Below are 119,277 nucleotides of genomic sequence, written 5' to 3'. Positions count from 1 at the left end.
GCTTGGCGCTCTCTCTGTCTTTGCAGCAAGTGTTTCTATACACGGAGCCATCTCACCACGACCTTTGTTTTGTGTGTGTGTGTGTATGTATGTGTGTGTATGTGTGTGTGATATTTTTATTCACTATTTGAAAATTCAATACAGGCATACAATCTATTTTTATTATATCCATCCACTACTCCCCTTTCCAACTCTCCCTAGTCCCACTCCAGACAGCTAAGTTTCCTGTCCCAACTTCAAGATATTCTTTTTTGCTGGGCGTGGTAGCACACGCCTTTAATCCCAGCACTTGGGAGTCAGAGGCAGGTGGATTCCTGAGTTCGAGGCCAGCCTGGTCTACAGAGTGAGTGAATATCTGAATATCTTTTTTTTTTTTTTTTGGTTTTTCGAGACAGGGTTTCTATGTGTTGCCCTGGCTGTCCTGGAACTCACTCTGTGAGCTGGGATTAAAGGTGTGTGCCACCACACCCGGCTCAAGATATTCTTAAATAGCCGGGTGTGGTGGCGCACGCCTTTAATCCCAGCACTCGGGAGGCAGAGGCAGGCGGATTTCTGAGTTCGAGGCCAGCCTGGTCTTCAGAAGTGAGTTCCAGGACAGCCAGGGCTATTACAGAGAAACCCTGTCTCGAAAAAACCAAAAAAAAAAAAAAAAAAGATATTCTTAAAAACCAAAACCAAAACCAAAAAAAAAAAAAAGGCCGGGCGTTGGTGGCGCACGCCTTTAATCCCAGCACTCGGGAGGCAGAGGCAGGCGGATTTCTGAGTTCGAGGCCAGCCTGGTCTACAAAGTGAGTTACAGGACAGCCAGGGCTACACAGAGAAATCCTGTCTCAAAAAAACCAAAAAAAAAAAAAAAAAAAAAGAACACAAAAAACCTGGCTGAGTAAGGTTAGTTCTGCCAGTATGCAAATAGGTGTGAGGCCTCCCCTGGCTTGCCAGCAATCTACCAGTTGCCACACCTCTAAGTGATTGACTCTCCCTCTCCAGCGGCCATCAAAGGCCAAAAGTGACTCAGATAGGAGCAGTTGTCTAAACCCCTCCCTGGGGTTTCTGATTGGCCTGATCTGGTGCAAGTAACTACAAGCTGCTTAAATTCAGTCTAACAGCTCACATCTGAGAGAGCATCAAACTCTCTTCTGCATCGTGTCTACCCCCATTTCCGCACTGTTCCCTGAGATCTGAGGACAAGCTGGGGAAGGGGCATTGATTGATTGATGTTCCATTAAGGGTATTTGATTTCACATCTCACGTTTTAGATGTGCTTTAAACAAACCGAATTCTGTTTGTTTGTTTGTTTGTTTGTTTTTGTTTTTCGAGACAGGGTTTCTCTGTGTAGCCCTGGATGTCCTGGAACTCATTTTGTAGACCAGGCTGGCCTCGAACTCAGGAATCTGCCTGCCTCTGCCTCCTGAGTGCTGGGATTAAAGGCGTGTGCCACCACGCCCGGCTGCCCAGAGAGTTTTAAACTCACAAGATGTATATACAAAGTCTTCCTATTTTTAAAGCTGGGCTACAGTTGGACAGTGGTGGCACATGCCTTTAATCCCAGCACTTGAAGGCAGAGGCGGGCAGATCACCAAGTTCAAGTCCAGCCTGGTCTACAGAGGGAGTTCCAGTACAGCCAGGGCTACACAGAGACAACCTTCTCAAAAAAAAAACAAACAAACAAACAAACAAACAAACAAACAAACAACAACAACAAAAAACCACTAATGAATCAATAGGAAATAGATAGACAGACAGACAGACAGATAGATAGATGAAGCTGGGCTATAGCCTGGAAAGTAAGACATACCGGGCTACACAGTGAGACCCTGTCTTAAAATAAAACAGCCTTTTCCTTTTTTTCTAACCTCAAGCTTGCTATTCAGCTGAGGTTGACCTGAAACACCTGATCTCCCTGGTCCCATCTCCGGAGTGCTGAGATCCAGGCCCGCAGCTATGATACTCACCTAAGCCTTCCACTTACTCTAATAGGCAGCCTCCCTAATCAATTTTTCTTTCTCTCCCTTAGCTCAGTGGGTCTTAAAGTTGACGGGCAACGGGTCACGTAGAGTACTTGATATCAGAAGCTGCTGGGGATGCCCAAGGTTACCAATTCAACCAGCCTAGGAGAGTCTTAGAATCAATCACCCTTCACCAAGTTTTCAGAGGACAGTGAGGTTGAGTGTTCAGGCCTAGTGTCCAGTGGCTCTGCCTTAGTCTGCTGAGAGTCCTAGGAGGGATGGGGGGGGGTCCCCTTTAAATAAAGGAGACAAAAGAGGCAGCATGGAGCTGGTCAGAATCTGCTCCGGGGATGATGAGGTCACTGGGTTGAGTCTCCAGAAGAGAATGTCTGAGGCTCTTAAGGAGATAGGACTGTGGTCCCCCTTTCCCTTCAATACCCAACTGTGGCTCAGAGGCACTAGGGTCTCCCCAGCTACTTCTCTCTGCAAAGCATACCCACAGGGGTACAAGAGGACATCTTTGCCATGAACAGTGCCTGGCTGTCACAGATCACAGATCCTGCTCCCGCAGAGACCACATCTTACATTTTATCTAGACCTTCACTAGCCTCTTAAACGAAGAGAACCCACTGAGCTCAGAGACCTCCCCCCTTAACTCAAGACTTCTTACCTGTAAAGCCTATAACAGTAAGAATTGTTGGATCTCAGCCGGGCGTGGTGGCGCACGCCTTTAATCCCAGCACTCGGGAGGCAGAGGCAGGTGGATTTCTGAGTTCGAGGCCAGCCTGGGCTACAGAGTGAGTTCCAGGACAGCCACGACTACACAGAGAAACCCTGTCTCGAAAAACCAAAAAAAAAAAAAAAAAAAAAATTACTAACCCAGGCAGTGGTGGTGCACACCTTTAATCCCAGCACTTGGAGACAGAAGCAGGCAGATCCCGGAGTTTGAAGCCAACCTGGTCTATAGATTGAGTTCCAGGATAAATTAGGGTTACACTGAGAAACTTTGCCCTCCCCCCAATAAAAACCCTCAAAACTCGAAATAATTTTAATTTTCCTAAGTAAGTGGATGGGTGGGTGGTCCTTAGTACTTACAGGTCTCCAAGTATTCAGAATTCCCTGAGGATTGAGAATATGGGGGTGTTTTTGCCAGAGAGAGAGAGAGAAAGACTCTGTGTGTGTGTGTGTGTGTGTGTGTGTGTGTGTGTGTGTAACAGATACTTCATTACCCACCAACAGGAAGAGTTCAGATGGGATCCCTGAGGGAGATGTTTCCCATCACCAGCAACATCTGGGCAACATCTGGTGAGCCATCCCAGGACAGGGAGAAGCTTTTCTGCAGAAATACATCACTTATTTGATTATATTTTCTCCCTTTAATCTCCTTCTCCTCTTGCTTGCCAGGCTCCCTCGCCCGTCAGGTTCCCCTCTCTCAGCCCCCAGTACAGTCCTTGCCAAGCAAGCCCCTGCCCTGGTTTTCAGCCTTGTCTGGTTTCCTGGATACAGAGTCTAGCAGGATGCAAGCCTAGGTAGCTCCAGAGAACCTCATTAACTCTAGAGTCCAGCCCTGCTCAGCTCCCTCATCAGCATCTTGCAGAATCGGAGGCAAAGAATGTTGCAGCTGGCTGGGCTCGCTGGTCCAATGTTCCCATTTTATGCATTGGAAGCAGGAGCTGGAAAAACATTGCTGTAGGCCTCATCTGAGCCCTGCTTCTGGGCTGGAGAGGTAGCTGGGTCTATAGAGCGCTTGCCTAACATCCACAAAGCCCTGGGTTCTATCCACAGCACTATATAAAAATCTATGATACCTCCCTGAAATTCCAGCACTCAGGAGATGAAGGCCAGAGACCCAGGAAACCCAAAGCCATCCTAGGCTGCACAGTGAGCTGAAGGCCAGTCTGGGGTACATGAGACCCGGTCTCCAAAACCCCTCTGCTGGTGAAGAAGGAAGAGTGGTGGTGCCAAAATTGTTCGGTCATCAAGAGCTGTAAATCTGCAGGAAGCAAAGGCTGAATCTGGTGGTGGGGAAATGTGGGGCCTGGAGGGACAGCCCTGAAATCTATGTCACCTTTATAGACTGATGTGCAGTTTGCTGGTGTGTGGTCTTTTGTTGTTGTTGGTTTGGTTTCTGTTTGTTTTTGTTTTTTTGAGATACGTAGCTCTAGCTTTCTTGGAAGTCACTATGTAGACCTGGCTGACCTTGAACTCACAGAGATCCCCCTGCCTCTGCCTCTTGAGTGCTGGGATTAAAAGTGTGCAACACCATGCCAGGTCATGTTTTGTTTTGGAGTTTCTCTGTGTAGCCCTGGCCGTCCTGGAACTTGCTCTGTAGACCAGGCTGCCCCGAACTCAGGTTCCCCAGCCTCTGCCTCCTGAATGATGGAGTCAAAGGCCTGCACCACCACGGATCTGCCATGTTTTGTTCTCAAAATGGGGGTTAAACATAGGGCTTTTCACATGCTGAGAAAGTGCCCTACCATTGAGCTACATGCTTCTTCAGCTAGCCCTGTAGACTATTTCCTGAGCAGACTCAGCCACCCGGCGGCAGCTTCTGTGTACCAAAGCTGTGTGTTGAGGATCTCTGTCTGGCCTCCAGACCCCAGATTACCACAGATAAAGGGCAGGCTGACCCCCCCACCCCCACTCTGCTTGTCCTCTGTACACATGTACATCCAGGGCTGAAGACTGAAGAAAGGGCCCGTCATCCTCCCCACCCTCGGTGCCATTTAGGCAGGACAGAAGGTCACCTCCCTACTGCACCCGGGGGAGGGGAGAATGGAATCCTGAGGGTTGGACTAGCCACTGACAGCATTCATCTAGGACAGTCAGAAGAACCCAGAATGCAGCGGGAGCGGGGCTGGGAGGGGGAGGGTCGAGCTTCCACGAAGGCTTCCAGGAGGAGGAGGCAGTACTTGCTGAGCCATCCTAGGCGTTGTTGGGATTCCCTCAGGTGAGCAGAGAGAGGGTGAAACGTTCCAGGCGGTGCAGTCAGAACGGGAGAGAAAAGCGCTCTAGGTACTGGGTCGAACTGGCCCTGCCGTGGGCTGACGAGGACTCGGGTGGGCTCCTGAGAGAGAAGTTGAATGCTAGAACACACTTTCTTCTGCCTAGTAGTACAGGGAGTTGGCTGCGAGCCTAGGGAAGGTCTTGGCGGGAGCAGAGGAGGCAGCAGCAGTCCGCTGTAAGTAGCCAGGGTCCGGCCTAGGAGAAACCAGATTCTTTTTTTTTTTTTTTTAAAGGAGGGCTGGGGGTGGGGAAGCTGGTTCCAGCAATCTCTACTTTAGGTATTGTTCGGGAGTAAGGGCTCTGGCCCGAGGGCAGAGGTGAAGGCCAGGCCCTAGGATGACCTTTTCTTCTCTCCTCATCCCTGGCTGGTCTCCAGTCTGAGCTAACTTTCTGCGGGATCTGGGAAAGAGAGGTAGGGTGAGGGCCGGGGAAGGGTCCTCAGATTGAACTGATAATAATCTGCCCTGGGCGGGTGGAGGCAGGGGAGGAGCTTCCATCGCTCGCAGCCTCAGTCTACCCAGTCTGCAGCTCGGGACAGCTCGGCGTGGAGAAGCGGGCATCTCTAGGACCCGGCTCTGCACGAAGCTCGGCTCCGCGATCGTAGGAGCCGAGCGCGGAGAAGCGGCGTTGCGGCCGGGTCACAGTCCGCGGGGAGGCTCGAGGCGGGGGGGGGGGGGTAGGGGGCGGGGCCTCCGGGGCGGGGCCGAAGGCTCCGGGCTGCGGGGCCGCCTGGCGGGAGGCCCGGCGTGCGTCAGCGCCGTGAGCCCCGGAGTTTTCCACTGACGAGGAGGGCGGAGCCGCGGGCGGGGCCGGGGCTGAGCTAGTCTCTCCCGCCGCCGCCGGACGCGCAGACCTGGGCCGGCTGCACCGACGGCCGCCCGGCCGAGCGCACTGCGGGTCGCTGCGCGCGCTGCGACCCTGGGGCCGGCACACGAGTGGCTTCGGTGAACTGGGCGAGCGCTGCTAGCTTAGGTGAGTGCCACGGTTCCTGAACGCGGCGGGATGGGAATTGGGGCAGGGGGCGTCTCGGGTGAGTGGCGCTGTCACTCCAGCTCCCCGCTGATCTCCCTTGGGTCCTCCGGTGGGGACGCCGGGATCCGGCCTCCGAGCCCGACTGGAGATCTCGCGCCTGGGGTGAGAGCCCACGGTTGCGAGGTGGCGAGGGGGGGGCAAGGCTTCCCCTCCCCCGCCTCGCTGTGGTTACCCCAGATGTCCAGGCGCCCCAAAGCCGGGCGCAGGTGGCAGTGGGACGGGGCGCGCGTGCCCGCGGGTGAGTTTCCTTTTGACCTAGTTGCCTGAGAACTTTTCAGAAGTTACTCGCGTGGCCGGGGCAGGTGACATTGGTCGCCTTCCTCCTCGGGCTCCCTAGGGGGAGGGTGCCCGAGCTGCGGCGTGTGCCCAGCGCCCCCGGCAGGCGGGGGTCAGGGAGGGTTTGGAGGGATGAGTGAGGAATGAGCGAGGCTTGGTGAGTCACGGACCCCGGGATGGAGGGGGGTGGGGAGAAGGATTGTGTCGTATGTTCACCTGTCACCGTCACACTCAGAGGCCACTGCCGTGAGTCACGGGGCGCAGCTACACCGACCACCCGCGGGCACACGTAGGCTCTCTCCCACGCACCTCTACTCCCTCTTCTGCACGCATTTCCTCTCCTTCCTCAGTTTCCCCTTCCCGGAGGTCCTTTCGCCTTCATGTACTGTAGAAAAGCCTACACCACGGCAACGGCCACACACTTAGTCACTCGGGTTGCCGATACAGTCACTCCCAGATGTAGCCCACCTTCCTGACAACAGAGAGTTCCTCCCTCCTCTCTAGCTACCCACCCAACACCTCTGGACCGAAGTCTCAGCCTTCTGCAGAGAGTAAGTCAATACTCTCTGCCCCCAAATCTTTGACAGCCCCGCCCACATCTCCCTGGCTGTCACCAAATCCACCCCCTTTTCTCCTTTGCGCTTGTCCTGTCAGTTCACCTGGCCCTACCCTGTGTGTCCTACGGGTCACACCCTCTTTGGCTCAGGCGCTGAGCCATCTTTCAACCATGCAAATCTAGAATTGTCAGTCCTTACTTACGCACTTGGGTGGCTTCCTGTGCCCTCGAGCTAACACAGGCCCTCTTAGTTGCATCGCCACCAGAAGGCGCACTGGCTGCCCTTGCTCCAGTCCCTGTACCATGCAGTGTGACCCCCCCCCCCCCAATCTGGAACTCTGCCAACATCCCTCCTTCAGAGGAGCCTGCCTCGTCCCCAGTTCAACCCTTCTTGCCTATCCTGTATAACTCCGACTTGAGAGGTGCTGGTTGTAGGTCCTTTACCTGTGTGCCCAATGTCTGTCATAGTTTGGCCTTTTGGAAGCTTAGCCAGGATTTGATTGGTGAATGAATGAATGAATGAATGTGAAAAACTGGCTTAAGGTGGAGGAAGGGGTGACTGTCAAGTGCAGTTTTCCCTGGGTAGAACTGAGTATTTCATACAGCCAGCAAACATTTGGCATTTACCCAGGGCAGGGCCCTGGAGGCTGAAAATCGAAGGAACTGTCCCCTCCCCCCATCACTTTCTGAGGCATGGGTGGGGGAGGGGTACGTCAGTGCTTCCTGTCTGCTGTGTCTTGAGCTGCCCAGCACTTTGTCTCCGTGAACTGCTTGTAGGTGATTTTCCGCATCCCAGGAAGCCCTTCAGGAGGGTCTGGGGTCCTGTGACCCTAGGTGTTGGAGGTGGGGGCATGACTGATCAAGACCTGGGGTTCTGAGGTCAAAGGACACATTCTTCGGATTCCTGGAAGGGGGGGGGGATCGAGGCCGCCAGGGGGCTGGGGACTGGAGCACACTGGCAGGCTGAGGCTTCCAATAGCTGCCGCTTGTTGCCTGGGTGGAATAGCCTTCACTGGTTCAGTGTATTAGATAGCTATGGTCACTAGACTGGGGTGACATTCCGTTCTCTGGGCTGTCAGCGCCTGTGTGTGGTGGCAGGAAGGGGGCGGCCCCAGATTCTGCTACCATCCCGGAAGGAGCCCGGTTCTCTTTGATTCCGGGGCCTGCCTCTGGGGCTCCTCAGGGGGTGTGGTGTTTCTGTCTGAGCCAACTCCTGGGAATGGCTTTTCCTTCCTCCAGGACCCTAGGACAGGACTGTGTTCACCCTGGGAACAGGATCTTGAGTCCTGAGTAGCTGCTGCAGCCCTACCCCCACCCCCTGACTCACTGTCTGGCACTTTTCTTGGGCTCTTCAGCTATCTTTCATTCTGTTTTCTGACTTGGCCTCCTCTGCTGCGCAGTCTTTCTGTCTCTGTCTTCTTTCAGCCTCTGGATCCCAGGTGGCACTCCTCCCTCCCTTCTTTCCTCCCTTCCTCCCTCTCTCTCCTCTGACCCAGCCAGGGCTCCAGCACTCACGCCTGAAACAGCCTGGCCTTTCCAGAACTCTGCCTGCAGCTTTGAATGTTAACGCTCTTCAGCCTTAGTTCTTATCTTGGGTACACTCAGCTGTGGATCTCTATCCAGTCCACACCTACCTCTCTGACATCTGTTTACTCTTGGGGACCTGGAGCCTTCAGATGCCACCTCACACTTGCACTCCAGTGAGCCTGTCCCCTTCTCCTTCCCCTTCCCCCCCACCCCGTCCTCAAAGCCACCTTTGAACACTGTTCTTGGCTCAGCCAGCTCTGACCCTGGCTGGGGGATGGGCATGTGTCTCCTCATTAGATTAGCTTTCAGGGCCAGGAAAACTAAGACCCCTGGGCTAAAGCCCTGTCTGTGTCACACACAGTGCTGCCTGCCCACTCTTCTGGGCCTCTCTCTGCCAGGCTTATTATGGCCATGCAAAAATAGCCTATAGCCAAGCCTTGTGTGAGGAGAGGCCCGTTACACTGTGGTCACTTATAGCTCTTAAAGAGTTGAACCCAGGGTTTCAATGCGTGCCAGACAGCTGACCTATGTCCCTGGCACATATGGAGGCAAATGTCTGTCATCCCAGCACGTGGGAGGTGAACGAACACTGGAGGATCAGGAAAGAGGCCATCAAGGGCTACTCAGACTCTCTCAATCAAGATCTATTATTTCCTAAAGCACTTGCCTCCAAGGTCATGACATCGGAGATTAATCTTTGATTCGGGACTATTTTTTTTTTTGAAAGTGTTCTGTTCATAGCAGTACCCCAAAAAGGCAGAAGAAGTGTGTGTGTGTGTGTGGGGGGGGGGCTTTTGATGTCCTTTTGGAAATAACTTTTTGGAGAAGAAGGTTTTTCTCTGTAAATCAGGTTGGCTTAAACTCCAGGCAATTCTCCTGCCTCATTTGAGATTGGATAAACATGAGCTGTGATACTCAACTCAGAAATGACTTCTGGATGGGTGTAAGTCTTGGTGGGCTGTTCCAGTCTTTGAAGAAGGCAGGGAGGATAGCAGGGACATGGCCTTGTGGGGAACTGCAAACAGTGGTGCTCAGCATGGGAACTGCAAACAGTGGCACTCAGCATGGGGACTGTAAACAGTGGTGCTCCTGTGCAAACAGTGGAGCTCAGCATGGGGACTGCAGACAGTGGTGCTCAACATGGGGACTGTAAACAGTTCAGCATGGTGTTTTCTTTCTGTCATTTGGCTGTGGGGTATAGGGTGGCTCAGAAGAGACTAGATGGTAGCAGGTGGGGGCAGACACAGAACAGGTGATAAGCTCCGCGTGTGTGCTGAGAAGCCACCTCAGGGCTTTGCAGGAGCCCTTCAGGGAGCTCCACCATCAGGTGACCTACATAGAACAGGAATACAGTCTAGGAATGTCACTCCTGCAGTGGAGGAATTGTGAAGCATTTAACACCCCTGCAAACCTACCCAGGCCAACCTCTACCCATCATCCTACCCCCAACCCCACACCCAGGAAATCCCCTCACAACTGTCCCCTGGTCTCACACACTCCCTCCTGGAAGACTGTCCTGTCCTTTCGCCTGACTGTGGAGAAGGCAGGTACAATGCCTTCTAATTGGTCTCCCCTTTGTCAGTCTCCATTTGCATTTTCTGTCGAGTTCATGCCTGTGTCTCCACTCAGGAGTCCTCGGGCTTACTATTATTTGCACACTCACTGAGCACACGATTCCCTGACTGAGGACTTGACATGTGTCCATTCCTGTATTCCACCCAGCCATGTGAGGTTCTAATGTGTGTTTATTTCCTTTGAGACGCCGTCTCAAGATCAGCGGAGGCTGATCTTGAACTCTTGATTCTCCTGTAACTCCCGAGTACTAGGATAGATATCAAGTGTGTACCACCCTGACTGGCCTTCTGGGACCTTCAGACAATTGGAGACAGTGATGTTGAGGGACCTGCCCAGGATCACTCAGCCAATAGCCAAGTCAAGGTCCAAATCAGGCAGTTGATTTTGGCCTCTAGGATATCTCCCAAGTCGGTGCCTAGCCTGTAGGTGAACTTCCAGGACTGAGACTGCCTGGGTGTGGGTGCAAGAAGAGGGGAGGGAGAAGCTGAGGGTGGCTGCAGGCTGCAGGTTTCTGGCTTGAGCAACTGGGTGGGTGGCTGCAGTTACTAAGACAGGGAACACAGGAAGAGGAACAGATGGCATGGGGAGGGAGCAGAGAGGTTCAATTTGGGGCCTGTGAAATTGTATATTTCCAGGAGAAGTGGGTCCTTGCTTGGTTTGGGGGTCTTGGACTTGTGCCCTTTGTCTCACAGGAAACAACTGGAATTAGAGAGGGGGTAGTTTTTTTCCTCCCCCCACCCCCCGCATTAGGCTGTGGTGGTCGCAGGATGTTTAGGGGCTGCCTGTATGAATGAGTGTGTCTGTGGTAAGGATGCATGTGCACGTGTGTGTGATGCCTGGCTCATGACCAAACACCCTCATCTCCTGGGAGAGGCTACAGACAGGTTAACTGGGCTGTTTGTGTTTGTGGTTTGACTCTGGGAAGCCGGGTAACAACCTAGCCTGAGAAACTGCCCCGGAAACACCTGCGTGTCCTTCTTCCCCCGGGCCTGGGGTGAGGGCTTGACCTGGTAGTAAGATTTTCTTGAGCCTCTCCCATGCCTGCCTGGAGGAGATGGCTGTTCTCCCTTGAGTACTTTTATCCAGTGAGTTGACAGCTGGCGCCCTCGGATTTAGGGACCTGCTGGAAGGTATAGGTTAGGAGAAGGGACCACAGGATACCTTGGTGAAGGAGACCCAGACAGCTTTCTGCTTAGTTTTCCTGCCTCTTTCACTTCCTGTGATGGTGGTGGGGGAGGAGTCCCCAGCTGTGGGCATTCAACCCTGAATGAGTGAGTACGGCAGACTCAAGACAGCCACACAGCAGGTAGCTGCACTCAGCCACCATCCTTGAACCCACTGAGGGCCCCCTGGTCCTGGAAGGACTGTTACTTGTCTGAGCGCTGGGGGTTAGGGAGGGAGCTTTAACCCCCTCCAGCCTGACTGGTGAGTGATTGCATCCTACCTGGGTCCAGAGAAGCTACAGAGGAGCAAGGGAAACAGGATAGCAGCTTTTCCTGGTCAGTTTCTCTATTAGAGGTTTGTTTTAAAGAGAATTAACCATAGGGGTGAGCTATTGAAGGTGAATTTAAGATCAAAGTGAAGTCTCCTGCCACAGTCCAGCCTAGAGCAGGGGACTTTTCTCCTGTGGCATGGGGGTTTCTGAGGGAAAGTCTAAACTCCATCCCAGGGAGGGGAGGGGCTTGGGAAAGTCCTTCTGCTGGGAATCCAGCCAACATCAAAACCAGTGCCCATTCTCAGAGCTCCTGTTCAGCCTGGCCCAGGAGCTGACCTGAAGCTGTCAGTGGGCAAGGCGGTGGACCTGTGTGGTGGGAGAGGAGTGCCGCCCTTAGTGGGGTGGGGGGCTCTGGAGATTGTAGAAGGCCCTGCACGGGCAAGTGCACAAAGACCCGAGTGCCTGTGAGTCAGCCTCCAGGATTCCTGTGAAGATGAGCCAGGCTAGTTCTGTCAGTCCATCTGTTGGTCTGTCTGCCTGCTGGCCTGTGTGTGTGTCTGGTGTACGTATGTGCCTGTGTGTAGGTGTGTGCATGTATGAATGTGTAGGTGGTAATGGGGAAGGTACCTGGCTGTTTTCCAGAGGCTTGTTATCAGGGGGCCAGGTCTTGGGAGGCCAGAGTCTCCGGGAGGGACTTGGATTTGCGTGTGTTAAGACTCATTTGAGGGAGGAGATGCTACTGTGTTGTTTGGGACTGGGGACCCTACTGGAGACACTACCATGAACCTGCAGCTCCTGGCTGGGCTGGAGGGCTCAGAGTCTGGGAGATACCATGGAAGGTAAGCAGAGGCTAGGGAGACATGGCTAGGCGGGGAGCCTATCACTTAATCTTTCCGTTATCTTCATCCCAGGCGTCTGTCCTCGGCTGTTGGAACCGCCTACCTCCCACCATGACCGGGCTACTGAAGAGGAAGTTTGACCAGCTGGAAGAGGACGACTCCAGTTCCTCCTCCTCCTCCTCCTCCTCCTCCTCCTGGGTCTCTAGCCGGCTCTCTCTCTCCTCCTTCCCCGCCCCTTCTGCCTCCCCTGCCTGGAACTCTGATGAGGAGGGACCAGGTGGTCAGGCACCCCAGCCTGATCAGGACTCCTGTGGCCTCCGGAGTTTCACTCGTGAGTCTCCCATTCTGGGCGCCCCGCCCCCCTTGCCAACCCTCCCCCTTCTTCCTTACCTTAAACTGAAATTGGCCTTTTCATTCGGCCTGGCCTCGGTAGCCCCCTCAGGGTGCCTCCTTCTGTGAAGTTGTATGGCTGCTCCACTCTGCAGAGACACCTTGACTTCCTGTTGACCGCGGGGGTGGGTGGGGGGGGTGGGGGGGGTTGTGCTGTTGGAGACGGAGACTTTGCTTGAGTGGCTCTGGCTCTGGGGCCTTTGAAGGGTGTTGCGGCTCTGTTTTCCCGGCACACCCTACCCCTTCCAGGAACACCACTGGGGCTCATCCCTCTCCTCACACACCCCGTGCACTAGGCTTGCTAAGCCTCTTCCCCCTCCCTCAATTTCAGCTTCTTTCTGAATGTCCCCAAAAGGGTTTTTCCAGAATAGTTTTCTTTTCTTCCTTTTTTTTGAGAACACACTCTCATATAATCCAGGTTGTCTTCCAGCTGTGTGGCATCGGCCTCCCAAGTACAGGGATTCTGGATGTGCGCCACCATGGCTGACTTCCTGGTTATCTTTCTGTCTTTTTTTTTCTTTTTTTTTAAAGACTTACTTATTTTATAATATGTGAGTACACTCTCACTGTCTTTAGGCACACCAGAAGAGGGCATCAGATCCATTTACAGATGGTTGTGAGCCACCATGTGGTTGCTGGGAATTGAACTCAGGACCTCTGGAGGAGCAGTCGGTGCTCTTAACCTCTGAGCCATCTCTCCAGCTCCCCTGGTTATCTTTCAAGCTTGTATAATTTTGATTTTAAACTGAAGGATGGTCTTGATGGTCTTTTTGTTTTTGTTTTTGTTTTTTTCAATACAAGATTTCTCTGTATAGCCTTGGCTGTCCTGGAACTCACTCTGTAGACCAGGCTGGCCTCGAACTCAGAAACCCGTCTGCCTCTTTCTCCCAAGTGCTGGGATTAAAGGTGTGTGCCACTATTGCCCGGCGATGGTCCATTTTTTTAAAAAATGATTTCTTTTGATTTTTGAGATTATAATTACATCATTTCCCCTATCTTCCCCTCCCTCCAAATCTTCCCACGTATTCGTCCTTATCCTCTTTCAAATTCATGGTCTCTTTTTTTATTATTGTTACATAAGTCTATACAGATATATTCCTCAATATATAACTCCAGCCTGCTTTGTTTTTATAATATAAAGGCAACCTTTGATTTTCAGCATGCTCTTTCTACTTCAAGAACCGTTTTAGACACTTTTCCCCTACAAGGGGAATGTTTATAAACACAGGGTTACGTCTCCCTATGAAGTTTTGACACCATAGTTGTTTCTTCCATGTCTCCTATACAACATACCTGTGTGTTATATATTTTTTTAAAAAGTATGATTTTTTAATGCCTGGAATACAAACAGAAAATTTCTTAGAAGGAATTTTCTCAGGCAGTTGAGTACAAAGTTAATATGTTAACGTGAAGTCACTTGGCAAACATATAATCCCAGAACTGGGGAGGCAGGAGGGCTGGGATTCAATGTCGCTTGCTATGGAACCAGTCCTAGCCAGCTTGGGATAAATGATGGTGTATGCCTTTAATTCCAGTTCTTGAGAGACAAAGCCTGGTGGATCAAGACCAAACTGGGCTACATATCAAGTCCTCGGACAGTCAGTGTTACATAGTGAGACCCTGTCTCAAGAAAACATAAACAAGGGCTAGAAGGATGGCACAGTAGTTAAGAGAATCTTGCTCTTGCAGAGGACCCAAGTGTGGTCCTTAGCACCCACATCAGATGGCTCCCCACCACCTGTAGCTCCTAGCACTAGGGATCTGGCGCTTTCTGAACTTCAAAGGCACCCACACCCAAGTGGCATACACTCACACATGCACTTATTAAAAATAAGTAAGTTTGAACTGGGCAGTGGTGGCGCACGCCTTTAATCCCAGCACTAGGGAGGCAGAGGCAGGCGGATTTCTGAGTTCAAGGCCAGCCTGGTCTACAGAGTGAGTTCCAGGACAGCCAGGGCTACACAAAGAAATTCTGTCTCAGAAAACTGAAAGAGAGAGAGACAGACAGACAGACAGACAGACACTTTCTGGGTCTGTCTCAGAAGACTTAAACTATAAAGGAAAAGGCCAATGACATAACTATATATTTTTAATTTATGTGCATGAGTATTTTGCCTGTGGATATATGTCCATGTACCATGAGCTTGTTATACCTGAGGAGGCCAGAAGAGGGAGTTAGTGCTACTGAAACTGAGTTTCTTGGCTGTGACCTCTCCCGTGGGTACCAGGGCTCTTAACTGCTGAGCCATTTCCCCAGTTCTTTGATATATGTTTAAACAGGAGATTATATTATTACATGTAAAGAATAAGAATTACAGAAAATTGTACAAAGGATTTATAAATACGTGGTAAGGGTTTATTTGTGCTGATAAATGACAGTTAAGCTGGTGTTGGGTTGGGAGTGGTATTGTTCTCCAGATCCAGCCAGGCCTGGCTTTTAAGTTCAGATCCAAGGTGGGTGGAGAAAGAGAATGGGTTGGAATCTTTCTAGAGATTACACCACATCGAGGGAAGCTCAATCCCTTCTCTTTTCCCTTTCAGCCCCGTCCATCCTGAAGCGGGCTCCTCGGGAGCGTCCAGGTCACGTGGCCTTTAACAGCATCACCGTCTACTATTTCCCACGGTGCCAGGGATTCACCAGTGTGCCCAGCCGTGGTGGCTGTACCCTGGGCATGGCTTCTCGGCACAGCACCTGCCGCCTTTTCTCCTTAGCTGAGTTTACACAGGAGCAGGTCCGGGCTCGGCGTGAGAAGCTCCGCCGCCGTTTAAAGGAGGAGAAGCTGGAGATGCTGAGGTGGAAGGTATGGGAGGTTGGCACGTTAAGTGTGGAGTTGTTGGTGTTAGGGGAGAGTCAATGGCTGGACTATAACTCAGGCAGGGAGAGCGCCTCCTAGTGGGGAGGAGGACCTGGTGCCCATCACCAGCACTGCATAAACCAGGCATCTTGGTGCACCCATCGTCCTGGAACTTGGGTGGTGAAGGCCGAGGAATCAGGGATTCGAGGTCATCCTCCGCAAGTTGGAGGCCATGGCCCTTTCCCAAATGAAAGTAGTCGGCTTCAGACCACAGGCTAGGCCCTGGGCATAAATAATGCTTGAATCTTCCTAGTTGAATCCGATCAGCCGGCTAGACTGATCTGTCACTGCCAGTACATCGGGGTTTGAGTAAGAGATCCTTGTAGCTGCTGAGCACAGTGTGTACCCCTTCCCTACAGACAGCACCCCACTCTCTGGGAGAGCTAAATCTCTATCTCTCACACCGTCTTTCTGTACTTGTAGTTTTCAGTGGCTGGAGTTCCGGAGACAGGGGCAGGCGTGCCTCTCACAGCGGATGCCATCGATGACGCCTCTGTAGAGGAGGACTTGGCAGTGGCTGTGGCAAATGGCCGCCTGGAGGAAGCCAATTTCCTTCAGCCCCATCCACCTCGGCAGCGACGGGCCCTCCTTCGGGCTTCCGGCGTTCGAAGGATTGACCGAGAGGAAAAGCGGGAGCTACAGGTGCTGCGCCAGTCCCGGGAGGATTGTGGTTGTCACTGTGATGGCGTCTGTGACCCTGAGACCTGCAGTTGCAGCCTGGCCGGCATTAAGTGCCAGGTGCGTGGTTTGGACTGGGTAGGATAAGGGGGGTGTGCCTATAATCCCAGCACTCGGGCAGGGCTATACAGGGAAACCTTGTCTGTGGGGAGCTGGGCCTGCTGGCTTCTTGTATCTCTGAAGTTCTCACTTTGGCTTTGTCTTTCTCTGCAGATGGATCACACGTCCTTCCCGTGTGGCTGCTGCAGGGAGGGCTGCGAGAACCCCAATGGTCGAGTGGAATTCAATCAGACAAGAGTTCAGACGCACTTCATTCACACGCTCACCCGCCTGCAGATGGAGCAGGGTGCCGAGAGCTTGGGGGACCTGGAGTCCCCCGTGGAGGACACTCCAGTTGAACAAGCCCTGCTTTCCCCCTTTCCGCCTTCCAAGCCCCCTGTGAGCAGTGAATTGGGGGACAGCAGCTGCAGCAGCGACATGACAGACTCTTCCACGACCTTGTCCTCTGGCAGCAGCGAGCCTCCAAACCACCCTGCCCACCCCAGCCTGCCAGGTCCCAGCTTCCGGTCTGGCGTAGATGAAGACAGCCTGGAACAGATCCTGAATTTCAGTGACTCTGACCTCGGAATTGAGGAAGAGGAGGAGGAGGGAGGGGGTGTGGGCAACTTGGATAACCTCAGCTGCTTCCATCTGGCTGACATCTTTGGTACCGGTGACCCTGGCAGCCTGGCCAGCTGGACTCACAGCCAGTCTGGCTCTAGCCTCGCATCGGGCATCCTAGATGAGAATGCCAACCTGGACGCCAGTTGCTTCCTGAACAGCGGACTTGGAGGGCTGAGAGAAGGTAGCCTCCCTAGCAGTTCTGGGCCCCCTGAGGGGGAGGCCGTCCAGAACAGCTCCTGGGACCTCAGCTTATCCTCCTGTGACTCTTTTGAGCTTCTCCAGGCTCTGCCAGATTATAGTCTGGGACCTCACTATACTTCCCGAAGGGTGTCGGGCAGCCCGGATAGCCTTGAGACCTTCCACCCATTGCCCAGCTTCTCTCCACCCCGGGATGCGAGCACTTGCTTCCTGGAGTCTCTCATGGGCCTGTCTGAGCCGGTTACAGATGTCCTGGCACCCCTTCTGGAGAGCCAGTTTGAGGATGCTGCCTTGGCACCTTTGTTGGAGCCTGTGCCAGTGTAAGGATTAAGGTGCCTTCTTCCTGCCCCGAGACCCTGTTGCTGCTCTTTGTGATCTTGGGGTTCCCCGAGGTCTATGTATGTAACGGTCTCCCACGGGCTGGTCCTGCTCACGGTGCCATGTGGGCACCCTCTATTTTTACATTAACACTCTGAATTTATTTATTTTTTTATGTTTTTCTGTACTGAAGAAGGGAGGGTGGGGAGGGTACCCCTCTTTCAATGCCTGGTCTCTTTATGTCCAAACAGAGGTCTTCCACCTCCTACTGTATGCCTGAAGGAGGAAGGGGCGGGGCTCTCCTGGAGCCTCACATTCCCTCTTTTTTCTGTACTGTAAGATGCTCCTTGCTCCAAAGACAGCGACGGCTGAGCGCAGGGCCTTAGGGGCTTCCTGTGAACCATAGGGGCTAGGTCTTCTGGACTGTGAAGATGTAATTTATTTCTGTAATTTATTTGGGGACGGAGACAGCAGTGGTGGAGCCTCTCTGGCGGGTGGGCAAGCAGTGTTGGGGCCGAGTCTTCTGTGTGCCCTGCCAATCTGGGCTTCGGTGTGGTGTGTGGGTTCGAGCTTATTGCTCTCTATCAAACAGCGGCCTGGCTCAACCGAGCACACAGAGGCTGTGCTTGACCAGCGGTGACCAAAACCCCTTCTGCCCCCTGCCCAGACACTCTACTTGCCCTCTTTCCAATTCCCTCTACCCAAGGCCATGGATTATAAAGCCCCTCTGTAAGATGGTGAGCCAGAGGCCCTAAGAGGGCATGAAGCACACCCTGATCACTGTCTCAGGCCTTTCTGGGCATTGACTCGACCCTGGCCCACCTCACGCCCCCAGGCCAGTTGGCAAGGGGTGGCTCTTGAGGGCTCTTACGCCCTTCATTAGATGATGTTGGATTTTATATGCATTTTTTTATTGTCTCTAAGTGTCAGAACTATAATTTATTCATTTCTTTGTGTGTGTGTGTGTGCCAAGAAATGCAGGCTCTGGGCCTGCCTCCTTGCCCAGGAGGCCTTGCCAGCCTGTGTGTTTGTGGGAACACACTGTACCTGAGCTGACAGGTACCAATAAAGACGCTCTATTTTTAAGTGTGGTCTTCTTGGTGAGGTGGGGAGTGTGGGGCACCCCCAGGAAGCATGTGGGGTGGGGCACTATCATGTAGCATGGGCAGAAGCTGTACTGAGGCAGGAGGACAGCATGTTGGGCTTTCTTCCAGGCGGGCCAGTCAGGCTGTAGGCAGAGAGCCAGCTGAGGTTGGCTGGGCAAGTGGAACAGTTTTTTTTTCCCCCCCCTCTGAATTAACCCATTCCTCCATGATGCCATCTGGAGTTGTAAGGAGGCAGAGCTGTGTGCTCAGGCCCAGGGAAGGCACCCTCCTTCGCATACATACACCTTGGTCTGGGTCCAGGGAGGGCAGCCTAGCCTAGTGGAGGCCTGGCCTGGTGACAGGCTGCTCAGGCAGCTGTAGTCCCTGGGGACTTGAGCTCCAGAACTGTCTCTACCAGCCAGACCTGCCAGACCTGTCCTGAGGCAGCCAGAATAGGGCTTAGGTCGGGGGGTGCAGAGCAGGCTGCTGCGCCCCGTTTTGGGGAACCTCTGTCTGGAGCCTGACTGCTAGTGATTTGCACAGGCCCTCCGGAGAATGACCACAGGAGAGCCTTCCTGTGCTCAAGCCCCACTGCTGTGTTCTACCCAGGAGAATGGATGCAGTCTCAGCTCTCACTGCCTAGTGAGGCATAGGATATGTAGATTGTCTGCCTAGAAGCCTGGGTTTCTCCAATCCCATGCAAGCGACTGCTGCTCCTCTCAAACTGGCTTGGTTTCATGCGCCTTGAGTGCCTGGGTCATGATTCTGTTTTTTAGTTTGTGACCTGCTTTTTCTGGATGTGACCTAATGGCAACACCAGTGACCACCAGGGGGCCGAGGACTTGGCACGCTGCCTGTAGTTGGGCATGAGTACCTGTGACTGGATAAAGTGCCCTGGAACATCCTGTTGTCCTGTCTCCTCACTGGGGCTGGGAAACGCTTGGGCAGAGATCGAGCTGTGGTGCAGCATCCTGGGTCTCTCTTCCAAAGGTTCTGAGAGGTTTTTCTGGTAATTCAGGGCACCTGGTGGGAGCTTCATCACCCCTACAGATTCCTCCACAGACTCAGTCCCTGATCAGACAGGCCTTCCCGGCTCCTATGTAGGGCCATAGGGCCGAGTCCTGGGCTGTCTTGTTTGTGGAGGTGAAGTGGAGACAGACAAAACACCAGTGACCACGCAATCCCTTTACGGCAAAGCTCTCCCAGAACAGACGACCTAGCTCCTAAACCTGTTTGAACAAATACAGTTGTGATACAGATCATGGGAAAAGGAACCTGCTATCCCTATAGGAAAGGGTAGGAACCTGGGGGAAGTGTTTTAGATCAGTGCATGTGACATCGACAGCAGTGTTACAGAAAGGGCAGGCTGAGGCTGGAGTGCCAGCCGGGCACCCAAGCCCTTGGTTCTAGCCCCAGCCCATGAAGAAAAACTTAGCCCTCCAGGTAACTCAACTCCGAAAACTCTTGCCGGGTAGCTGAGGGTGCCCTTGAACTCCTGATCCTCTTGCCTCTGTCTCCCAAGTGCTGGGATTATAGCAAGTTATCCCAGTACATACACACCACACCCATACTCAACACACACACTGACACACGCACACACTTTTTGAGACAAGCTCTTATGCAGCCCAAGCTTGCTTTTTTTGTGGAGGGCGACCTTAAGCTCTGATCCCCCCTGCCTCCGCTCCCCAAGTGCTGGGGCAGCGACTTACGTGCACCAGGACGGCTCCGTGAGAACCACATCTACATTGTACCCACCCTGAGGCTTGTTTTGAGACTGCTTCCTTTATTCATTAATTCAGTCATCATGACATTTTTATTTTGATTATACAGTGAGTTGATACATGCTACAATTCCTGTGTGGAGGTCAGAGGACGACTTTGCTGGAGTTGGTGGTGCTCTCCTTCCACCGTGTGGGACCCAGGGATTCGAATCGGGTTATCAAGAGTTGGGACAGGAACCTTTACCTGCTGGGCTATCTCACCCCTCTCCTTTTGAGGCTGCATCTCGTTATACAGGCCTGGATGGTCCTGGAACTCACTGTGCAAGCCAGGCTGGCTTCAGGCTTGCAGCTGCCCTCCTTGTCACCCCTCCCAAGCGCTGGGACTGTAACTGTAGGATTATACCATGCCTGCCTGTAGTTCTTTAAATAGAATATATCAGTAGCCTTAAAAGTGAGAGATCCTATTCAACAGTGCCTAAGAATCCCTAAATGTGTTGTGCTAGCTATTATATAAACACGGTTCAATTTAAGGGGTGAAAAGTATAGCTTGGGGGTACAAAATGCACCCCTCATTTCTATCCCAGCACTATAAACAAACCATTTTCTAGACATTACCGGCAAAGCATGATACAACGATTTGGGAAATAGAGTCTTTTTTTTTCTTTTTTCTTTTTTGAGACATGGTCTCATGTACCCCAAGACAACCTCAGACACTAAGATGACCTGATGACTTTACTGCCTCTACCTCCAATGTGCTGGGGTTCCAGGTGTGCACCACCAAAGCCAGTTTAAGTGATGCCGTGGGTCAAACCCAGGGCTTCGTGCATGCTAGGCACGTGCTCTGCCGAGTCAGCGTGCCCTGCCCAGGTCTGGTCTAATTTCTTGCTGAACAGTGGGGCACTGAGATCCAGAAAGGGCAAGCACTTAGGAAGAGCACACAGTGCGACCTCGGGCCTCCAGATACCAGAGTTCCTTCCCCTGAGGCTGGGGTGACCCACAATCCCATCCCGAGAAGCAGAAACCCAGTTAAAATGATCATTAGCCACCTGAACGTGGACCACTGTGTCTGCCCCCTTAGGCATTAAAAGTGGGAGCCTGGAAGGTGAGCAGGTTGGCCAATATCTTTTACAAAAGCCAAAGCGTGGTTGTGTGTAGGGGGAGGATGGGGCTCAGTGGTAATCTGGCTTATCCCAAACCGGTGTGGTCCAGCCTGGGGGAGGTGGGTAGGAGCAGAACGTGGGGACAGAGAAGCCCAATGAATGGGCCTTGAAAATCTGCTGCCCTCTTGCCCAGGGCCTTAGCTCAGGGCCGTGCTGCAGCTGGTCCTGTCTGAGCCCATTGCTGGGCAGGCCTGGTGGGCATCATGGCGGGGAGGGGCAGCGCTTCTCTCGCTCTGAGATGCTGGGGACGAGACTGGGGTAGGGGCACACTTCAAAGTAACCCTAGGGTACTTTCCTAACTGTCACTGTGCTGGGGTGGGGGGGTCTCTGTTTCAGGTCTTCAAGAGTCTGGAACAAATGTGGGGGTCTATGAGAAAGACTCAGGGAGGGATTCCCACCCCCCGCCCCTGCCCCTGGCACAGGCTAAGCCGCTGCCTTCCTTCCCCCGGCAAGATTACTTCTCAGGCCATAGAAACATGAAGCTCCCACACGAGGCGTGGGTCCAAACAAAGCACAGACGACACAGAAACGGGGAGAGTGTGCATTTCTCACTCGTCTCTCCTCGGTTTTACTTCCTACTCCCCCCCTGAACCGTCGTCGTCTGTAGACTGATGCTTCTCCCTGCCCAAGCCCCTTCCAGCCACAGCTAGGGCCTCAAGGACCCTTGGGCTTTCTCCAAAATCTCCTCCCTGATCTTGGGGTACTTGGGGTGCTCCGTCAGGACCTGGTACAGAGAAAGATCGGATGTGTGGGATCAGGCAAGGGGGCCCCACCTCGGCACCCTCCCTGCCCGTGTCGGTGACTTACGCTGTGACAGACTTCAATGGCATCCACGAACTTCTTGTCTTTCAGGTAGTTGAAAGCTAGTTTGAAACCTGGTGGGGGGTGGGGGGGTGGGGAGGGGATGATCTGGTGACTGGGAGCCCTCTGGCTCCCTGAACTGCCAGGATGCAGGACTTGGGTTCTAGGATCAGGGCAGTAGCCCCTGCCTACCTCGGCCTGTGCCTTACCAATGGCGGGGTTGGCCCGATGACTGTACTTCCAGGCCAGCTCATAGTTGGTTGCTGCATCCTTGTATGACTGCTCTTTCTCCATGATGAAGCCCATGTACTCATAGGCCCGGCAGCAAGACTGCGGGGGGTGGGGGGGTGGGAGCCAGCTAGCACCTCTGCCCAAAGTAGCAGCCACCATGGTCCTCAGGGTGGGGACCAGGATGGTGTGGAGCAGGAATAACCCAAACTGTATGAGGGACCCCCAAAATCACCTCCAGCGTTTTGAAGGGTTAACTGTGTACCCACTCTTTACTCAAAAGCTGGCATAACCCCTTCAAATAAAGCCCCTCTGCCAACAGTTCCATCTCCCAGAAGCTAATCCTTGCATATGGCTCATAACCTCTCATCTCTCTCCGGTATTCTGTTCTCTTTTCTTCCTGGCTATGCCTGACCCTCATAAGCTTGGCCCTCCCTTGGCCCGTGGATCCTGGCTCCGGGCCCTCTGGTTCGACCTCTCCCCACCCTGCTCACCCCTCCCTTATTCTCCCAGGCTAGTGAGCTTTGCCTTGTTATACTGCAGGCAGCGGCGCAGTAGCTCCAAGGCCAGGTCGAACTTGCCGCCTTGGCAATAGATATCTGCCAACAGAAGCCAGCTCTTTTCCAGGTCTTCGGCCTCGTCGACCATCCATGGGACTTTGGCCAGGCGCTTCAGCTGCGTTCGGGCCTTGGGGACTTGCTTCAGGAGTATATAGGCCTGCGCCATGGCCAGCAGTGCAGGGATGCTGTCCTTCTGCGCACATCCATGAGAAGCAAACATTGGGGCACGTTGGCAGTCACCCCCCATCTTGACCCCTGCCCACCGGAACCCATCCCTAGCCCTCGCACCTCAGCCTGGGCCATCTCGATAAAGGCTCCCAGAGCCACCTCTACATTCGCCTTCTCTCTGGTGGCCAGCAGGCAGAGATTCTGCAGCAGCCGCAGCTGGGTCTGCCCGGATTCCGAGTGTGGGTAAAATTCCCGGAGTAGCTTCTCTGCAGTGCGCACCCCGTGCTGCTGAGACTCCTTTCTACTGGCAGAGCTGTGGGCACGGGACTCATGCTGATAGCCTGCTGGTGGGGCACTCACCTGGCCTCCGCCTAGAAGCTGAAGCCCCGCCCCTCGCCCTCTTACTTGCTGTCACCCACCAGGCTCTCAAAAGCCTCTCCACCGACAATCTCATTGTCAGGGTTCAGACAGATCTGTACCATGTAACAGGTGGCACGCTGGCCCCAAATGCTGTCCTTTCGGGCTTTGTTCAGAAACCTCAAGGCTTCATTGGGCTGTCCAATGTGCCTGCAGTGAGAGAAAGAAATGCCGAGAGCCGTGAGGGCATAGACACCAGGTCTGAGGGCTTCTGGTCCTGGAGGCTGCTCTGTCTCCCTTCTACTGAACAAAAGACACCAGCTACTTGCTAAGGGGTCCCACCGATGCCCCTCTGTCTCCTCGAGCCTAACTCACCAAAAGTAAATGCCTTGGCAGTAGTTAAACCCTGGCTCCAAAGGCACCCGGCTAGACACCTTCTTGGCCAGTTCAAAGAAAGCAGGGGCCTCTTCAAGCTTGCCGCTCCGTCGTAGCAGATCGACCAGTTTATTCAATACCAAAAAATTGTCTAAAATAGGAGAACAGAAATCATGCGGGGCGTGGTGGCTGATAACTGCATCGGGCTGGTGTGATGCGGCCTGAGCGGGGGTGAGGGTAGGGGGGTGGGGGTAGGGGGGTGGGTGTGTGTGTGGGTGTGTGTGGGGGTGCTGGATCTTGAGGAGGCCCTAGGAGACACTACTTGTTTAGGCTGAGCACAGATGAGTCTGTATGCAAGCGTGAGTAAATTATATAGTGCTTGAAATAGCTACAGCAGGGTCTGGGGAGATGCTTCTGTCAGCAAAGTACTTGCCAGACAAACATGTGGACTTGAGTTCAAATTCCCAGTGCCCATCTAAAAAGCAAGGGGTGCACTGTGAGTGTGGCCACGTGTCTCCTGAACCTCAGGCTTTGGAGGGCACAGATAGGGTAGTTTCTCAGGCTTGCTGGCTCCGGGCCAAGTTCAAGTTTCAAGTTCCGCTAGAGATCTTTTTCCTTTTTCTTTTTTTTTGAAGATTTATTTATTTCATGTATGGGAGTACACTGTCACTGTCTTCAGACACACCAGAAGAGGGCATCAGTTCCCCATTACTGATGGTTGTGAGCCACCATGTGTTTGGTGGGAATTGAACTCAGGGCCTCTGGAAGAACAGTCAGTGCTCTTAACCACTGAGCCATCTCTCTCCAGCCCCTTGGCTAGAGATCTTGTTCCAAGAGAACAGGAATGAAGGAGGTAGAGCAGAATCACCCAGTGTCATCCCCTACCTCTAGGCTCTCTCTCTCTCTCTCCACCTCTCTCTGTCACACACACACACAGTGACAGCACAGTTACACTTACTTATCTTAGGTACTTACACTGTACCTGGCTCCTCTGTGTTCTGCCTGTGACTTAGCTATAGGTAAATATTCTTTCTGTGCCCATTTGACAGATGAGGACAAAGAGAATGGAGGAGTGAAGTAGTTTTTCAAAGGTCACACAGACAAATGATATCAGGATTCAGACCCAGGTGCCCTAACCATGATTGCTGTGCCCGTGGTGACTACGGTGAACTGTCTGGCTCTGTAGCTTGGGCTTCAGGTTTGACCCTTGAAGCAGTTGTTTCATTCAGTAGCAAGTAGGGGCCCAGCAACAATCAAGGGAGAACATCTAACTGTTTTTCAAGTGGGTGTGGCCGTAGGGGGAGACTGTTCAGTCCCAGTGGCTGCAGAGATATGGGGACAGACAGGCTGTCCTGACTCCAGTGCCAAGTGCCTGGGTCCAGGAACTGGCCCCTTGGACTCAGGAAGGGCTGCCACGTTCTGGGTTTTTATCAGTTTCCTGCCTCTCTGGGAACAATTGGAAAGAAAGGGGCTTCCTCTGACCAGCCAGGAAGGAGGGGAGAAGGCCCACCCTTCTCTGGGATAGCGGTGCTGGCTGGGTGGGGTGCTGGTCCTAGTTACCTGGAGCTTTCTCCAGCACTTGGTGGTAGAGATTGATGGCAGTTTCATAGTTTTGTCTTCTAAACATCAGGTCGGCCAGCATCTATCAGAAGACACACGAGCTGTGTATTCCTGAGAGCGGCACGCATGGGGGCTGGCAGAGAGGAAAGGCAGAAAAGACTCTACCAGTAGGTAGCCTCCCTGGTCCAGAGAGCCTGTGGGATCCTGGACACCCTACCCGACAGGCAGCTGGAGCCTAGAAGACAACCTGTGTGCTACAAAGGGCATGGCTGGGGAAGTGCCCCAAGCCCTTGGAGGAGCCCAGAAGATCGTGAATTGGATCCCAGACATTGGATGGTTGGAGATTGACTTTTGCTTTTGATTGTAACTGTGCCCTGATGTTTTTCCCTCTTGAAGTATTTTAGTGGAGACCATAGTTAAGAGACTTTGAATTTTAAAAGATATTGGACATTTTAAAGGGATTGGACTTTAACATACAAGACTGCGGGACTTTTGAAATTATCTAGATCTTGGGGATGAATAAGAAAGTAAAGGTTGAGGCTTAATAGTGATGTGTTTGTGTGTCAGGTTGACAAGGGGTCAATTGTACTGGCTGGTTTTGTGTGTCAACTTGACAGGCTGGAGTTATCTACCTCCACTGGCAAGGTAGAGATCGCAGGTCATTTTATGACTCTGCAAGGTGTGAGCCTAGGGTGGCCCTGGAGAAGGTGTGAGTAACAGATAAATTAGAAGGCCTGACCAGGGAGGGCTATTTCACAGGCTTCCAGTCACCCGACCTTCACCTTCACCTCGTAGTGGGTGTGGTTTCCCCTGAAGTCCATTCAACCACGCCCCGCCCCCACAGCCTGGCGCAGAGGTTGCTGCTGCCCTCTGCTGGCCTGCCCGTCCCTCCCTATGAAGGGCAGGGCAAGAGGCTGGGGGCCGGGTCCCAAAGCCAGTGAGGCATCTGAGGGTCGGCAATTAGAAAGCAGCCTAAATCTGGTCCCAGGGCCCCGGGGAGGTGTGCTGCCTGGCATCTCCTACCACAGCGGCTCTCTCGTGGGTCTGCTCCATCTCTAAGAGGGGGGCACAGCGCTGTTCACACAGGTCCAGCTGCCCCTGAAGCAGGTAGAGCTGGGCCAGCTCCAGCACCACCTACGACAGACAAGACCAGACAGAGCAAGCAAGTCAGCGCTGCAGGCTCGCTCGGGAAAATCCTGCAACCACTTTTGACTCTGACTTCCCTCCCGGCCAGCCCGCCTCGCCTATCAGCTGGCTTCTAAAGCACGCAGGCCCCTTGCCTCAGGCAGATGATGGCTCTTGCCCTCCCATCCCACCAAATTTCCCTGCCATTCGGTCGGTTTTAGTAGCGGAGTGAGATGAGGCCTGGACAAGCCAGTAATCTTATTCTCCGGGCCTCTGCTCCTTCCTCTGGGCATTCCTCTGTGCCCCGGACTCCAGGATAGATGGCAGGCTTGCGTTCGAGTCTCCCACACGCGCGCGCGTCTGTCTCACTTTCCTCTTGCCTGAGGGCAATCTGTAGGCAAGACTCATGACCTGCCCTAGCCCTAGCCCTACTGATACCAAGGCCTAGCACAGTCCCTGCTATGAGCGATCTGTCAAAGGGTGAACAGTTGCCAGCTTTTTTTTCTTCACACAATGCACATAGGTATATTTTTGAGATTCCATGTATCTCAGGCTGGCCTCCAACTAATTGTGTAGTCAAGGATGACCCCCTGCCTCCACCTCTCAAGTGCAGAGAAGGAAGGTTTGATGTGGTGTTGGGGACTGAACCCAGGACTTTGTGCACACTAAGCAATCACTCTTCCACTGCTGGGCTCTTTCCTCGGTGTGAACTTAGTGTGAACTGGTTCCTCATCTGGAACCACGCCCCTCCCACAACTCTCAGCTGGCTTGGAAACTCAGCTTGGGCTCCATTCCCATGCAGCCTGGCAGTCACAGCTCTTACCATCCCCCCTCACCCCAAGTGGTGGGAACCTGCAAAGGCCAGGAGATCGTGGCTTTCAGAGGTATCTTCCCCATTCTTGCCATTATAAGTGGCCCAAGGATGGTCCTCCTAGCCTTCCTCTAAGAACTGTAGTAGCTGAGAACCGAGAGTCAACGGGAGCTGCTTCCCACCCTGGAGGCCTCCCTCCCCCTTTACACCTGCAGCTTCTCAGAGAAGAAAAGCCTCACTCAGCAAGGACACCCCCAAACTCCTGACCCTGCCTCCAACTTCCAAAGGCTGAGGTGACAGATGTGTACCATCTTTACTTGGTTTGTAAGCTACTGGGGTCTGAACCCAGGGCTTTGTGAATGTTAGGCAAGTTCTTTATCAATCGAGCCACATTCGCCAGCCCTCAGGGTGTCACTCTGAGGGCCACACACCTTACTGTCTGTGGGCGAGTAGGCGAGGGCGTCCTTATAGGATTTCACGGCGCTGTCATAATCTTTCTCCGCGAGATGATGTTCCCCAATCTGGATGCAGATGGAGGCTGCCAGCTGATTCTGGAAGGGGATCATTTCCGATTGCTCCAGAGGAACCCGCTTCAGTATCCGGGACTGGAGGTCCAAGGCCTTGGGGAACCGAAGAGGTTGGGTTCAGGAACCCCGAGCCCATGTGCCAGAGCACAGGCATTTCCAGTGCTCCAGGGCTGGCGGGGTCAGAAAGGGCGCCTTGAGGAGCTCAGGGCCATGCCCTCACCATGCATGAGATAGACTGGCACTGCCCCTGGGGGCGGAGCAGAAGCACCTTGAGGCTGTGTCTAACTTGCCTTGCTGTCTTGAAGGTTAGAGCAACACACAAGAGGTGCACAAAGCAGGCTGGGTTTCTTGTTGTTGTTATTGTTGGTTTTATTTTATTTTTTATTTTTATTTTTTTAGTAAGTGGTGATGTTTTACTCTTGAGACAGGGTCTCTTTATGCAGCCCTGGCTGATGTGGAACTTGTTATGTAGACCAGGACTGGCCTCAAATTCACAGAGATCTGCCTGCTTCTGCTGCCTCTCTGCATCACCACGCCCAGCTCAGGCTCGGTTTTTGTTGTTTTGAGACAGGCTGGCCTGGAACCTCCTTATATAATCAAGGAGGACTTTGAACCTCTGATCCTGTGCCACATGCCTGTTTTATGTGGTACTGGAGACAGAATCAAGGGCCGTGTGCATGCTGGCAACTTAAACCATGTCTGTGAGCTGTGCTTTGGTGGGTACATTTGCTCTGTGCCGCTCTCCTTTCTAGAATTTGAGGCACTTCTCACACATGTAACACGCGAGTGGGTGAGGGGAGGAGCAAGAAAGACAGGCAGGTTTCAGAAGGTGCAGAAGGTGGGTACAGACTAGCACCGGGCTCCTCGGTGACAGGGAGACGAGTGGGGACTGGGGGTAAATAAGAGAAGTCACCTTGGGCTGGTGAGATGGCTCAGAGGGTAAGAGCACCCAACTGCTCTTCCAAAGGTCTGGAGTTCAAATCCCAGCAACCACATGGTGGCTCACAACCATCCGTAAAGAGATCTGACTCCTTCAGACACTTCTGGAGTGTCTGAAGACAGCTACAGTGTACTTACATATAATCAATAAATAAATCTTTAAAAAAAAAAAAAAAGAGAAGTCACCTCAAGTGGTGGCATTGGTGGTGTCTCCCTCTAGAACCACACAAAGCATCCTGGGAACAAGTGGGAGCCTGCACTTGTGGGTGGAGAGGTAAGGCAGGAATGGCCAAGGGTGCTTGGATCAGGGATGGCTCGGTGTGGTACAGGCAGACGTCAGATCTCAGCTTCCCCTCCCTGACTTATGGTAAACCCATTACGAGATGGATACACATAAAGGACGCACTGGTCCTAGAGTGCTGGCTGGCACACTCCTTTCACCTAGCACTCGGGAGGCAGACACAGGAAGATCTGTGAGTTCCAGCTCAGCGTGGTCTACTTCAGTGGTTCCCAACCTTCCTCATGCTGCAGCCCTTCAATACAGTTCCTCATGTAGTGGTGACCTCCAACCATACAATTTTTTTTCTTGCTACTTAATAACCGTAATTTCGCTACTGCTGTGAATTGTAATGTAAATATCGGTATTGTCCAATGTTCTTAAGGTGACCCCTGTGAAAGAGTCATTCAACTCCCAAAGGGATCGACACCCAAAGTTGAAAACTGTTGGTCAAAATTCTTGGGCTGGAGACATGGCTCAGCAGTTAAGAGCACACGATGCTCTTATAGAACATCTGAGTTCACTTCCCAGCACCCACATAGGGCAGCTTACAACCACCTATCACTCCAGTTCCAAGGGACCTAATGCCCTGCTCTGGTCTCCACAGGAACAAGGCACACATGGAGTACACACACATATGTGAAGGTAAAAATGCATACAGATAAAATGAAAAATGCATTGGGTAGGGCTGGTGAGATGGCTCAGTGGGTAAGAGCACCCGACTGCTCTTCCGAAGGTCCAGAGTTCAATTCCCAGCAACCACATGGTGGCTCACAACCATCCGTAACGAGATCTGGCGCCCTCTTCTGGAGTGTCTGAAGACAGCTACAGTGTACTTACATATAATAAATAAATAAATCTTTAAAAAAAATGCATTGGGTATACCTAGCCCACTGGGCATCATAGCTCAGCAACAGTTACACTGTAGAGCATCAGGTGAGCCTGAGGGTGAGCGGTGAGCCTGAGGGTGAGCGGCCAATTGGAAGCTGATGCTCACTGCTGCTGCTAGCATCTGAGGCAACACCATAGACCTCCATCCCAGGAAAAGTAAAAATTCAGAACTTAAAGTACAGTTCCTATTGAGTGCGCACTGCTTCCACACTATTAAAAGTTCTTAAAAGTTCTGCTGGGCAGTGGTGGCACATGTCTTTAATCCCAGCACTCGGGAGGCAGAGGCAGGTGGATTTCTGAGTTCGAGGCCAGCCTGGTCTACAAAGTGAGTTCCAGGACAGCCAGGGCTACACAGAGAAACCCTGTCTCGAAAAACCAAGAAAAAAAAAAAAGTTCTAGAACTCTAAGTCACTGTAAGCCTTAGACATCTGTATTTGGCTTTGGGCTTGTGTCTTCTTGCCTTTGAGCTTTATCTATTAGATGGCAATGTCACGATGTTTAGCTTAAAAGACTGCTGGGAAATTTTAAAAAGCAAGCAGAGAAGCCAGACGCAGTGCCCAGTGCTCACCTGGGATACTGCCGTCCAGTAGAACCACATTAAAGCTAGCCTGGGCTACATAGTAGTGAACTCCAGACCAGTCTGGTAAAACACACTAAGACCCTGTCTCAAAAAACCCTAGCTAGATGAGGGCTGGATAGATGGCTCAGTGGTTAACAGCACTGGCTGGTTTTCCAAGGCCCAGTGATTCCCAGCATCCACATGGCAGCTCACAATGTAATGGGGTCTGATGTCCTCTTCATGTGTGCAGATGGACATGCAGACAAAGCACCCATACACATTAGATAAATATTGGAAAAAAATGGCTAGAACCAGGCATGGTTATTCACGGTTATGGTTATTCCAGCATAGCCTACATAGTGAGTTCTAGGCCAGCTGGGGCTACATAGCAAGTCCTAAACCAGCTAGAGCTACATAGTGAGATCTTCTTTCAGTAAAACAGGGTATGGTGGGAAAAAAAAAAAAAAAAAAAAAAACAAAGAAATCCCAGCATGCAAGAGAGAAGCAGGAATATCAGAAGTTCAAACTGATCTTCAGCTAGGTAGTGAGTATCCTAGGCTAGCCTGAGGTACTCAGCTAGGTAGTGAGTATCCTAGGCTAGCCTGGGGCAGGAGAAAGGAAGGCGGGAGGAGAGAGGGGCCAACAAAGCTAGTGGAGCTTTCAATGCAGACAGCCGCTGCAGCTGTAACACTTCAGATCATATCATCCTCTGTAAAGACATCTTACTTCTGGCTCTTCTTGCCCAGCCCAGCCCAGCCCAGCCCAGCCCAGCCCAGCCCAGCCCAGCCCAGCCCAGCCCAGTATTCTCAGATTCGCCATCACTGGTGGGCAAAGGTATAGACTGAGGGAGCAGAGGCGAAGGGCCTGTAGCCCCGCCCCTTCCGGAGCCATCAGGAAATAAAGAACTTGGCCAGTTACCAGATTCAGGGTTTCCATCACCTCTTCCTTCTTGTGGCTCTTGTAAACCTTTGCCAACAAAAGCAAGCACTTGACCTCATTTATCATGGATGGGATGTCCTTGACCCCTAGAAGGAAACACCAGTCAGTGTAGTCTGGCCCACAGGCCGATGGGGAGGGCTGGGTTTAGGTTCCCAGCTAATGTGGGACCGCCCTGGGGGTGGGGGTGGGGACAGAGCTAGGAACGAGTTCCAATGCCACCTCACCCGAGTCTCGCTCCAAGGCCTGCTTCAGCACCTTCTCTGCCTTGTGGTATTTCTTCAGCTTGAGGAGGAGCTCGGCCAGCTCGCAGCACAGGAAGTCCTGCCCGCTGATCTTCTGGGCAGCCTCGTAGTAATTAATGGCCTTTGTGCAAACAGGACATATGGGCATCGGTTTGGCTTCTGCATGGGGGTGGCTAATGCCATGCCCCTTGAGCAGCCACTTCATTAGACTGTCCCTCAGCACACAGATGTCCAAGATGAATGCCCCCCGCTCCTCCCCTCCTTGGGCTCAGGCCTCAGTGGAGCGGGCTGCGGTGCAGGCTGGCTGAGATCACCACTGGTCCCATCCTCGGCAGGTAGCCGGAGCGGAAACACTACTCTAACCCTTCCCATCTAGAGCCCTGACGTATGCGCTTTCTTCCCTTCCCTGCATGGCTGGCCCTTCCCCAGGGCAACCTCACCTTGGCGTACTGGTGGGTCTTCACGTAGGCCTGTCCGATCCTGCTGACCAAGGAGGCGTCGTGAGGGTTCTTTCTATAGGCCTCGTCATACACCTCCAGGGCCTTCTCAGGCTGGTGGGGAAAGTATGGAAGGGGATGTCTTTTTCTCCCCTCACCCCCACTGGAGATGTGAATCTGGGGGCTAGTTAGCAAGGCTAGGTTCCCACACTTACCTCCTGAATGTTCATGAAAGCGTCACCCAGTAGCAGGCTGCTGTGGGGGCCGGGCAGATGTTCACAAAGCTCCCTACAGGAGAAATCAACTGCAGCTCTCAGGCCCAGGCCTGCCTAATGCTCACCTCTTCACCATCCTTGAGTCACGGAGATCCTGGGGGAACCCTGAGAGCCATCTTAGTCAGACTCTCACCTCCATCCTGGCCATAGCTGGGGGCCACCCCAGCCCTCCAGCCCTTCTCCATGAACAGCCACACTGTGTTCCGTGTTTCTTTGTTTGGGTTTGGTTGGATTTTGAGACAGGCAGGATCCAAGCGTGGGGTTACAGTTGTGGCCTGCCCCACCTGGTTTATGTCACAGGGCTTTGTGCATGGTATACAAGCACTCAATAACCAAGCTACATCCCTGGACACTCATCCTCTTCCTGAAGCGCTAAAGCCAGCACACGCCTGGCAAGCATGCGGCCACAGACCCCCACCCTACCCCCACTCCAGCCCCACACTGTTCCCTGAGAACGTCCAATCTGGACAGGCTACACTATCGATCAGTTTCTACACTCCCAGTTCTCCAACCTCCAAACTAGTTTTACCAGAGAAAGAGGCTGGGGAGGCCCCCTGAGATCACAACACCAACTCCGGGGAGACAGAGGATCGGGGCCACCACCTTCCGCTCCAATCTCTCCTCACCCAGCCCACACTGGCCATCTCAGAGGCCCTGCACCATAGTTCTTCAAGGAAAGGCAGAGTGAGGGGCCAGAGTGTGAATGTGTTCTCATAACGCCTTTGGCATCAGTGCTGAGATCCAGGCTTAGACCCTTCCAACAGAATGTAAGCCATTCAGGGCAGAGATGTGGGGGAGGGGCTGGCAGCAGGTCCTCAGAACTCACCCACAGGCAGGGAGACCTGCGAGGTGCTCATACCTTGGTCTAATGCGCTCTGGGGATACACTCTGGAGGGAGGGGGAGGTGCCACCTGCTGTGGATAGAGCTTACATGTAGCAGCCAATGTAGAGGCGCACGTCCTTGCGAGTGTGCAGGTAGATGCTGGCCATCTTCTCCTTGGCTTCTGTGTAGCAGGGTTGCTTGGGTGTGATACCTCTTAACATGTTCAGCGCCAGGTCCACGTTGCCCTTGCTCAGAGCCAAGTCCACGTTGGCGACCGTGATGCGCATCTCCTCTGGCGTGCCGCTGAACTCATTGATGGCGTCCTGCATGATCTTGGTGGCCTCGTGCTACGACGTGTGGGACCAAACAGACCCTCTCTTTGGTGTTAACCATGACAGGTGACCCAAGGAGAGAGTTCTACTACCTTCCCCACGCCTGGGTTCAGCTCAGAGCCTGGAGTTCCTGGGCCATCACGGCTCTGTACCAACTGCAGAGCAGCTGTGGAGGTAAGGACTGCTCATCAGAACCCACAGATTCTACTCTCGCCATGGTCTCCTCGAATGGGGACAGCTCATCCGACCCCACCCTTTCCCCAGGGACCAGTCCTGACGCCGGACACCTGTAATCCTAACACCTGAGGGGCTGAGGCAGGAGGATCGGATCGTACATTTCATGCCAATCTGGACTACACAGAGAGTTAAAAACAAACAAACAAACAAACAAAGACCAGGGGGGCGATGAAATGGCTCAGCAGGCTAAGGCGTCTGCTGCTAAAGCTGGCGATGTGAATCCAATCCCCAGGACCAACATGATGGAAGGAGGGAACCGACTCCCACAGTTTGATGTGACATGCATGATGTGACACGCGTGTAACAACATGTGCACATATTTACACACAATAATAAACAATAATAAACTAATGGTAAATCTTCAAAGTTAAAAAAATGAACAAAAAAACAAACTGAACAATCAAATACGGCTCAGCTTTTTTTTTAAGAAATGTTTATCTTTGCTGGGTGCTGGTGGCACATGTCCTTAACCCCAGCACTCAGGAGACAGAGGCAAGCAGGTTTCTGTGAGTTCAAAGCTAGAAGCCTGCTCTACAGAATGAGTTCCAGGACACAGAGAAATCTTGTCTCAAAAAAAACAGAAAAACAGAAAAAGAAGTATTTATTTTGATTCCATGTGTATGAGTCTCTCTCTCTCTTTCTCTCTCTCTATGTGTGTGTGTATATATACATCCCTTGTGCCTTTAGAGGCCAGAAGAAGGAATCAGACCTTTTGGAACTGGAATTACAGATGGTTGTGAGCCACTATGATGGTGCTGAAAACTGAACCCAGATCCTCGGCAAGAGCAGCCAGGGCTCTAACCACCGAGTCACCTCTCTAGCATATGTGTGTGTGTGTGTGTGTGTGTGTGTGTGTATATACACAGATATATACATGTTTTATTGTGTATATATACTGTGGTATGTGCATATATATGTGTATGTATGTGTATATATGTATATATTATTTATATTTTATTTTTATTTATTTATATAATTATGTTATTTTAGCACATATATATAAATACACACACACACACACACACACACACACACACACACACACACACACACAGAGATATAGACAGTGTCTAATGTCTAAACTATGTAGCCCTGGCTGGCCTGACACTCACTATGTAGACCAAGCTAACCTCCATGCTGGCCCCACCCCTTTTTTCAAGGCTCAAACCCATGACCTCAAGCTTGCATGGGAGGCACTCTGCCAGCTGAGCCACCTTCACAGTCCCTGTGTCTGGAAGGAGTGAGCAGTTGTTTTCTTCAGGCTAGTTTCCTGTCTTCATCACACGGGAAGCTTATGGGCCCTGGTCACAGAGATGGCCCAGGACAGACCACATCCTGTGAGTTGGCAAGGCTACTAAGGCCAGGGCATTGTACAGACTCCAGCCTCGAGGAGTCTTGCTCTTGCCTTTTGCCAAGGCTGGGAGAGCTCTGTGAGTTTGAGGCCAGCTTGGTCTACACGGTGAGTTCCAGGCCAGCCAATCACATATAGTGAGGCCCTGTCTCAACCAAACCAAACCAACAGAAAGGGTTCGAATCATAGCCCAAGTTAACATCAGGCACAGTCGGAGCTTGGCCCCCGCTGATCTCCTGGGGCCTCTAATGTGCTCCAGGGGAGGGGAGCAAAGCACAGCTTTCTCTCTTCCTCTTGCCTTCTTTTCTTAGTTGTGTGTCTCTGCGTGGGGTGCAGGCGTGAGTGTGCTTTCCCTGCTCATTCATGTCTGCGTGAGGAGGGGAGAGCCTGACAGAAATGTCTCCTTTGCTTGTGCTCCACTCTGTTTTACTGAGGCAGGTCTCTCACTGACGCTAAAACTCTCAGATGAATTGTGGGTTCTGAGGATTTGAACTCTGGCCCTCAGGCCTTCACAGCAAGCTCTTTATCCACTGAGCCCAATCCCCAGCCCTGGCATTTCTTACCAGTTCCCCATTCAGTCGGAGGGCCTCTACTAGCTCTAGCAGGATGGATGCCCGCTCGCTGGGCCGAACGGAGGGGCTTCGGGACTTCCTGCCCTCTTCTGCCTTCGAGGTGGGAACCTTTATGATCATTTTTAAGGTCTTTATGGCCTCGGCATAGTCGCCCGTCTTATTGAGGGCCCTGGCTTTGATGAAGTGGTAGAGGGGATGGTCTCGGACCTAGGAGAGGCAGAGCAGAGTGGGGTCTAGCTTACACCCCTGCTGCTCATACAGCAGCCCCAGGAACTTCTCCAGGGGAGCAGGGGAGCCAGCCCTGCCTGCCAGTTAACAGAGGGTCTGGGGGGAACGCGTATGCCTTTATGTGGCTTCCCCTCCCCCCAGGCAACTGTCCAGAAAGGGGTGCAACAGTTGGGAGGGCCACACAGTGTGGCATGCTCCTACCTGGAAGTTGTGGCTGACACCCAGCTCTAGGCAATGGGAGCACATGGCGAAGTTGCCCTGGGCCAGGTGGATCTGGGACATGAGGAGGTGAGCATCCACAAATGTGGGGTCCAGCTCCAGGCAGCGCTGCAGGGTGCTCTGCGCATTTTCCAGCTCTCCTGGGAACAGGAAACACAAAGTCTGCGTCCAGGGATCTTCAGGAGCCACCCCAAGGACCCGCCCAACAAGTAGAGGGAGGGAGACTGGATTGCACAGGTGCAACCATTCGGAAGTCTCAACAGTGGTGTCTCACCCAGCTTTAAAACTTTTTAGTGTGTGTGTGTGTGTGTGTGAGAGACTCCTCAGGAGACATTCACCTCGTGTTGAGACAGGGTCTTTCTCTGACCTGGAGCTCACCGAGTAGGCTAGGCTAGCCAACCAGCAAGCCCCTGGATCCCACTGTATCTCTACCTCTCCTGCACTAGTACTACAAGTGTGGGGTTGGACTCAGGTCCTCTGCTTGCAACGAAAGCACCTGATGACTGAGCTCTTTCCTCTGCCCTGCAAGGCCTGTTGGAAAGTCTAACTTAGCCAGGCATGGTGACTCACGCTTTTAATCCCAGCACTCGGGAAGCAGAGGCAGGCGGATTTCTGAGTTCGAGGCCAGCCTGGTCTACAGAGTGAGTTCCAGGGCTACACCTGGAAACCCAAATAATAATAATAAATAATAATAATAATAAAATAAAAAATAAGACTTCTCTTCTGAACTCCTGACGCTGGGAGACTTGGGGCCGCTTTGAAGCCAGCTGCAGCCCAGTTTGACAATGGCAGCTTAACGCCAGGGTGCTGTGGGCTGGGACGTGCACTTTCTCCCTCTGTAGCCAGGCCTCTCCACAGCTGCTGCCTGGAGTCCCTCACCTGGAGGTTGGGCTACACCTCTTTTGGGACCCAAACTCCCTCATCTTTTCTTGTGTGCTGTGGAGAAAGGAAGAGGTCACCATGGCAACCTAAGCACTTGGAGCCTTAACTTTGGTCCCAAACCTGTTGGTAGCTGTCAGTGCCTCTGGGACAGCCCTTCCGTGGCCTTGAACCCAGGAGACCTTGAAGCTTAGAGTAAATTTGGCACGGAGACCTTGAGGATGAAGACTTAGGAGCCCTCAGATGAACAAAACCACTCAACACAGAGCTGACTGGAGACCAGGGAAGAGAGACCAGTGTCAGAGAGAACAATGGGGCATCCATGGAGCCTGCTTCCCCTTTCTCCCCAGTTGCCTGAGCTGTGATGCGGGAGGAGGAGCTGGCAGACCAGGGGGTGCCTCAGTGACCCTCTGAAAGCCCCACACTCCAGCCTCACTAAGTCACTCTTCTTACCCATGTCTTTGCCTTTGCCTCCTCCACGGCGACGTTCTGTGATGTGTGTATGTATGTGTATATCTATCTATCTATCTATCTATAGATATATATGTATAAATGTATGTATGTACACATGAATGCAGGTGTGTATGTATGTCACATATATAGGAAAAGTACCCCAGGCAAGGTTATTCCCCAGGATATAACCCTAGGACTCAGTGTCTTCTGGAACTCACTGCTCACCTGAGAGGAACTTGACCTGAGCCGTCACATACAGTGGCTCCATCATGGCCGGGGCCACCTTCACCACAGGACTCAAGATCATGGTGACTTGTTTAAGAAGTGGAGACACGAGCTGGCCGGGTGACCGGGGCTGTGGGAACACCAGGGGATAAATGTGTGGTTCACCTTATTCTGCCTCCTACCTCCTCCTCTTTCTAAAATCCTTTTCCCTGGACAGGGTCTCACGTAGCCCATGGCTGCCTTGAATTCCCTGTGCAGCCATGGGCAATCTTGAGAGTTTTTTTTTTTTTTTTTTTAAGATTTATTTATTTATATATCTCGTGTATCTGGGTGTTTTGTCTGCACATCTATCTGAAGACCAGAAGAGGAAATTGGATCCCACACAGGTACAGACAGTTGTGAGCTGCCATACAAGTGCTGGGAATTGAACCCTTGACCCCTGGTTGGGAGCCAGTGCTCTCAACCACTGAGACATCTCTCCAGCACATTCTTAAGCTTCTGATGTTCTTTCCTCTTCCTCCGTGCTGAGATTATAGTTCCTGTCAGGATACAGGCAGGTGCGTGGCCCGTGGACCACCCACCCAAACTCTGTCCCTGCTCCACACCTTCAGAAAGGCCTGGGAGCCTGGGAGCAATGCAAAGCTTTGACCACACCCGGGACATCCAACTCTGTACTAGAACAGCCTCTGAGGTCATCTGGCTTCAACTCGGTCCAGTTTGAGAAGCACTGGGGCTGTGCCTGTTGTTCCGTGGGGTGGGGTGCTTGCTTAGTTAAAGCACGGAGTTCCATACCGCAGGCTGGATGTGGTGGCACACACCTGTAATCCCAGCTCTAGGGTGTGCAGGCAGGAGGATCAGGAGTTCAAGGTCACCCCTGGCTATGGAGTAAATAAACTAGAAACTAATCTTGGCTACAGGAAACCCTGTCCTTTTTTTTTTTTTTTTTTTTTTTTTTTTTTTTTTTTGGTTTTTTTGAGACAGAGTTTCTCTGTATAGCCCTGGCTGTCCTAGAACTCACTTTGTAGACCAGGCTGGCCTCGAACTCAGAAATCCCCCTGCCTCTGCTTCCCGAGTGCTGGGATTAAAGGTGTGCGCCACCACGCCCGGCTTTGAAACCCTGTCTTATAAACAAGTCAACAAATAAACAAACAAACAAACCCCAGGAAAACACTAGCCCCCTGCTTGCTTGCAGCTCAGGCTGGCCTGGTGCTTGGCCAGGGAAAGCCCTAACCTCTATCCTTCATGTGAGCACCACCACGCCTGTACTTTAGCCCCTGCCATAAAGATTGGTTCCCCTAACCTGCTTGGGGCAGAAATGCAGATACTCCTTGGCGATGCAGACCAGAAAGAGGGGGTCCAGCTTTTCAAAGTACTCGGGGCTCAGGGCCAGGCCCTGCATGCTGGAGAAGTGCAGTTCCACCGCCTCCTTCAGGAGCTCCGTGGCCTCCTGCTCCAGCCTTTGCTTCTTAGCTGCTACGAGGGCTTGCAGGAAAACCAGCAGCTGTGCGAGAGAGGCTTGGGCTCAGGCTGAGGCTGGCCCCGAGCAGTAAGGTGGGCCACTTTGATGGCCCTCTGCTGGAGACCCCCCCTCCCAGCCATCCTTGCCCATTAGCTCTGACCTCAGACTTCCCAAGGGACTGCTGCACCTCCTTGAGGAACTCCAGCTGGTGAGCAGCCTCCTCCAGCTGGCCCTGTAGGATCTGGCACCAGATGCTCCCTGTAGATGAACGAGAACGAAGCTGGGCAGGCAGGCAGGCAGGCAGGCAGGCAGGCAGGCAGGCAGGCAGGCAGCAGAGCCAGCAGCCCTGCAGAGCCAGGGGCAGGACTGAGGAGGAAGGAGGCACCCCAGGCTTTGTCCTCTCGTCTTTACAAACTGAAGGAGCCAGCCATGTGTGGGGGGAGGGGGCAGGGAATGGAAGCAGGAAGACAACAATGATCCCTCATTCATATGTTAGCTTTAAAATCAGCTCCAGTGATATCCACCATTAAGAACTTGGGGGTTAACCCTTCGGACATTTTTCTAAGTATTTGTTATTAATGTACACATAGCTACTCAAAGATCCACATTTGGGGGTTCAGGGTATAGCGTGCACGAAGCCCTGGGTATGTGTGTGCAATGCACATGAGCATGTCTGCCATGTTGCACTCGTGAGGGTCAGAAGGCAACCAGTGGGAGTCAGCTCTGTCCTTGGTGGGCCCTGGGGACTGAACTCAGGTCGTCAGGCTTGCTGGAGGCCACTTTACCCACGCAGCCATCCTGCCTTCCCTGCTAAGAATTGAAACATAGCATTCGTTCCAATCTCAGACACATTCAATCTTACCAGTCCAATGTGACAGGGGGAGCTGGCGGTTCCGGCAGAGGACCTGAGTCAGGTTCCTAGCACTCACAAGAGGGCTCGAAACTGCCTGCAACCCCAGCTCCAGGGGATCGGACACCCTCTTCTGACCCCTGTGGGCACCTGCGCTCGCTCTCCCACTCAAAGGATGCGTTCTAGTCCATATTCTTTTGATTATTAAGGGGAGTGAACATCTTTATATTTTTTAGTTAGTGACTTTTTATTTTATTTTAATTGTTTTAAAGGTTTATTTATTTAATGTATATGGGTACACTGTAGCTGTCTTCAGATACACACGAAGGGGGCATCCTATCCCATTACAGATGGTTGTGAGCCACCATATGGTTGCTGGGATTTGAACTCAGGACCTCTGGAAGAGCAGTCAGTGCTCTTACCTGCTGAGCCACTCTCCAGCCAGTTAGTGACTTTTTAATTAGATTGTGAATTACCCCACCCCCTGCCTTCTGTTTGGGGTGATTTTTTTATTTTTTATTTTTTTATGGTGTTGGTGGCAGACACTCTACTAGGCAATGTCCACCAGTTTCTTTTTTCTTTTTGTTTTTTTGAGACAGGGTTTCTCTGTATAGCTCTGGCTGTCCTGGAACTCACTTTGTAGACCAGGCTGGCCTCGAACTCAGAAATCTGCTTGCCTCTGCCTCCCAAGTGCTGGGATTAAAGGTGTGCGCCACCACGCCCGGCTCAGTTTCTTTTTATATACTAGGGTGATTAACTTATTTTTAATCATTATTATTTTCAAGAAGGTGTCTCATGTAAGCCTAGGCTGGCCTCAAACTCTACAGAGCTGAGGGTGATCTTGAACTCATGATCCTCTCCTCCCGCCTGCTGGGGTGACAGGCATGCACCAATATGCCCAGCTGAGGGCGTCCCTCACTTCAATCACAGGGAAGTCCCAGGCTCTTTGGGGCTTGACTTTGCTCCCCAGAGGCCCCCTGATTTGCGTGACCCACTGGACAACCCCTGCCCTGCACACTGCTTGCAGATCCAGAAGTACAAAGACTGAGTCTGGGGTAGTTGGTAGAACTTGCAAGCTCAGGCTGGCACTTCCCCCTGACTTGCCCCTCTGGGTCAGCTGAGATGGGGACTCCAGCAAGTGAAGGGCTGAGCTTGTCCTGGGTCAGATTTGTGTGAGACAGACTTGTAAGCAGCTGGCTTCCCTCTGGTTCCCTGCCGGGGCCTTCCCTGAAATGAGGAAGCTGGGGAGGAGTCAGTGTGGTGAGTGAATGCCTCAGGAGATCTGCCTGTGTGCTGAGCAGTGCTGAGATTTTCATGGCAGGGGGGGTCCTCTGGGGCAACACTCTCTTCCCTCCAGTTCTCTGTCAGGGTCTCCTTGAATGTTCTCACAATCCACTTCCTGGATGTCTGTCCCACTTTGAGCTTTTGCTCTCTGCCTCTGATACCCTGATGTTCCCTGGGACTCTTTGGAGAAAGCTGGTCTGCTCATTTTGTTGTTTTCTGAGATAGGGTCTCTGGGTGGGGAGGATGGCCTTGAACTCAGAATCCTCTGCCTCAGTCTTCAGAGGTCTGGAGTGGCAGACATGGCCACCCATGCCCAGCTTTGGTCTTTGGCTGGCTCACCCCTGCCTATGTTGGCTCGCAGGTTTCTAGTCATGCTTGGACTTCCCGAGCGTGACACTGTCTGCCTCCGAGGTTCTTGAAACTTCTGGTCTGCTAATGTCACTTTTCTCTTCTAGCACACTTGCAATGGAGTCTTCTTTTATATTCGCTTGTTTGCTTGCTTGTTTATTTATCGTGGCCCTGGCTGTTCTGGAGTTCTCTATGTAGGCCAGGCTGGCCTCAAACTCACAGAGATCTGACTGCCCCTGACTCCCGAGGGCTGGGATTAAAGTCATGTGTCACCACATCCAGCTTGGAGTCATCTTTTAAGAATGCCACCAGGACTAGCCAGAGTGCTCGGCAGATAAAGGTGCTTGCTGCAGAAGCCTGATGACCTGAGTTTGATTCCCTGGGACCGACATAAAGGTGGAAGAAAATCAAAGATGTCCTCTGGTCTCCGTATGTGTGCCACGGCATTGTACAAATGCACACTAATAAATAAAATAAAACAAAATCAAATAAAAGCCTTCGTGGTCTATGCCTGTAATGCCAATGCTGGGGGCAGAGGCGGGAGGGCTGGCTCAAGGCCATTTTCAGCTATATTAAGTTTGAGGTCAGCCCATACTACAAAAAATCTTCTCTCTAAATAATAGATAGATAGATAGATAGATAGATAGATAGATAGATAGATAGATAGATGGATAGATAGATAGATGGATAGATGGATGGAGGAGAGGTGTTGGTGTGAGGGCCAGCCTAATGTGCTAACCAGAAAGTTCTTTGTTTTCTTGTTTTTGTTTTTCTTTTTTAAATTTATTTTATTTATATGAGTACACTATTGCTGTCTTCAGACACAGCAGAAGAGAGCATCAGTTCCAATTACAGATAGTTGTGAGCCACCATGTGGTTGCTGGGATTTGAACTCAGGACCTCTGGAAGAATAGTCAGTGCTCTTAACCACTGAGCCATCTCTCCAGCAGAAAGTTCTAACTGCTCTGATAACTACACTGTCTCTCAGGGAGGGCTGAGCTTAGACCAAGGGACCTCAATACTCAGCTCCTCAGGGCTAGCCAAGAACGGTTGCTCCAAGCACTGGAGTTGAGCTGTTAAAAAAAACAAAAAGTATAGAAAAGTCGGGGATGCCTGCTGGGAATAAAGGAAAGGGTGATGTCGCTTAATTTGTAGAGAACTTCACTATGTATAAAGCCCTAGATTCAAAATACAGCACCAGCCAGGTGTGGTGGCGCACAACTTAAAGGCAGGTGGATTTCTGAGTTCCAGGCCAGCCTGGTCTACAGAGTGAGTTCCAGGACAGCCAGGGCTATACAGAGGAACCCTGCCTCGAAAAACCAAAACCAACCAACCAACCAAACAAATAAATAAAATTAAAAATTAAAAAGTGGAGCCTTAAGCCGGGCGTGGTGGCGCACGCCTTTAATCCCAGCACTCGGGAGGCAGAGGCAGGCGGATTTCTGAGTTCGAGGCCAGCCTGGTCTACAAAGTGAGCTCCAGGACAGCCAGAGCTATAAAGAGAAACCCTGTCTCGAAAAACCAAAAAAAAAAAAAAAGTGGAGCCTTTAGAAAAGTCATTTGATCCTTACACACAAGATAAAGCAAGTTATCAGGACAGACAGTAAAGAAACCTGCAGAGAGCTCTCAGAGGGAGGTCAGGATGCATATACGTGTGTGTGTGTGTGTGTGTGTGTGTGTGTGTGTGTGTCAGGGGGTGGGGGGCAGAGGACATCTCCACTTGTGGCTTGTGGGCATCAGACTACACTCTCCTGGTAAAGTAGGACTGGGGGCCACAGCTGTGACACGGGTCAGTGTGGATGGGATGGTGGTTCCCAATTGGTCCTGAACCTTCCAACTGACTGTATTGGTGGGTTCACAGGAAGACTCCATGGTACAGTAACCCCCAAACTCACACGTGGTCTGGAAAGAATGTTCCCAGGCACACACCCCACTGGGCTATCACCCTGCCCTGCCCAGCCCAGCCTTCAGAGACCTGCCAAGGCAGCCAGCCTGTTCTCCTCCAGCTTCATGGCCTCCTTGTACCACAGACAGGCTTCCTTCACTTGTTGGTGTAGGATGAAGAGGTAGCCCAGCTCTGTGGCCACAAGGGCACAGGAAGGTGTAGCCATAAAGATGCGCTCCAGGAAGCCGCTCACAAGCCGATGGACCACCTGGTGCCTCCCACACTGCCAAGAGTGGACATATGGGAACAGAGAGTCTTGTCAGCCCAATGTGCCTGGGTGAAGATACATCAGATGTGTGTGCGTGTATGTGAGTGTGTGTGTGTGTGTGTGTGTGTGTGTGTGTAGGGGGTTCACATCTGGGGAGTTCCCAAAGAGCCCATGAGGCATCTGGGATTTCTTTCTTTTTCTTTCTTTCTTTCTTTCTTTCTTTCTTTCTTTCTTTCTTTCTTTCTTTCTTTCTTTCTCTTTCTTTCTTTCTTTCTTTCTTTCTTTCTTTCTTTCTTTCTTTCTTTCTTTCTTTTTCTATCTATCTATCTATCTATCTATCTATCTATCTATCTATCTATGTCTATATACAGCCTCCGGCCACAGGCTCTTCTGGATGTGCCCTTGGCTGGCCACAGTAACTGATGATCTTGGTAGTTACCTACAGGTTGTTTTGTTTTTGTAACAGGGTCTTCTGTAGCGCAGTAGCGCAGGCTGGCTTTGAACTTGCTATGTAGCTGAGGCTGGCTTTGAACTCTCTATCCTCTTGCCTCTATATCACAGGTGTGTACCACCACTCTCAGCTTCCTACCAGGAGGCGTTTGCTTTTGTTTGTTTGTTTTTAGTTAAGGCTTGTTGAAAAGCTTGTTTATGAGAAGTAGCCATGGCAAACCACGTCTGTTGCCACTTGAGGACAGAGCTGAGAAATTCAGACACTCGGACACACACATGGAGGGCGACAGTCACCCAGTGGCACCTAGGAGCCCCGGTCTGGTTCCTGCAGCCCAGGGGTTGGCCTGATTCTTCTTTTTTCCTGCAGACCTTGCTTGGGAGTGAAGGCTTTACAAAAGACAAACTCCATAGCAACTTGGTCTGTTTGGACCTTTGACGTCAGAGGCCCAGGTGGGCTGTCGGTCAGGTTACTGCCAGGAGGAGGTAGGTCACAGCTGGTGTGATTCTGCATAGGAGATGCAGGTACCTTCTCTCCCTAGTAGGGGCACCACTGTAAAAGCCCTTCAGACCCCAACTTCCTGGTCACTCTGGCGCCTCCTAGTGGCCGCATCATGTCACTGCTTGCAGCCAGAGAAGGGCAGAGGCCACAGGGATGTGCTACCCAGGCCTGAGGTGGCCTGGGAAGGAGAAGGGGTTGGGTGCTTGGAGCATAAAGGGAGGCCAAAGTTCTTCTCTCGGGGCAGGGGGTAGGTCAGAAATGGGGCGCCACCTACTTACCAGCCTGCTGATTACAAGGATCTTCTTAAGATGTAGGTTTGGATTGTGGGGCTCTCCAGTCTCTAGTGCCTTGATGAGGTTTCTGACCCGGTCGGCAGCCTGCGGGGACAACAGGCAATGTTGGGGACACAGCTTGGCTGGCAGAGTGCTTGCCTTAGCACGCATGAGCTCTGCAGAATAAAGCTAAGTGCGGTGGTGCATGCCTGTCGCCTGTAATCCGGACACTCAGATGGTACAGGTTGGGGCGTGTGTGTGTGTGTGTGTGTGTGTGTGTGTGGTGGATGGGGATCAAGGTCACCCTTACTAGCAGGAAGTCCCAGGCCCTGCCTGTAAGTGTAACAAAGAAAAACTGAACCTCAAAACACAGAACCAGTGTTGGGTGGGGCTTTTCAATCCTGGCTGCGGATTTTGCCCTCTCCTCTCTCTCTGCTCTGAGGCTCCCCTCAGCTTTGCTTGTCATCCATGACCCAGACATCAGAACTGTTTCAAAACCCCATGGGAGGGGGCTGGAGAGATGGCTCAGAGGTTAAGGGCACTGACTGCTCTTCCAGAGGTCCTGAGTTCAATTCCCAGCAACCACATGGTGGCTCACAACCATCCATAACAGAACCCTCACGGGTGGAGCTCAGGGTTAGTGTTAGGGTTAGGGGGTGATTCTGTCCCTCTTCCTTAGCATGTGAGGAAGCTGCTTTGCCAGACCCATCCAGGCAGAGACCACTGTTAGAGGGCCCTGCCTGTAGCCTGCGGCAGCAAAGTCCTCAGCTCTGTTCTGACGTGTGCTCCTCACCAATGAGCCATTCTAGGGGACCTCCTACAGTCCGGTGGGTGAATCCAGACTCCCCAGCACAGCAGCGGGAGGTCAGAGAGTCCAGGCAGCTGCTCTGAGGTGACCCAACAGCCCAGGTAACTGATTCTGAATCTTCAGTCACGTGCTTGACTCTCCAGTGCACACCCCAGCCAGGGGCAGCAAGGCTGGAGTTCTCAGATGCAAAGCCTTGTCAAAAGAGAAGCCCAGGGGCCAGTGAGGGCTCAGTGGGTAAGCCTGACACCTTGAGGTCTAGCCTTGGGGTGGGACCCACCTGGGGGAGGAGAAGGTTGAACATTCGGCAGGTTGTTCTTTGACCTCTACACATTTGTACTCTCATCTCTTTCTCTGACACACACACACACACACACACACACACACACACACACACACGCGCGCGCGCGCGCGCGCGCGCACGCACATGTACCCGATCAAGAGAGCAAAAGAGAGGGAGAGAAAGTGGAGGGGAGGGGAGTAGCGGGGGCCCAGCTGGGTCTGCTCTCCTCAGAGAGACAGGATTAGAACTATAGAGCACTTGGGAGGTCCCAGAGCTTGACGAGGGGGAGAAGACAGGGCACGGGATGCCTTTATGGTAACCCTTTATGGTGGATGCCAGGTCTGAAGAAGGCTTGGCCAGGAGTGGAAACAGATCTGTGTTCTTGTTTCTCCAAGGGATGATGTCAGGGTCCTTTTCAAGGGTTTTCCCCTGGGACACATCTCAGAGCTCTACAGATGGGAGGGGCTAGAACTTCCTTTCTCTGCATTGCTGGCCATGTCAAAGGACGGTGTATGTCCCATTATTCAAAAGCCAGGGCTGGGTTTCGGGATGGGGGTGGGGGTGGGGCTGGGGTTGGGGTGCAGTGGGTTCCTCTTTGTATTGTATCTGTTTCATTGCTCAGCTGAATCAGACTCCTGCTCTCTGTCTCTTTGTTTCTGTCTCTCTTTTTTGGACGGACAGGGTTTTGACCTGAACCCATCTCTGATCATCCTGCCCCTGCCTCCTGGGATTACAGATGTGTCCCCAGGCTGAGCTTCTGAGTCTTGAGGCAACTTACTCTGTCTGTGTTCCCTTCTTTCACCAGCTCGTGCACAGCTAGAATTTGCCAGGCATCGATATTGTTTTCGTCTTTTTCAAGGATTCTGCAATAGAAAGGGAAGCCCTATGAACTGACCGTATTCACAGCGTGGCCGGATGGGATGTTAGAAGGATCTGATTACATTTTAACATCCATTCCTACTTTTTATTTTTAGACTTGTGTTTTAAAAATAATTTATTAAGGGGCTAGAGAGATGGCTCAGCGGTTAAGAGCACTGGCTGCTCTTCCAGAGGTCCTGAGTTCAATTCCCAGCAACCACATGGTGGCTCATAACCATCTATAGTGAGATCTGGTGCCCTCTTCTGGCCTGCAGGCATACATGCTGGAGGAACTCTGTATACATGATAAATAAATCTTTAGAAAAATTTATATGGGGCTGGAGAGATGGCTCAGTGGGTAAGAGCACTGATTGCTCTTCCAGAGGTCCTGAGTTCAAATCCCAGAAACCACATGGTGGCTCACAACCATCCGTAATGAGATCTTGACACCCTCTTCTGGTGTGCCTGAAGACTTAAAAAATTTTATAAGAAAACATAATTTATTAATTTTATATTGCGTGCATTGGCGTTTTGCCTGCCCGTTTGTCTGTGTGAGAGTGTCAGATACCCTGGAACCAGAGTTACAGACAGGTGTGAGCTGCCATGTGGGTGCTGGGAATTGGATCTGAGTCTTCTGGCATAGCAGCCTGTGCTTTTAGCTGCTGAGTCATCTCTCTGGCCTCTTCAGATTTTTTTGTTTGTTTGTTTTTCAAGACAGGGTTTCTCTGTGTAGCCTGTCCTGGAACTCACTTTGTAGACCAGGCTGGCCTCGAACTCAGAAATCCGCCTGCCTCTGCCTCCCAAGTGCTGGGATTAAAGGTGTGTGCCACCACTGCCTGGCTCAAGATAAAAGTCTTAAAGGGCTGAGGCTTTAGCTCCGTGGCAGAGCGTATACACAAAGCCCTGTGTTCCACCGCCAGCACCCCAACCATCTAAAAGGGAGGATTCCTGGCAGGTGGTGCGTCCCTCACCTTTGTCCGGTTTCTATCGTCTGATCCCAATCCTGCCGAGCCAGGAACAGCTTCATCTTCAGGACTAAAGCCGGCAGGAAGTTGCTGCAGGCCAAGGTGACCTGGTTCACCACCTCCAGGGCCCCGGAGAAGTTCTGTTGTGTCATGAAGTACGTTGCCTGGGGGAGAAGACCTTCCATGTGATGCCTGGTCCTGTTCACTTGTTAGGGGGAGGGGAGGTCACGCTGGGCAGTGCAGATCCTTCTGGCTGGGCCCGTAGCCCAAAGGCCCAGAGTTTAACTGTGTGTGTGTGTGTGGGGGGGTTCCTGCCAGCTAGGCTGGGAAGCTGTTTATTGTTTGTGTCTGGGGATCCTGGTCTCCTCAGCAGCCCAGTGTCAGTTACTGTTCCCCCTGGGGTGCCCTACCAGGAGTCCTGAGGGCCAGATCAGGACTTCCAAAAAGGCTTAAGGGCCAGGATGTAGCTCAGTTGGCAGAGTTCTTGCATGTGGTTTTCCTGTCTCTTTCCTTCCCCTTTCCTGTGACTTAAGGATTTTGTAAGGACAGACAGACACACAGAAGATAGCAAGAGAACAGTTTTCTTCCCTCAAAGACTAAGTCAATGAGGGTCATAAAAGAAAAAAAAATATTTTCATTCAAATTAAGATCAGAAATTCAAAACATGTAAAGTATATGCCTTCCTTTTCTGGTGGTCGTTGAGTGATGTTAACAAGTGGGGAGATATCTGGGGGGAGTAAAAGTCAGAGGTGCAGAAAAGAGACAGAGAGCCAGTCCAAAGGGGAGGAGGGTCAGAGGTCACAGTCCCTGGCAGGACCAAGAGGGTCTCCCTGGTCCCTCCCACTCTTGTCTGACCTTGTGTCCTGCCAACATTTGGGAGGTGGAGGCAGGAGAACCGGGAGCTCAAGGCTAGCCTTAGCTACATTAGTGAGTACAAGGGCCAGCCTTGGATACGTGAGGGCCTGTCTCAAAACAGGAGCTAGGGATGTAGCTCAGTGGCAGAGTGCTTGCCTAGTGTGTGCAGAGCCCTGGGGTCAACTCCCTGGCTCGCCAAACAATACAACACACACCCAGAAGGATGGTCGCATGGAGCTGGAAGGAGTTGGGCTCTGGACTGCTGTGACCCTAGGCTGCTTGCCGGCTCTGACCTGAGGTCACCTGGCAGACCTCTACCTCCAGGGACCAGACCGGGGACTCCCGGCTCGCTCGTGGCACCTCTGCGCCCCCACTCCCACCCTCCCCACCCCCCAACCCGCGTGCACCCCGCTCCCTCAGCCGCTCACCTTGCCCATGAGCCCCAGCACATCTTTGGTGTCTTGAGTTCCTTGTTCTAGGTACTTGATGGATTTCTTCACAACGTGGGGTTTACTGGAGGTAAGGTCCACCCAGCCTTTGAGCACATAGCCCTGGGACAAGAACGAGGGGAAAGGTGAAGTTCTGCGTCCTGCCCAGCCTCTGCCCCAGCTGCTGGTGCCCTGCCCTCCACCCTGGTAGGCCGGCATTGGCATCTTCTCGTGCAGATCCCGCTGGGAGGCTCCTCTGCCAGGTGATGTCCCCTGCCTGCACTGCCTGGGACACCCTGACACCTCTTACTTTCCAGATCGGGCCTCATACATTTGGTAAAGGACCTGGTTACAGCTTAGCCTGGGAACGCCCACCCCCCACCCAGGGGCCTGGTTTTCGCGCATCTCTACCACTCTTCACAGCTCTTCATCACTCCTTACGGAGGGACGCCCTCGCCCCTCTCCCCATGTCCTGGACACAGGCAGTCAGGTTAACAGTACTGGGGCTTGGGTAGGGCTGCTCTTGCCCTCTGCACACCCTCTTCCAGTTACAGGGAGAGCCAGGCCTGGGGAGTGCGCACCACCATATGGATCCCAGAGATCAAACTCGGGTCATTAGGCTTCGCAGCAAACGCCTTGGCTCAGCAGATGCCTGAGCCATCTTGCCAGCTGGATCGTCTGGTTTTCTACAGGTCAGCAACTGATTCAAGATGCTTAAAGAGTGCTGGGACGAAGGCTCAGGAGGGAAGAGCCCTGGCCTGCTCCCCTAGAGGACTTTGTTTCTGTTTCCAGTACCCACACGGAAGCTGATAAACGTCTGCCACGCATGTGGTGCAGACACAACACCCATACACATCAAAAATAAGTTCAAAACAAAAAATTGAAAAAAAAAATGTGGTACTGCAGTGCGTGTGTATGGGAAGCCCTGGGTTCTAGCCCTGTGTGGAATAAGACCAGGCATGGGATATGCTTAGAATTTCAGTACTCTGGAGTTGGGAGGCAGGCGGATCAGAAGTTCAAGGCCTCCTTTGCTACACTGCGAACTGTCTGAGACCTTGTCATGAGATCTCGTTGCAGAACCCAGGCCTTGAGGACAACAGCTGTTACCACCATCCTCAGAAGCAGCTGTGGCCACCCACTCACGGGCTGGTCTCCTTGCTGTCCATCACTGGAGGAGGAGTTGGGAGGGTCATTTAGACCTGCCTGCGCCTCACTTTGGCTCACTGCCAGGTGTATGTTTTTGTCCCCATGCCCACCCCGAGACAGCATTTTTCTGTGTAGCCCTAGCTGGCCTGGAACTTGCTCTATATAGACTGGCCTCAACCTCTGGGCGTGAGCCCACTATAATGCTGCTTTGCTTGGCCGTGGCTGACATCCTCCTGTACCTCTTTGGAGCCGCTGGAGACCTTCAACATGTGGTCAACATACTCCCTGGCCTTGTCGTGGTGACCCATGAACCAGAGGAAGAGGCTGGCGTAGTACAGGGCAGTGCTGCTGGCTGACCTGCGAATTTCCTTCAAGCTGCTCTCCAGTTCCTGAACTGCTTCTATGTCTACATCGAGGAGAAGGAGAAGAGGGAGGAGGAGGAGAAGTGAGGAGTGAGGACCGGATGTCCTCTTCTGATGCAGCGTACCCTCTCTGCACCAGTGACGCTGCCCACCTCCTTGGAGCTGTGTACACTTGAGCGCAGTTTACTGTCCGGGAGGCCCCACCCCCACCCCATGCCCACCAGGGTGTCAAGCAGACGGACTAACCCTGAGTTCCTGACTGAGGCTCACAGTCCATCCTGAGTGAGAGATGGGAGTCTCCACTAGCACCTCTCTCTCTGACTCCCTAGAGACCTCAGACTGGGGGCACAATTAGAATGGCTGGGTTTATTTATTTTTAAAACTATCTTGGTGAGGAATGAAGATGTTTTCAAGATTCCTGGTCTGGGGAGATGGTCCCTTTTGTCATGCTTCCTGCCTGCTCCCTCTCTGTTGGCTTCAGACATTAGGACCTCTCAGAGGTCTGTGGGGTGAGGGATAGCCTGTTTTGGCTGGCTAACAGTAGATCTAAGTTGCCTGTGCGTGGGTACCTTCTTCAACGACTCTTGCAAGCCTGTGTCCCTGCAGTGGCTTTTCCTCCCCTTGGGGCCCAGTCTACCAAATATGGCCACGCTCACCGATGGTGTCGCAGCATTTGTGAGCAGAAAGCAGGGCGATGACCGCGCACAGGGACGTGTCTGGGTGGCTTTGGATGCCTTCCAGCTCGCTGATGGCATCGTGGATGTGGTCTGCAGAAAGAATGTACATAGTTTGACCCTGGGGCTCCAGGCACACGACACAGGGTTCCTGTTGGTCGCTGCCTGCTTTCACACACGAAATCCAGAACACAGTCTGATGCAAAAGCTCCTCGGGGAGCCTGCATTTCCTGGAGGGTGAAGGTCTCTGAAGTCCGTTGCCACCGTGGTTGGGGCCAGCAAGGGGAGGTCCATGTGTGTACCTGTGTGTGGCGGTCAGAGGACAAACTTAACTGGTTTTCTTTAGGCACCATCTACCTTGTTTGATAAATAATGTAAGTATTTTATGTGTGTGTAGGAAGCCAGAAGAGGGCGTAAAATCCATAGGAACAGGAGTTATCGATGGTTGCGAGCTGCCTCTTGGATTCTGGGGATGGAATCAGAGTCCTCTGTAAGAGCGGCAAGTGCTCTTAACTGTTGATCCATCTCTCCAGCCCCCACTTTCTATTTTGTTTTTGAGAAAGGTTCTCGTGTATATCGGGCGGCTTGAAATTTGATACACAGTCTAAAGGTAACGTTGAACTTCCAGAGCCTCCTGCTTCCACCTCCCACGTGCTCCACTACATCTGGCTGACTGGTTGAGAAACTTGAAACCTAGAGATGTGCCTGAGAGTGAGCCTGGGCACCTTAGAGGGGCTGGAGTCAGTTCTGAGGAGGGACCGAGTACTCCCAGCTAGTTGTTCAAGGCCTACCAATTACATTTATCCCATATGTCCCTAATGTTGGCTACAGGCTGCTTGGACAGTTCTCAGCATCCAGGCTCTGTTTAAGTCCCACCCCCTCACATCTGAACCCTACCTTCCAGTGCTCACACCTCCCACTTCTCTTTTCCTCCAGATCCAACTTCCAAGCCTGAGAAAGGTTAAACAGTCATAGCCTTCTCTCTCTTAACAACCCATTTTATAGATAGGGATACTGAGCCTCATGGCAGGGGGCAGTGAGCCACGATCTCAAAAGCTAACCTGATATATAGACTTTACAGGTTTCTGTTCATTAATGAGGGGGAGGGGGTTGGGAGGGTCACGGGTGTTTTCATGGGAACATAGCTAGAAGCTGGCATCCAGATGCTGCCAGAGGATAAAAGCTAGGATGTTTCCCCCTGGGGTAGGAATAATGCTTTACCTTCCCCAAGGACTCCATACGCTCTGAAGAACTGCAGCACTGGGTCGCTGCTGTACCTCTCTAGGCCCACATTCGCAGCCTGCAGCACATGGTGGAAGTACTTTTCCTGGCTGTAGTAAATGATCGAAGCCTGCATGAAAAGAAAGAACATGGTTGTCATAGCTTCCGTTCCTCCATCTTGGTTCTAGTCACGATGGGGTGAGAACCACTCCCGTTGAGGTGACCCATTCCTTCTCACTTCTACAAACAGGAAGGGGAAGGCAGCACTCAGGCCTGGCCTTCTCCTTCTGCAGCCCTGGGAAGGAAGGCGCTCCAGGGAGTTTGGCTACAACAGAGGTTTTAGGTGACTGGGGGATGGTCAATACACGATGTAAACTTCAATTCAGGCTCATCTTAGGCTGTGAAGGAAGAGGACTGAGGAGTGGTCATTTTCAGGGTCTCCATGTCCTCCGCCATACACATTTTGGTATTTTTCACAGCTAAAGAAGCTGAAGCCCAGGGAGACACAGCCCACGGAGATCACACAGTAATTGGGGCTGAGACTTCAAAGCAAAAGCTCACTTCCTCTAAGGTTTGTGGGTGTTGAGTTGGGGATAGATGTGGTTAGGTCGGAAAAGCCTCACGGGCCATGTGAAAGAGCCTAGATGACAGGACAGACGACACGACAGGGTCATCAACAGGAACCAGCTGGAATGGCTTTAAGTAGGGGAGTGAAGTGTTCAGGTTTTTAAAACTTTTGGCAGAGCCTGGTGTTCATGTATCCCAGACTGGCCTCAAACTCAACTACGGTGAGTTTCTGACCCTCCTCCCTCACCTCTCGGTGCTAGGATTAAAGGCACCTACCACCACACCTGTTTTATGGCCATCATGATGGGCTTGGTGCATATTCTAGGAACTGAGCCAGATCCCCAGTTACCTCAAATGATATTCTAAAGAAACGACTCTGGCTGTTGCCTGCAGTGATGTGTGGGTGGCTGCAGGTGGCACATGGGTAACGCCAGGCAGTAGTGCTGGTGCAAAGAGCCCAAAGAAACCAGCCTGGAGCTCTGGAGACTTTGGAAGCTGACACTTCTCGTTAGATTAGGAACAGGGTTGGGAGGTGGGCATAGACCTCATAGCATCTACTGCAGTGGAACACAGAGGCGGCTTAGGTGGGAGGCAGATGCGATAATGGACAGGCACGGATTGGTTTGGGGGATAGGATCAGGTCTGGGTGCTAATTAGAGACTAGGGGTGCAGAGGACACTGAGGGGGAACGCTTTGGTTAGGGAGTTGGGGAAGATGGAAGGACTAGAGTAGTGAACAGAGGGGTAGAGGTGGTGGGGGGTGGGGAGTAGCCTAAGAGTAGAGATGGCCGGAGGGCAGGCAGCAGGGTGGATGGTGTGGCAGAGGTGGCCCAAGGGCAGATGGCCAGAGAAAGCAGAAAGGTAACCCCAGAGCAGAAATGGTCAGAGAGCAGAGAGCTAGCCCAGGGCAGCTGTCCTGACTGCAGAAGTAGTCCCGAGCACAGGCGGCCCAGAGCTCACGCACCATGAGGGAGGAGTCATCGCTGCTCATGGCTGCAGCCCGGCTCAGGTGATGACCGGCTGAGCGGGATTCTCAGCTCTGGCCGCCCAATTCGCAGCCCAGCTCACGGCCGGAAGTCTAAGGCGCGCGCGTCCTTGGCAACCTGGCTGCTGGCCTGTTGCTAAGAACTGTGACATCCGGGAGGGCGTGGCCTGGCCCCACGTGACTAGGCCACGCAGCAGAGGGAGAGGGCGGCCATGGGGCTAGGGGCAAGCAGCGAGCAGCCGGCGGGCGGCGAGGGCTTCCATCTGCACGGGGTGAGCCGGGGTGGTGGAAAGTCACCAGGGAGGGTTGCACAGCCCCGAGGCCTGCAATGACCTCCCTGCATGCCTTGCGAGGCCCAGCGCGTCCAAGATCCGAGGCCCCTTCTCTAAGGAGCATTGCAAGGGGCTAGGGCAGCTCGTGGGCTTTGGGAAAGCTGCTGAAGAGGGGGTGAGGTGGCCAGAATGACTGGAGCCAGTGTGGGCATTGGGACCCCAGAGTGAAACACCCCGAGACTTAGATGGGGCCCTACGTGTCACTTGCAGGGAGGTACGAGCGAACAGGCTGCTGGGAAGTATAGTCTGGTTGATAAAGAACGCCATATGGAGTTGGGGATAGGAAGATCTTTGAACTCAGCTCCCCTGTTTTGCCCCTTTGAAAAGCAGGTAGATGCAGAGCTGTGTGGAGGCGGGCAGGTTTGTCAGGTTGTCTGGCTGTTGGGTCAGCCTGCCTGCCTGCCTTCATTCCTTCAGACAGAATCTTGGTACTTAGCTCAAGCTGTTCTCAAACTCTCAGCTGCTCTTTCTCGGCTCCTCTTAAATTTTATCTATCTATTTATTTATTTATTTTGCGGGTGTCTCATTATGTATCCCTGACTGGCCTGGAACTTGCTATGTAAGCTAGACTGGGCTGGAACCTACAGAAATCCATCTGCGTGCGTCTGCCTCCTGAGCCATTATGCCTCTCAGGTCTATGTCAAAGGAAGGCTGGAGTCAGGGCTAGGGAAGCCGTTTCTAGCTGGAGAGCCACATTGGCTTCACAGACCAGAAGTGACAAGATTTGTGCTTGGAGATTGGCAAACATTGGGATGCATCCAACCGGGGGTGTTTTAAAGCAGGTTCACAGGAAGTCAGGAGTTTGGGATCTTTGCATAAGGGCTGAGGGAAGTGAGGTGGTGGGGGTGGTGGACGGAGTGAAGGCAAGGGGGGCTGGTTAAAGGGGAACAGGTTGATCAGGTCAGAGGATGAGGACCCGTTACAGAGATGTGTTTTTGGTGTATGTGTGTTGTTTTTGTTTGTGCACACGAGTGTGCAAACCAGTTGGAGTTATAGGCATTTGGGAGCTGCCACACTTGCATGCTGGGAACTGAACCCAGGTCGTCTGACAGAACAATAGGCTCTTTTAACTTTTAACTGCTGACCTATTTCTCCAGTCCCTTTGTTTGTTTGTTTGTTTTTTCTTTGAGACAGGGTTTCTCTGTGTAGCCCTGGCCGTCCTGGAACTCACTCTGTAGATCAGGCTGGCCTTGAACTCAGAAATCCGATTGTCTGCCTCCCAAGTGCTGGGATTAAAGGTGCGCGCCACCGCGGCCCGGCTGTTTTGTAGTAGGATGGCCTTGAGCTCCTGATACTTCTTCCGGAATCCCAGGATTACAATGTGCACGAGTATACCTAGCTATAGACATGTTTTTGAATATATATTCTATGCCAGGCAGAGCTTCAGGCATAGAGATAACATGGTAGACAAAGTACTCAGATTTGGAAATCAAACAGGGGAGAAGGAAGGCCATAAAGAGCTATGTGGAATAGGATGTGGTGGCTCATCCCAGGGGTACCAGCATTAGAGGTAAAGGCAGGAGGACTCCAAGTTTGAGGCCAGTTTAAGTTATACATCAAGGCTCTTACCTCAAAAACATACACAGTGAGCTGAAGAGATGGCTCAGCAGTCATGGACACTTGACTTCTAGGAAGCCCAGGTTGACTTGGTATTATGGGCGTGTGCGTGCATGCATGCATGCATGCATGCATGCACAAACTGAGGTCATGACATTGGATTGTCCACATCTGCCTGTAAGTCCAGCTCCAGGGGACCCAGGGTCCTCTTCTGACCTTCATAGGCACCCCCCTCCCCCATACACACCGGGCATTTATACACCCTGGCACACACGCACACAAAATTTTCTTTTGTTTTTTCAAGGTAGGGTTTTTTTTTTTTTTTTTTTTAAAGCCTTGGCTGTCTTGGAACTACCTCAGAGATCTACTTGCCTCTGCCTACTGAGTGCTGGGATTAAAGGCGTGTGCCACCACTGCTCGGCTACATAAATCTTAACCACACAGCAACGGCACTGAGCTCCTTCCAGGTCCTAGACTTGGCATTTTGTTTGATTTGATATTTATTATATGGAGCTGTGGAGGATTTTTGTTGTTGTTTTTAGATTTGTTTATTTTCATTTTATGTTTAAGAATGTTTGTTTGCATGTATATATGTATGTATGTATGTATGTACACTGTATGTGTCTGGTGCCTACTGAGGTCAGATGAGGGGATTGCAGCCATAGAAGCCACCCTGTGGGTGCTGGGAACTGAACCTAGGTTCTCTACAAGAGCAGTCCAGCCTCTGCTGGGACATTATAAGTGGAGGGGTGACATGTTACACACACACACACACACACACACTCACACACTCATGCATGTGTGAAATGGCATGCGTGTGTAGAAGTCAGTGGAACTTGGGTTTGCATGACTCTTTCACAGAGGTTGCCTAAGACCATTGGAAATTTTTTTTTTTTTTTTTAACAAAATCTCGATTGTTCAATTTTACCCATGAAAACTTGGGAGCCAGATGCTGGGGTGAAACCCTGCTAGCTCAGAGAGACAGAGAAAGCACCCAGCTGACCTTCTCCCTCAGCCTAGGCCCCAGCAGCAATGCCCTCTCTCACACTGTCTCAAAAAACCTCTTTCAAACTGAATATCCCTTCCTACTTCCTATGCATCTCTCTGTCCAACCTCCTGTCCCCATCTTAGTCTAAATAATCCTATGCCCAGGTCATGTCAACTGGTTGCTTGTTCTACCTCTTTTTTTTTTTTTTTTTTTTTTTTTGTTTTTTGAGACAGGGTTTCTCTGTGTAGCCCTGGCTGTCCTGGAACTCACTTTGTAGACCAGGCTGGCCTCGAACTCAGAAATCCGCCTGCCTCTGCCTCCCGAGTGCTGGGATCTGGGATTAAAGGCGTGCGCCACCACGCCCGGCTTTGTTCTACCTCTTAACCTATGGTTGGCTCTATTTAATCCTGTTTATAATATTCAAGCAGAAAGCTCTCGGATTAAAGGTGTGTGCCAAGGCCGAGTCACACGACAACTAAAAGCAGATTTTCCGGTAAATTAACAGTCTCGGGGTCCACAGGTGTTAAGTGTTCTGTAACAGGAAAACACAGACATTTACATTTTGATTCAGCACAGTAGCAAGGTTAGTTATGAAGTAGTAATACAATTTTATGGGGTCAGCACAACACAGGGAACTGTATAAAAGGTTAACAGCACTGGGAAGGTTGAGAACCAAAGGGAACCCTGAAACAGGGTCCCCTGAGGGATGGAGCAGGACTAGGAGTCGCCAAACAGACCAGGAATGCTTGCCCTTGGGCCTGGGCAAGCCCCCACCATAGGCCCACTCCCGCTAGAGGCCGTGGCAGCTCTAGCAGGTGCCACTCAGGGACTCCGTTGCTGTTGCTGTCCGGGAGTTTTTATGCCGGGGCAAACTGGCCTTGAACTAAAGGCATCTGTAGCACTTGGCTGTCTTCAGGCTCCTGAAGAGTTCTGCAGCTTGGGGAATCTTGTGTAGGTATCTAGGATCTGAGGTCACCTGCATCCTGTGCCCTGTCATCGGCACTGTTACCTTGGGGCCTGGTTGATGCCTGGCCCAAGAAGTTCATAGCACAAGGCTTGAGTCAAAGGCCTAGGTGCATCTCTGGAGTTCAGGCCCTGGGGGTAAAGGTTGCCTTGTTTGAGCAAGGCCCTGTAGGTGGGGCCTGGCGATGTGTTCCTGGTACAGCTTGTGATGTGGGAGCTGGCTGTACTTTGGAGACAGCAGTAAGTTAGTAATTGAGAGGGGCAGGGAGCAACGAGAGCAGGGGTGGGTGCAGCTGAGCGCATGTCCTGACCCTGGGATCCGCTCCCCTTCACTGTCAGCCAACTGGAGCTAGGCAGCTACTCAGGGTCTAGGGTGCCTTGCCCAGCCCTTATAGCAAGGTCTGACTGCATTTCTCCTGCATGTCTGGGCTTTCCTGCCCAATCCCAGTTTTGGGGTGGGGGTGGGGTGGCATTCTTTAGGTGCCCCTTAGAGTCCTTTCTGGAAGCACTCGCGTATCACGGTTGGGAAAAGTCCTTTCCTCAGAGGAAACTTGTGTCAGGGAAGGAGGTGGGTGAGCAGAGCAGTCTGTGCGGAGGTGAGACCTTCCCACTGGTCCAGGGTGGGGGCTGGGCTCCTTGGGCCGTGTGACGCACCTCTGCTCTGGAACAGGTACAGGAGAACTCGCCGGCCCAGCAGGCAGGCCTGGAGCCCTACTTCGACTTCATCATCACCATCGGGCACTCGAGGCTGGTGAGGCTCCCCACTGCCCCATCCCCACAGGCTGCTCCTGTTCGCTTCTGCCTCCTTTTTTCTTCCCCTGTGACCAGGGCAACAGAGGGACATTTGGAGGCATCCAGCAGGCCTAAGAAGGCTGCCTTTCAAGACATATAAGGCCCTCTTAGGGCCTTAGGATGTGGCCCTAAGAGGCCTTTTGCTAGCTTTGTTAGTTTTCTGGAAGGCTTGGGGACCAAAGCTTGGGGTGCCTGAACTGTGTGATGCTGGCTCAGGTGCTGCCTGGAGCTGGGTGGTGGCTGTGGTGGCTGCAGGCCCAAATCTAGCCTGTGAAGCCGGGCCCAGCGATCGTTTCAGCTTGCCCTCACACCCTGTGCTCCATGCCTCTCAGGCCCTGACCAGTCTAAGGGTTCTGGCCCAAGGGTGGGAGGTCTCAGACAGAGCCAGCTCCTCCCTACCCCTGCAGAACAAGGAGAACGACACGCTGAAGGCACTGCTGAAGGCCAATGTGGAGAAGCCGGTGAAGCTGGAGGTATTCAACATGAAGACCATGAAAGTGCGCGAGGTGGAGGTGGTGCCCAGCAACATGTGGGGCGGCCAGGGCCTCCTGGGAGCCAGCGTGCGCTTCTGTAGCTTCCGCAGGGCCAGTGAACACGTGTGGCATGTGCTGGTGAGTCCTGGCAGGGTGTGTGGAGTGGGTGGGGCCTGGGACACAGGAGCAGGATGGCCAGGGCTGATGGGTGGGGCAGGGATCAGAGGGCAGTGCTGTGGGATCTAGTTTTGTTCCAGTGTCCTCAGAGGACAGCGGGTGGATCGTGGATCGGTGCTTTTGTTAACCGTGTGACCTTGGGCATACTTGTTTCATGTTATTGTTTTGGGACTGGGTTGGAATTCACTATGTGTAGCCAGATTGGCCATAAACCTGCAGAGCCCTACTAACCTCTGTCTCCTGAGTGCAGGGACTAAAAGTGTGTGCTAGTACACAGTCCAGAATCTAACCCTAGGCTGCGCTGCTTGCTCCACTGGCCTCAGCCACGTGCCGGGAAAGCAAGTGGATCTTTCTGAGTTCAAGGCCGGCCAGACCTGCATAGAGAGTTCCAGGTTGGCCAAAGCTACATAGTGAGACCCTACTTCAAAAAATTTAAAGAAAACCGTCTCCCTGTCAAGACAGTTTATGGCAGAGTGAAGTGTAAGTGTTGAGGTCCTGGGTCTGGATCCCCAGCAGCCATGAAAAAGCCAGGACAGCAGCATTCAGCAAGGACACTGTGTAGAGTGACAGAAGACACCTGGCCACCACACTTACTCATATACAAAACTGGGGGGGTGGAAGGTACCAAGGTAAAGGTCCTTGCCGACAGGCCTGGCAACCTGTGTTCACTTGCCTTGCTGCCTGAGCCCAGGTGCGCCTCTGACAGACTGGAAGCTAAGTCCAAGGCTCTCTCATTTCTACCCTAGAAGGCTGCTGGAGCCTGGGTGTCCTACACATGGCCTGTGGCCACGAGCGGCAAGGACAATACTAACACAGTCCAACCCAAAGCCATAAACTGCTAAAACCATTACGAGGGGCCTTGGGGAGTGTTCACCTGTACTGGAGTTCAAGCTCTGGAAGCCAGGTGGTGTGCACTTGTGATTGGCTAGGGACAGGTGAGATGGGCAGCTCCCAGGGACTCACTGCCAGGCATGGAGTCTAATTGCTAAGCTCTGGCCCAAGAGAGAATGCCTCAAAGGAGGTGAACAAGATTCCCAATGATGACACCCAAGGATATCTTGGCCTCCACAGGCACACACAGAATGAGCAGGTGTCCACAGGCACACATTTTTTTTTTTTTAATGATTGGCTATGGAGATAGCTTAATGCATGAATAATGTCAGTCAAACCTGAGTTCAGGCCCCAGGAACCCACATTGTGGAAGGACTGTTGTCCTCTGACCTGCACGTATGCCAGGGCACACGTGCACCCACACAAGTAAGTGTGGTGTTTGTAAACAAAAGCAAAGCACTAATTCCGAGGTGTGGCTTGTAAGGAGGCTGTGCAGTTCTGAAGCATGAGCTCCGAGATGGCAACATCCTGCGTACTACACCATCACACCAAGTAAAGAGAGGCAGGCTCTTGAAACCCACAAGAGCATGGGACCCAAAACAAGTAGCCACCCCAAGGCAGAAGCTGGACGGCCCTGCCATGACCACACTGCTCTTGAGGGCTCCAGAGTCAGCCTTGTCAGCCCTTTGTGCACAGGCACGCCTTTGCACGCAGACCGCAAAGATTCTGCAGAGGCAGCTAGAACCCAACCAGCAAGCCTTCCCAGCAGGGGCACCTTCCCTCCACAGAACAGGAGACTGGCCATTGCAGGGCTCCGGTGTACCACCGATACACACAGTGTCCGGTGGGTATGTGAGTCTGAAAGCTAAGGCTAACATCTGGGGCAGCTCAGTCACTGAGACTCATTCCTGTACCCGTTATATAGCAACAGGCCAGAGAAACTACTATGCCATCTTTATCTATCCTGGCTGGAACAGCACTAAACCCTGCAGCAGGCTTCTGGGGGTTCATGCTGGCCCACCCTTCAAATCAGGAACAAAGCCACGGGGGCTGCACAGGCAGCTCAGAGGTCAAGCACTGGCTACTCTGGCAGGAGACCCAAGTTCCATCCCCAGCACCCATGAGGCAGCTCACAGCCATCTGCAACTCCAGTCCCAGGGGACCCAAGGTCCTCTTGTGGCCTCCAGGAGCACTGCACACATGTGGTGCACAGATAAACATGCAGATAAAATGCCCATATATACAAAGTAATAAAATTTAAAAGAAACTAAGATCCAGAGTTAGAATGCCCAAGAATGCTGCCGTCTGCTCACCAGGCAGTAACTTGGGGGAGGGGAGAAACTTGGGCCCTGTGGAGAAGTCTACCTTGAGGCCCTGCTGGGCAATAGAGGGCAAGTGCCCCCTTACCTAGAGAAGCCTCTTCTCTCTGCTTAGCATTGAATCTTAGTTTATCATTCTCACTTCAGGACGTGGAGCCCTCTTCACCTGCTGCCTTGGCTGGCCTGTGCCCTTACACAGACTACATAGTTGGCTCTGACCAGATTCTCCAGGAGGTAAAGAACCCATGGCGTGCTTGTTTCCAGGTCCCCTGAAGGGCTGTGGGCAGACGCGTTGCGCTTGTGTCTCAACGCTGGGAACCCCCCTCCGACAGACACTGTCTTTCTCCTAGTCGGAAGACTTCTTTACTCTCATTGAGTCCCATGAGGGGAAGCCCCTGAAGCTGATGGTGTATAACTCCGAGTCCGACTCCTGCCGGGAGGTGACTGTGACTCCCAATGCAGCCTGGGGTGGAGAGGGCAGGTACTTCCTGGGGTCAGAGGGCTACAGGGCTTGTGGGTGGGCTGCCCTAGTGGGCATGGGCTCCTGGCATCCCTTGGAGGAAACGGCCTGGACCCCCGCACCCTGAGGCTCATCCTTGCCCAGGATCCTTGCTCAGTCACTGTTGCTGGTGGTGGTGGTGGTGGGGGTTATATAGGTAGCTGAGGTGTGGGCCACCCTGACGGAACACATCTGGCCTTCCACAGTCTGGGGTGTGGTATTGGTTATGGGTACCTGCATCGGATCCCAACGCAGCCCTCCAGCCAGCACAAGAAGCCACCCGGTGCCACACCACCTGGCACTCCGGCTACAACTCCACAACTTACTGCCTTTCCTCTTGGTGCCCCAGCACCTTGGCCTATCCCTCAGGACTCTGCTGGCCCAGAGTTGGGTTCCAGGCCGAGTGACTACGTGGAGGTATGTGGGAGCACCAGTCAGGCCAGGGAAGAGAGGAGTGCCTGGGGCATTGGGCCTGCCACCTAGAGGCTATCTAGGGACCGGAGAAACACTCTGTGGGCCTGTGAGGTCCTTGATGTTAGGGGGCCCATCTGCTTCTAGTGAGTAAAACATGCTTTTGGCTCTCTTGTCCTCGAGTGGAGGTGAGGCACAGGTAGTCTTATTTGTGAGTTGGAAACTGTGACCCAGCAACGGGGAGAACCTTGTGTCGGAGTGAGGTGGGGGCAGCCAGGCCAGTGCTGGACATGGTAGGCTGCATGGTCCCCGTTTGCACCTGGATTCAGGGGAAGTTCAGAGAACGGGTAGTATCTGTGGGTACCTGGATTCAGGGGAAGTTCAGAGAACGGGTAGTATCTGTGGGTACCTGGGGATCCCCTCGGGGAGCAGCAGAAAGCTTCCCCAGTGTGTGTTTGTAGGGAGGCTCTGGTTAGCCTCCCATCACAGGGAGGAAGGGCAATGCTTGCCGTGCAAAGGTGGGCCGTAGTTAGGTTGAACATCTGTGCACCGGATGTTTCTGGGCACTGGCCTAACTAACCCTCAGTCTCTCCTTTCCTGGCACCTCTAGGCCCTACCACAGGTCCCTGGTAGCTTTATGGAGGGACAGCTCCTTGGGCCTGCGAGTCCCAGCCATGGTGCTGCTGACTGTGGGGGATGCCTGCGTGCTATGGAGACCCCGCTTCAGCCTCCACCTCCAGTGCAGCGGGTCATGGACCCAGGTATGGGGCAGGTCCTGAAAGAGACTGCGGTACCTAGAGCCCTGATGCTAAAGTGGGCTACAGGCTCACAGCTGGACTTGCACAGCAGTGCCCCAGCTTTCCTCAGGACCTGCTAGCCTCTGTCAGTCCAGTCCATGAGGCCGTACATGGCTTACCACAGGGCTGCTCTGGGGCCAGCTCAATTAAGCTGTGGTTAGGCACTCTGGGTGACTTGGCAGATAAGAGGTAAAGCAGGATTTGGGCCAACTGCCATGGTCTTACTCCATGATGTACAGCTCTGGGTTCTTTTTGTCCCTCAGACACAGGCGGTGGGAGTCTCGATGGGGTTGGAGGGAGGGCATCTGTGGGGCTGAGGGTGAGCTAGGTAGCCCAGGAATGTGGCAGAGGGAAGGCAGGCTCCCGTATCTCCAGTAGTTGGTTTTTTTTGGTTTGCTTTCCCTCTCCAGGCTTCCTGGATGTGTCAGGCATGTCCCTCCTGGACAGCAGCAATACAAGCGTGTGCCCCAGCCTGTCATCTTCCACAGTGCTGACCTCCACGGCTGTTTCAGTCTCAGGACCAGAGGACATTGGTTCTAGCAGCAGTTCTCATGAGCGGGGTGGTAAGTGACCTTTAGTGATGCCGTCTGAGAAATCCTGTGTTTGGGGAGGGCTGCCCCGAGTTCCCTAGGTGGGCTAGAGGTTGGCTATGTCAAGGGATTCACATGACTGACTTCTGACTCTCCACCAAAGCCTGGGCTGCAGGGGTAATCACTGAGGGTGGGTCTCCTCAGCTCCACTTTATGTTTCAGGTGAAGCCACATGGTCAGGGTCGGAGTTTGAGATCTCCTTCCCAGACAGTCCAGGTGCCCAGGCCCAGGCGGACCACCTGCCCCAGCTGACTCTCCCCGATGGCCTCACATCTGCGGCCTCACCTGAAGAAGGGCTGTCTGCAGAGCTGCTGGAAGCACAGACTGAGGAGCCGGCAGACACAGCCAGCCTGGATTGCAGGGCAGAGACTGAGGGGAGAGCCAGCCAAGCCCAGGCTGCCCCAGATCCAGAGCCTGGGCTGTGAGAACACCCCTGGTGACATTTGGTGTGGCTTAGCTGTGTAGCTCTCTAGGCTGCAGGCTCTTGTGAGGCATGGGCTTTGCTACAATACATACATGGTCCTGGGTCGAAGGGACAGAACACTGGAGCAGCAACCAGCTTCTGTAGAGGCAGGTGACGGAATCTAGACTGTCAATGAAGCATTGACGCCCCATCACAATATCCAGGTGAAGATGGGGCGAGGGACAAGAGGCTGTGTCCATAGGCAGCCACACCTGTACTGAGGAAGACCCCAAGTCCCAATGCCCTTCCTCATTCTGATCCTTCCACTGGATGAGAGAGGTAGTATATCTGGCCACTTTATTTCTAGCATGGGAAAGTCTAGGGATTTACCTTCAGAGGGATCTACCTCTGCTAGCTGTACACCAGCCCCAGGGGCAGGTGCAAGGGAGCATCCACTCCAGTTCTGGCATCCTGTGATGGCTCCCTTCAGCCCTCACACGCAGACAGCTGGCTCTGGTGGTAGACAGGTCAAACGATGCTGTCAGAACCCCTCTACCTGCCCTCGAGCGGGGCTCTTCCCCAGAAGAGCTGGAGGAGAGTTGCTAAAGGCCCCTCCCATCTGTCCTCAGTGTAAGGGAAAGGCGCCGTTACAGGCTCAGTCTCCGAGAGGACAGCTGCACCGCTGCCTTGCTACAGATGGCACCAGGCATGTCCTCTGCCAATCACTGTAAGCTACCTTTGGTCTTCTTTTCTAGCCTCTTTGTTCCATCGTCCACAGACCATGTAACTATCTGTTCAGGGTACTTAGGCTGGTAAGCCAAGGACTCTGTTCCAAGAAGCACAGGCCAAACAGTACAGTGGGCCAGGTCCTGGATGGGCAAACAGAACCCCAAGCACTAGGAATACATTTATAGCCAGGGGCCACTGAGAGGCCTGAGGCCGTACAACATGGCTTACCACAGGGCTGCTCTGGGGCCATCTCAATTAGGCACTGTGGTTAGGCACTCTGACCCCCAGCTGCCTTCATTGGAAGGTTCTGCTCCCCAGCGACCCCATGTGGGGTGAAACGGAGGCTGATGCTGTTTCAAGTATGAACCCCCAGATGGTTTCTTTCCCTGTAATCTGCTATGGGGAAAGTGACAAGTGAAAAAATAAACATGTCCGCACACTGAAGTGTTTGTAACTAAAGCTTTATTCTATACAACCCGAGATACAGACTCCGCCCCTTTGGCGTTGCAGACTGTCCAATTTTCTGGAAACTTAGTACTGATTTTTGACTAGCGGGGAAAAATTACAACCATGCTGGGGTAAACTCCTCCATAGGGGCACAACTGCCTGTGGATCAGTACTGCGCCAGTGAACCAACCAGCAAAACCTACGCTTAGTGCAGAGGCCCCTCCTGCAAACACAACCACCCCACCCCTTGCTTTTACTTTACAGCTATCACTAAAAAATACGCACCAAAAGTGCACCAATGTGTCCAACACATAGAAAGGACTTCTGTAAAAAAGCTGGCTGCTCTAGGGCGGGAGAATGGTTTAACACTGGGAAGTGTTCTTGCTCACTGGTGAGGGTATGGAAGCCATGGCCTGTCTGTGTTCCAGAGTTAAGGTGAGGGACCCTGTTCTGCAGTTGTACGGACTAATGCCTCAATTTGTAAGGGACAGATCTGGGCCCCTCAGCTGTCCCCTGCAGGACCTGTGAGATAGAGAGAAAACACCTTTCTTCCCCAAGCCCCCCTCCCCTTGCTCCTGTGGGCAGGGACCACACACAAGGCAGGAGCAGACGGACAGACGGGGAAAGCTGCACCCCCACCCCCAAGGCACGTGTGCTTCCGCTGTGCTCAAAGGTTCATCTCCTGCAGCTTCACGGGCTGGACCATTCGTCTGAATGTAAATGACCTTGGGAAGAATCCAAAGTAGTTTTTGCTAAAAGTTGAAGTGTTATCCCCAATAAGGTAATATTCTGTACAAGATCCAAGTGAGTCTATGAAAGCTTTTGACTGTTAGAAAGACGGCAGAAAGACCTGGACGAAGGCGTAACAAAAGCCCGTGTATAAAACTGGAAAAACAAACATGAACCACAATATAAATATCAAACCAACTCACTGTGAGAGCTTTTTACTCTAGTAACATAAACTTTAGGTAGCATCTGAATGAAACTGAAACGTCAGCATGGCCGGAAGTTCTGACAGTTGTCATGCTGCTCACCCAGAGCAGGAAGCTGTGGCTCTCGCTGGCTTTGCCTGTGAGGAAGACTGGCGGAAGGAGAGTGGCCACAGCAGCTTGGGCTATCGGACAGCCAGGGCGCTATGGGCAGCACTGCGAGGCACAGGCTGGGGGTCGCAGCCTGCAGGTCCACGTGCTGCGCAGGCTCCAGCCCTGGAGTTGCAGGTCTTCCTACAAGAGCACAGCTGAGACGTGGCATTTCAAAAGTAGCCCAACATGGTCATTTCTTAGGAAATGGGCTGGCTCTTGAATTGTGCAACAGTGATTTCCATTAAAAATAACTCTTACATAGTGAAAACAACTTGATTTTTTTTTTTTTTCTTTTATAATGACAAATTTGGAAAAAGCCTTCATAGGTACTGCATGAGTGGAATGTACTTGGAAAAGCTGCAGAGCTTGTGGGTTTGAAACTGAAACATGGCGACTGATGTGGCCCCGCTGATGTTCTCTAACAAGTGCTAAGAGACAAAGGGGGGTCCTTCAAAAGGAGTCAGCGAAGTCTGCACTGGCCTGTTGTAGATTCTCTGTACATCTCCCCGGACAGTGCCAGGGGCTTGTCCTTGCACTCTTTTGAGTCCCTGGGGACACCTTAATCTATGCATGGAGCCTGGTTTCTATATTACATCTCCATTAGTCACGTCACCAAATAGGCCGGTTGGAGGTCTTGCTCCCGTAGGACGTGGTGGGCTTCCTAGGACTACTCTTGGGGCCACAGAGGAAGGTGGTTGGTGAAGAACCCAGGAGCCTGGGCCCACCCTCACGTGGACTTCTGACGGTAATGGAGGGTGAGGTCCCCACCACTCTTCCATATGAAGTGCTTTACTGTCCGAAGATCCATATTTGGGTCCAAAACCTGAATAGCCAAAGTGCATTGAGAATGTCAACATCACTAACAGCTAAAGACGTCCTTAACCAGGGACTCTGCCAGGTGGCCCAGCTTGCTCCCCACTGTGTCTAGGAGCCTGATTTTTGCTTCCACACATGGAATCTGAAATGTGTGCCTCTGCGGCTTACCAGCTCAGCCCTGCCTGATGACTGAGTGCTTGTCTTGGTTGAAATTCATCTCTTCTCCACCCACCTCTACTCCAAGTTCTTTACTGTGACAGATACCACCCGTTTACCCAGCACAGCCCTACTATGAGCATCTGGAAATCTGTCCTTTCCCGAGCGTCTCCCTCAGGTGAGGAGGAGCTTCAGGTGTGCTGAAGAACGTTTCCAAGAGACACAGAGCTCTCCAGACACCTGAGAGGCCACCAAGCACGCAGTCTGTGACTTTATGGGCCCCTCTGCAGGGGTCCACTCACCTGGTCCTGGCACAGAAGTTCAATTTTCTCCTCTGCCAACACCGCGATGTCTTCCTCCTTCTCCTGCTCTGGCTTTTCATTATTAGAAGAGCTGGTGGTTTGGGACTCGTTGTCCAGGTTGATAATCTTCTCGTAGACGTGCTCCATCACCTTCCGGACCTGCAGCATGTCACTGGCAGACAGCCTGTCTCTAGAAAAGACGGGTTTTCATATCATCAAAAATCTCTTATTTTTCATTTGTGTCAATATCTCAAGATAAAAAATATTGCACAGACATCTGAAATCAATTCATGTTTTCAGTCATTGCCCTGAATCACTTGAAAGCTGTCAGGAGAGATCCTGTGGTGCCTTCGAGGGCTCATGCACACACAACAGCCACTTGTACCGTATGCCTCCAAGCCCTCGGCTGAAGCCTGGGTAGCCCTGACAGTTAAGGACCAAGGGCTCAGTGTTATCTCCTACCGCTGTGCCTTCAACTAGGAGACAATGAATACCCCAGGCTAGACATTAAGCCACAGCTTGCTCAGACCACAAACTGAAGTCCCTCACTTTTAAGCCCTTATCTCTGATATCAGTAAACTACTATTCTATCTCACAGCTACAGGTCAAACTGTTGAAGGATCTTCAAGTGGAGTCATTAAGTCCACTTGCAGTGGCGTCTACGGCTTGCTGAAGTGATCCAGTGCATGCATGTGGAGGAGGCGGAGGGGCAGGCAGAAGTGTGGGTCGGGCACTATGTTTCAGTATTACAGAGGTTTCTCATTTGCTGGGCCATCAGGAACTTGTCCTCTGCGTGAGCTTGGGACTCCCTCTGACAGTTTTAACAGCCTTGTTGATTTCCTTCGCTAGCCATACATACTGATTATGGCTCAGACTTCAAGTCCTCTGCTGTAAGCCTGTCTTTGAGCCATGTCTAACTATCAGGAATTAGTGGAACTGCACTCTGTGACCTGGCACTGAAATCCCGAGTCAGGAAGCCTCTGACTCAGCGGTATCTTTTCACGCCATCCTATGTATAGGGGCACGCATCTCTACACCATTTCTGGTACCTGAGCAAGGTCCTGTTTGGGAAGCCTGTCTTTGGGGACTCCACCCATCCATGTGTGTTCAGGTGGGATTCCTTGTCCTCCCAGAAGGCTCTGTTCAGAGCTGGTTTGCTCCCACTTTCATCCTTTCCTAAGGTCTGTGAAAGCAGCCACTACACACAGGTTTTTATCCTCAACGGAACTGTTTGGTTTGGAGACTGTGGATCCCCCTCTGTTTACCTCCTAAGAACTGGGATTATAGGTGTGTGCCATCACACATGGCTACATGGTCTTGCTATGTAGTCTTGGCTGGCCTGGAACTCACCACTCTACTGCCCAGGCTGGCCTCTGCCTCTGCCTCCAAGTGCTAAGATTTAAAAGGCAGTGTCAGCAACTATGGGTTAAACTTAATTTTGAGAGGAGACGAAATGCAAAGCAATCACCTTCAACCTAGCCCCTGCCTCCATCTGATAGAGGAAGCTGAAGGACAGAGGCGCCGCAGTGACCAGCACGGAAGCACAGCAGTTACTTACTTTTTTAAAGTTTTTGCTCCTGAAGATGCATGAGGTTGGAGGTAGAAAGGAATTTTGTTGAATTTGGGCATATTTTTCTGAAATATTAAAAGTTTAAGAGGTATAATAGTTTCTGTTAGCTGATAAAACTAAAATGCTATCAAAAGGAAAACAATTTACAAATAACCATTTTTACAATAAAAATGACTTTTAGTGAAATTTATAGTAAGTTATCAATAGAAGTATGCCTTAAGAGAAAATTTCTCAGCAAGTATATTTAGTTTACAATAAAAATAGATGAAGACAAATTATATGTAGTAGTCAACAATAGTGGCACAGCTCTTCTTAAGTTATCATTCAAGGCAGCACAGGAAAACAAACCTACATTTTTAAAGTTCCATAAATCAAAATATCGGGGCTGATGACTGAAGTGTTTTGAGAACACCCCAGAACGTTCACCTTTGAGCAGACACTTGGACACTGGTGGCCCATCGTCCAGTGGAGAGGCCATCAGTCCCTCCTACCAGACAGCTCAGCCAGAGGGAGGTCTACCGTGACAGCTTTTGGAACACAGCTTACTTTGTCACAGGGTCACTACTGCACTCAGGTGAGTTCTACACTCAAACAGTGCTTTATGGGAGCCTGGGCAGGGAAGGCCACGGACACCCAGCAGGTGTCACACGGGTTCTAACTAAGTTCTTGAGGTGTATCTGGGATAGAAAAGAATTTTTTTTTTTTTAAGTTTCAAGAGATTAAATCCCTTTTCATATGGCTTTAGGAATATACAAGTAGTCAAGAGGACACAAGAAAGTCTAGAAACAGACTGAGTCTGCAGGAATTTAGTATACTATACAGACAGCATAGCATTTCAAATTAGTAGACCGGACAGACTCCTATAAACTGCACTGGCATATGGCTTAGTTCACTGGAAAAAGTTAGAATGTCACCTCACAGCAAACAGAGAGGCAAGTAAGAAAAGAGTAAAGTCAGAGTTGATATAAAGGATATTCTAAACGGGTTATATCTAACAAAACATGGACCTCAGAGCCATAAAAACTCACTTTGATTATATAACAAGTTTTCACCTGGGAGAGAGCCTTGAACAAAGTAAAAGTTGGATGAAGGCAGAGGAGTCAGGTTAATCGGCACTAGAAGATCACCTGCGAGTCAGTAAGACGGTGACCCAGTTAGAGAAGCGGCAAAGGACACCAACAGGCAGGTCACAGCAGAGACTCTCCTAACCTCACCATGAGTAACCAAACATCCACAGTGAAATCATCAGACAGTGTCTGTCCACAGAGCAGTGTTGCTGTGGCTGTGGCAATGGGTACCACATACTGTTCCTTCAGGGTAAACTGCCTCTGTGAAAAGGCGACTCAGCATTATCTATCCACATTTAAAACGTGCATACCCTTTGATCCAGAAATTCCACTTGTAGGAATTTATCCTAAAAAGTTCATAAAGATACACGTACAAGGATGTTCACTGCAGCACTGTTTGCAATACAAAACCCTGGAAACAACCTGAGCCCATTAATAAGGGGACAATCAAATACAGAATGATGCTCTTACACACACCATAGGGAACAGTCCATAAGCACAGAGATGTCCAAGACTATTTTTAGGAAAAAAAGTTGCAGAACACTGTAAGAGATTTTGTGCAAAATTAAATGAACCACACACTTATGTATGCACACAAATAGCATGTGTTCATGTAGGTGAGGAACATAGCAGAGGCTGCACCAACCTCCTATTAGGTGCTTCCTCTGGGAGGATGGCTGGGAAGAGGTGGGCACTTTAAACACTGATTTCCTTATAGAATAAGCCTGTATTATTGTTCTGACTGAAACCAGACAAAAGTAAAAGTTGGTCTGCAAATAACTATCAGATGCGTTTGCACCTTCAGAACTTCAGGAATGAACGTTGAGGGGATTCCGCCTGGCAGGTGACTTTTGTTACAGTGTAAGACTTAATGTCTGGGAAAAGCAAAGGACAAAATGGGAGTGAAGGACACTTACATCCACAGTGATGTCAATCACCCATTGTGGCACCGTCTCATTGAGAAGCATCGCCTCAGTCTCACCCCCGGAATCCCGGCAGAGCAGCCTAGACACAACCCATCAGGTGGTCAGTGTTAGGACAAGCAGGAGACATCAGAGGAGAAGCCCTCACAGCGCTCACTGAGGACAGCAGAGGTGATGGGAGAGCTGCTTCTGAGTCCTGGGTCACCACAAGAAGCACTCAGCCCAGGGCCTAGCCAGTGCCATGCACAGCACAGACCTCAGCTGCAGTGAGGGCTGTAGTTTGGTTACTACGCCCAGGAACTATCACAAAGAAGAAAGTCTATATTCAAGGGCAAGGCAACTGACAACCCTGTGATACTCTAACACTTCGCCTGCTCCACCTTGGCCTTGCTGGAAGCCTTCCCTTTCCTGGAGGACCCAGAGAGTATTTTCCTGCACCCCAGGTTGAACCAGTATAGATCACAGCAGTTTGCAGGATCAGCCTCCCCCTCTTGCCTGGCCCAGTCTCCTATGGGCAGGGACTGCTATGAGGATGATATTTGATTCCTGCCTCTGGCAGTTAGATTAACCACACTGGCAAAGTGAGAGAAATCCCACCAGAGACAGGGCCTGGAGGCAGGCATCTGGGACAGGGCAGGGTGTGTGTGTGTGTGTGTGTGTGTGTGTGTGTGTGTGAATCTCACCTTGGCCCTTCGCTATTAACATCTACTGCAGCAGGCATTAAGTATCTCAGGGAGCTGATACTCTTAACGACAACTGCTCGTGTTTGTTTGGGCAGCATTTCCTAGCAAGAGGGTTGGTTTATTAAGCAATGTCTTTCTCATCCATACCTGAATAGTGTGCGACCTCCAGCTTCTCCAAAGATCACAGGGGTGTGTGGGGGCACTTGGAAATAACCATTTCCCTTCTGGACTCTGCTCTCCTGCTCCCCACTCACTAGGAAAGATAGGCAGGCTGTTAGTGCTGAGACCACAGCTTCTGAACACTGATCACACAGGCTGTAAACACTCTAATATTTTAAAAACAAAAAATCCTGGGGCTGGAGTGGTTTCTCAGTGGTTAGGGCACTGGCTGCTCTTCTAGAGGACCTGGGTTTGGTTCCCAGTACCACACAGTGGCTTACAGCCATCTGTAACCCTACTAGTTCCAAGGGATCCATCACACTTTCTGGCCTCCTTGGGCACTGGGCACGTAAGTGTTGCCCATATATACATGCAGGAAAACTGACATACATCAAATAAAAATAAACAAATCTAAAAAAATATTTAAATCAAACCCCGTTCCTCGGTCAGTGTTAGAAAGTTAGGTGGAGGAAGCTGGAGCGAAGGCTCTCCAGATGAAGAGGGCTGAGGGCTCTTCAGAGGACCTGAGTTCGGTTCCCAGCTTTGTAGGTCCAGGAGATCTGACACCCTTGTCTGGCCTTCACTTGTATCCCCACGTAACGGGCATATATATAATTTTTTTTTAAATATTAAAAAAAGTAACAAAGGTGTAAAACAAGTAAGAACTAAATTCTCGAAAAAAGAAATGTGGTGTTTTATATATAAGGGCAGAGAATCTAATCAGAGGTTCAGTAGACTGCCCACTGTGAAACATAGCCTCCTTTGGAGGGCTTCACTAAGAGTAAATGTAGCTGACCTGTTGCCCGAGTCATGCGCACAGCCAGGCCCCAGCTCCCTGAACCTGAGCACAATGGCACCAGCTAGCATGTGGGTGTGTTTACGACAACCGGGACAGAGCCTGGACTATAAGAGACTTTTCTCAAAAGGAGGAGAAAAGGAAGAGAAACTGCTCGTATAACCATGTGTCTTAAATGTCCCTGTGCAGAGGTAGCTGCTTCTGTTTGTTTTGAATATCAAACAGATATGGGGTTTCTTTTATCTGTGAGGGCCATGTTACAACTCCTGCAAGCTGTCTCCATGCACTGGATGCTCTCACTCAGATGCAGGAGAGAGACAATTAACCGGGCATACCACAGGCTATGCCAGACTTCAGCACACTATGTTAGTACCCCTTGGCCCATGCAACTGCCACTTTTCTGAGCAAATACACACTAACCATGGTTCACTTCGTTCTCTTCTTCATCCATGGGAGTCACATGTGTCCTGGGCCAGTACTCCAGCAGTGCCTGTAGTAGAAGTCCTCCTAAGTTCACTGTGGGTTAAGAGGAGAAATGGGAGAATTTGTTAGCTCCAACCTAAGACAGGAAGTTGTCAGTGTTCACTATCTGACCGGGCAGGGGTGGCTATGAACAGGGCAGTTATGGACTTGAAGGCAGAGGTGCTTCTCAGATGGGGATTACACGTGAGGCCTTAAGGAAGCTATACACACAGGCTTGGTGGCTTCTGAATCAGAACTGTTCTAACTGTTAGACATTGTCTTTTCTTTGTGAGTCCAGCCTGGCCTTTGACTCACCTTCTTTCTTCCTACTCTCAAGTTCAGGGATGAGAGGCATGTGTTACCATGCTGGGGTACACAAACTGTGAGAGTTTGACTAGGATGCCCCCTCCTCCTCCCCCCAGACCCAGGTATTTGAATGCCTGGCCAATAGGGAGTGGAACTAGTAGGAGGTGTAGCTTTGTTGGAGTAGGTGTGGCCTTGTTAGAAGATTTAGTCACTGTGGAGGTGGGTTTTGACGCTTCCTATGTACAAGGTACACCCAGTGTGACACATGCAGTCTCTCCTTGCTGCCTGTGGAACAAGATGTAGAACCCTCCATTCCTCCAGTACCATGCCTGCCTGCATGCTGACATGATAATGGACTAAACCTCTGATACTGTAAGCCAGTCCCAATTAAATGTTTTCCTTTGTAAGAGCTGACATGGTCTCTTCACAGCAATGAAACCTTAACTAAGACATATCCTTAGGCACCCAACCCAAGACCAGAGACAGGCAGGTCTTGGTGCTTGATCTCAGAACTGAAGCTGCAGAGAAAACACTATCCTGCTGTTCAGCAGTCAGGCTTCTTTATCCTTCTTGTGCAGACAGGGGTTTTACATTGTAGCTAAGGCTGTCCTGAACTCATGGCAGTTACCCAACCCAAGCCTCCTAAGGGCTGGGATTACAGGCATGAGCCACTATGTCTGGTTTAAGCTATTCTTTAAAACAAAATAACAGGATGTTATTCACAGATATACTCCCCTAAAGCCAGCAACCTTGTATTTGTACACATGTTGGATTGTTACACACCAAATTCTTAGAAGAGTGCTTAGTGGGATACAGTGTCATGATGTGCTTGGGCAGTGGTGATGTACATCTTTAAACCCAGCACTCAGCCCAGCACTCGGAGGCAGAGGCAGGCGGATTTCGGAGTTCAAGGCCAGCCTGGTCTACAGAGTGAGTTCCTGGACAGCTAGGACTACACAGAGAAACCCTGTCTTGAAGCAAAACAAACAAACAAACAAACAAACAAACAAACAAATGACAGTAAGAGTCATGATGTGGGGAGTGCTTCCAAAGATGACCAGCCACCTTCTTTATTGAAGACACTTAACTCACGTTTTGGGTCTGACCCATCAGGACTGCTGAAGCCAGCATCTTTTGCAGAAACCCAGGCAGCGAAGCAGTCACTCTCATCCAGGGTAATGGTCAGCATCTGTTGGAGGCACAGTGTCAGCAGCTCGCTCTCCCTCCCCTCTTCTCCAGCACCTGACCCTGCAGCATCCGTACACCAGACTAAGGCTAAGCCGTGCCTCCTGGGATTCAGCTACAGCTTGCTTTACTCAAGTGCCAGGCTTAAATGACAGCAGAGAAGATGGGAAAGCAACTGCACATATCACATTTAAACACAGCGAATTCCATAAGAATAATCAGGACATGGAGGGGATCTTCAATTATCCAAAATCACATAAATACTGATTGCCTAACTCACCCCTGTTTTTAGGTCTACTGAGAACCAATTTGGAACATACACCATTTTAAATCTTTTCTTAATTTCATCTTCAAAGTCCACTTTGCCCAAATCTTCCACTTTGCACGCCTGCATAAGAAAGCACAATGGTCAGGATGAAGTAAGGAACCAACTGGCTGAAACTTCATTCTTCCAAATTTCACATTTGCTTAAATAACTCTAAAATATACTTCACAAATATCATAGCCAACTTCTTTTATTCTAAGGCTTTTACATAACTACGTGCTAGCAAACTATTAGATTAGTGAGTGGAGGGATGGTTCAGTGGTTAAGAGCACTTGCTGCTTCTGCAGAGGAAATGGGTTCAGCTGCAGTGGCCACCAGCCTCATAACCATCCCCTTACTCCAGGGTCAGGAATCTGGTGCCCTCTTCTTATCTCCCTGGCCCCAGGCACAGGCATGATGCACAGACATATGTGCAGGCAAATGCTCATACACATAAAGGAAAAAACCCTTCATCTTTTTAAAACTGAAAACAATCTTTTCTAGGGGATGTGGCTGTAATTTAATTTTTCTAATACTAAGTTCCCAGCACTCAGCTAGAAACACCATCAAGTAAATTTCAAAACAAAAGGGAGGAAAGTAACCAAGAACATGTTAGAAGGGCTCGCTTATGGAGCGTTAAGTTTCTTTCGGACAACAGCTGGTTCAGGGACTAACCGAGCGCTTTCCTCTCCTGACCACCTTAATACTTCTATGGCTGGAGGGATGGCTCAGTGGCTAAGAACACTTATTCTTGCAGAAGACCCAAGTTTAATTCCCAGCACAATACTATATGGTGGCTCAGAACTATATAATTTCAGTTCCAGGAAATCTAATTACCTCTTCTGACCTATGTAGGTACCAGGCACACACATGCATGAAGGCAAAACAGGCATACATACACAATTTAAACAATCTTAAAAAAAAAAAAAAAAAGACTTCTGAACACCTCTCATTCTAAAAATTTAGTGCTTCCCCAAAACCTTAAACATCTTAAGCATCTTTGGTGCTAGGGTAGTTTCCAGTTATAGCTCTTTAGTGCTCAACACCAACACAGTTTCTCCTGTGTGCTCAGTTCAACACTAGCATGGCTTTTAGTACCCCAGTAATCTCCTCACAGGTAAACATGACCTCTCCCGCATCCTATAGCTCCATAATGTCCCAGGAAAGCATACACCACTGTAACATACCCAAACCACAAGAGACGCCCATTTCCCAAAGCCTATGACATTTACTGCACCGCACACATATTCCTTGGTCCTAGCTGGCACCCCCAGACCATTCTCCCCTAACTCTCTGGAAACCCAAGCCCTGCTCCATTCAAATGCAGTCACAGATGGCATGTTGCCCCTCAGATCTCCATCGTATCTGTCACCATAAAATCACTGTCTCCAGCCACAACTGGACCATTACTGCTACCTAGAAGTGTGCACGCATGTGAATACGTAAGCAAGCCTAGACAGAATCTCCCTTTTTTTCCTCCTCCCAGAGGGGTTGGGGGGAAAGGTGCCCTCTGGTTATGTTCGGGTCTTCCCTGGGAGACTTACATACTGACAGTCTCCACTCCAATGGATTCCTCTTAGGACTAGTCAAACAGTTTCAAATTCTTCCACCCTAAACACACCTGAGCACGCGTGCACGCACACACATACACACACACACACACACACAGCCCACAGAGTAAAACCAGCCTCTGCTTGGATCTTGCTCCTAACCCTTTCCCAACTACCCCTCTCTACCCAACTCCTGTAATCCAGTGACTTCAAGACAGTTTCTTTCTTCATTGCCGTTAACACTGAACCCACTGGCTCCTGCTTGCAGGGCTCGTGCCAGAGTCCACTCTCATGGCTCTCATTAACTCAGCTCCTTCTGGAAACCCTCACTTGTCCTTGAGCTGTCACTGGCTTCTGGTTTTCTTACCCATCTTTATCACTCACACACTGGTGGCCTCCTCCTAAAATCCTCGACAAGAACGATGGCTCAGTTTACCCTCTTCTTAGTCCTGTTTCTTGGAAATCCTGACAATCCTCATGACATCATCTGTAATGCCCATGCTGAGAGCTGTTGTGTGTTTATAGCCTGCACAGGAGTCCACCTACCAAGATAAACTCACATGCACCATTTTCCTGATAGCTGGGCTGTTGTCCTCTGCCTCTATCACTTCAGCCCGCAACAGAAGCGCAGGACTCATCCTCACGCCTTTGTCCTTCACAGTCCCCGTTGTCTTTCTTTTGTCTCCCACCCATCTCCCTGTAGCGGATTCCTATATGCTGAGCCCTGGGTTGCATGGTTCTGAAATATGCCCTTGACATCACCAGGGAATGGGTTCCCCTCATTTCTGGGTTGAGGCCACAGGTTCTGGTAAGTCTAGCAGGTCATGTGGCTACAGACTAGAACACAGTTCTGCCCTCTCCTTCATGTCCCCAAACTTCCTTGACTTCTTCTTTACCCTGTTAGGCTGATTACACCAGATCATGTGATCTCATATCCAGACATGGGAAGCTGTTGTTTGTAGAGATGACAACCATGACACACATACCCTGGAGCCTCACCAAATAGAACTCTATCCCATTCAGACAGCAGGGTTCTACTGAGTGCAGCTAACAGAGCAAGACCAGGGAACAGGACCACAGGCAGCACCAGGCTGCTAGTTTAACTGAGACACAGTGTGGCAAGACTCTTGGGTACTTTGGAGACACTCAGTGATGGGGAGGGGAGGGCAGTCTGGGAAGAGTCAAGCAGTTTTGCTGATAAATGATTAGGGCTTTTCTGGATCCTCCCAGTTACTATGGGACCCTTTTGTAAGAGAAAGGACAGGACAGAATGGCTCTCCTTACACTCAGTGAATGATCCAGCCTAAATGCCCATAGCACAATGATGAGAACCTTCCAAAATAAAGCAGTGTTCGATATGATTTGTAATACAGTGGCCAGGGAAATGGTTTACATGCTTAAAAAGGTTAGCTACTACCATACATACCATCCTATATCCAAAACTATCCACCTCCAAATAAAGTATTACTGTAAATAAATATTATCCTGTACAGAGGAGGAAAACGAAGGGAAACAGAGGACGCAACAACTGCACGCACGGCACTCACCTTCAGCACGTCCCAGTACGCCACATTGTTATTCGTATCTTTGGTTAATATGTGTCGCTTGTCATTTAGGATGTGGCACTGAATGATACTAGCGCCCCCTAAAGGAGGAAAAAAACAACTGGCAAAAGACAAAAAGACTAGTACTCACTGTCACCTCTGAGGTGAGCAACTCCGGAGCTGGTTCTCCCCTTCTCTGTTTACATGGGTTTTGGGGAGAGGAGCAGAGCTCTGAGGACTGAGCATCAAGTGCTGAGCCAGCCTGCCAGCCTGGCCTCTACTCCAGCCTCGTCTCACCTTCCCTTCCTCTGCACCTCCTCAACTGTGTCTTATCGCGGAGGTGGCTAAGAGCTCCAGATGAATATGTCAGGCAGGATTCTAGTCAAAGTACAAACATTAAACGCAACTCCACCCCCTTTTTAAAGCTGACATCTGGCTTGTGCCCAAAGACAAGATTAAAGATATTTTACCCTGGCTAGCGTGTTGTAGGGTAGAATATGAACAAGAGACTAGTGTCACAATACACATTTATAAAGGCAGCTCTTTTGTATACCGAATGCAAAAGGTGTCCTGTCCTGTTTGCAGCAAACAGAGCTGAAGACAGTGCATCAGACACAAGACGGATACACAGAGCACCAAGGTTCTCACTCACACATAAAGCACCCCTCAGGTCTGGGAGAATGGACCTCATCGGTATACATCATGTACTGAAGCACCCCATGCAAGCCCTCATCTGTACCACCAATAGCCGTTAATTAAAAAAAAAAAAAATCAATCAAAAACTCATTTCTTGGGGGCTGGAGAGATGGCTCAGTGGATAAGAGCACCCGACTGCTCTTCCAAAGGTCCGAAGTTCAAATCCCAGCAACCACATGGTGGCTCACAACCACCTGTAATGAGATCTGATGCCCTCTTCTGGTGCGTCTAAAGACAGCTACAGTGTATTACATGTAATAAATAAATAAATAAATAAATAAATAAATAAATAAATAAATAAACAAAACTTATTTCTTGTGGCTGCTGGTAGGTGGCCTGTGGGCCCCACACTCCTGTGCATATGGGTAGCACTGATGGGACCCAGTCGGTTATTTAAAAATCACTCATGAAGGTAGGAGGGGTCATGCTGAGGAGGTGTGAAGGGACCAGAAGAGATGACCTGGGAATGGGTATGATGATGACGACGCGTGATACACATAGCAGAAGCAGTCAAAGAATACATCAAACACGTTCTTAAAAACCCTTCTCATCTCTTGTGCTAAAAGCAAGCACGCGTTACTGGGTTTTGTCTATAGCAGCACTGCATTTAAAGAAAGGCTGCCACTTTGACTGTCATCATGCTTAATAACTGTAACCTCATTAAAGTCTGCTTGCCTGGGGCCTTCTTACCTTTAATAACTTGGTCGGGCTGTGTACAGAGGGGCGTTATGGGGTTTGTACAATCGTTGTCATAATCACCAGAGGCTCGAAAATTATGAATTCCCTTCAGTGTCTAAAGGAACAAAATTAATAATTTCAGCATTTTATGTTCTCCAGGCTTGTCAAGTGTTGAGAATGTTATAGCTGTAGAACTAGTAAATGTTGAGTTATCACAGGTACACGAGACACACCCAGTCATAGCAGGAAGGCACTGAGTCAACCAGCAAGAAATCCCCAACAAATATTAAGGAGAGGATGCTGAGCTTTCTTAAAAAGAAAAACTTAAAACAAAACCCAGTACCCCCAAAACAAACAAACAAAGAGCAAACCCACAAGGCTCTGTGGTACTCTGAATGAGAATGGCTCTCACAGGCTCATATATTTGAATTCTTGAAGGATTGAGAGGTGTCATTTTGTAGGAACAAAAGTGTCACTGAGGGGCACCTTGTGGCTTTAAAAGCTTATGCCAGGCCCACACTCTGCCCGCCTGTAACTTCTGGACCAGCTGTGAGCTCTGAGCTACTGCTCCAGCGCCATACCTGTCTGGCACTACATTCCCCACCATGATGGTCATGGACTAATGTCCTGATTAGTCCCCAAGTCAACGCTTTCTGTTGTAAAGTGCCTTCCTGTTTCATCACAGCAACAGAACAGTAACTGAGACAGCCCCAAAGCAAGGCACTATTCCAGTTATGATTGTAACTAACAGACACAAGGGCACTCACAGAAGTTGTGAAGCTGACCTGCACACAAACGCTCCCTCCCCCTAGCTCCCAGAGTCAGCTACATTAAGAAAGCTGAGCTCCTTAAGTAAGGAGCTGGTGCTATGAGGACCTAACTGCCCAATCTACATCTACTGACCCTGCTTTCCACACCTTGGAGAAAGGCAGGAAGTCAGAAGCCAGCCTCCTGTTCTATTACCTTCAGAAAAATGGGTATGTGGACTGTCTGCTTCATTCTTCTTGTGTGTTTAACAGAAACAGTGTCTTGCTATGTAGCTCAGGCTGACCTTGAACATGCAGCACTCCCATCTGTCAGTCTCCCAGGCAGGAGTCCAGCTGTGCACCACACACATGGCTGGACTGCCTATTCTCAGGTGCAGTATTTTAAGGTCAGAAGCTGTCTGACACTGACTGGTTTAGTCAGGCAGCACTGTTCTAAGTACATCAAGCACATATCCTAGCTGGTAACAAAGAAAAAGCAGCTTCATTTTGCCCACCAATGTCAGGGTTACTCCCACTCTTGGGATCACACCTGCATTCCCATGGGAATGTGGATGGGGCCACAATGAACCTCTGCTGCTGGTACCTGGCATGTCTGAGATAGCAAGCCAACCACGTCTACAGACTTGTCACAAGCACGGTCATGCACTTACCCACTTATTTACTGTGGACTTTGTTGTTGCAACCCAGATTGCAGGAGGGGGATCTGCTGATCTGTCAAGTTCCATCTAAAAACCAAACACAAAAGTCTTCTTTGTCAAGGGCTGCTAACTTTGAGCTGTTGGCCCAGAGATGAACTATTAGCACGGGGAACATCAAGGTGCGTCACTCCTTTGTCAACACCTGTACACCACCTGCACCAGGCTTGCAGCAGTAAGCTGTAGACGCACAGGGAAAGCAGTCACCAAAGGAGTCGAGGCTTGAAGAACTGGAGAGGCTGCATAGCAGGTGAGCACCGTCCCACCAGAAAGCTACTTGCAGCTGCTCCTGTGTATGTGCACGTGTGCATCAGGCTCACAGTTTTAAATGAGGTTAACTGTTGAGACCCAAGCAGGCACAGCCAAAAGGACAAGGACTTTTTTTTTTTTTTTTTTTTTTTTTTAAGATTTATTTATTATATGTAAGTACGGTATAGCTATCTTCAGATACACCAGAAGAGGGCATCAGTTCTTGTTACAGATGGTTGTGAGCCACCATGTGGTTGCTGGGATTTGAACTCAGGACCTTCAGAAGAGCAGTTAGTTCTCTTAACCGCTGAGCCATCTCTCCAGCCCCGACAAGGACTTTCTGAAACAAAAGCAGCATTCTGCCTCTGCTATTCTAGTTTTTATTCTTCTGTGTGTCTGTGCACTTTTCTGAGATAGGTTCTTGCTGTGCCTTTGAAGTTAGCCTTTGGTGACCACCATGCTTAGCTTACATTCTTCCTTAATGAGGAAATAAATTTCTTCCTTTTTTTTAAGAATGTTTATAGAAAAAAAAAAACCCTAATACAGTGAATATGAAGTTAGCCCACCCCTGGGGGATAGGCTCCAAGGATCACATCACCACATGCCCTCTGGTTCTTTCAGAATGCTGTACATTGAATGTAAGACATATATTTATGCTCGAATGGAACCACTCTTCTTCTAACATCAGGAGACTGCAGCTAGAGTGGCAGGAGGCATTTGTTGACTCTTGGCTACCAGGAATTCTCAGTGATTGTCTTCAACATATAGGTACCTGGAGCTGCCTGCTTTATATTGCCATCCACAGCCAAGAGCTGCCAGCACCTGCAGTGCTCGCACGACCAAGTCTCTTCCATGGTTGCTTCCTCTGCATCCCTCTCAGATGCTTTGCATCTGTCCTGACTCCCCCAGGGCTGCTGGGAGGCAGTGTGTTTGCACTCTGATGCAACTGGCTCTCCTCCTTCAGGAGCCCTCCCCTTCCTCAGTGCTGTGGCAGAGGCCTTAATACTGACACCCTTTTTTTTTTTTTTTTGGTTTTTTTCAAGACAAGGTTTCTCTGTATAGCCCTGTCTGTCCTGGAACTCACTCTAGACCAGGCTGGCCTCGAACTCAGAAACCCGCCTGCCTCTGCCTCCCAAGTGCTGGGATTAAAGGCGTGTGCCTGTCTGTTCACAGACACCTTAACTGCTCGTGTTCTTCCCTGAGCAGGGCAGAAGAGCCAGGCAAACTCTGCAGCATGCCTGACAGCATCACTAGGATTTCTCAGTAGGAAGTCATCCATGCCGCAGAGATGTACTTCAGATATCACAACGTGTCTACACCAAGACTCTCGCTACCGTGTTGAGGACAGAGGGTCCTCTTGACCCCATATCTGGTCCATATTTCGCGCAGACTCTGCTGTACATACCCAAAGCTCACAACCTCAGCTGGGAAACTCAAAGCTCAACACACCTTGAGAACTGGTGCTTTTTCTTCACAAATCAGTACCCGAATGTCAGGGTTCCTTAGGTCTGTGCAGTAGATCTTCCTGTCTCGTCCTCCAGAATATACATGTGTAAAGGCATCGTTGACCTGTAGGGCCCAAACACCTTCATCATGGACTCGGTATGTTGCTATACATCTCTGCTGGCCAAGGGACCACAGGCGAATGGTCCCGTCAGAACTCCCAGAGAGGCACTGCGAACAAAGGAAATAAGGTGAGGGTGCTTCTGGGAGCAAGCCAGTCTGAGATGAGCAAACCCAACAGGCGTGCTCCAGCAGGGGGCACCAGAACCACCCTGCCCTTGTCCTCTCTATCCAGCTGCCTGCTGGTTCTGTAAACACTAATGATGAGCTATGTATGGAAGATCGATCACTGAGGTAGGCAGAGTCTGAAGATCAGGTGGCTGTGATCTCAGAACTAGCATCTCCCCTAAGAACTTAGTAAAACGATAAACTCTTGGGCCCCATCCAGACCTAAGCAGGCAAAAATATAGCAGGGTTAGCCAACAGGCCCAGCAGGCTCCTGGGCAACTCCCATGGTCTCGGTCTGATGGCACTGCTCTGGGCCAGTGAGCCTGTCAAACTGTAGAGAGGTTTAATGAAATGAGCAGACTAGAAAGCTTCCTCACAGACTGTTAGGAGCACTGGGAATTTAATCCCCTCTTTTAACTAGCTCACAAGGGAAGAACTGACCAAACCTGGGTGTGGGAGGGCCGGGACATGGGACAGGCCCAAGGAGGGACTCTCTATGTAGAAGATACTCCTCTGAGGTGGCAATACTCTTAGGAAAGCTCCAATCCTTCATCTTAGAACATATGACTACAGAGAGCAAGGTCTTGCCAAGATAGTGTTATGAAAGTCCACATAGCTTAGTACTGTGCAACAGTTAAGGCCCAGATGCAGCCTGCACAGCCACAAGCGGGGAGAAAGCACAGACGCAGACCAGGTTACTACTGGGGAAGTTGCCTGATGCTGGGATCTCAGACCCCTAAGATAGGTTTGGGATTTGAATGAATAGAAAAACCCTGTGGGTGGCAGATAACTGCATCTTAAGATCCAACAGGTAGCTTTTAGAACCGAGCCCTGTTGCCAACAAGGCTTAGAGCAAATGCAGTTGATTTTGAGGGCTCTGCATCTGATAGTTAAATTACCTCACACAGACGCACATTACAACTCAAAGAAATGACGCAGATTGCAGTGGACAGGAAGAGCATTAGGCTTCTGAGACCACTGCTAGAGACTTAAACCTCATATAACATAGCGACAGACAACAAAACTGCCTGTGGAATTTGAGTAGGAGTGCCCCCATAGACTCCTGTATTTGAATGGATGGCTCACAAGGAGTGGCACTATTAGGAGGAAGTGTGCCACTTGTGGGGGCGGGCTTTGGGGTCTTCTATGCAGTGGAACACAGTCTCTTACTGCTGCCTGCAGATTAAGATGTAGAACTCTCAGTTCCTTCTCCAGCACCAGGTCTGCCTGTACAGAGGCCAAGAGAGCGCCGGATGCTCCTAGAGTTGGAGTTACACAAGGTTATGAACTGCAGACCCATGTGTGGGGAACAGAATTCCAGTGCTCTGCAAGAGCAACAGTGCTCTTACCTGAGCCACAATCTAGTATACTAAACACTGAAAATTAGGATGTAAACCACACATGTATCTTATGGTTCAAATCATTGTCCCCAGCCATGCCTAGAGGGCAGAAGCTGAGTCTGCACACAGCCCTTACCTGTGTGCCATCCCTGTGCAGCAGCAGGGCCTTCACATTGTCCGTATGTCCTTTCAGCTTCATGAGTTTCGCGCAGGTTCTTGGATCCCACACTCTCAGAACCTGCCAGTTTTTACAGAGTATTAGATAAGCCAGATTGGACACACCCAGCTTTTGAAAGCACCCAACTTTCATATCAAATGCCAACTATTACATTCTGGAGAGGAAACGCTGCTGTAGCCAGTGTATATTGTCCATGGCTGCTAATGTTTGGAGAATACTTTTCTAATGCCAAAATTACACAGCCTTCATCACTATATGCACATGCAATTAATATTTCTTTTATCACTCACTAGACAAAATGACTGGTGTTTTATTATTTTTATTTTTTGGTTTGTTTTGAGACAAGATTTTGGTTGTGTTGCTCAGGCTGGTCTTGAACTCTTAGATTCAAGCAATCATCCTGCCTCAGCCTCCTGAGTGCTGAGACTATGTATGCTACCTCACTAAGCTCTGTGTATGTGTTTAAGAACTGAACAGATGCAATGATTCCATTTCTTGGTTCAGATATACTGGCCAGGCCTCTCTTACCTTCTCAGTGGACCCTGATACAATGATTGTTCCCAGTTGGTTCATGGCCAGGCTATAAATGGAGTCTTTGTTCCCACTTAAAGAAGAAGCTATTGAGGATAAAGGGAGTTCAATGTTAATAAAATCAGCAACTTGTCAGCAAAAATCACAAGCTTACACATTTGACTTGAAAAAAATCTTATCTTTACACAAACTTTAAGAAAATGAAATCTACCTATAACAGAGATAATTCCAAATAACAGTATTATCAAAATTAGTGGGTTTTTTTCTGAATTTGAGTATGTGCAAGTGCTTAATATTATATCTGTTAAATTGAATTGTGCTGCCATTTAAAATTGACCCACATAAGCAGTATAGTATATTTCCAAAGATGGGCTTGAACCCATCTTGAACCCACCAAAGTCACTATATTATTCAAAGAAAATGCAAAATGAAAACAACATTTCACATACAAATCAGGTTAAACAAACAACCCAAACTCCAAACAAAAATCCAACGCAAAGCTTTTAGCCAGAAGAATGTCCACGCCCTTTGATTTGGAAGCCAATGTAGAACTCTTTCCTCAGTAACTGATTCACAAAATTACACGAGGTGGGGAGTTAGCACTCTCGAGGGGCTTACAAATGCCTGCTCTATCTATGTATTCAGCGAAGGTTAACTATCACTAGTATGGTGTCTATGCTCATACGCCTTTAAGCAAGTCCACCTGGGGCAGAATCTTTGTCACTAAGCCCACATCTCTGATGCTCCATATTTCAGTGGCTCCATATTTCAGTCTTACTAAGCAAGCAAGGATACAGCAGACTGAGTATACCTGCTTAATCCTTGAAAAACAAAACAAGCAAAACCAACCAAACGAAAAAATCTCCAGGGGAACAAGGGAAAGACTTTTTAGATCTATGCATACTTCTGGCAAAGCAACACTGAAGACGGTTATAAACACCTGCCCTTCCTGGAACAGTCAGTCATTCTAACTCTGTTGCCACGCCATGGCAGCATCTGGAGTCACACACTCAAGTTTCATAGCCACTATGTCTTGGACACCTCCTCTGGCCTAGGCTAGGACAGACTCTGTTCCTATAAGATGTTCTCAGAGCCTCAGCCTGGAGGCTCCCACAGGCTGGCCTAGTGCAGTGTTGAACTTTAAGTCTAGCTGTGTGCATTCCTGACCCAAGTTTATCTAGTAGCCACACTGAGTGTCTCTACACTTCATCTAGAAGCATCCTACCCACCCTGGCTTTTCCAGAATTGCTGGATTCTTCCTCTGAAAGCCCTTCTCAGCTGTTACTGGAAGCATTCTCTCCCTGGGTATGTCTTATTGTGGCCATTAAGTCAAAAGCTTGTCAATTCAGCAAGACTTTGAAGTCAGAAAAGAGCTTGCCTGGCCAGGTATCACCTTCTAAGAGCATCAGTTATGTGTGTCTGGGGCAGGGACATGCCATGTATGCTGTGGGAGACAGAGCGTGATAACACAGACAGACTCTTCTACCTGCAGGGACCCACACGTTAGCCATGCAGCCAACACATACACATGTTCATGGGTTAGACAGGATCCATCTGGAGAAAGTACTAAGTTTATAGCACAGTGAGAGCTAGTTCCCAGTTCAATCGCTCTCAGGGTAGAAGCTATATGCAGAAGAACTCTCAAAACATAAAGCACTGTCTCAACGCAAACATGTCACTGGTGTTATATGAACCAATCTTTAACAACTTAGATAGTTCTCAATGCAAACATATCACTGATGTTATATGAACCAATCTTTAAACTCTCAAAATATAAAGCACTGTCTCAATGCAAACATATCACTGGTGTTATATGAACCAATCTTTAAACTCTCAAAATATAAAGCACTGTCTCAATGCAAACATATCACTGGTGTTATATGAACCAATCTTTAACAACTTAGATAGGTCTCAATGCAAACATATCACTGGTGTTATATGAACCAATCTTTAACAACTTAGATAGTTCTCAATGCAAACATATCACTGGTGTTATATGAACCAATCTTTAACAACTTAGATAGGTCTCAGAGCTGGTGCAAATGCCTTACTTGTGACGGTGTTGTTTGAGGCAGTCAGTGCCGTCAGAGTGTTCACATCCCAAAGGAATATCTGTCTGTCCAGCCCAGCTGATGCTACCAGCTCTTTATCCTTGGCATACGCTAAGGCCTTTACATAGTCCTGTAACAGAACAGACACACTATGATCTATGTTGGAAGAACTGAGCTCCAACATGACAGGAAGACTAAAGTGTGGACATTACCTTATGCGTCCTGAGTGTGGACATGCAGAATCCTTTATGTGCATTCCAGACTTTGACTGTTGTGTCTGAAGAAGCAGATATTACTAGAAGAGACAAAGAGAATGTCTTGTAACTTGAAGGTTATCTCCAGCGAACGGATGCAACTTCTAACAACTGTTTACACATGATGCTCAAACGCTCTTTCCAGCAATGCCTTAAGGAGGTATGTGAGTGTACATACAGTGTCGGCTTTAACTAGTCAGGAGATATGGGAGTGTACATACAGTGTCGGCTTTAACTAGTCAGGAGGAACTATCCTAATCTCCAGGTGAAAAGTCCTTAATTTACCTGAGAATAATTACTCAGACTGCAGAACCAAGCAATGAAGCTTACCAAGACAAGAAAAAGGTCATGCTAAGGACGCACGCACGCATGCACGCACGCACACTCGAGCAGGCACAGCACGGGGGTCTATTTATCTAAGTTAGAATTTGTGTAACACTAACTGTAGTGATCACGTAGAATGACTAAGAGGAAGGCACCTGTCATATTATCTAAAACTAGCACTCTGTCATACTGCACTGTAGTGTCAGCAAGTGTGCATTTTCCTGCCTTTATGCTGGCTTTAATAAAGTCTTACAGGCATGGCCCACTGAGTGCCTCCTGTCTCAGCATTAGGGATCTCTAGCACCCACATAAAAAGCTGGGCTGTGAAGCACACCTGTACTCCAATGCAGCAGACCTGGGAGCTCAGGAGCTGGCCAATCTAGCAAATAAGTGGATTCTACATCAGTGAGAGCCTTTGTCTCAAACACTACGGTGTAGCATGATAGAAGACACCAGATTTCAACCTCTGGCTTCCAAACGCATCCAAACACATCCAAATGTGCACACACAAAAGACTTACATAAAAAAATGAAAAATATATCAAACAGAATTTTACGATGTAAGAAGCTGAGAAGAACTTACGCGTTTTCCCATTGCAACAGAGCACGACATCATTTACCCAGTCTGTGTGGTGCTCCATAGATGCTATGTATGGATCTTGCTGAAATGGAAAATCACAGAGTTTATGACAGAGAGCAAAACCCACAACAGAGTTCAGCCACACTCAGATTCGTTATTAATATGACACACCATCACACTTAAATTAAATCCATAGTGACCCTTCCCCAAAATAGGAGATGCTTCCGGAGAGCTGATGCAGGAAATAGTTTGTTTCAGGAAAGTGTCCGTAACGAAAGTCTAGGTTCCCACGGTTGTCTTACACACAATGGTGGCATAGGTCACAAGCTCTGGGCTAGGCATGGTATGGGGAACAGGGTGCAGGAGGACAGAAAAGGCCCAGGAAACCTGAGGCAGAAGAGCTGACCCGTGGTACCCGTGGTTCACTAGTCTCGCCTAAGGGCAAACGGAGACAAGCACGGGCTTTTAGCTTCCGGCTGCTGTTTGTAACCCTTTCAGTGAGTCCCTACGATGCCTGTCCTTCAGAGAAGACTATGAGGTCTGAGACACAATGCTTGCAGCAGCACCAGATTCCTATTCATTGGCTCAACTATGAGAGCGCCTTTTACAGACAGTGTCAGTTACATCCCACACCCAAACAGACACATTTATATACTTCATAGGCAAGAGCTCTTTGCATGTCTAAGAACCAAGGCTATGCAATTTGTCATAGAGACCAGAGAAAAGATGTTTGAGGGCAGGTCAGCCCGATAGCCAGATTCTTCTAGGCAAGGTCTTCTAATTTTCTCTCAATTTGTTAAAAATACTGCAAACTCTCAAAAACTCAATAGTCTAATTCGAACATGAGCCCCTATGGCGTGTAAAGGGAAACAAAAATGCACGTTCTTACTTTCATGCTTTTGACAATGCCTTCATCTGTTCAAGAGCTCAATGCCTGCTGGACTGAGCCCGCTGGCGAAACCTTACCTGGCAGTTGTGGCCAAGTACCCTCTTTCTGCACTGAACACTGGTTTGCAGAGCAGGCTAAAAGACAGACTTAGAAAACAGGTTCTGGCACCAGAGGTCTGAAGTGAGTCTGAGCTCCGATTCACTGCCACAATGGCCATTTAGCCATCAGGATTCTCAAGTGCTAACAGTCTTTTTTTTTTTTTTTTAAAGATGTATTTATTATTATATCTTATCTAAGTACACTGTAGCTGTCCTCCAACACTGCAGAAGTGGGATTGGGATCAGGTCTCATTATGGATGGCTGTGAGCCACCATGTGGGTGCTGGGATTTGAACTCAGGACCTTCAGAAGAGCAGTTAGTGCTCTTAACTGCTGAGCCACCTCTCCAGCCCCCAAGTGCTAACAGTCTTGAGAAGCACTGTGGAAATTCAGATTGCGGTGAGCATGAGGGGACAAGGCACACAGTTAAGAGGTCAGTAAATGGCCCCAGAAACTGCTTTCTACATCACTCACAGGGCAACCTTCACAAACCCAAGAGCTCTCTCCCTCCCCTTTGACTGCAGCTCTCCCTTTCCATGCATTTACATGCCCCTCCCTGCTTAAGCAAGAGGCTTTCAAAACTGAGGCGTGGGTGAGTGGTGGCAGGGTGCTTGTCTAGCCAGCATGCACAAGGCCCAGGACTTGAGGTTCAGCACTGCAAAAGCAGCAGCAAAGCCTCAGGAAGGCCCAGGAGTAGGAGAGAGCAGCCCGGCAGCTTCACACCTACCACATTAGCCAGTAAGACCCTAGTGTGTTGTGAGGTCCTTAGTCACTTTGTAAAAGTACACACTCAACATGTGTCTTTCTACTCTCAGCACCATTATCAAGAGACTTTTCGGGTTCATAATTAAGCCAAAATCCCATGGAAGGTGCTCATTCCTCACCAGCTGAATCTTTTTACTCCGCTGTGGCAGCAAACTCTTAAAGCAAACTCATTTATGGCACCCCTGAGTTAAGTAAAAATACGTGTGAAACTTTCCTGGAGGCGTTTTCTCACAGGCTTACAGAACTCTGGGGATGTCTGTATAGAATATATTAAGCAGCCCAGTGCTCAGAGATGAAAGCCGGGACTGAGCAAAGGAGTTCCATCAGACAGAGCCACTGGTCCAAGATGCCAGTTAACCCAAACCCCTGGCTCCCGCCTTACTTACCTTGTGCTGATTGACACTCCATATTCTTATGATGGAGTCTCGACCTGCTGTGAACAGTCTGTTGAGTGCTGGGTCCAGTTGCAGGGCATTGACTCCATTCCGATTGTATTTCTCCACTTCATCTCGAATTACATAAGAAACCTAATGGGCATCAACAGAAGCCAAGCCATGGTGAGGTGTAGCCTGCTAGTGCCAATTCCAATACTAAACTAACTTCAAGCTAATGTTATCTTACTTCAGGAGGACTGAAGTGCTGTGAGAAGAATAGCATTACTGACAGCCCAGCTCAAGACAAGCAGGTCTGCTTGCTGCTAATGACCCAGACATCTCAGTCTGCAAGCCTCCTCTCAGCCCTTTTTTTGTCTAATCCATTTCAGCAACCTTTCAACAGTGTATACTGGAATATACCCAATATTCCACTGAGGCAGGACAGTTAGTCAGAAAACAGAGGAACATGGGAAGAAGCTGCCACCCCCACCAATCCTGCTGTGCCTCTCCTTGGCTGACAGACAACAGGACAAGATCTGTAGACCCTTACAAGTAGGACTGTGCGATGGCTGGTGCCCACGAATGCTTTGTCCCAGCACATCCTCCTCAATGGCATGCATGGCTGCAGCACATAGAACGCCCACGGGCCACAGGGCTCTAGAGCAAGCTTTCCTTAAAGCCCACAGAGCAGAGCAGAGCAGAGCAGATGGAGCAGCTTGCCTCACTCACTGCTGAAGAGTGAAAGCGCACAGGAGGTGATGGAGTCCTTGCATTACCTGAATGGCCTCTCTTCTACCCTCACACTTGAAGGAAGGAAGTTTGGATTTGAGGGCTGACTGAGGATTGCCTGGCATGTGCATGGCCTGGGCTCTGTCTCAAGCATGACAAAGAAAGAAAAACAAAGATGGATGTCTGTGTACAAAGCTCCTTTAGTTCCTTCAGTTTAGCACTTACTGTCACCACCAAACTCCACACCTTCAGTGTCTATCAACGAGGCCAAATTTGTGTTCTCTCCTGACACCTTACCTTACCCTAGGCTATCCCCAAGCTTTTAGAATCTTGTGTTTTGACATTTCTGGATTTTTGTCCTTTGCTGTACATTTAGAAAGCACTTTTACTTCTAGCAGTTTTGATGCTTCATGTCTGCAGATGAGGCCCGTGGGGATACTGTTTTCCTTGTTCTTGAGTGTCCATCTTTGGACAGTGGAATTTTCTAACTGACCCTTTGTCTTTTACACAAACCATTTTATCGCTTTCTATTTATTTATTTGGTTTTTCGAGACAGGGTTTCTCTGTATAGCCCTGGCTGTCCTGGAACTCAATTTGTAGACCAGTCTGGCCTTGAACTCAGAAATCCGCCTGCCTCTGCCTCCTGAGTGCTGGGACTAAAGGCATGTGCCACCACCGCCCAGCTTCTATTTATTTTTGAAGGGACCTCTTTTACTATTATTTGCCATCTAGCCCAGGCAGGCCTGGAACTTTCTCTCTATGGCTCAGGATGGTCTTGAGTTCCTAATCCTCCCACCTCAGCTGCTCAGGTGTTGAGACTACAAGTATGTGCTGCCACACCCAGCTTCTACTATTGCGTTTTCCAACAAATTATAGTACAATGAAAAGTAGACATATCTTTAAAAAAGATTTATTTATGTATATGAGTACACTGTAGCTGTCTTCATACACACCAGAAGAGGGCATCAGGTCCCATTACAGATGGTTATGAGCCACCATGTGGTTGCTGGGAATTGAACTCTGGACCTCAGGAAGAACAGTCAGTGCTCTTAACCACTGAGCCATCTCTTTAGCCCCTAGAAATATCTTTAATAAGGAAATGGCTACACTACCATGTATTAGGCTGGAAAGATGGCTCAGGTAAAGATGCTTGCCACACAAGCCTGGAAACCTGAATCTGATCCTTGGAATCTATGTAAGATGGAAGTAGAGAACCCACTCACAAAGTTATCCTCTGATCTCTGCATGTACCATGGCATATGATCCCCACTCTAACAATAATAATAACAAAGATTTAGAAAATTTACTCTACAGACATTTCTATGTGGTCATTAAAAGGAGAAGTAGAATTTATACAGTGATTGGTTCTTAAGTCAATTCACAGTAAACTTTATTCAAGTCCAGCAGGACAAAATGTGCCTCTTGTTTCACAAGAGCAGAAGAAATACAAGGGCCTGATGCAGAGCCCCAGTTCATACTATGAGATGTCCAGGACACTATAAGGCCCACACGGTCTTTAGCCATGAACAAATGCTGGTCTTGTGTGTTGGCCTCCACTGTTCCAGCCTGTGGAAGGAGAAGCAACAACAACCCCTGAATCAAGATAAGTGGGAACTATCCCAATAAACTCATTGTGGTTATTAAAAAAAAAGATGTCTAGACACAGAAAGACAGAAACAAATCCAGAATTTAATGTGATTTATTTTTATTTTAATTATGGGTATATGTATGCATTTGTGCATGTGTGCACTGCCTATTGAGGTCAGAAGAGGCTACCAGAAGCAGGGGTTAGAGGAGGTTGTGAACTACCTGACATGGGTCCTAGGAACCAAGTAGAGGCTTCTGTAAGAGCAGTATACGCTTAACTGCCGAGCCATCTCCCAGTCCCCGGATTTAATACTCTAAAAAATTACTAAGTAAGTACCTACCAGTTGCCAGGTACAATTTTAAATGTAGAGGATTGTGGGTCGAGCAAAGAAGTCCTCCTGGGGTAGCGTTCTAGGGAAAGAGCTTAAATGAAAGGAACAGCAAGCCAAAAGAAACCTGGGCAGACGCATCTAATAAGTGAACAGTTACTTCCTTATAACTTCACTGTGACAGTTGGAAGGCAGAGTTGAAAACTCATGACTAGTCTCAACTGCCTGCAAAAGGGGCAGGCACAATGTGAGCTTTGTAAGGTATCAGGAAGCCAGGCCTTTGGTAAGAGACACATACTTTGTAAGAGCCAATTAAAGGGACTCAGACAGGAGAAAAATGACAGGGTAGCAGCCACCAGCAAGCACAGTGCAGGCCTCTCTGACTCAGTTATGTGGAGACCCCTCCTTTAGCACCTGGAACCTAAATGTCCTCAGGGTCATTGGCAGCCACTGCAGAGAAAATCAGAGAGAAAGCTTTCTTTCTCTGACTCTCACTTAAAAGTGAAGTCATGGCTTTCCTTAACCCAACTTCATCTCTGCATCAGGCTGGGCTCTGGTGTACCCGCTGCACAGGGTCTCACAGGCTCAAACTGACCAATTGCCAGGTTTGTACTCTTTAGTAGAGACTAGGATAGAGCATGCTTCCAAGCTCACTGCAGTTGCTGCTCAATTCAGTTCCTGTGACTGTGGGCTATAGTCCTTCTTTCATAACTGCCTGTCAAAGTTCCATCTTTGCTCCTAACTACTGCCTGCTCTTAAAAAAAATGTCCTTTCTATATGTGATACACTGTTACTGTCTTCAGACACACCAGAAGAGGGCATCAGATCCGATTATAGAGTTGTGAACCATCATGTGGGTGCTGGGGATTGAACTCAGGACCTCCAAAAACAGCAGTAAGTGTTCTTCACTGCTGAGCTCTCTCTCCAGACCGGCTGCCTTCATTCTTGCTCATGCTTTTCCCATGGCAGCCCCTTCTGCACACCACCACAACACAACAATTTTCATATAAAAATGTCTATGGGTAGCTTATAGAATAAAAACAAAACTTACTTTTATAAAAGAGAGGACCAGGGGCTGGAGAGATGGCTCAACTGTTAAGAGCACTGACTGCTCTTCCAGAGGTGCTGAGTTCAATTCCCAGCAACCACATGATGGCGCACAGTCATCTGTAATGGGATCTGATGCCCTTTTCTGGTGTGTCTGAAGACAGCTACAGTATACTCACATAAAATAAATAAATAGGTATTAAAAAAAAAAAAAAAGAGAGAGGACCAGACAAGGTAGTGCATGCCTTTACACCCAACTCTTGGGAGACAGGGACAGGAGAATTTCTAGGTCAGCCTGGTCTACAGTGAGCCCTAAGAAAGACAGGGTGTGTAGAGAGACTGAATCTTAAAACAAAAGCAAAGCAAACAAAAGAGGAAAGGGGTGGGTTGGTGTGTAGCGGCACTCGCTACCAACCCCAAAGACCTGAGAGCTCCATGCCTGGACCCACGAGGTGGGAGGGAGAACCAACTCCTATAAGCTCTTCTCCAAATGGCTCCCCCCACCCCAAGAGGAACTTCAAAGCTTTCTAACCTCACAAAGGGAACACAACTCAGGCTCTTCAAGGCTGACACTAGGTAACTTCTACCTGGGTATCTGAAAGACACCAGAACGAGACCTCCATGTTTTCTGAGTCTTCTCACCTCAGCTGATGACTGCATGGCTCTTCAGGATTCTACAGTCTGTGGATGACTCTTCTCCCACTGTGGCTGACTGAGAGCAGGCACACACTGGGACATCACTGAGATGAAGGGGTTGCTGGGTGTGATGTGGTTCCCGAGTTCAGAGCCCACCACTGACTGCTCCTCACCTCACATACTTTACCACAGGACACGCAGGCCTCCCCCGTCCAGCCTGCAGCCACTTCTCTGACTGCATCTGCTACTCCTTTCTCTAACCCAGGTCTCTTTTCTGCTACACAAACAGGCCGCACTCCTACCTTAGGACATTTGCATCGGATATTCTCATTGGAATGTTCGAAATCTAGATGGCTTCGTGATTGTCGCCAAAGCCTTTCAAGTCACCATCTCAAGTAAGGCCTTCTCAGCCCAGAACAAAAATTCCACTTCTGCTTAGCATGGTGGCACAGGCCCTCAAGTCCAGCATGTGGGAGGCAGAGGCAGGCCAGTCTCTGTGAGTTTCAGGCCAGGCAGGGCTACATACTGAGTCTAGTCTCAAACCACCAGTACCACCACTTCTGCTTCTTCTACTGCCAACTATGGTCAGTTTTTAACCTTTAGTCTATTTTCTGTTTGAAAGAATGATATAATCACATAGCATATACCTACTGTGCACACATTTCAGTTCACACTGTCGACATCCATTCATTTGATCTTATCCTCTTACATCTTTCTCTTGAACCTTTAGGCATGTGTGTCACTGTCTAGTTGTTTTTATCTTTACTATTTACATATGTTCATTTAAGATAAAATTTACAGTGAAACATACGGTAGATACTTGTGATAAATCAGCTCACCTGTGCAATACAAACACTTACAAAGACAGAGCATCATCACACCCTACAAAGTCCCTTCTCTCCCCAGTGTGCACACACCATCCTCAAGTAACTCTAACTTTGTCCTATCCAGTTAACAGGGGCATGCAGCTCCCGAGCAAGGCTACGTCCAGATAGCAGGTTAGTCTAGTCCAGTCCAGTCTAGGAAAACCAAATATAACCATTATCCTCCATCTATCCCTCTTGTCCTGTCCTGTAAGCTAAGACTTTCCATTTGTCACTTTACTCCACTGGTTCTTTTTTTTTTTTTTCCAAAAAATTTATTTATTTATTATATGTAAGTACACTGTAGATGTTCTCAGATACTCCAGAATAGGGTATTAGATCTTGATATGGATAGTTGCGAGCCATCATGTAATACTGGGACTCGAACTCAGGAACTTCGGAAGAGCAGTCAGTGCTGCTAACTGCTGAGCCATCTCTCCACTCCCTACTCTGTTGGTTCTTAAACAGTATTTTAGGGCTGGAGAAATGGCTCAGCAGGTGAGACGCTTTGCTGGTTCTGCAAGCATGAGAGTTCCCAGAGCCCACGTAATCCCAGGTGAAGCAGCACACACCTGGAATCCCAGTGCTTCTGTAGTGTGATGAGAGGTGGGGATGGCAGAGGTCCTGGAGGCTCACGGGCAGTCACATTGCATATGCCCTGGTGAATGACTGTCTCAAACAAGAGGGAAAGTGACTAAGGACAGCAGAGGTTATTTTGATCTCACCTGTGATGTGGATACTTAAGTCTACATTCACATGCACGATGGACATACTAACTTCTTAGGACACACTCTAGTTTGCCTTCTTCTAAACCAGGGGTTAGCAACAAGTTCCTGAAGGACAAACCTAGCCGAATCCTTTTTTCTGTGAACTAGTCTTGCTGGATAATTGCCAAGTAACCCACTAGATGAATATATTATATTTTGTTTGACAACTACATAGAAATTTCCAAAGATGGGTATTTAGTATTTTGTTTCCCACAATAGCAATATTCCTATAATAAATATTCTAGATAAGTAGAGACAGATTAGACACATATGTGATTTTTGTAGAAAATTTCTTTTAAAGACAAGGGTCTTACTACATAGCCCTAGGTGACCTAGAATGCAGCGTGTACATCAAGCCTGCCTCTGCTTCCTGAGTGCTAGAATTAAAGGAGTGTGCCACTATGAAAGGCTAGAACACATTTTTAAAGTAAGGAACTGTGGGCTCAAGGCGCTGCCTTTAAGTTTGGCAAAGCAAGACACAAAGTGGAAAATGTTATGGCTCTGTTTGAAGTTAAAATTCACATCAGATAGCAAACTGGAGAAGCACAGGCATAAGTTTCAACCACTGTCAATTCTGCCCTTAAAGGAAACTTCTATCTAGAGAGGTTTTGGTTGTTATGGCTTGGGAGGTACTATTACATCTAGTGGGCAGAAGTCAGGGGATCCTAAACAACTTAAAACACACACGGCAGCTTCCTTACCTCCTGCAGGGAAGACCGAGTTACCCTAATGTATAAAGAGTGAGCAGGCTGAAGTGACACAGGACACTACACAGTTGCTGTTCTTGAGACAGCAAAGAACAACTACAATTTATACTTTTGCACCATTTGTAAGTTCTTGCAATGTGCATGCGTGCGTCCCTTCTGTGCAACAGGAGATGAAATCAGCCTCCGAGGCTTCTAACACTGCTCTGTACCTACTGGACAAATCCTAAACCTTCTCTTAGCAGGCTAATCTCAGATTTTCATAGGAAATAGTGTCTAATCACAATCAGTTTGCTGTTGAACAAAGTGCTAAACACCAAATTCTACCTTCATCCTCTGGCCAGCTGAGCGTGGAATTAGCTTCTCCCTTGGTCTATATGCACCAGCCGACATCTAGCCTATTTAAACACTTCTTTTTTGGCACTTGATGTGATTTTCTTCTCTACTCTTCTCTGTTGTGTGTGTTGTCTTAAAAAATGTTTTTAAAAGATGCTAAGGACAGAAGTCAAGAGCCTTGTGAGAGGCAGGCATGTGCTCTACACTGAGGTGTATTCCCCCAGAGTCAAGGATAACTTGGAGCCAGTTTTCATAGTCCACTTTGTGGGACCCAGGAATCAAACTCAAGTCTTCAGGCTTGGCAGCAAGCACATCTCCCCTCCAAGCCATCTTGCAAGACCATGTCTTTTAAGTCTTTACCCTAAACTGAACAAACTGATAATCCTTACTCTATCAAGAACCACTGTCCTAGTGTGTGGAACTGGACTAAGTTACAACTTAGTTGGAATCAGCGTTTTCACCCCCCTTGGCCTGGAGGCTGGGGCTTCAGTGCCATCAATGCCATTTGAACGGGTAAAGCTGGGGGATTTTTACATTCCTGTCACCTCACTGATCCTGTAAAGTATTATTTGTTAGTGAGCGTGTGAGTGCCTGTGCGCACGCGTGTGTGCGTGTGGTGCACAGGGGCATAAGCATATACGGACACATGCATGTGGAGGCTAGAGGGTGACCTGGGTGCCTTCCCTCATTGCTCACTCTCCACCCTGTTTCTTTCATGGGACCTGGAGTTTATCGATCAGCAGGACTAGACAGCCATCAAGCTTCAGGGACACTCCAGTTTCTGCCTCCCTAGAGCTGAGATTCCAAGTGCCAACCCACATGCCAGGCATCTTTTCAAGTGAGGGGATAGAGATGTTTACGTGGGGGCAGATATTCAGATCCTCATGTTTGTGCTACAGGCCTTCCACCAGACTGACCATCTCCCAGTCAGCCCAATTTTAACCATTAAACAACCATTAGTAGTGAGCACACAGGGCCAACAAATGGAAGTCAGTACTATAAAGAGGACACTCATTCAGAAAATGCCACAGCTTTCCAGCCTTATGCTGGGTTACTCACCTTTGGCCCTCCCTTCTGAACACTGAGTTCAATCTGTGGAGTGTTTACTGACTGCTAAACCCTTTTAGTCTCTTCTCCTCTGTGCGGCAAGTCTATGCACTCAGTCCACTTTAATGACTGAATGCATTTTTTTTTTTTTTGAGGCAGTGTGTCTCGTGTAGCCCAGATTGATTGATCTCAAACTTGGTAGGTACTGGAGGATGACCTTGAATTTCTGATTCCCCTGTCGTCACCACAGAAAAACACACACATACACACAAGCAGCGCTAGAAGTACAGGCGGGTACCAAGCAAGCCTGGTTTTATGTGGAGCAAGGGGTTTGAACCTTGCTCAGGACAGGAAGGACTCTGCTAAACGAGCTTTATCCCCAGCACACAAGGCAGCAAGCAAAACTCAAACGCACACCAAACCAACGTGATTTGGGGAAACCCAAAGCACCCACGGTGCAGGTCAGCGAGCTCATCACTGGAGATTCCGACGTTAGGGAGATGAGGACTAAAAAGGAAGCCCGGAAGATGCATAGTGAGGACGGTGGAGGGCGGAGGCAAAGCCCATCGCTAAGGAAAGGACACTGTCATTTCCTCCAGCACAGCGCTCCCACGTGCGACCCGGCCCCGCCACGCCCCCGCAAGGCCCCTCGCTTCCCGGCCTCACCCACCCGCGGGCGCCGCGAGGCCTCCGCCGCCGGGTCGCGGCTGTTCCGGAGGAAGGCGGCCGAGAGCAGAGGCAGGTGAGCGGGCAGCAGGCCCATGGCGCCGCCGCAGGCCCGGTGTCCCGGGACGGCGGTTCGCCGGGACGGCGGTTCCCCGCGACCGCTCGCGAGGCCCGCGCGCCCAGTCCGCCCGCCGCCACCTCAGGCCGTTGGCGCCCCGGCCCCACCCCTCGCGCCGCTGCGCCCCGCCCCGCCATCCTCCGGCTGTCGAACCCCGCTAGCCGCGGCCCGAGGCATCCGCCCGCCCGCGGGGGGACCAGACCCGACGGCAGTGTCGCCAAGGCCGCGGAGCCGGGCCGCCATACCTGCACTTTCCTCCGCCCGGCTGTGTTCTGCCGGTGATGGGCCGCCATCTTGCATGTTGACACTCCGACGTCACTTCCGGGAGCGTTGAAGCGCCAGCGGATGTCCCGCCCTACTCTGTGGTTGGGTAGAAGGTAGGTAGGGCGTAGGCTTTCCGGGCTGGTTGCGAGGGGAGGCGCTGGCGGAGAAATAGCAGAGTGTGGGCGGGAACGCTCATGGAACCAGGGCTGGGGGCCCGTTCAGCTAAGCCCCAGGGCCGTCCCAGCGCCTGCATGCAGAGGGAAAGCGCTCAAGAGAGTCGTGCTTAAGTGCCCCAGCCACTTAAGCCAGTCCTTAGCCACTGGACCACTCTCTAACTCCATATTTATAGGTTTTAAAAATAATAATAATAAAATGTTGTTGTCATTTAGTTATTTGAGGCATGGTCTCTCTGTGTAGTCCTGGCTGTTCTCAAACACCAGCGGAGAGGACAACTTGTGATAGTCTTCTTCCACTATGTGGGCCTTGAGATTCTAACTCAGGCTTGGCAGTAGGCACCTTTATCCAGTGAGTCATCTCAGCAGCCCCCTCAGGATCTTACCCAGACTCTCAAGTGCTAGAATTACAGACGTGTGCCTGTACAACTGTAATATGGATCTTAGGATGTTAAGTGAGATAATGTTCGCATAGACCCTGCTAACTTGACAATATATTTTAAGTGATCGTTTTGGCAAAAACATGACCAAAGTACTATAACCCCTATGAAAACCTACTACCTTTATAAACTAATTTAAAAAATACAAAGGGGCTGGAGAGATGGCTGAGAAGTTGAGAGCACTTGCAGAGGACCTGGGTTTGGTTCCCAGCATCCACCTGGGAGTTCATGAACTGCTATAAACTCCAGTCCCACACGCCCCCTTCCGGCCTCCACAGGTACTGAATGAAGGTGGGACACCGGCACACGCAGGTAGAACACTCTCTCTCCCAAAAGAGAAGTAAATCTACAGAATTTCGAAGAGATACACTTGCATGGATGGAAAATGATTCCCCCGGAAGACATGCATTATTAGATGAAAATCTCAATGCCAGTCATGGGATAGCTTCCTATGACATGGTCAGGGACGACCCAGAAGCCCCTAAAACAATACAGGCCATAGCTGTTGCACTTGGTTGCCCACCGAAACTAAGTAGCAAGACACTATTGCTGGAGACACTGTATACTTTGGTAGCTGGACACAGAGACATCAAAGTGCACTGACCCAAAAACTTCTCTGTGATGACTGGCTTTCATAGGTGCTGTGCATCCTGCTAGGGAAAAAGAAGCATCCGTGATAAATCAGCCGACCACCTTGCCAAGCAAGATGTGCCCGCTGCTGTAGGGTTATGAGGGTAACCAACTACTTTTGGATTTGAGGTCTGTTCTGGAAGGAATTCCAGCCTGGTAAATCCCATGGCTTGGGCATCATGGCCACAGGGAGGAACCTATTACTGTTGTTTTGCTAAATTACATGTTATCAGACTTCTTTCTAGAAATTTATATGTATATCCACAAATCCGTACTGTCCTCAGCCACAGCCACAGGTGCTTTTTGTAGCAAGCAGTTGATGCAGAGACTTAAAATGCTGAGACTAACTGATTGTTGGATGCTCAACTCTAAATAGGCATCGATATCAACTCCACCCTAAGTCTTGGGGAACTCTGAAAAAAATGGTAGAAAGGATGTAAGAGCTGAGGAATGGGCGGAGCCTGTGGAATGCTGTCTTTCGGATGGTACAGCCATTGCACCATGTGCTGCTATGGTTATCTGCAGAAGACCTATAAACATTCCAACACGTGGCACTGAATGAACTCTGGGTTCTTAACACTGAAAAGGAGAGGACATGAGGGTAAGATGTGTTGAGGGTTCCTAGAGGAGTTGGGGAAGGACATAGGAGTTCCTGGAGGGAGTAGGAGGGGTTTCTTGGGGGTAAAAGAAGAGCTGAGTTGGGGGGTGCACATGGCCAAGGTGTATTGTTTACACATAGGAAATTGCCTAAGGGTGAATGAAAGACACTGTGTTACAATGGTCAGATAGTGTTCAGCATGCTTGACAGTAGTAAGCTCACAGTAAAAATGACTCCCTCTCAGAATGAGATGGGCCGCTGACTTAGCTCAGTGGTAACTGGTTAGTCCGCTTCAGGCCCAGGTTCATAACAAATAAACACATAGTAAAATAAAAGTACAAAACCAGGCAGAGCCTTGGTTTACAGCAACCCCTTTCTATTAGAGATTAGTGTGTAGTTTGGATATTTAAAAAATGATGTGGTGGGGAGCTGGAGAAGTGGCTCAGAGGTTAACAGCACTGGTTTAGTTCCCAGCACCCACATGGCAGCTCACAGCTGTCTATAACTTTAGTCCCTGGGGGTCCAACACCCTCTTCTGGCATGCTCAGCTACTGCACATATATATACACATAAAATAAAAAAAGGAAAAAAAAAACCCAATGTGGTGATTTCAATGAGCAATGTCCCCATAGCCTCAGGTTTGTGAACACTTGGTCCTGGTGACAGTGCTGTTAGGGGAAATGGTGTGGCCTGGCCAAAATGTTGCTGTACATCACGTGATCCCTGCCACAAAGGGCTCTTAATCCTCTGGAACCAAAAGCAAAAATAATTTCTTCCAGAACAGAAAAGTAACTGGGGCTGGCTTAAAGTTTCAGAGGTTTAGTCCATTATCCTCATGGCAGGGAACATGGTGGCACACAAGCCAACATGGTGCTGGAGAAGGAGCTGAGAGTTCTACATCCAGGTCTACAGGCAGCAGGAAGAGAGAGCCACTGGGCCTGGCTTGAGCACTTGAAAACGCAAAGCTCACCCACAGTGATACACTTCCTCCAACAAGGCCACACCTACTAATTCTTCCTAAATAGTGCCACTCCCTATGACTAAGCATTCAAATATATAAGCCTATGGGGGACATTTTTATTCAAACCATCACAACACCTGATCCCCTGGAGGTGGAGTTACTGGCAGTTGTAAGCTGCCTATCATGGGTGCTAGGAACTGAGCCCTGGTCCTCTGCAAGAACAGCAAAAGTTTAATCATGGAGACATCTCTCTATCCTTGTGAAATGTCAGTTAGATTGTTATTTTGCCCACTTGGTAAATGCAGTGCCCCAGCCCTGCACTCTCTGTGGGTAGTTGGTTTTTCTCCAGAAAGTCTAAGATGATGATGGAGAAGCTATGTCATTGTATGATGTTTTATTTTGTCGGAGAGACCTGTTGTAAAGGCTGTCTTGGAAATTTCTCTCCCAAGTGATAAGAGGTCCAGGTGTTTATCAGCTAGCTCATTTCTGAACAGGCCAAGGAAGAAAACAGGTCTAGAAACACTCAGTGCTTTTCCACTGGAGGGCAGTAGAGATCCATTGACACTGCCCTGGCTGTCTGTGAGCCACCTTAGATTGTTTGATAATTACTCCCCCACTGATGAAAAGTCACAATCAAGGTACCTTCACAAGAAACATTTTTCTGTCAAAATGACATAATAATTATGATGACAGGCTGTGTAAGAATAGAGCACAATTGCGTGCTTGTAAGATTAGTTGAGTCCTGTAGCTGTGGATTCAATCTGCCCCAGATTAACAGTGTCTGAAAAAAAATTAATCCTCTGCCAAATTATTTGTTAAACCAATTTTTGTTTTGTTTGTCAAGACAGGGTTTTTCTGTGTAGCCCTGGTTCTCCAGGAACTCATTCTGTAGACCAGGCTGGCTTCAAATTCAGAGATCCACCTGCCTGTGCCTCTCAAGTGCTGGGATTAAAGGTTGTGTGCCACCACCAGCTGGCAAATCAAACAGTTTTACCTAGTGTTTACATTTTGTTAAAATGCTCTAGGAGTAACCTAGAGATGGCTTAGAGTGTATGGATGCTGTGTATCCATTTCATGGAAATTCCACACTGTTTTATACAAGACCCTTGAAAAATCACAGAATTTTGGTACCCAAGAATCTTGAAACTAGTCACCATGGATACAAGGGATAACTTGATAATTTACCAAGTAACCAAAATGAAAACAATACGGTAAGTATGCTGCAAATGTTCCTTTTTTTGTTTTTTTTTTTCCTTATTTTATTTTATTTTATTTTTTCTTTTTCTTTTTTTTTTTAATTAGGTATTTTCCTCAATTACATTTCCAATGCTATCCAAAAAGTCCCCAATACACTCCCCCCCCCCAGTCCCCCACTCACCCACCCCCACCCCTTGGCCCTGGCATTCCCCTGTACTGGGGCATATAAAGTTGGCAAGTCCAATGGGCCTCTCTTTCCAGTGATGGCCGACTAGGCCATCTTTTGATACAAATGCAGCTAGAGTCAAGAGCTCTGGGGTACTGGTTAGTTCATAATAATGTTCCACCTATGGGGTTGCAGTTCCCTTTAGTTCCTTGGGTATTTTCTCTAGCTCCTCCATTGGGGGCCCTGTGATCCATCCAATAGCTGACTGTGAGCATCCACTTCTGTGTTTGCTAGGCCCCGGCATTGTCTCACAAGAGACAGCTATATCTGGGTCCTTTCAGCAAAATCTTGCTAGTGTATGCAATGGTGTCAGCGTTTGGAAGCTGATTATGGGATGGATCCCTGGATATGGCAGTCTTTAGATGGTCCATCCTTTCTTCACAGCTCCAAACTTTATCTCTGTAACTCTTTCCATGGGTGTTTTGTTCCCAATTCCAAGAAGGGGAACAGTGTCCACACTTTGGTCTTCGTTCTTCTTGAGTTTCATGCGTTTAACAAATTGTATCTTATATCTTGGGTATCCTAAGTTTTTGGGCTAATATCCACTTATCAGTGAGTACATATTGTGTGAGTTCCTTTGTGAATATGTTACCTCACTCAGGATGATGCCCTCCAGATCCATCCATTTGCCTAGGAATTTCATAAATTCATTCCTTTTAATAGCTGAGTAGTACTCCATTGTGTAAATGTACCACATTTTCTGTATCCATTCCTCTGTTGAGGGGCATCTGGGTTCTTTCCAGCTTCTGGCTATTATAAATAAGGCTGCTATGAACATAGTGGAGCATGTGTCCTTCTTACCGGTTGGAACATCTTCTGGATATATGCCCAGGAGAGGTATTGCTGGGTCCTTTTTTTGGAAGTGTGGTTTTTACACAGGACTTGAACGGGCCGAGGTTTTCTGAAGTTTAGTACCAGAAAGTGTCTTGGATATGAGTTTTACCCCACATACGTGAATGCGGCCCAGTAGATGCCCCATCAGGTTATTAAAATGAAGTGTAATTCTGGACCATCAAGATAGCTTAGCAGGTGAAGGCGCTTGCTACCAAGCCTGATGACCGGAAGTCATGGCGGCGGAAGGAAAGGAGTGACTCCTGAAAGTAGTCCTCTGACCTACACACCTGTGCTGTGGCATACTTGTGCCTCCGTCCCAGAAGTCGGAAGAAAATTTTAAAAATCAAATTAAGTATACTTTTGAGCTCCCACCTAATCAAAACGATGGCATCCTCATGCCCAATCATAGTTAATACACCCGTGGCTACATCAGTCTCTTATAAGTCACACATCAATCTTAGAACCACACTGAGGGGGGCGCACCTGAAATCCTGCAGCAACAGTGTTGAGAACCCAGTGTCTCAGAAATGTGGTCCCTCGGGAGTGACAGGCCAGTGGCCTTCTCTTCCATCTGGACTGGGCATCTTGAGGGCTGGGATCCCAGAGCCTGTGGTCTAAGAGCCCATGGTCCACCCATCAGCAGCCTGGATGCGGTCTTTGGTGGTCACGGTGGTCACTTCTTTCAGAACCTCTCTACTTTCACTAAGTCCTCTTCTGGCCTCTAACGGGAGTTGAGTTGTTTTCTGATTCCCCACCCAGCCAACTTTCTAATGTAAAATCTTCAATGATTTGGGCTTTGACTGAAGTCCAGATGAGAACCTATCCTTAGGAGCTCCTGCATTTTGCTGGACAACAAAACCCCCTCTGAGACCAGCATGCTCTGTGGATTGACAGCCATCAGGGGAAGATGAGGAAGGAAGGAAAATTACAAGCAGAACTGAGACACTCTAATGCCTCAACAAATCACCCTCCCATAGATCCTGTTCCGAGTAATCTCCCAGCAGAAACCACAGGCATTCTTTATGCCTCTAAGCACCTTTAAACTGCATTCAAAACCTGGCCCACAAGTCTGGAAATCTCTCTTTGCTAATTTGTTGTACATGAATGCCCAAAGAAGCCTTTGAATGGTAAATGTGGTAGGAGGGGCAGTTTCCATGGCAACAAGCCAGCACATCCCCCTCCCCCCCCCAAGCCAATTAGGTCTTCATTGCTGAGCTGCTGTGAATGAAAAGGTGAAGACAGGGTTCCTGTGCAGGGAGGAGGGGCTGTAAGAGCTGAAGGTCTAAGCATCTAGAGCTGCTACATCCTGAACCCACTGGGCAGTGCTACCTGAGCTTTGGCCTCCGTTGGTTGCCCTGGACCACTTGGAGGAAATACACTCAAGTATACAAAAGAAACAGTTTCTTTAGTAATACAAAGAATGGTTACAAGCTAACAGAATACACTAAAACACAATAGGAAAAAAAAAAAAAAAAAACAACGAGCAAAGAGTACAAATAGGCCGGGCTTGGTGGCGCACGCCTTTAGTCCCAGCACTCGGGAGGCAGAGGCAGGCGGATTTCTGAGTTCGAGGCCAGCCTGGTCTACAAAGTGAGTTCCAGGACAGCCGGGGCTATACAGAGAAACCCTGTCTCGAAAAACCAAAAAAAAAAAAAAAAAAAAAGAGTACAAATAGGTATCTGACAGAAGAGAAGAAATGGTGGAATTTGCATCGGAATGTCCGTAGTGTCATTCATAATGCAGAAAATACATGTTGAAGGGAACACCACTTTTCTCCTACAGCTCGGAATGAGATGCCCTGTTCAGGCGATGTTTATACACTTGGAGTGCGAAGGTAAATCAATATAATGCCCAGGAAAGCAACTGAGCAGTTCTTCTAGCAATTCATCCTCTGGCTGTGCTTACAGTCATTACGGGGAAAGGGTATTTATTGAAGCATTGTTGGATGAAATGTTGGGGACAGATTAAAGGAATGATTGATAGGTCCATCAAGATGCATGCAGCCAGTGCTACTGCCACGCATCATCGGTGCAGTTGAAGGAGTGATATCCGATGGACTGTCTCTTGTCTCAGTTTGACCTGGGGTAGAAGTGGGATTAGTCACTTTTCTGACAGGACCAGGGCATGGTGGCATGTGCCTTTTTATCTCAGCAGTTGGGAGGAGAACGTTGGCAGTTGTCTGGGAGTTCGAGGCCAGCACTGTCTACAGAGTTCTGGGACAGGGCAACACAGAGAGACCCTGTCTCAAAACCCAACCCCCTGACCCTGACAAAAGCATCTTGAGGGCAGAATGCTTTATTCTGGTGTACAGCTCGAGCGGTACCGGTACAGTCCTCGTGGCAGATTAATGAGTGGCGGGAGCCTCAGGGCGCAGCTGACACACTGGGCCTGCAGTCACCATGCAGCTGGCTTTCTCTGCCATTCAGGACCCAACCCCACCCAAATTAGCCAAATCTGGATGCTTCTTCACTAACTCACTGGGAACAGATTGTGCGCCACAATTTTGGAGTTAGGGTTTGGTGTCCTGACTAGTTTTATTTCAACTTGATACAAGCTAGGGTCATCAGAGAGGAGGGAGAATCAACTGAGAAAATGCCTCCATGAGATCGGGCTGTAAGGCATTTTCTTAGTGATCAGTGTGGGAAGCCCAGCCCACTGTGGGTGGTGCTAACTGTGGGCTGATGGTTCTGATTCCTCTAAGAAAGCAGGCTCAGCAAGCCACCAGAACCAAGCCAGTAAGCAGCACCCCTCCATGGCCTCTGCATCAGCTTCTGCCTCCAGGTTCCTGTCCTACCCTGCTTGAGTTCTTGTCCTGACTTCTTCCATGATGGAAGACTCTGTGGAAGTTTAAATAAACCCTTTCCTCTCCGACTTATTCTTTGTTCATGTTGTCTCATCGCAGCACTGGAGACCCTGACTTGTGCATTTGGTGAGGCTTTTCCGTATACTAACTGTGTGGGAAGTACCTGGGAAGGGAGAGAGGCAGCCTGTAGCTGTGCCAAGTCTCCTGGAGAGGAACATTTGGGGAGATGGCTCAGAGGGAAGTGCTTGCCCTGCAGGTATGAAGACCAGAATTTGATTCCCAGAACCTGCATTTCAAAGGGCCACACATCTGCCCCCCTCCCCCTGCCCCCCATGGCTCAGCAAGTTGGAACACTTGACACTATGCCTGACAAACAGGTTGATTCCCAGGACCCACAAGGTAAAAGGAGATAACCAACTTCTACAGGCTGCCTTTTATCTCTCTTTTCCCCAAACCCCACCCCACCTTATGTGTGGAACACACATGGCAGGAAGAGCTGACTCCCATAAGTTGTCCTCTGTCTTCATACACACACACACACACACACACACACACACACACACACACACGAGAGAGAGAGAGAGAGAGAGAGAGAGAGAGAGTGTTTCCAACACCTACAATTCTAACACTTGGCAGGTAGAGGTGAAGAAGTATAGCAAAGTAAAAACAAAATTCGAGGCTTTTGGGCCCAGGCTTGGGAGTGTAGCCTTTGTGGCTTAGTGCTCCAGGTACTGGTCATAAAACAGATAGCGACATTCCTCCACCCACCCGCTTCCTGGGTTCAATTCAAAGAATGGCACCCTGACCATTACTGGAACCTACAATGCAAATGTGCTATCTTTAGGGGCTCTTAGATTATTAGGGGCTCTTAGAAACTGTCTTGAGAGATAACCTGACACTTGTGACTTTATACTTCCTTGTGACTCTTAACTGGTATTTTTGGTATTTTCCAACAACGCCCTCCCCACCTCCTTGAGTTGTGGTTTCTTCCTTTAAATACCCCCTTACTCAGCTACTCGGGGCGCCATGGTCCTCTACCCCTGCGTGGTGTATGACCATGGGCCCGAGAACGCTCTCGAATAAAAATCCTCTTGCAATTTGCAGCAAGACCGTTTCTTGTGTGATTTGGGGTGTCGCCTCTCCTGAGTCAGAACGTGGGGGAGTCCTCACGTTGTGGGTCTTTCAGAGGCAGGAGGATCTGCAGTGTAAGGTCATCCTTGGCTACAATGTAAGTTCAAGGCCAGCCTGGGATTCATGACCCTTTCTCAAAAGAAAAGCAAACAAAGGAACACAACTTGAAAAGCCAAACCCAAAAGGAACCAAAGTCCTTTCCAGGGTGATCCAGAGCGAAGCCCAGGGATTCAGGAGCACAGAGGCCATTCAGTCTCGTGCCCTAAAGTAGGGATCACAGCTGCCTCCTGCCTGTGTGTGAAGTTGCCAGGCAAATAAAGAGGTATGAAAATAGTCCCATAGTGAGGGCACACATTATTCTTTTGAAACCCAGACTGGACACAGATACTATAATTAAACGGAGATGCTAAAATAGTTACATTGTGAAAAGAGAGATGTGGAACACACAAGACAGCAAGCAGAAAGATAGCAGAACAAACCGGAGGAAAAGCATAGGGCAGCCAGCGCAGCAGGGGCTCCCATGGAGGGGGGGTGAGCAGGAGGGAGTTAGGGGAGAGGGAGAGATGTGGGAGAATGTCTGAGGGGCAGAGAGAAGACTCAGCAGGCAGAGCACTCCCTGCTCTTGCACAGAACCCACATCCAGTTCCCTGTCACAGGGCAGCTCATAACCACGGGTAACCTTAGTTCCCAAGGACCCACGCCCCTTTCCCAGTCTTCACAGCGATTACACTCACAGACACGCAAGTCGCTGTTTCCCTGCGCATATCATTAAAAGTAAATCTTTTTTTAAAAAAGTTGAAGATGGGGTGCTGAGGCAGGAGGATTGCAGGTTCCAGGCCAGCAGTGAGGCCCTGTGTGAAAAAGCTAATGAATGACCATTTCACAAATTTGGTGGAAATGAGACCTTTATGAATTAAAGGCCTTCTAGAAATAGCCAAGTGTGCACGATGTGCACATGTGCACCCGCGAACACACATGCACGCACACACACAGAAACAATATGGACGCATACCATAATTAAAACCAGTGATAAAGAGAGAAATCTTAAAAGCAGCTTTAAATTTCAGAAACCTTGTTTTTAAAAATCATTTTCTGTGCTTCAACAATGCATGGGTGTGTTTGTACACGTGTGTGCTCGAGTGCAGGTGTACACCTGCTGTAGTGTGGATGTGGAGATCAGAGAACACCCTTGGGCATTGACCTTACCTTTCACCTCGTTTGAGACAAGTTCCTTGTTCCTTCCTTCCTACCACACTATGGCAGCTTCCAGGAATCCTGCCCCAGCCTCCCATCTCACTGTAGGAGGCCTGAGAGTACACATGCATACACACCACGGCTCCCAGCTTTCAAACACCTTGTTTGAAGTAATTCAAGTGAAAATAAAAAAAAAAAAAAAACGGACTGGAGAGATGGCTCAGTGGTTAAGAGCACTGACTCTTCTTCCGAAAGTCCTGGGTTCAAATCCCAGCAACCACATGGTGGCTCACAACCATTTGTAATGAGATCTGATGCCCTCTTCTGGGGTGTAAGAAAATATGGTTGTCTTAGGGCAGCATAAAATTACTGTACACAGGATGACTCAATATTTATTACAGTTCTGGAGGCTGAGAAGTTCAAAATGGAGGCTAACATCCTGACTTGATGCCGAAGAGGAAATGGAGGACTGGCCTCTAGGTTGTTTAGTTTGCTGCTGTGGTCAGCACCAGTTGTCACCACTGCAGTGGGACCTATAGTCACTGAAATCCGCCTGCCTCTGCCTCCCAAGTGCTGGGATTAAAGGCATGCGCCACCACTGCCCAGCTTGATGTATGTTTTTAAGGAAGTTTCTAGACTGCATTTATTGAGGTAGAATAATACCCTGAGCGTGAGCAGAATCATCCCAGGGGCTGCTGCTCCAGAATGAGTGAGGGGAGAGAGAGAGCAGAGTGACAGGTCCATCGCTTCTCTCAGCTCCCCGGCTTGTGTTTGCACTGTGACCAGCCACCCACCACTGTGGCTCCCAGCCTTAGTTGATTCTAACCCAAATAAACCTTGTAGTTGCTTTTGCTGGGTGTTTTCTCAAAGTGAGGGGAAGAGCAGCCAATACAGTCTGCCTTCTCAGACTGCGGCTTTCCGAATACATCAAGGCTCAGAGATTCCATTTCTTCAGAGCTGGGACCCGAGGAACACCTGCTTTCAAGGTTGCAGATCTCAGTATCATCACCCAAGGGAGGTGGCAGTGAGAGAAGAAACAAGCTCGCATGCGATTTTATTTAAATATTGATTTTATTTTTAACTGTATTTATGTGTGTGTACACACATGTGTGCATGGTGTAGTTTCCTTCTAAAAACAGAAGAGGGAGTCAGATGCCCTGGGGCCGGAGTTCTAGGTGGTTGCAAGCCATCTGATGTGGGTGCTGGGAATTGAGCTTGGGTCCTCTATAAGAACAGTATCCATTGTTAACAGCTGAACTGTTTCCCCAGCCCCCCCCCCATTGTGTTTTTAAGGACACTGGTCCCATTCACAGCAGCTTTTCAATCATGTCCTAACTGCTTCCTCCAAAGCCTCACCATCTCCTGCTATCATATTGATGTTTGTTATGAATTCAGTATTTAAACAGGGGAGACAAAAACTTCAGTCCTGTGACTGTGGCTCACTTGTAGAGCTCTTGCTTTGCATTAAAAAAACAAAGCTAGACCAACTTAGCACCATTATCTGACATAGCAGACAGAGTAGGGGAGGATGCCCACCAGGCAGAAAGCAAACCTGGATTTGGATTAACACAAGAAGCAAAGAGCACCAGGGAATAGCTTGGTCAGTTCGTTTGTTCTTCCCTTCGTTTTAAGATTTACTTTTATGTACATTGGTGTTTCCGCCTGTATTTATGCCTGCATGAGGGTGCCAAGGTCCCCTGAGTTAGACAGCTGTGAACTGCCATGTGCATGTTGGGAATTGAACCCAGGTTCTCAGAAAGAGTAACCAGTGAGCCATCTCTCCAGCCCAAATAGGTGCTTTCTAGTGCGTACAGTCCCCCGAGCAGAAGCAGAGGCTTCAGGCTGCTCCTCATATTCCACCTTTCTCTAGGGACTGCCCCTGAACAGCTGAAGATGCCCTGCCAGGAAGACCGGGGAAGCATGCCTGTCCAGCTCAGGTCTGAGGTGGATTATGTGTTACAAGCTTCCTGTTGGAGTTCCCCGTGGGATCAAGGTGAAGACAGGCTTCTCCAGGATCACATTATGTGTGTGTGCCTGTAAGACTGAAGGTGGAAGGGAGAACATGGGGTCTTTCATTCTTCTGTGTTCTGCCATTATCTCCAGCACAGGCTGGGGTTCTCCACAGCTGTAGGTGTTGAAACAAATTCTGCACACGGGAAACTTGTGTGCCCTATACCTTTGAAATCCCTCTGGACCACACTTCAGCTGTTCTTTCTGCCAAGGCGATGGATCAGTAGCCTCTAATGATGTCATCTATTAAAGGCAGTTATCTCCAAGTGGCAGAATTACTGATGAATTTCCTTCATTTTGGCCCTTTGTTAAAAAGACAGTGTGCCCCCTCACCTAACCGTCACCTGGTATTTATTTTCGGGAACCCCTAATTGCAACTCATCAAGCATTTACCTCGCATTTACAAGTTCTCCTGCAGGTACATTTTTAGCTGTCCTCAGTAAGGCAACATAATTGCAGGAGAGACTATAGGAAAGAGCCAAAGAGAAAGTAAGTAACAAGCAACAGAGCTCATCACTTAAGCACAGCAACCGCACAGAGCTGGGCAAGAGAAGACAAGCTCTCCAGTGGGACACAGACCCAGGGAAGGAGCTCAGGCAGAAACCCCCCCAGCACACCGAGTTCACTGTTTAATCTGTGCCTCTGAGCCCCAGTGAGCCCCGTTTTCCTTTTCCAAAGGGGTTTATTTCTATTTTGAGGATGAAAAAGTTGGTGTGGATCAGCTTACCCTGCCTTTGCTGTCCAGAATATGAGCGGTTAAATTCACAGTAAATTTTGGATTTAAGTTTAATCCCAGGAACAGCCACTTGCAGTTACTCTGCCCCACAGGAAGCAGAGACCAAGGGCTGTAGTTAGGAGAAGACATGCTGATCGGGGACATACGTCACTCTACCGACTCTGCTGTCTCCACTAACTGTGGGCACTCGAGTTCCTACCTGAGCAGTAGGGTTTTCCTTATTTCATGTCCTATCACACACACCCCTGCTTAAGAATCCATCATGTTCCCTGCATCACTACCTGCGGTCTGCCAAATACGATCTAAAAATCCTACCTTCCCTGTGATGGCAGTCTGTACATGAAAAATTAATCTCTTTTTAAAAAGTCTTGGAATAAGCAAAAGAAGGTTGTAAGTATATATGTGCATGCATGTATGTATATATGGGGGGGGTATGTGGTGGTGTGAAGTCTCTGGGGTCCAGAAGAGTGCAGTACATGGAGTCATGGAATCCCCTGCAGCCTAGGTTACAGGTGACTGGGAACCATTTGGGTTGGGTCTACAAAACACAGCAAGTGCTCTTGACCACTGAGTCACCGCCCCTAACCCTAGCCCTGTGTAATCATGGAGCCACCCCACCCAGCCCCACCCCATGGTGGGATCGCTTGCCATCACCTTGTGTAGTGTTGGGGGATAGAAACCAGGCCCTTGTGCATGTTGGATGGGTGTTCTGCCACTAGGCTATATTCCTAGTCCACTTTACACTATTCTAATTCATTTTCCACATTCTGTTTGTCCAGATTGGGGTGGAGCCTACAAAAACACACTTCAGGTACAGAAGCTTAAAAATGAAAGCTTTATTTTCTGAGCATTCAGAGAGGAGGCCAGTTTGGAATCTGAACCCCACTCACAAAGGGAGATTGTTCAACATTTATGGGATGGGGACACAAAGCAAAGGGAGCAGATAGGCTGTTGCATTGACCAATTAATGTTGGTGACTGCGCCTCATCCAGGTCACCCGGTATCAGGGCCCCCAGGTCAGCTTTTGCAGCCACGTCCCTCCTGGACTCTGGTCTGGGATTTGGGAATAAGGGAACAAAGCAGTGGTCAAGCTGCACACAGTCAATGAAGTCATGACAGGCAGCACATTGATGGCTTGTGTGCCTTAGGTTAGATAACAGGATAACAGCATCTTCGCTTACACCCCTGCCTGGCTAACAAACATGAACCATCCGAGGAAGCAGGAGAGGAGTGGGGTCTGGGGTCTGGAAACAGGAAGTCTGTTTTGACCCTGACAGCAAGGTGGAACCTGTTCCTGAGATGGCTGAGAACTCTGCCCTAACATCCCGACCCCATCTTTATGTACCTGAACCAAATGTTTGATGTCCTGCCCCCTGTTGGGTTCCTTTTGACTTAGCATTTCAGCCTGTTAGGTGGGACAAGGGATGAAGTACTCTCTTCTGTAACTACTTCCAGCTGACATTAGGACATTGGTCCTGGGGATCCAGGGAGGCTGAAAGGCTAGTTGAAGGCTGCAATGGGGCATTTATCAGAAACAGCTGATTGGCTGATGCAGCTGGAAGACAGGGAGCAATCACCTTAGCTGGACTGGTTTACAGCAGCTTTCAGCAAGTCCAGACAGAGCTCAGCAGCTGCAGGCCACAGGTGATGCCTGGGTGGAGTCTGTCAGTCAGGTGACAATCTGCAGAGATAATATAGACTAGGGACAGAAGTTAAGATTGTCCAGGAACTGGGGAAGGTGTGGAATCACAAGACCAAGGGGGAATCCCATTTTCAGGAACAGGCAGGCTTAATTCATCTGGAATCCATTTGATATGTGGCTGGTAGATCCAAGCCTTATGGTTTTCTGATTATCTGAAGTTTATGTGAATTAATATATGTATGTTAATGTATATTAGTATTACTGTTGTATCAAAATCCATATTTTAGAAACAGCAGATTAATGGGTGTCTGTAAGACAGCAGGAATACATTTATGCCTTTGAAACCTAGTAAAAGCTATAGATTTGGGTTACAAAGCAAGAACAGTTTTTTCCCGGTCCAGAGGGCTAGAGATACACATTGAACGTAGATAATTTTAGCATGATGTGAAGTACCTTCAAGTCTATATTCCTAAGGCAACCAAAGAATTAAAAACCTTGAGCACGTGACCAAGTTGGAAGCAGCCAGTGTTGCGGCCCGACCAGCAGTCCGCAACGTGAACGGTTCAACTGAGGATGGCAGTTCGAGCTGAAAAGAGAGGATACTAGATGGGGAGGGAGAAAGAACGAGGCCAAGACGATTTCATGTTTAAAGCCCCCCTTTACTAGTTTCGACATTTAGTTATAAAGGAAGGGGGAGGGAACCCGATTTCCCGCCAAGTAACTCGGGGTCCAGTAGCAGGATGAACACGTGTGTGGCTCCAAGCAGCAAAGTGACAGGGTCCAGCAGTGGGCGTGGCAGAATGAATGAGCAGGAAACTCCACCCCTGAGCCAGCAGGTTCCAGGCTAGGGGAAGGGAGACCACATCTCCTCCCATTTGTTAACCAAAAAATAAAAAAAAGGAAAAGGCTGTCCTGAGGCAGAAAAATTATCTATGCTCAATAGTTCTGCCTGAGTTCTTAGGGCTAAAGAAAAAACCTGTTTCCATGGGATTCCCTAACTTTTCTAATGGTAAACTGTATCTGGCTAAGACTGTCCTTATTATCCTAGTAAACCACTAACAGAATAGCTCTGAGCAGTAGGCTCTGACTTTATAATGCTAATTAGTGCTGAATAGGTAACTTCCTGGTTGCATTTTAAGTAGGGCATTGGAACCCTGGCTAAGTTTGACTGAACAAATTTGAAATACGCTTTATTAAGAATAACACTGAGTTGATATTCCTCCGCAATTTTGGATGACAGGCGGGGAAACAGAGAGAAGGGGTAAGACTGGCTCCTTAGTACAAGGCCAATTGGCTTTTTTATTTGGGTGGGAGGCAGTGAAGGGCTTGCCCTTTCGACAGTACGGTCTCCAACCTCTCTCCCCCCTATTAATTAAGTTTAATAAGGCAACGCTTAACTGAGGTGATCAAGTGATTTTCTCATCTGTAGATGAGTGGGCCTTTAACCATGGCTCGGGTGGACATTGACCCGACTCCTCCCGTGGGTGCTATCATGACCCACATCTGTGGCTCTTGGTATCTTTTGGGGAGGGGAGGCAGAGCCTAAGGTATTTTTGGTTTTTAGCTGGAATCAGATACCAACCTCCGTCAAACCAGGTATGTCGCACAGGGAACTCAGAAACGGTCATAGCATGATGTGAAGTACCTTCAAGTCTATATTCCTAAGGCAACCAAAGAATTTAAAACCTTGAGCACGTGACCGAGTTGGAAGCAGCCAGTGCTGGAGCAGCATACAAGGGCTCCATTGATTCATGCTAAAATTCCCAACTCTTGAGATCTTAACATGATCATAGCATGGGGGAGAAGAAGGAAACGTTTTCCATTTGCATGTATCTTAAATCAGTCTTACATCTCCACAACTTGTGTTTAATTTTTAAAGCATCTTTTTAGACCCTCCAGGTTTCAGAACTGCCATTACCAATCTTAAACCACTTTCTTAGACCTTCAAAGTTTCAGGACTCTTATTTACCAACCTTAAAGCATTCTTGGATCCTCAGAACTTATATTAACTACTGTTTTTTCCTATCCAACTATTTATCGAGAGACACAGGTGGTTGATCATGGGGAGCAGCCATCTAATGAAGGAATAGTGAAAAGTTACACTGGAATCTGCTTTTCCAACATGGAGCTGTGAGCAAGGCAAACCTGGTTTTGTTTTGTTTTTTTTAAAGATTTATTTATTTATTTATTTATTATATGTAAGTACACTGTAGCTGTCTTCAGACACACCAGAAGAGGGCGCCAGATCTCGTTATGGATGGTTGTGAGCCACCATGTGGTTGCTGGGATTTGAACTCTGGACCTTTGGAAGAGCAGTCGGGTGCTCTCACCCACTGAGCCATCTCACCAGCCCTGTTTTTTTAATATAAGAGACCTAGTAGTTTTTAACTAACTAATGAATTGACTAATGAGCTAACATGGTAGTAGATTACCTTGTTGTAAGGAGCTAGTTGGCTGTTCTCTAGCTGTTACCTATAGTTTAGCTGTCAATATGATCAGAGACCCGAGGATAAATTGTAACCTAAATGGCCTATGTATCAATTAAAGTGACAGAGCCTAGTCCATACTCCATTACCCAAACAGTTCTCCCAGGTCCCTGTGGTCTCTGTGGCATCGAGAGCAGAGGCAGTCTTTGGCCATCAGGCCCAGAAGACAAGGAGGCTTTTCCTGTGAGGAGGAACATGGGAGTGACTGACCTCACCTTGTCTAAAGCACCGTGTGGTGATCAATTCTCCAGTGTCCTCCGATTGTCCACAGCTCAGGCCAGGCCCTGGCAGCAGGCAAGGCACTAGGGCAGTTATGCCCAGTGGTTACCATACCACCATCCAGGTGGTGAGCTTTGTGGCTGTGCCCATCTCTTCTTGGAGACCTTGGGGAACCACTGTTAGGGTTTGGGTATCTCTGTCCGTCATGGTAAGTTTAAACATATGAATGCCATATTCAGCAGATCTCTGACAGGTTTGAGGGCTGCTTCCTACCAAGCATATCTGAGCTAAACAATCTATGTCTGTCATGGTCATCTGATCTAAACTGTACATTGCAAGTATAAAACGGGAGACCAAATAAATCTTAATTTGTAATTAATTATTACATTATGTAGCATGACTTCAAATATATTTCTGAACATATTAAAGGCATTGATCATTTTTAAGGTTACTGACTACCAACTTGTATTTTTTTTTTTAATTATAGTGGCTTTTTGAGACCAGGATTTTAGGTTCCATAGTTTTTTTATAATATCAAAATAAATTTTTAATCTACAAACATTATTAATAAAGAGATTGGGAACTATTCTGACATTTACATGTGTGTATCATTATAAACATAATAGTTTCCCACATGATCTAATTAATTAAAAATCTATAGCTTATAAATATCTAGAGTGATATTATAGATTAATAACAGCAAAAACAAGTCTAGACATATTTTTTAGAACAGTGATTTTTAGCTTTTTTAATTTTGCAAGCCTCCAAAATTTTAAAAAGAAGTTTAAAAATCTCTCATTTGTGTTTTTGTAATATTAAAATAAAGTACATTTTTAAAAGTAAGGAGGCAGAACATGAGCCTAATTTTCAGAAGGCAAAGCCAGGTTCTGACAGTATAAAAAGTTTAGTGTTTCTAAAATTAATACCGAGTGGGTTATTTTTATGTTACAAAGTTTGGTCGCCAGCAAGAAAAGTTCCTGTGTACAAATGCGTGGAGATGCAGCTTTAACACCTCACGGAAGGAACATTGCTTTAATCCTACCTTTTCTAAGTCTGGTTTTTAAGACAGGACAGGAGTTACATAAAAATATTATCCCACTTTGGAAGTACCTTTGGAGACCTGTGTCCTTGGTCCCCTCCTGCCCTGTTTTGTTGTCCAGAGTGGCTCTGACCCTGAGTTACTTGATTTAAGCCAATGACTTGTTACAGATTTTTAAAAAGATTATTTATTTATTTCATGTATGTGAGTACACTATAGCTGTCTTCAGATACACCAGAAGAGGGCATCAGATCCCATTACAGATGGTTGTGAGCCACCATGTGTTTGCTGGGAATTGAACTCAGGACCTCTGGAAGATCAGTCAGTGCTCTTAACCACTGAGCCATCTCTCCAGTCCTGTTACAGACTTTTAACTATACATAATAATGTAAACCAATCATCTATAACCAAGACATGCAGAACTTAGTAAGGTTATACATTTAAGATAGACAGACAGAACCTTCCTTGCTCTTCCCTGTTGTCATCTCAAGGGAAGAGCAAGCCCTTTGCTATCTTGCTGAATCCAATGGATGCAGGCAGGGGGTGGGATCCCCCACCCCTACCCCAGGCAGTGTTAGCTCCTGGCTGCAGGTGCAGGACCCAAAAGGAGCACAGGTTTATCAGCTTCTGCTGTCTAGATTCAGCCAGTTATTTAATGTTGTTTTTTTTTTTTTTTATAAGTCGAAGGGTGAACAGCCAGCAAATGAAGTTTGGCCCATTCTTCCAAATATGAAACACAGAGCAATAAACAACTAAATGAAGCTATAGTCATAAACTAACAGGCACAGATGGGCTAGCATGTAGCATGCTAAGGACAACCAATCGAGTTGGAGAGGAGGAGGAAGAAAACCATATGTCCCATCAGAGGGATCCAGGTGTCCCATTAGAGAGGCCTAGATATCCCATCAGAGGGACCCAGGTGTCCCACCAGAAGGACCCAGAACCAGGCGTTCTCCCAGTTGGAACCAGAAAAGAAACAGGATTTCTTCCAACCTCCTCTGACCCTAGGTGCCGCAGACTGGACTCAGCGGGTCCCTCAACCTGAGGGGAACCAGGGTCCCGGTATTCAGGTGAGCAAGGAGTCGGCAGATGATAAACAGACACGGACACCAGAGAGAGTGTTGTATCTGAATGCAATTCCTCAAAGAGCTGTACAATACAGAAGAAAAACAAGAAAGCTAGGTGATGCATCAGCCAAGGTTCATCGAGATGCATCATGGTTCTTTACACAAAACAGAGAAAAATGCATACATAAAAAGCTGATAGGAGCCAGGCAGTGTTTACAACTGAGATATGAGGAGCCCTGTCTAAAATCAGGTATTCACAGGAGCCAGGTGAATG

General features: G+C 49.6%; 4 protein-coding genes across 9 annotated transcripts; 2 read left to right on the top strand and 2 right to left on the bottom strand.

Moving 5' to 3' along the window:
• Nucleotides 1–4,596: 4,596 nt before the first annotated feature.
• On the top strand, nucleotides 4,597–18,380 carry Csrnp1 (cysteine and serine rich nuclear protein 1). 3 transcript variants are annotated; one of them, XM_021173012.3, is made up of 5 exons: nucleotides 4,597–4,896; nucleotides 12,265–12,523; nucleotides 15,124–15,383; nucleotides 15,861–16,175; nucleotides 16,329–18,380. In XM_021173012.3, exons 2-5 carry the CDS (start codon nucleotides 12,304–12,306, stop codon nucleotides 17,298–17,300), a joined length of 1,767 nt encoding a protein of 588 aa, XP_021028671.1. In that variant the 5' UTR covers nucleotides 4,597–4,896; nucleotides 12,265–12,303; the 3' UTR covers nucleotides 17,301–18,380. The 3 variants fall into 3 exon arrangements, with proteins under 3 accessions (XP_021028671.1, XP_021028669.1, XP_021028670.1); XM_021173010.3 differs by lacking the exon at nucleotides 4,597–4,896 and adding an exon at nucleotides 5,799–5,924; XM_021173011.2 differs by lacking the exon at nucleotides 4,597–4,896 and adding an exon at nucleotides 5,936–6,811.
• A 3,419-nt stretch (nucleotides 18,381–21,799) lies between these two features.
• Ttc21a (tetratricopeptide repeat domain 21A) lies at nucleotides 21,800–54,206 on the bottom strand. The gene is made up of 29 exons (XM_085828188.1): nucleotides 54,092–54,206; nucleotides 52,562–52,691; nucleotides 51,323–51,433; nucleotides 50,544–50,710; nucleotides 49,159–49,281; nucleotides 47,882–48,039; nucleotides 46,831–46,915; nucleotides 44,971–45,069; nucleotides 43,566–43,758; nucleotides 39,269–39,366; nucleotides 38,950–39,150; nucleotides 37,650–37,779; nucleotides 36,075–36,232; nucleotides 35,637–35,852; nucleotides 33,262–33,500; nucleotides 32,271–32,343; nucleotides 32,059–32,169; nucleotides 31,601–31,739; nucleotides 31,356–31,462; nucleotides 27,676–27,864; nucleotides 26,332–26,442; nucleotides 25,309–25,390; nucleotides 23,749–23,899; nucleotides 23,422–23,583; nucleotides 23,137–23,329; nucleotides 22,817–23,041; nucleotides 22,270–22,390; nucleotides 22,067–22,134; nucleotides 21,800–21,983 (listed from the first exon to the last, which is right to left on the bottom strand). The coding sequence occupies exons 1-29, from the start codon at nucleotides 54,116–54,118 to the stop codon at nucleotides 21,906–21,908; spliced, it is 3,945 nt and encodes a 1,314-aa protein (XP_085684314.1). The 5' UTR covers nucleotides 54,119–54,206; the 3' UTR covers nucleotides 21,800–21,905.
• A 58-nt stretch (nucleotides 54,207–54,264) lies between these two features.
• Gorasp1 (golgi reassembly stacking protein 1) lies at nucleotides 54,265–65,417 on the top strand. 3 transcript variants are annotated; one of them, XM_021171867.2, is made up of 9 exons: nucleotides 54,265–54,384; nucleotides 58,623–58,703; nucleotides 59,152–59,355; nucleotides 61,692–61,778; nucleotides 61,895–62,025; nucleotides 62,250–62,460; nucleotides 63,065–63,215; nucleotides 63,662–63,814; nucleotides 64,004–65,417. In XM_021171867.2, exons 1-9 carry the CDS (start codon nucleotides 54,325–54,327, stop codon nucleotides 64,264–64,266), a joined length of 1,341 nt encoding a protein of 446 aa, XP_021027526.1. In that variant the 5' UTR covers nucleotides 54,265–54,324; the 3' UTR covers nucleotides 64,267–65,417. The 3 variants fall into 3 exon arrangements, with proteins under 3 accessions (XP_021027526.1, XP_029337165.1, XP_029337166.1); XM_029481305.2 differs by lacking the exon at nucleotides 54,265–54,384 and adding an exon at nucleotides 57,493–57,940; XM_029481306.2 differs by lacking the exon at nucleotides 54,265–54,384 and adding an exon at nucleotides 58,229–58,351.
• Nucleotide 65,418: 1 nt separating this feature from the next.
• On the bottom strand, nucleotides 65,419–99,696 carry Wdr48 (WD repeat domain 48). Of its 2 annotated transcripts, none has more exons than XM_021171866.3 (19): nucleotides 99,599–99,696; nucleotides 90,537–90,677; nucleotides 88,402–88,480; nucleotides 87,454–87,536; nucleotides 87,242–87,371; nucleotides 85,188–85,276; nucleotides 84,618–84,719; nucleotides 82,860–83,084; nucleotides 81,117–81,191; nucleotides 79,712–79,814; nucleotides 78,329–78,426; nucleotides 75,208–75,315; nucleotides 74,835–74,931; nucleotides 73,395–73,490; nucleotides 72,167–72,272; nucleotides 71,331–71,418; nucleotides 69,335–69,411; nucleotides 67,777–67,966; nucleotides 65,419–67,325 (listed from the first exon to the last, which is right to left on the bottom strand). In XM_021171866.3, the coding sequence occupies exons 1-19, from the start codon at nucleotides 99,644–99,646 to the stop codon at nucleotides 67,230–67,232; spliced, it is 2,031 nt and encodes a 676-aa protein (XP_021027525.1). In that variant the 5' UTR covers nucleotides 99,647–99,696; the 3' UTR covers nucleotides 65,419–67,229. The 2 variants fall into 2 exon arrangements, with proteins under 2 accessions (XP_021027525.1, XP_021027524.1); XM_021171865.3 differs by lacking the exon at nucleotides 99,599–99,696 and adding an exon at nucleotides 99,240–99,376.
• Nucleotides 99,697–119,277: the final 19,581 nt, after the last annotated feature.

Source organism: Mus caroli, unplaced genomic scaffold (assembly GCF_978045245.1).
Source record: "Mus caroli unplaced genomic scaffold, Mus_caroli_1 scaffold_11, whole genome shotgun sequence".
In the NCBI taxonomy this organism is placed as follows: Eukaryota; Metazoa; Chordata; class Mammalia; order Rodentia; family Muridae; genus Mus; species Mus caroli.
Note: the sequence above shows the minus strand (reverse complement) of the source record. Positions and strands in the feature narration are given on the sequence as shown.

Excerpts from the sequence above, each read along its gene's own strand:
- Gorasp1 (XM_021171867.2), top strand. The coding sequence starts at position 54,325 with ATGGGGCTAGGGGCAAGCAGCGAGCAGCCGGCGGGCGGCGAGGGCTTC. Across the intron at positions 61,779-61,894 it reads CTGACCAGATTCTCCAGGAG|TCGGAAGACTTCTTTACTCT; the intron begins GTAAAGAACCCA and ends TCTTTCTCCTAG. Across the intron at positions 63,815-64,003 it reads CAGTTCTCATGAGCGGGGTG|GTGAAGCCACATGGTCAGGG; the intron begins GTAAGTGACCTT and ends TTTATGTTTCAG.
- Ttc21a (XM_085828188.1), bottom strand. The coding sequence starts at position 54,118 with ATGAGCAGCGATGACTCCTCCCTCATG. Across the intron at positions 36,233-37,649 it reads TCAGGTCAAGTTCCTCTCAG|GAGAGCTGGAAAATGCGCAG; the intron begins GTGAGCAGTGAG and ends TCCTGTTCCCAG. Across the intron at positions 21,984-22,066 it reads CCATTGAAGTCTGTCACAGC|GTCCTGACGGAGCACCCCAA; the intron begins GTAAGTCACCGA and ends TCTCTGTACCAG.
- Csrnp1 (XM_021173012.3), top strand. The coding sequence starts at position 12,304 with ATGACCGGGCTACTGAAGAGGAAGTTTGACCAGCTGGAAGAGGACGAC. Across the intron at positions 12,524-15,123 it reads TGGCCTCCGGAGTTTCACTC|CCCCGTCCATCCTGAAGCGG; the intron begins GTGAGTCTCCCA and ends TTTCCCTTTCAG. Across the intron at positions 16,176-16,328 it reads TGGCCGGCATTAAGTGCCAG|ATGGATCACACGTCCTTCCC; the intron begins GTGCGTGGTTTG and ends CTTTCTCTGCAG.
- Wdr48 (XM_021171865.3), bottom strand. The coding sequence starts at position 99,332 with ATGGGCCTGCTGCCCGCTCACCTGCCTCTGCTCTCGGCCGCCTTCCTC. Across the intron at positions 87,372-87,453 it reads CCACACTCAGGACGCATAAG|GACTATGTAAAGGCCTTAGC; the intron begins GTAATGTCCACA and ends GTTCTGTTACAG. Across the intron at positions 79,815-81,116 it reads AGTCCACAGTAAATAAGTGG|ACACTGAAGGGAATTCATAA; the intron begins GTAAGTGCATGA and ends TTGTTCCTTTAG.